The sequence below is a fragment of the Xenopus laevis genome, chromosome 3S, assembly GCF_017654675.1.
Source record: "Xenopus laevis strain J_2021 chromosome 3S, Xenopus_laevis_v10.1, whole genome shotgun sequence".
NCBI lineage: Eukaryota > Metazoa > Chordata > Amphibia > Anura > Pipidae > Xenopus > Xenopus laevis.
This window is the reverse complement of record NC_054376.1, coordinates 87785337-87901686: the sequence shown is the minus strand read 5'-3', so window position 1 is coordinate 87901686 and position 116350 is coordinate 87785337. Positions and strand designations below refer to the sequence as shown.

At 37.1% G+C, this 116350-nt stretch overlaps 1 protein-coding gene across 1 annotated transcript; it reads left to right on the top strand.

Annotated features, from left to right (window-relative positions):
• Positions 1 to 10242: 10242 nt before the first annotated feature.
• Positions 10243 to 109347, top strand: tph2.S (tryptophan hydroxylase 2 S homeolog). The gene is made up of 11 exons (XM_041588601.1): positions 10243 to 10478; positions 19217 to 19357; positions 24427 to 24610; positions 24887 to 24987; positions 33624 to 33691; positions 33779 to 33975; positions 38365 to 38500; positions 45235 to 45361; positions 88287 to 88382; positions 107025 to 107158; positions 107253 to 109347. Exons 1-11 carry the CDS (start codon positions 10380 to 10382, stop codon positions 107425 to 107427), a joined length of 1458 nt encoding a protein of 485 aa, XP_041444535.1. The 5' UTR covers positions 10243 to 10379; the 3' UTR covers positions 107428 to 109347.
• Positions 109348 to 116350: the final 7003 nt, after the last annotated feature.

Sequence of the window (116350 nt, the reverse complement as noted above, 5' to 3'; positions counted from 1 at the left end):
CTATATACCCATCAAATCCTACATTGGGTCATATACTAAATTTTGAGCTGAAGTTTTCATACTGTTACTATATATTGTTGAAAACTGTTAAGAACCTATATTCATTATTATCACTATGTATGAAACTGCATAACGGAAACATACTTTGTTATGTGATAAAAAAAAAACGTTTAAAAAAAAAAATATGAGAGTAGACTGTCATGATTGGGGTTGTTTTCCTCTGGGGAAAAAAAGGAGTTTGAGAGGGGACATGCTTACCCTTTACAAGTATATTAGAGGAGATTATAGACAAATAGCAGGGGACCTTTTTACCCATAAAGTGGATCACCGTACCAGAGGCCATCCCTTCAGACTAGAAGATAAGAACTTTCATTTGAAGCAACGTAGGTGGTTCTTCACAGTGAGGTTGTGGAATGCACTGCCGGGTGATATTGTGGTGGCTGATTCTGTTAATGGATGATAGTGGCTTGGATGATTTATTGGACAAGCTTAATATCCAAGGCTATTGTGATACTAAAATCTATAGTTAGTGTTTGAGTATATATAGTTAATGTGAGTGTATGGAGGGGTCAGTGTATGTATATATGTATGTATGTATGTATGGATTCTGGGTTTCATTTGGAGGGACTTTTTTAAACCCGATCTAACTATGCAACTATGTTCTTACCTTTTTCTTGGTTTTTAGGTGTTATGTTTAATAACCTATACAATACACCAAATAATGTATAATATTCTCAGTTGACTTGAAACCAAATAGTTATTTGTATATTACAAAAAATGTAACACATTGGGGGTCATTTATAAACAATGGGCAAATTTGCCGCTGAGCAGTAACCTGTGGCAACCAATGAAATGCTTTCATTTATTGTTTAAGCAGCAGCTGGTTGAAAAAAAGCCAATCACTGGTTGCTATGGTTTACTTCCCCATTGTTTTATGCTGGAACTTGCTAAACTAACTCTTAACATTCACAGTAGGGGAGGAACCTAATGGTTTCATTTGTTGTATATGGGCAGTGAATCAAACATTTAATTCTGTCTGTGAATACTGTTATATATGTCTCCATTATATGCACTACTTGTGCATTATACTTCAGCACGCTGCTATAAATGTAATAATTAGATAATCATTCGATTCTAATGAATTCTAATAAATATCATTAGAATAGTGATTTGTTACATTTAACAGTAATAAATAAAAGTTATGTTTTAGTTTAGGGAGTGCCCACTTGAAACAATGCATTTCAATTTTTATAATGTTTAACTGATTATCATACATTGGATGCACTCTAGTGGATTGCTGCTTAGATATTTCTTTTAGTTTTTTTTCATATATAATTGTACTAAACACACACACACACACACACACACACTGTGCTAAAATAAATTCACTTAGGCTTACACTATGCTATTCATTTCTACAGCAGAATGTCACCAGAGATTTTGTCAGTGAAATCATTTTTGGAGCCTACCTGCTTTCATTATTATGATACAGGTGTGGGATCCATTTTCCACAAACCTGTTATCCAGAAAGCTCCAAATTACAAAAAGCTGGCTCCCACAGACTCCATTATAATCAAATAATCCAAATTGTTAAAAAATAATTAGCTTTTTCTCTGTAATAATAATAATAATTTTAATCATTATTGGAAGCAGAGACAGCCTATTGGGTTAATTTAATGTTTACATGCTTTTCTAGTAGACAAGGTATGTAAGTGTATCCCAATTACAGAAAGATCCACTATTCGGAAAACCCCAGCTCCCAGAGCATTCTGCATAACTGTATAAAAGAAGATAAGTGGCTGGATGAATTGTGGTGGACCACACTGAAATGTAGCAACAGAGATTATCTTGTCCTTTTCAATAATGGCAATTCAGTGACTGCTTTAAAAATAGATGCAGTTTCTGCCACAGCGTTTTGGGGAAATGTAATTGGTTTCTTTAGCGCAAAAAAAGTTTGCAAAGACCACTAGAAAGTTAGCGACCAAGATTGTTTGCATCCATTTTGACCGATTTCAGAAACTCCAGAGCAGGTCCCAATGCTAAGCAATAGTGAGCGAAGTAAAATTCACCAGCTGAGGATTTTACATTGCACGCAGCACTAAACATCTGCAAAAATGCCATTTTAAACAACACCAGTGATTTTAATTACTTTCCCCTTCAACCAATGTTTATTTTTTTAACTTTAAATACACTGGTGAAGCATGAGGAGACGGATGACATTTCTAGTTAATTAAAAGCTAAAAGTCAATGCATGAAAAGTGTTTACTATGCAGATTCTCTGTATGTTATAAAAGGCATATTTATAGGTAGAAGGGTTGGCAGATGTTATCATGAGAAATGAGGTGACTGACTACAGAAGACTTTCCACACAAGCGGACCATTTAAATAGCTGGCCACTAGAGTTCCAACAGAGTAGGAACTGTGGCAGAGATTAGAAAGCAGCTACTGTATCTAGGGTGCTTTCAGAAGCATACTTTAAAAAAAATAGAGCAAATTTTCTTCATTTTTGTATCCTCTTTTTTGCAGTGTTCTAATTTATGGTAACAAATTACATATCAGTGTTGGAGGAATAAAGTAATACAAAGCTTGGTCTAGAAGTAACTAACAAGTAGGATTAGGTCTACAATCCCTGCAAAATGCTACCTTCATATTGTCTCAACTGCAGTGCCACTTTATGGGCAACTATACAGACTAGCAACCTCAGTGGTTTCCTAGTCCCGGCTTGTTGTTGGGATAATGATACATGCAGCTTTCAAAAGGAAGTGCCTTTGCAGAAAGCTGCTTATGTGATTGCAAAGATATGTGAACTGAAAAACATTTTCAATGAGAATTACAAAGTGTTAAAATATTACTAGCACTGTTTGGTTCCTTCGGGGTGCTATTATTGTGTCCCATGAAAAGCCGAGCTCCTATCTTAACAAAAGCAAAGTTTGGAGAGAGCCCATTTGGGGACACCCTCACAGCAGTGCCTAGACATGCAGACCCTGCTCCTAGGGCAAGTTGCTTATTGGAGCATTCTAAACAGATCCGACCCTTTGTAGTGAATACACATTTTGATTATTTGTTTGTTTTTTTTATTCCGTTTATGCATTTTATTTCATAGAGCTGATAAACTACTAGTTATAGTGATAATGAATCCCAGTAACTTGTCTTTTATCTGGTGCCAATCTCAAAACATACAATACCGCACAAAAGTAACCACAAAGTAATTGTGCACCGTTGTTCTAACTCACTTCACCATAATATGAAAAAATAATGGCAGGTGTTGGATGCATCTCTTATTTATTTGTTTAAATTCTGAAATAATGAAACTGCTCATTGACAAATCTAATCAATGGAGTGAATCTGTGAATGAATCAGCTGCAGGGAGCTGGAGAGATAACATGGATACAATGTGTGCATTCATGCCAAGCATGCCACGTGCTTCCAAACACAACCTTCTGGTTTCATTTCACTCAAAATCAATGGACAGTTTTGGAAAGGAGCAGTGCAAGAGAAATAGCAAAAGGCAAAATAGACCTGATATCTCAATATAGTTTGGCATTTATATATAAATAAATAGTAAATACATTGTAAAGAGCAGGGCACAGCCAGGACGTGAATATATTTTCTTAGCTTATTGTAATCAGTAGCTGTTTTATCACTTGTCGCATTTTTAAAGGTAATGGCAAGAGCTCCATCTTTGTAGCTTCCAGGGTTTCTGTTGCTAGAGAAGCATATATAATAACTGAGCTAAGTAAAATAAGAATAGGCAACTGTAAATGCTATGAATAAATTAAAATAATGAGAGATGGCAAGTTCTGTGCACCCCATAAAATATACCTTTGCTGTTTATGCAGGAGGAAGCTGAAGTCTGAAGCCAATCAAAGATCCTTATAATACTGTAGAAGCCACCATAGCTTCGAGAGTAAATGAAGATGAACTGCCTATAAATGTATCACTTAAACTGCAGTACGCAGTAGCCTTTATTTACATAAAATAGGTACAGAATTTGGTGCAAAAACGGATGCAGAATTGGCAACATTTTAAACACAATGTACAAAGTTCCTGTGTCTGTACAGTTGCCCATAACACAGCACTTTGCTGATTCCCTCTTTGCACTGTTTACATTTCCAACTAAGGCACTACAGGGGAACAACACATAGGGCACAGGGGAACATTGTACTTGGCATCTGCCTCGATCTGGCATTAAGTTACAGGACTCCCTTTGTGTGGTGAACGCCATGCATATCTTTGTGCCACAACTTATTTTTCAAATGCAAATTAAGTCCAGTTGTAACTTATGAACTCACCTGGGCACTCCAGTATCTGTCAAGGTGCAAAATGTTTACCACGAAACATCAAAAAAGGCTGACACAGGCCGAACCACACCAAGTAGAGAAGCAGAAGCCAGATGTTAAAAATTTACAATTTATTTTCTATTCTTAAAAGCAAGGGCCTGACGTGTTTCGTGTCTACTAGGGACACTTAGTCATAGGCTATAACTAAGTGTCCCTAGTAGACATAAAACTCGTCAGGCCCTTGCTTTTAATTATGGAAAATAAAATATAATTCTTTTAACATCTGGCTTCCTCGTCTCTACTTAGTGTGGTTTGGCTTGTGCCAGCCTTTTTTGATGTTTCCTGGTGTTTGCTACTTCTGCTGAAGGTCTGGGGTGTGTGCACCCGGGTGCACCGTACTCTGTGGTACATACTCTATACACTGGTTTTCTTTTGTCATTTTTGCAACATGTTTACACTAGTTTGTCTTGGTTGCAGTTTAATTGGAATTCTGGAAAAGAAAATTGCATCTTGATTAGAAACCGTGAATTATGTTGACTTACTTTTTTTGGACTTTGCACCAGTTTAAGATCAAACCCCTCAAGTGGCTCGCTCTCACAAAAACCTTTAAACTGAACACACTTTTTGAATGTAGGTTTATGTCTATATACAGACAGCAATTTGTTCGGGCTAAAATAGCACTAAAACACAGCAGGAACTGACAGATCCTGCAAAATGAAAAGTTTACTTGCAAAATATAAGGTGCAAAAAAGCATTTTGTGCCCTTAATCATAGAGATTAAAATAGCACTGGGCAAAGTAGCAAATTCAGGGCAGAGACGCTCTGGAAGCCTACAGTTAAATAACTCTAATCTCATCTCCACATTTGATTTGACAAAAAACAATCTCCCCCCCTATAGATATTTAAAGCATGCTTTTTTTTTTATATTGTTAGGTAATGCAAGGCCCTTAACAACTCAAATTTATATATATATATATATATATATATATATATATATATATATATATATATATATATATATATATATATATATATATATATATATTATACATATTTTAAAATGTATAACACAATTATTACTGACACACTGTAGTTCTGTTCATAGCTCTCTCGTCCATCCCACTCATTTTAAACCCCAGGCTCGTTTACTAATTAAAATAGGCATGTATGTTCCATGTATTTAGATACAGAATTTATGCACCTCTTCTGAGCACACTAAACCCCATGTAACAATCAATATGTCAGTTTTATCAGTCATCAGTTAATATCTTTTTGTATATGGAGTTAGAACATGAGATAACATCTCTGCCTCTCACACATTTCATTTCCTCTTTTTCAGGAAATTATTTTGGACCATCCTGATATTCTTCTCTTTTGTGCAAAACAGTGAAGTGGCTAAATTGTGCACGCATGCCAGTCAGCACAAACCGATTTCAGTTGCTTGGATATATTCCGGTATGATCTCATTAAATGACGTCAGTGGCAGCCATCTTGCATGCCTGATTGACAGCTGGTAAATTACTGTTTGCGATTTTCTTAATTCACATAAAAGTTGTGTATATACAGAATATATGAATATATATATAAGTCCTTTCTTAATGTTATAAATTTACTCTGTCAGAAACATCTATAAAACCATGTTTTTCATAGGACCCGATTGTTGTACTATTTATTAGCTAAGAAGACCAATAAAACCCAAAGATAATTTGCCAATGTCGAGTTGATTTTAATCATACTGCTCTGTCTTTTCTTTCTTAAATAGGCTGCTGCAACCTTGGAAAGGTCCCAAGCCTCCAGGCTTGACTCGGTGCATTAATAAATAAGTTATGTCACAGAATGGATGCAGGCAAGCAGGCAGTGCCACAAGTAAGACAGAGATATGTTGCTGCCTGCTTGTTATTAATATGCCAAGGCTTCTCTTTCAAGTTTACAAATCTGTATACAGTTTGCATTTTAAAAAGCTGAAAATCAAGCTGCTTTCAAGAGATTAGGGCCTAAAAGTTTGAGGGTATTTATTTCAAATTATAGACGATTTATTGGAAAATAGAAAGTGAGGGGGTTACTTCCTGTTTTAGAAAAATAGTATTTCTAGGGAATAGCTTGGAGAATTAATGCAATTTACATTTGCATGTGTTATGCCCTAAATATGTAGATCATTTATTATATGTTTTCTTTCTAAATATTCTTTGTGATCAGTATAATTGTTTGTGTCAAGATGCATGACCAAAGTCACATTAAATAACAACTTAATATATAGATTTAAGAGTTATACCATCAGAGTCTACAGCTATACTGTACCCAAGACCCATTAGCGATGGGACCTTTAATATCAGAGGGGGGTTGTTTTCTCTGGAAAAAAGGCGCTTGCGAAGGGACATGATTACACTAAGTAAATTAGAGGACATTATAGACAAATAGCAGGGGACCTTTTTACCCATAAAGAGGATCATCGTACCAGAGGCCACTCCTTCAGACTAGAAGAAAAGAACTTTCATTTGAAGCAACGTAGGGGATTCTTCACAGTGAGGACAGTGAGGTTGTGGAATGCACTGCCGGGTGATATTGTGATGGCTGATTCAGTTAATGCCTTTAAGAGCGGCTTGGACGATTTCTTGGAAAGACATAATATCAAAGGCTATTGTGATACTAAACTCTATAGTTAGTATAGATATGGGTATATAGAATTTGTGAAAGTAGGGAGGGGTGTATGTATGGATGCTGCAGAGTTTATGTGTAACAAACAATATACAGGTATGGGATCTGTTATCCAGAATGCACAGGACCTGGGGTTTTCAGAATCAGATCTTCCTCAATTTGGATCTTCTTACTGTGTCTACTAAAAAATAATGTAAACACTTAATAAACCAAATAGGCTGGTTTTGCCTCCAATAAAGATGATTAAACAATCATATGAAAAAGTTTTGGAACCCCTCTTAATTCTTTGGAGTTTTGTTTATCACTGGCTGAGCTTTCAAAGTAGCAACTTCCTTTTACTATAAAGCATGCCTTATGGAAACAGTAGTATTTCAGCAGTGACATAAAGTTTATTGGATTAACAGAAAATATGCAATATGTATCATAACAAAATTAGACAGGTGCATACATTTTGGCACCCCAACAGAGATATTACATCAATACTTAGTTGAGCCTCCTTTTGCAAATGTAACATCCTCTAGACGCCTCCTATAGCCTTTGATGAGTGTCTGGATTCTGGATGGCGGTATTTTTGACCATTCATCCATACAAAATCTCTCCAGGTCAGTTAAATTTGATTACTGCCGAGCATGGACAGCCTGCTTCAAATCATCCCATAGATTTTCCATGATATTCATGTCGGGGGACTGTGACGGCCATTCCAGTATATTATAATTCTCCCTCTGCATAAATGCCTTTGTAGATATCGACGTGTGTTTAGGGTCATTGTCTTGTTGGAATACAAAGGCATAGTAAATCCAGATGTAAAATATTTAACAAAAAATTATAATTGAGATAAAAACTTTATCTACAGTATTAATAATGCAAAAGATAATGGCATTTAAGGGACCCATTAAATGTTTCTCTTTACCATATCAGATTTTTAAAAAAATGTATTTGGCGTCCTCCGTTGTTTTTTTGATAATAGTCATGCACAATTTATACGCAGAATGTGAACCATCAGAACAAGCAAAGTAAATTAGCAAAGACATATATATTTTCCCCTACAAACCATTTTTCACCTGTTGTATATTCAGTCCACACTCCACTCATATACTCTACAATCTACCAATTTCATATTCAGCACAATGAGAGCTTTTTCTTCTATGTTTCCATTAAGCCTCTGCTCTCAGTTATGTAGCACTGACCTGAGGATTGTAGAGAAATGAACAGTTAATAATTTATTTAGGAACTCAAATATGTCTTGCTGACCTCTATGCACCAAGACAGAGTCAGCATTTGTTATGCTGAAATCACTTCCTTGGGTCTCTCAGATTAGTTGCATGTGCAAATCATAAGGCAAGTTAAAAAGGTTGGAGCTTTTTTTGACAGTGACTTTATGGAAATGCTGATGGTGCTCTGCTCCCAAATTTAGGCAACTATGCCTTCCTAGGACAGTCATTTTTCTCTAGTCTAACAAGCTGTGCTGCTCCCAACCCAATTAACAACGCAAAGGTTACAAAGGCTTTGTTCAGGTGTTTAATAATTTATATATAACATGAGCAGGAATGGGAATAGTGTAGAATTTTAAACTTGTGCTTGTGCAATTATATCTAGGTCCTAGCTTACAATATGCAGCCACTCAAATCTTACCCTGGGGGGGGGGGTGCTGTGCCAGAAAGAGGCCTGCAACACCTCAATATAAGGGTGTAAGCCAAGCAATAGTACCATAGATTGGCCTTTTATGCTGTATGTTAAGTTTCCCCTGGTCACCAAAAAAGCTGCACTTTTGCTTTTCATGTACATCTTACCACCTGGGGCGACATTCAGCCCTGCCAGAGTGAACAGGAGATATGTTAAGCCCTAAAAAGTTATTTTCAGTGCACCAGAAAACATCTCACAGCCCTGGCCAGTGCAACCTCTTTAATGGAGCTCTGAAAAGCTAATAGCAATATATTTATCAGGCTCCAGTCTAAAACATATTCATGGGTAAATGGAAACTCATGTAAAGGGACAAGACACCGCTAGAATAGTGATGGGTGAACAAATTCATCAGGCACGAATTTGCAGCAAATTCCTGCGTTTCGCGAAACTGCAGCGAAAAATTCACCGGTGTAAGAAAAAATTGGACATGCATTGGAGAAGTTGCTTGCGTCAAAACTGTTGCATCAACATTACTTGGACGCCCATTTGTAAAGCCGGCATCAAAATTGACGTGGATGTCAAAATTGACGCAGGCGTCAAAATTCGCGTTTCACTTTTTTTTCTTGTTATGCAAATTTTTTGCCAAATCGAAACGGGACAAATTCGCCTATCACTACCCTAGAACAATGTGTGCCAAATAGACTAGGTAAAAAAAAGCCAAAATCTTGGCCCAGTAAAAGAAATGTTGTTGGGGCATGAGGCATACACATGAATGCGTTTAAACCCATTGTTGAAACATTTACACTGCAGTCACTGATGTATATGTTATTAACATGTCCAAGAATGTTCAGCATCTCCTTCTATCATGGCCATGCAGTAAGTACAATAAGGGGCACATTTACTAATGCACGAATATCGAGGGTTAATTAACCCTCGATATTCGACTATCGAAGTTAAATCCTTCAACTTCGAATACCGAAGTCAAAGGATTTACCGCTATTCGTTCGATTGAGCGATTCGAAGGATTTTAATCCATCGATCGAACGAAATTCCTTCGATCAGAAATTTGCTAGACAGCTTATGGGGACCTTCCCCATAGGCTAACATTGATGTTCGGTAGGTTTTAGTTGTAGGGGGTTGAAGTTTTTTTTAAAGAGACAGACTAGTCGAATATTCGAACGATTTTTAGTTTGAATCGTTCGATTCGAAGTCGTAGTCGAAGGTCGAATGTGCCCCTTAGAGTATGCATATATGCACAGTATATTTTTATTCATATAGTGCTACTTGTATACACAGCTCTGTCCAATAAATCAATGCATGGTTATAGAACCATACAATAAATGAACATGATTATAAATACAGAACTACAATTACATTCAAGATAACAAGAATAAAGCCTCTGTGCCAATGAGCTTGCAATCTAACAACTTCGCAGTCAAAGGTGAAAGAGTCCTTTTACTTCCCCCTGCCCTTTTCTTACAAATTTAGCATTAACTCTGCATTCCAGTAATTATCATTATAGATATAAGCATGATTCAGAAATACACAGGAGACTTGTAGATCCAACAAGAAGGGGTTAAATATCTGCCTGTTAGATGCACGTGTCCTAGCTCTTATTTACATGAAAAGAAAGGCTTTCAGAAAAAAAACCTCTTGGGGTTGGAAGGCCACCCAGACTCTAATCTCTTGCGTTCATCTATCAGCTGATGTCCTGGGGATTCTATATAAAGAGAAGCGCAGGAGAGAGCCTGTACAACTGTGTTAGCAGCTAAGCCTGATTGCAGCGCCCTCTGCTGAGCAAGTGAGGAACATACAGGACCAATGCAGCCTGCAATGATGATGTTCTCGTCCAAATACTGGGCCAGGAGGGGGATGTCATTAGATTCTGCAATGTCCCAGGACTTCCTAAATGCACCCTCGGTGAGTACATGTAGGGATGTAATACAGTTCTCTGAAAATAAAACAAATGTGCCTTATTATACTCACCTTGTCTGCATGGTAGATGACATAGTTATTAGTGATTTATATCTTTGCCTCTAGTGTTGTTTTAATGTGAGCTTGATGTGCCAGTCCTGCACAGGCTGATCAGCACAAATAGCCCATTACACCTGATGCTAGTAAAGTGCCAGAGTCTTTCTGCAGCAGAGCACAAGTGCTAAAGAAGTTTGATGAATGAGTTTCCCAAGTGCCACCACTTGTAGTTGCAGAGATGTATGGCTGTGTTCACTTGGGGCTTCTAGTTGCTGATTGGGAACATCCATCTTTCTAATAAATGCTCTGATTGTCCTCCTGTGAATGCAGCATGATTCCACCAGGGAAACCTGCTTTCTTATACCTGCACATTCCATGGAGACTTACAAGTGGCTCCCTTCTTAGTAAAAATAACACATATTAGGAGCATGTGTATATATCTAAATTCTGACCCCCCCCCTGCAAAAAAAAGTCTTTAGGGCATCACCTTTGCTGCTAAATGGAAATTTAGCTGAAGTTTGCCAATCAGTGATTTTGTTGGAAACAGACCTGTTTGTGATAGTACAGTGGAAAGCTAGGAATGCAATGTATATTTAGTTATGGTATGTATGTGTGTATAAGGGCAGGGCAACTCCAGATTTGGTTCAATACCAGCTTCAAATGCAATGACTGTACATGGTGAGAGTTTCAGCCACAATGAGAGGCTGACAAGTTTGACATCGCTGATATCGTTTACACTATTCACCACATATTCACCATACCCACCATCGTAACGGGACATTCAAAAATGCGACAGCTATGGAACCTGCTATCCAGAATGTTAAGGACCTGGGGGTTTTCAGATAACAGATTTTTCCATAGTTTAGATCCTCATATTTGAAGTCTACTAGAAAATGTAAACATTTAATAAACCCAAAAAGCTGGTTCTGTTTCCATTAAGGATTAGTTATATATATCTTTGTTAGGATCAAGTGTAAGGTGTTTTATTATTACAGAGATGGAGTCGGTGGGAGACAACCTTTCCATAATTCTGAGCTTTCTGGTTAACAGGTTTCTGCATAACAGATCCCATACCTGTATAATAGCTATTTGGAGATGTATATAATGTTAAGGTCCCGTTGCCCATTTGTATGTGTAACCACCATCATTTTTTCTACTTTCCATCCATTTTTCCATTTCTTACTACTGCTGCCCTAATTTGAGTGACAGTAAAAAAATGAAACTACAGAGTTGAGTGTTTAGGAGAAGCAGTAATAGAAGACAAACTGTGAGTGCTATACTGAGAGTTTATCCCATAGTTTATCATGGGTCTTTTAAGATGTAACTATACCAGGCAAATCATTTTGAGTGATGCCAATTGGTTCTTCTAGTGCCTAATACTGTCTTCCTCTGAGAAGATATCACAATGCAGGATGGGAATTGTAGTCTTTCTGCCCATGCCAGAAAAGTGGTGAGGTTATAGTTTTTAACTGCTTATTTTATCTACATTTTAAAATGATTAATATACTTATCCGCTTTATAATGATATCACTAATCACGCTGAAGTGCAATGTTCTGTATAAAAGCAATCTGACCACACTCTCATGCTTTATAAAGTCACGTAACGCTCTATCTATCTCCCTCTATAAAAACATTGTTGATGAACATGAGAAAAGACTAAGCTATGCGTAATATGCATGGGTGGGGGGTTAGTGGTGCATGAAGGCACAGTGGTTAGCACAGGAGTTTTTGCTTCTGTTCTGACCAGAGAACTGTATGCATGGAGTCATGGAGTCAAGTTTTTTTGTGTGTTGCTCTAGTTTTTTCTGCACTGCATAAGCACACATACAGGTTATATGCCCCCGATACCTAATTCACTATTTTGTCAGTTGTCTGAACACCAAACCAAATCAAATCCCCATCTGCACTTTCAGATGTGAATGCTACTGTCAAAACTGTACCTTGAATGAATAATAAATAAAAAAGCCTATATCTAGAATGCTCCAGCATACTGAAATGCTGTTTCTCCATTAATAAATGTAATAATAAAACAGTAGCTTGCACTTCATCCTAACTAGGCTGCATGGGTCCATATTGGTGGCAAAACAATCCTATTGGGTTTATTTAATGTTGAAATGCTTATAATAACCTTAAAGGAGAACTAAAGCCTTAAAATGAATATATTTGATATGCTGAACTTATTCAACCAGCCTAAAGGTTCAGCTTCTCTATAGTTGTAATGATCCAGGCAATGTTGTCACAGGAGATTTTTATCTTGGATTTTGTTAGGAGTGTCTGTGACATGCACATCTCAGTGGCTCTGAGCAGCTGTTGAGAAGCTAAGCTTAGGGGCAGTTGCAAATCATCAAGCAGAAAATGAGGTTTGTTTATAATATAATGCTACTGGGATGGTCATTAAATTCTGATACTAGTTATGTTGGTTTCTGAGCTGCCATGTAACAATAATCTGAATTATTTACTGATGAGCCTTATAGTGTGATTTATAGGATACAGTATATATTCAGTTTATTGTGCGTTGCTCCATAAGCTTAGGTAGTCAGCACAGAGCATGAAAGAAGATGGGGAGCTACTGGTACATACAGTAAATGGAGACACAGATCTTCCCTGCTAAAGGGCCGTGGTTGCCTTTGGCAGATACAGAAGACCAAAATATAATGTACAACATTTCCGCCCTACTTTAGTTAAGCTTTCGTTTGTCTTTAAAGGAGAACTAAACCCCTAGAGACATTTTATTATATTAGAAATGCAGATAAGCACAATGCTATGTGACCTTTCAATATCGATCTCCAGTTGCCAAACTGCATTGCAAGCAGCGCTAACATCATACAGCACTCCCCCTCCCATCAGAGGATCTCAGTCCCGACACTGACATGCGCAATTAATTAGCTAACGAAACACATGCATGAAGTGTCTTGAAGTGCAGGCCACTGTGAGAGAAAGAGGGAAAGAAAGTAAAGGGAATTACAATGGCTGTCGCAAAGGGATGCATTTTTTGGAGACAGGGGAAGCCTGCTAATGGTGAATCTGTCCAGCTATATGTAAAGAGGGTTTAGTTCTCCTTTAAAGAGATACTGACACCAGAAAATAACCCTTTTTTATATCCATCATAACATTATCTTTGAATGCTATTTATAATTTTGCCATCAACATGACCTATATGTAACTTTTAATGTTGATTAATATTTTGAAAAGAACATTTTTAGTGTCATTATCACTTTAAGGTATAGAGCTCCAAATCACAGAAATATCCAGTAGATTCCCTGTTCTAAACATAAGATCAGTGATACCCAACAAGTGGCTCATGAGCAACATCAACCTCTTGGATGTTGCTCTCACTGTCCTTGAAGCAAAAGCTTATTTTTGAATTCCAGGCTTGGTTGCAGACAAAAACAGGTTTACTACCAAAAAGAGCCTCCTGTAGGCTACCAGTCCACATGAGGGGGACCAAGTTGCCTTTCACAGTCTTTATTTGGTATCCCCAGGGACTTTTTCATGCTTGTGTTGCTCCCCAACTCTTTTTACATTTGAAAGTGGCTCATGGGTAAGAAAGGTTGGGGACTCCTGCATTAGATCATATGCCTGTAATTTTTATCTTCATTTGTCCATTTCAGTAAAATCATAAAGTAAAGGGTTCACCTTGGTGAATATAAATCTAGCAAATAATCCAGGGAGTGAGCTAGATATCCATCATCAGTGTGAGATCTGTTTATTTGTCAAGGTTGCCCAATGAGCATACATTGCCAGATTTTACCACCCACATTCTGGTCCTAATGGGACAAATTCTATTGTTGGCCCTGGGCCAATGAACAGATCATGAAATGGGTCTAAGGAAAGCCATCAAAAATTGATCGCATTATTGAAATTGTTCAGTATAAAAATAAAAACTTTGTAAATAGATGCTGCCCCAGCAATTTTGCCGCCCTAGGCCCAGGCCTCGCCACAAATCCGGGCCTGCCTATCTACCCAATTTTTCTTTTTAAGGCACAGGCGAAGTCCATGCCCAATGCGACTTTCAAACTTGCGCAATAGATATCTGAAAGATAAGCCAGATATTGTCAGACAGGCGCTCCCTAGGAGAAGAGTCAGTTGTTTTATATCAGCTTATAATGTGTATATGTGTGTGTATATAATAATAATCCATAAACACATACAATTCATTTATACACTGCAGCATACAGAAACTGTCAACCAGGACTGGAACTAAGGATAGGCAGAATAGGCACCTGCCTAGGGTGCCATTATAGGGAGGTGCTGGGCTGGTACCTGTTAAAGTGTCTTCTGCCTACCCCAAGTCCATGTTCCCTAGCCTCCGTCGCTCTACCCCTTCATCCCTCCCTCCCCTCTGTCGTGCTTCATTCCTCCCCTCCATCCCTCTCCCATCCCTCCTCCCCTCACCTAAGGCCCATGCACGTGCAAGGTTACGATCAGATGCGTGCACACACTGTGGGGGGGTCTAGGCTCCCTGGCCTGCTTGACCCGGCCCTGCTGTCAACCCCAGACTGTTGGTTTTTGGGAGACCTGTGCTGAAAATATTCTCTGGTAGCCAAAATTTACATCATTGTGCTGCAAACACTGCTGGAAGTGACGTCACGCTCATGCACAAATGCTCTCCTGAATGCCACTGACTGCTTACTTCACATGAGCTAAAATTTAAAGGGGTTGTTCACTTATGAATATGATGCAGAGAGTAATATTATGAGACAATTTGCAAATGTTTTTCATTCTTTATTATTTGTGGTTTTTGGCTTTTTATTCAGTAGCTCTCCAGTTTGTAATTTCAGCATTCTGGGTTAGTGAAAATGTAATCTATAATGGCTGGAGTGACTGGATGTCTAACATAATAGCCAGAACACTACTTCCTGCTTTTCAGCTCTCTAATTCTGAGTTAGTCAGCAACTTTAAAGGGGGCCACATGAGACATTACTCTTCAGCGAGTTTGCAATTGATCATTAGCATTAAGCTCAGCATTGTCACTCCAGCCTTTATACATGGCATTTTTAGCTAACTAACTATATTGAAAACATTTTTTATTTTGCACAACCTTTTTATTTACCCACTTTTTATTTTTTTACTAAACAATTCATTTAATGTAAGCCCTTTCCCATTCCCTAGCTAAAGTGTGCATCTGCAGTGTTACAATTTGCACTGATTCAGTAACCTACAGAAAGGAGTAAACATTATCAACATGTCTGAATGCTCTCCACTTATTATTAGTTTAGTCAAAACCTACAGTTAGTTTAGAACCTGAGGCAGCAATCCCGATGCCGCCCCCTCTCCCACTCCACGTTTAAAAATTTAGTGTTGGAGTGGGTCAAAAGGGGCTACATCGCTAGCGCAATGAGCGTGTACTGCGCTTTCTGCACAGCAGAGCTGAAATTCTGGTTTAAAAAACAGAAATTTGGCTCTTTAAATTACAGGAGGAGGCTTTTTGCCGCCCCCTTGTAACTGGCCGTTCACTGCCGCCTGAGGCAAGGTGCTCACTTTGCCTCATGTCAGGAATGGCCCTGATATTTATATATAGATCTCTGCACCCTGTCCCTGCAATATTTGTTTTTAATGGCCCCCAGAAGTGCTAGGCTGCCCTCATCAGGAGGGAGCTCCCAGTGTTGGTGGCCAATTGTGCCACAGCTTACACTTGTTATGTCCATGACACACACACATGCATGTAAAACGTGTCATTATGTGCTTGCATGACATACAGCATTGCTGCCAACTCGGTCTAGTTCTTGCAGGGGTTATCTTTAAATTGCATTTAAAACTGTTTCCTTAAACTGGTGTGCAAGCTGTATTACCTCTGGCGGGGAAACCATTTTGGGGTGACAAGTGCCCTTTAAGAAGTACAGACACACTTTCATCCTTTTTTGGGGGGGGGGGTGTTTTGCACACTTACAGCGTACACATTCACACACAACACACAATATAACAAATGTATACACAAATATTTCCATACACAGGTTTTTGCAGTTTTTTATATTTTGGCATTTTCTTTATTATATTTCAGTTTCCCTTTTGCTGCTGTTTACTTATTTGTGCTAGTAAAACATTCATTCATTGCAAAATGAGACTGGTGAAAGTGGGATTTTGGCCACTGCTCTCACTGTTCAATAATTGTTAAATGGGTTTTATTGAGTTATGTTTTTCATTTTTGTTCTAAAGTTTCTAAAGGTTCCATCTAGCTTATTCTGTACTTTCATTTTGTGGTCTGTACTTGCATACATCTGAAACCAGGAAAAGATTCACAAGATCTGGGCAGTGATCCATCAGCAGGACTGGGTTTAGAAACGGTGCTTGCCCATCAGATTTATAAATGGGGATGAGAAAATACCTGCTAAGGTGTGCTCAGACAAACTACAAGACATCCTACATTAAATGCCATTTGTCTCTGCGTTTTTCTTTACGTATGGAGGACAGAGGCTAATAATTAACCCTTCTTCTGTAAAGCAGAGACTCTCTAACTAATCATCACTACTCAGAAAAATTTGAGTATTTCACTAACCCCTAATTCACGATGACCCGGGTTTATAGAGCCCAGGTCCCACGCTTCTCAGTTCACTGGCGCTTTAAAAAGGCATGATAGTAATAAAGGGGCACACGCTCCCAAATTAAAAGAGTAGCCCGGGTGCATCTCATCCTACATTAGATAATTAATTCAGAGCAGATTTGGTCTTGGTCCTAAAGTACTGAGCTGACTAAAAGCCATTTATAGCTGTCCTGTTGCCAGGGTTTGAAGTAGTTGGTTTCTTATTACATATATATTGGCAATAGACCCTGCCAGTGATGCTTTCTTTCTCCAGCTTTATTGAACCTGACACTGAAACCACTTCTTTCTCATAATTGGTGAATCCCATATTTTATATATATATATATATATATATATATATATATATATATATATATTTATATATATATTTATATATAATTTTTTGTAGGTTTAAAAGTTCCTAAAACTCCCCTCAGGTAATAACGTAATGTTAAAAACTGAATTCACACTCCTATGGCTATCAGACATACCTAATCTTACTTTATCTGATTCTCTAAAACTTCATAACAAAGTCACTAGCAGCTAGTAAGTATCAGGAGATGGCCTTAAAAATTTTTGCATAATTCTTACCTGACTCCAGAATGTATATTCAAAATGGGGACATTTTCTTCCGAATACATTTCTTAGATGTTCCACCTTCTACACACTCTCTGGACTTTTTTGGACTGATGTAACCACATATTGGACACAGGTTGTTGGTAAATCCATCCAAGCTGCAATAACTTGGGAATTATTCAGCAACAACAATATTGCACAAATGGCTCTCACCTGACATTCCATCTATTACACTAGTTAAACAGAAGTTACACCACATATTTCACATGGATTGGATAGAAGCAACAACCAATAAAGAACAAAACTTCCCAAAATTCTTTGAAATATGGTCAACATATATAAGGCTCTCTTCCACCCCCTCCTAAAGGAAAACTATACCCCCCCCTTAACAATGGAGGTCTCTATAAGAAGTTATTGCATAAAACAGCTCACATGTAAAACCCTGATTCATGTAAATAAACCATTTTCATAATAATATACTTTTTTTGTAGTATGTGCCATTGGGTAATTACAAATAGAAAATCTCAATTTTAAAAAATAAGGGCCGCCCCCTGGGATCCTAGAATTCACGGTGCATACAAACAAACCAAACTAACCACACATATTAGGTCACATGAGCCAATTAACAGACCGAGTTCTGTCATTTGCTTCCGCACTTCTTCCTGTTATAGTTAGAGCTGCAGTTTTTCTGGTCATGTGATCTCTGAGGCAGCACACAGATCATCACGAAATACAAATCAAGAACCCAATATACTGACAAGTACACCCCCCAGGAGTCATCGCATATCTTGCTGGTGCTACATCATTCGTAAGGTTGAAGACCTAGGACCGACTACCAGTGGCGGAACTACTGGGGGAGCAGGGGGTGCAAGCGGGCCAGGGCCCGCACCACCTCAGGCCAAATGCGGCCATACGGAGGGGGCGGGGCCCGGCAGCGCGTCACGCACCAGGGCCCGCCCCCCTCTAGTGACGCTACTGCCGACTACTTTAAAGTTTGTTAGTTAAACTCTACTTTATGTATATTTCTATCTTTATTCACAAAATAAAGAAAACTTTATGAAATGTGCTTGTATGCCCTAAAAGTTTTTGAAAACCATAAATAAAAACCTGTTTAAGAAAAAACTGAATTCAAATTAAGTGTTTTCTCCTGGATGTTTATTGCATTTGCTATTTCTTATACAATAAATAATGGAATAGAAATAATATGTTTCAGGTCGAATGGAAGGTAAATGTCCAACCTTCAATGCCTCCTATATTAAAAGATGACAAAATGCAGTTTATGACATTTTAAAAATCTTGATGGACTGTAGTTTAGAGAAGAGAGAGCAACACTTCTACCTCGATGAGCTGAATCTCATTACTCTTGTTTTAATTTGGGTTCAGTGCATTTGAAGGCACATTAAAACTGGATAAATGTTATTCAATTTTCACTTTGAAACAGGAAAAGGACACATTAACGTATAGTGCAGCAACGTAATCACCCATTCCCGCACATTCCGCACATAAGGCTAATCATCAAGGTGCTTGGATTTCTATTAATGTGCCTTATGTGGAGCTTTCTAACTAAAGCTGTGTATTTACTGTTTTGCAGAGAGACAAACTGAATATTTTGAGAATTGATGAAAATAAAAGCAGCAAGACTGAAGCAGCTGCAGAAACGGAGAGAACAGCAGTTGTGCTTACAATGAAAAATGAAGTTGGTGGATTGTTGCAAAATCTAAAAATTTTCAAGGTAAATCTTGCCATTTTTGCTTGTGTTTTTCTGAGGCAAGAGAGAACTAAATTGCATCTCTTAATAAAGAAGCAGTTAGTTAAAAAGTCTATTTAAACAGCTTGATAGCTACGAAGTGGACCTTTAATGAACTTCTACTATGATGTAGAGATTGATATTCTGAAACAATTTGCAATTGGTCTTTTTTTTATTTGCAGCTTCTGAATTATATAGCTTTTTGATCAACAGCGCTCCATTTTGCAATTTCAGCAGCTCTCTTGTAGTATACTAATTCCCCTAGCCACCAGGCAGTGGTTTGAATGAGAGACTAGAATATGAATAGGAGAGGGCCTGAATAGAACGATAAGTAACAATAAAATTGTAGCCTCTCAGAGTAATAGTGTATAGGCTGCTGGGGACAGTAACCACCATTTGGAAGCTTAAAAGAATCAGAAGAAGAAGGCAAATAATTCAAAAACTATAAAAAATAAAAGTGCAAATTCGATTTTTAATAAATCTGCCACTTAAAATGATGTGACTCAATCCAGCCTGTGAGGGTCACCATTATTAGAAACTCTCTATTCACATTTTGCAATTTACTAAATAACATAGGGGAAATAAAACACACACTAGACTTCTTTAATCTTGTAAACTTTATTAACAAACAAAAAAATTAAAAAAAGCAAAAGTCCTCCTTTTACTTATTCAAGCAAATGCAGGGGACGTCACTTCCATGGTGAGCTGATCAGTGGACCCCCCTACCTCCCAACTCTGCTGCTAGATTTAGTAGGAAAGTTTCCTGCAGCAGGGGAAGTAGGGCTTTTTCCCTGCAAAGCTTTTTTTTTTTTATTATAGGAATCCGAAGGCTGCCTTAGTCAAAGGCCCTTCAGTGCAGTCAAATGCTCACATGGCCCAAAGTTATTGGTATTTATTTTATGTATTTGTAAGTGTAGTCAAACCTCTGACAATCTGTTTAATACTACATATACAACCAACTTATGCCGAGAGATCCGTTATTCTATATTATTTTATTAGGTTTTATATAAAATAATTAAAAAATATTCAATATCCAATTATCCAGTTCGGGACACTAGCAATAAAACAACTCTCATGATCTGAATACTAAATGTCTTGGGCTTATAATTTACATGTAAACAAACATGAATTGTATCAGCATCTTTATTTAAATAAAAATATGTTGCACTTAAACCAGCTACCACCTATTTTCGTTTATGAACATCTTTTATTATTTACATGGCTGATATTGCTATGCTTTTCTTTCACAAAGGCCAAGAGTGGAATATTGCCCAAAATAATATAGCTGATTAAATTACATATGTACCAAACCTAAATACCACTGACCTATGGCTTTGAATCTCATTCATTTGAAGTGGTTCATTACCTAATGTTTCTTTTAGATATAGAAATGTAATTCCTAACTATTTACAGGTAGTAATGTTGTTAACATTACTCTGTTTCAGCACAAAAGTATTGTTTTATTTTGTGGGCAAATACAAGGAAAAATAAACAAAAAAAATAAAAGCAACATTAATTATATGTGTTTAGACTTTCCTAATTGACTAATATTTACCATATTAATTACATTAATATTTACCATGGGCAGGAAGCTAAATATTCACATTTTATATACAGAATCCTATGGTATTCCAGAGCCAGTTTCATGAATATGCAGAAGGATAAATGCCTGATCAGTATCATATGTAATATTCTAGAACACATGGTAGAATTAATGCAGTACCAATCTTTTGGAAAAAACCTTGCAGAACATATGACAGGATAAATAAGCTGCCACTTTTATTCATAATATATCCCAGAACACATATCTAGATAAAGAATGTGCCATTCCAATGTATAATAGCATGGCCCTTTTTGTTGTAGGAAATTTGTGTTTGTTTGAGAAGACATCATTAAAATCAGATGAATAAGTGCACAACGTGTATATACCCTTCTTTTTATTTAATTTCTATTATAATTTCCCTCTTTATAGAAGCTACAAATTCTGCAGGGCTCTACAAAGTAGTTTGTCATTCCTATAACTCCCAGCTCCAGAGAGGCAGAAGGCTGACTTCAGGTCTAGTAGCAACAAATAATTAGCTGTTTGTAGACCTGCTAACTGGTTTCATGAACATTCTATATGACCCCAAACACATCTAGAGATATGGAAAAGGTAAACCTGCTGAGAAGGACTCATCTCAGTAGTGCAGTGTCTCTGGTTATCAATTATCCACCCAGAACCACTGCACAGAGGTCTGGAGTATATAGACATCCCCCCATATGCTTTAAAAGACACTACGTTTGCCCAAAGACAGTAAAACATAGCAACCAGTAATTGCTTCCTACTGATAGGTTGCTATAGTTGACTGTGCATTTTAACATTAGTATTGAGGTTACAAATAGGGGAGACTAAAAAAATTAGCAGGTCTTAGGTGACAATGGAGGATAAAAATGAGAAGTACTAGCATCTTTGGTGGTAAGCGAAGGAGAGCTGGCTCCCCTTAATTTGTGGTTGATGGGGTGCAAGCTCAGCAAATGAAACTCCATCAGGGGGTTTAATTATTAGGTTGTTACACTACGAGAACAGATGTGGGGGAATAGTAGAATGTTTCTATGCCCAGATTTTCCATCCATTTCATTGCAAAAAAAGATCTAGCTTTACTGTAGCTTAAAACAGACTTGGGTACATGGACTTGAAATAGACTATGCCATTCCCAACATGGCTGAGAATATTGCTGGTTTTCAGACTTGTGTTTTTATGTTAATTTGCATTTGTTTTATTCTCATGAAACTTGAGTTAAGAGGCTTGTAGGGGAAATATGATTAATGATAAACCAGCAATGACTTGAACCCATGGGCTTGAATTCCATTTGTTTTCCTTTTACTCCTCTTTGTCTTCTTTTTTATGTACTGGTGAAAACCCAAAATTAATTTGTGTTTGATTGATTTTCTTTTAAATTTCAATTTAAATTTCAGCTCAATGAAAAAAACTGTAAATAGTAAGAAAACTACAATTTTCACTTTCTTACAATATGATGTTAGTATCCTCCCTTTCTTCTGTTTCCCAAGCTGGTGAATTTGAGAGATTTTAATTAAACTGGACTGAAGTAACTTTTTTTGAGTCCTTCTTTTCAACCTATCCTTGCCATAATTTGCATATGCAAATCAGGATTTGGATTCAGTCAGGGTTCAGCCAAATCCTTCATGATTTGGTATTAAACTGAATCCCAAAATCATAGATTCTGTGCATCCCTACCGTTTATATTAGTAAATCTTTACATACCACTCCCATTTTCATTTTTATTGGTAGAAAGATCAGTGAGCAGATATTTGGATGATAACACTGCTTTTTGTCAGGTTTCACGAATTCAGATGCATCTAATACAATGTGACAGATAGCTCCTGCCTTGACCTCAAAATAATATTTAGCTAAATTTCAATCAATCTACAAAGATTTTTAGACCACTCTTTCTATATATTCATTTGAGAAGGGAAACTATCCTTGCTAAAATCTTTTATATCAGTGAACAGAGATACTGTACTTATTTTCAGTTAGACCCAAACATTCAAAATTACTCTCTGCACAATATTTCATACACCTTAATAAATGTTTAAATAAGTGTTTAAATAAATGTTCTGGTGTATTCCTTAATAGTCTTTACTGCATACATCAATTATACATATGGCAGTCTATAACAACTAGTTTGGGAGGGTGGAAGAAGAAAAGAACATACATACACCCCATTTAAAATGGAATAATTTGATATTAATGGTTCAAGCGTAACATTTGTGTATGTACCTGTGACTGTCTTGAGATGTGAATAATGATTTCTTAGGCTCTGTATGAGACTGCAGTACCGGTAATTTGATCATTAGAAACTGTAAGGTACTGTGAGAGGCCAGTAGATGGCAATGCTTTAGCAAATGTTGAGATTAAAATTAAAATATTCCATCTGTTCTGTTTGACAGAAAATGGAAAAATCTGTATAAACATTCTTCATATCTACATTCACTCAAAAACAAATACCCAAGGCTGATTTTTACAGCACTCTATTTTATATGAAATATCTCACATCTAAAAATATTTAGGACATATTTAATGTTTTTCTTTACATCACATATGCATGCACTGAACCATTGGATAGTTACATAACTACACAGTAACATTCTAGAGTTTTTAGAAAAAGTATTAGAGTATGGGAGATCTAACTATAACACTCCTGTGAGCAACAGATGCAGGCCCGGATTTGTGGGAAGGCCACCTAGGCCCGGGCCTAGGGTGGCAGGATTTTAGGGGGTGGCATGCTGCCCAACCACACCCACATTGGTTCAAAAACACTGGGGATGCGCAGGAGATATAATCTCCATGAAAATTTGCATGAATAAAGGGTAGGGGACAGGGTGGACAAACGGCAGTGGGCCTAGGGGCGCCCGCTATGTATATCCGGCCCTGAACAGATGCCCTTGTTATTGTGAATTTGACTGAACACTTTTTCCTTTATGAAAAGTAGAAGAGCAGTATAGAAGTGACTCAGCCCCAGGACATGCCATTATGGTATTCGTTAATGTGAAAGTAGTATCTTCAAGCAGATAAACTAGAATAAAATAAGTATAAGTTCCGGTCATGGGAGCAGATAAACCATAATTACAAAAATGTAGTCTTTTATATAGAACATATCAGTTGTGATTTCCCAGAGGATAAAAATGAGGGGTCTGCTATTTCAGGAAGATGTTTCAGTCAAAAGTTATAGCATATTAAAGGTCTGAATGTGGGATCCATGTCTTGGTGGGCCATGGGCAAATGTCTATTAAAATAGCCCTGCTCATATGCAAAGTTTCTAATAAAATAAAAAACAATACTTCAGCCTACATGTCCATTGACTCGTGGGCTGTATTTTGATCCATTTAAGATAAAGATGGTATAATAAATCCCATTTTATTTGTGCATGCACTGCACGACGTTATGTGACATAGGTTCTTTCCTATGGGACTACAGCTGTAAGAAATACTGTAGATGTTTTTGTATGCATTGATCAGTAGTAGTTGAATAACTGTGATATGTTTTCAATCTTCAGGAAAAGTATGTGAATATAATTCACATAGAATCACGGAAATCGAAAGGGAACAAGTCTGAGGTGGACATGTATGTGGAATTTGAATGTACCAAGAAAAAATGCCAAGAACTCCAACATCTGCTGAAACTTCAAAGCAACATCATATCCCTGAATCCAGCTGAGAGGATCAGGAGGGAAGATGAAGGCAAGTCTTGCAGGTCTCCCATCTCACACTGTGTAATAGCCTTCCTGTTGAATATAAAGCTTGTGTTACCCCTAAATTATATATGTTAAACTGATCTTGCTGGTAGAACATTTTTTACAGTATGTGTTATGATCACTGTGATTGTACTATTTCTTTTGCCATGGGGCTGCAAATTGCAGTTAGGTCTATAATGGAAAGATGTACTCCAACTTGTCTTAAGGACATTTGAGTCCTTTGATTGTAGTTTTCTTACATTTTATATATTATTTCTAGTAGAGCTGGAAGGAGTGCTGTGGTTTCCTAGGAAGATATCTGAACTTGATAAATGCTCCAACAGAGTCTTGATGTATGGATCAGAACTGGATGCTGACCATCCTGTAAGTAGGCCAAGGAATGAGCTCTGAACTCAATTAAGGTTAAATTGATATAGAGAAATGTATAAATTTGGTGCATATATAATGAGGGGATGGTGCAGCTCATAATAACTCTCACACAATTGTAAATGTTTAATAATGTGTCAACAATTTTTATTTCTTTGCTTATAGTATTTTATTATATGATTTATAAATGCTAAGTCTCAACACACCATTTTTTCCTGCTGCAGACAACTGAGAGACATGGTCTGGCTGCTGAACATTCCAAATCTCTGACTCATGCAGGAAAATAATGTGAGAGCAGAGAAGTCACATTCTCCCCAATTTTAGAACTGTGACCTGTATCAGTGTGGGATTCACAGCATAAATTACATTTTTTGCAGCACTTAAACATGTTGGGTTGCATGAGGTTTCATTAAAGCATTACATATCTCACAATATACAGGAATGGTGATTTAGTGGTTTGCACTTCTCCCTTGCAGTATTGGGCGGGAGTTTGATTCCTAGATTCTGCCCTGTCATTCACTCCTCATATCCAGTCACTTATTAAATCATGTCACTTCCATATAAGGAACATATGCAAAATTAGATCATTTATCGCCCAAGATGCCACCAAAATTCTCAGTAACTCTCTCATCATATCACATATAGACTACTGTAACTGTCTTTTAATTGGCCTTCCTCACCAGTCCATAATGAACACTGCTGCTAGGCTTATACACCTGAGCAACCGCTCCTCCTCTGCCATGCCACTCTGTCAATCCCTGCACTGGCTTCCGTTACCTTTCAGAATAAAATTCAAATGAATGACCTTGACATTCAAAGCACTTCATAACTCTGCCCCACTCTACATCTCTGAACTCTCCTCTACATTTTCACGTAACCGCTTACTACGCTCCTCTACTGACCTGCTACTCAATTCTTCTCTCATTACCTCCTCACACACTCACATTCAAGACTTTGCATGGGCTGCACCACTACTCTGGAATGCTCTCCCACGGTCTGTCTGACTTTCTCCCAACTTTCTGCTTTCAAAAGATCTTAAAATGCACTTATTTAGAGAAGCCTACCCCCTCTGCTTAACTACCAAATGCAATACCACATACAGTACTACATCTCTCGCCCACTTCATTCTGATCTTGGCCACTCCCACACCTTGTGTCTTATTCCCTTCCCTTTAGATTGTAAGCTCTTTTGCACAGGACATTCCTCACCTTTTGTACCAGTATTGGTTTTGCTGTATGTAACTCCATTTGTTCTATGTATGTAAATTTAGGAAATGTATGTCACTATTCAGCCAGCTCTCCCATAATTATAACAGATTTGTTTTGCTTCTGACCTTTTGGTTTCTATGGGGTCCTAATATCAAGGCACACCCCTCCATTTAGACTGATTTTTTGGTGGAATTTAATACCTTTACTTACGTATATGCCTTTTTAATTGTAAACAGGAACCAGACCTTTTCTATTGTGAACCTGCACCAAATTAATGATAAAATTACTCAATAGAGTAGAATATAAATGTCTGTGAAAATTATACTTTATTTACACTGGGTGTACTCTGAATTAGAAGTATTGCTAACTCACCATTCAAACCAGTTTGTATAGTGCATTTATTTACCTTTCTGCTATGTAGACCTAAAAGGGTAGTAGAGAAGAATATGGAGACTTGTGAGTTTCAGCTCATCATAAGGTAGTGTAATGAAATCCAAACCTTTAATCAGTAGCCAGATAACAAGCAAGGATCCAAGGCAGAATGGATTTGCTACTGGAAGAACTCAGCAAAGGAATCTAATTAGATATTTTGATGATGTCAAACTGTTGTTATTGCCTAGTGATTTCAGCAGTTTATACTGCCCAGCACAATAAGCTGAATGTACAATACAAGGATTATTACTGAACTGCACATCAGGGGAATGGATGCCCTTTGGAGAAAGGACAGGTGGGAACATTGTCCAGTTGCGCCAACCAGTTCTTTTCTGCGTTCAGTTTGTTGTCCGTATATTTTGTTCTCAGTTTTCTGGCAATAGAAAATAAGTAATGATACAAGCCATTTTTATGCATACTTCACAAATTTGCAGATAGTTTTCCTTGCCTTTCCAAGCCATAAAGTAAAATAATGATATCATAAAATAATGATTATGTGCCTCACTGATATATTTTTTATTTTTCTCTACCTAAAACACAAACTGTTCACTCTCTTTCAATTTAACAATAAACATACTTGTAAACCAATTTATACAACAATGCATAAACCTTCTGCTCATGTAACATTTTCTTTGCTTGCTGCTCATCTTTCAGAAAGATAAAAGGGCACATTTATAAATACAGTTGCTGTTTGGAAGGCGCCTCAGGAACATTTATTGTTATAGCACAGGGACAGGCAACCAGCAACTCCGCAGATGTTCCTCAGCTCTACTTTCCCTAATGCTTTTACATTGTTTATTCTCAGCTGTCTATTTGGCAGATGTGGACCACTTAGGTCTTTATTAATGACATTAGTAAAAGTCAGACTAATGCAACTTTTTGGTTACCCCTGAATCAATTAAATTGTATAACCCCTTGCACCTAGCAACTATGGCTCAGGATGTAATATCAAGGGATTTATGGCACTACTGTGGTTCCTCTGATTTTCTCTACTAATAAAGGATGTGTCACTATCTAGGTTAGTAAGAAATATGTTGGTGAACCAAGTCATTGTCCTAAAGGAATTACCTTATTATACTTTATTTAACACTTAAAAACAGTAAGTAAAAAGGGTAAAATGGAACCTTTTTTAATATTAGTTTTAACTCTGTATTGGCAGCTGGTCCCTGAATAAATAAAATAAATAATTCAAGAACTGACTACCAGAGGACCAGATGACTCCCAGATGACTCCCTTATTCTAATCACTACCAAATTCCTTTCAGAAGGTGCTATGGAAATACAGAATATAATCCTGAAAAATAATTCTAAAATAAAGTTAAAAAAAACAGTGCATTTATTGTAGTTTTAATGAAACTTAGGAGATTCCGTTGTAGCATCTAGCCGCTGTAGCAGTTTGTTTTACATCAATTTAGGTGCCAAATACATCCCAAGAAAATTGAGGCAATCAAGTCTAGTACCCTCTCTACCTCACTGCTCAGGAGTGACAACAAGAGTTAACTGACTGCACTTTTTCAAATTAATTTTTGAAGCTCAAGAGGTGATATTCCCACAAAAACATATTTTGTTTTAGAGTATGACTGCCTACTTCTTACAAGGAGTATTAAAGCACTTCCCTTAGACTTTATGAAGATGTTCCATGACTTATGCACATGTATTTAGAATGATTAATGGCATGTTTGTGATGATAATGATGGCCCCCATTGCACACAGAAATCAAACCTATAGACCTATGTTGAAGTTGTAAGGTGATTTTTGCCAGGCCAATTCAGCATGTTTTTGTTGTAACAAAATTGTAGTATGCCACATCTCTGATACAGTAGTGTAAGTGGGCATTATTTATGTCTCCCTGATGGAAACGGCATGTTGACGTCAGTATCAATAATGTACTCAGTCCAAAACTTCACGTCACAAAATCCTTCACAAACGGTTTATATAGATACCAAATGATATTTGAACTCTCTGCATGTTTAGATTTTTTAAACAAAAAAATACAAAAGCAATTGTAGCATCCGAAAATATCTGTCACCTTAATATATGGAGTTCTCTAAAGGAAGAATAAATCTACATATAAATGTAAATTTGCTCAGAGTACTCTTATAAACACTTCTGAAATGTACATTATTTTTTGTAACGATATTAGCAAAAGTAAATAATTAACACTGAAACAAGAGCATCACCTGCTGGTCAATCCTTCCAACTGGAATATGGTAGGGAGAACATGTCAGAAGTAAAACAGAGAACTCTCTCTTCTGATGTTGCTCTGCTTAGGAAAGATGTGGGAATCCTCAGTTACCCTTTCTCATGTCTTTCCTATGCAGATCAACATCAGGAGAGTTCTCTTTTTTTACTTCTGACATCAAGGTTGGAATAACTGAACTGCAGTTGGTGCTTCCGTTTTTTTTGCTGATATCTTGGAATCTACAACAACAAAATAATGTAAACTGCAGAAGTGCTTAGAGCTCTATTATGTTTAACATTCTCTTTAAAGTAATAGTTTGGCTATGCAGAAGCACTAAGTATTCAGTTAATCTCAAACACTACAGCATTTGGTTAAATCCCAAATGGAATATATTAGAAAAATGTAAATGATTATGAAGTGAAAATATTTTCTATGAAAGCGTCAATACAGGGAAATAAGTTGAAGAGAAGATGGGACAAAAATATGATTGTTTACAGACAATTGTCTCCCCACCTTGCAGGTTGTGAAGTGAAATCACTAAATGCAGAATTAAACTGTGGCTATTGTATCCCCCCACTTGCTTTAGTGTTTCCTCTACTTAATCAGGATGTCAAAAATTGACATAAATAGCTCATGTTTAAGTGCGGAAACAGTTAAATGGAACTCTTGGTAGGTAAGTCTGAACATTAGACAAAAAAACTTAAATATAGGTGTCGTTTCTACTTTTGTGTCTTTGAATGAGATCAGTATCGGCTCTGCTCAGTTCCAACGTCCCAGTCCCTTTGTATGCTGGAGGCATCTCTAACACATTGCAGATTCCTATTTGAAACCCATGGGGGTTTGTGTGCAGCCTAATTGGAATTTCATTTCAGTCTCAAAGTGGCAATTTCCTTTGCAACTGGTAGTTGTGTTTGTTGCCTAGAACATCTGGAAAATAAAGGGGGCTAAAATTAAGATTGATATCTTCCATCTTTTGTCGAATAATGAGAACCTCATTTGTATTCGGGTATAGCCAGATCTGCATGCAGAACACTGACATTTGCAGCATTTGGTATTTATTGGAAGTGTGTTTTATAGCTAATATTAAGCCCGTCTCTGTGTACATTTTACAGCATTGTATAACAACTTTGTATATGTGCAGTATTCCCAAATAACAAAAAGCAGACTTTTCTGGAATATGTTGTGATATTTCATACTTTATAATGTACTTAAATAACTTGACATCCTAATCCTAACAGGCACTAAAATGTAAAGGATGCAATGTAGCTATTTTTACTTACAGTGTTTTTATTTATTTATTTTTTTGCTATTCATATACACAGCTATATCAGCTATACAATAGCTGATATTGCAGACATTATATACACTTTGTTATATCACTAGACTCTGGAAACGTCCCTGTTCCCAAAACAGTGTTAGACAAGAGGAGTAGAAAGAGCTGTATCTCTTATTAATGTGAGCAAAATGAATGGACGTCATAATGTTTCACACCAACTTTGTTTTGTATATGTTGACTGGGCAGGGGGGGGTCGGCAAACATCCGGTATAGTAGTGATGCCAGTCTGTGCCAATCCATCCAGCTGAATGGCAATTAGAAACTGCCTCGTTTTTCCTGTCTGGTTGTTCACCAAGGATTTGCTTTTAAATCAGATTGTGATGATAGATTGAGATTGTTCTTTTCAGCTCTGCAGAACCGTTCCCTTAGGGTACATATAAAAAAGATTTGTTTCCCAAATATAAGTAAATGATATTTTTTAGATGTGAGGTCACAGAGGTGTTATCACCAATCTGAACTATCTGCAGCTTGTCTGGGCTTTGACAGAATTTGTCAACATTTGTGTTTGTCTCTGTGGAATTGTGTGTATGATGCTTGTGCGAGGCACTCATATCAATGCTGCAGTACAGTTATATACGTGACTTTTAGATCTACCATATCTTGTTCCTAAGATGAATTAGGTATGGGATACATAGGACCAGACTTAATTCCTTGAGAAAAAGTTATATCACAGTTTATCATGTGAAAACTCAGGGCTGAGATCCAGTTTGAGGAGAAAAACTTTTGTCCTAATTCCAGTGTTTTCCCATAGACTTCAACAGAGTTTTTGTGTGCTAAACCGTGAGATTGATTTTTCTGAATTGAATTGCATCTCAAATTAATTCTTGTTCATGACTTTTCAGGTGATAAACCATTTTCTAACTGACTCTGCCCCATTATCTGGAATGCTTGGGAGCTGGGCTTTTCTAAATAAGGTTTTTTTTTTTTTTTTGATAATTTGGATCACCATACCGGTAGCATACTTAAAAACATTTAGGCATATGTTTACTAAAGTTCTTAAAAATTGCCTTTCTACCATCACCCATTATCACTGTGAGTATTTTTGCAATAAAATTGTCTCTCCCATGTTAGCTAAACTTAAAAGAGACAATTTTATTTTGCGATAAGTGGTGTTATTTACACAAATGTAGCCGTTATTTCCGAACGAACGATTAAATCCTTCGAATCATCGATTCTAAGGATTTTAATTCATCGATTGAACGATTTTTCTTCGACCAAAAAATACTTAGAAAGCCTATGGGGACCTTCCCCATAGGCTAACATTGACTTCGGTAGGTTTTAGGTGGCGAACTAGGGGGTCGAAGTTTTTTTTTAAAGAGACAGTACTTCGACTATCGAATGGTCGAATGATTTTTAATTCGAATAGTTCAATTCGAAGTCGAAGGTCGAAGTAGCCCACTTGATGGTCGAAGTAGCCAAAAAAAACATTAGAAATTTGAAGTTTTTCATAGTGTGAATGTGATACGATATACTGTATACGTGCACCATAAAATCTCCAATGAGTATTTGCACTTTAGTAAACTTGCTCTTACATTTTGTTTTTAGTTCAAGTCTATATTGTGTGTGTTTTGCACCTTAGTACATGTGATGCTTAAAATTAAAAAGAAACTCGTTATGATTATCTTGTCACTAATATGGATTTATGCAGCATAGTTACTATCAAGTACAAGATGCTGTTTTATTATTACAGAGAAAAAGGGAAATCGCTTTTGTTATTTGCTTAAAATAGACTATGGCAGATGGCTTTCCCATAATTTGGAGCTTTCTGGATACTGGTTCCTGGATAAGGGAGCATGTACTAAATATAGAAGTTGCCAAAGAAATGACTTGTGTTTTTTTATTTCATCTAATATAAGAAGCAGCAGTAGCTTATGTAATACACATACCAATATCTCAACTCCAAAAACGGAGAAATTCAGCATCACTTCTGATGAAGTGATCTGACGAATGTAAAATATTTGTTCCAATAAAGCCTTAAATTTTAGATGTACCACACTTTTGTCATGCTCATTGAGTTGGGCTTATGTAGAAGAGGTACATAAACATGAGCTGAACATCCAAAGATAAATATTATTTTAAATTAAATATTAAATAAATTATTTTTACAAACATACCAAATGGATTGAAAGGAAACAATCAATTTCTATAAAGTAAGTTTCTATATAAGTATCAGTTGCCAACCCCCCTTATGCTTACAGAGAAATGCAACCCCTCTCTCACATTGTTCCATTGTAAAGTGATGGATTCTGGGAAGTGAAGTCCCTCTTCTTTCCAAAGAATCTGTGCACCACTCACTATAAAAAGCAGAGGGACTTCACATTCCAGAATCCATCACTGAGGGTTAAAGGGTATCTAAAGGTCCTTAGTTCCTGCTGCACAAAGAATAATGGCATACTTTAACATCATATCAAGGGTAAAGCTTGATGGTAGTTTTTGTCTAGCAATATTAAGATTATATTCATAAAGCAATATTGCTTAAACTTCTCCCCAGTTGTCCAGGGTCATCAGCCCAATCAAAATGCAAAATAATCCTCACCTGATTTGTATAATTATGGCTTCATATTCTGCAAGTGGAGTTGGAAGCATTAAGCACAGTTCACAGTATAACAGAATAATAAAACAGCAGTATGTCCTTCCTTCTGATGTTTGACTACAGTTTAGTCAAACCAGTTTAGTTTATAGCCAAACTATAAAGCCAGAATTACACATTCATTTCTGTATGTAGGATAATAGCCAGATGACTGCCAGTGCTGATAAGCAGCGTTCTCATTGGTTAATTATCTTGGATCTTCTTGCCAAGTTTTTGGCCATCCACATAGAGAGCATTTTCAAAAACAATGGCATGCATGGACTGTTAGCTTTCAACTGCAGTTCTGATATAAGAAGAATAAGCCTGAGCCGCCAATTTTCATATACTTTATTTCTGGGTATTCAAAAGATGGTTTACATTTCCACTAAAATGTAGTATATATTTTTGTCTGTAACATTACTTTTACAATCGTTTAGCCGGAGGAATATTTTTCCTGGCCGGAAGTTATTTCAGTAGGAGTGACAGTGATCAGGGCCGTATTTACCATATAGGTGCTCGAGGGCCTGTGCCTATTATGGCAGCTTTAGGGGGCAACCCTCGATGCCTATATGGTGAATACTGTACATTTTTGTTTGCGAAACTTAAAAACAAACAAACAAACAAAAAAGAGCCTCCGGGAAATTCCCATAAAATTTAGTGGCAGAGGTGGGGGCTTGAGGTTATGGGCTCTAGGTAGTGGCAGAAATGACATCACAAGCATATATGTTTTGCTAGTAATCTGACTGTCTTTCTCAGTTCAGAATTGAGAATTAAGAAAGCCAGTCGGATGACTACCGAAAAAAAATACAGCAAGTCCAGTTAATTTGACTTATTGATATAAATATACCATTGCCTGGATGAATGGGAACCTTCACAGACAATTTTTCTTTTTATTTTTCAATTTTAGGGATTTAAGGACAATGTGTACAGACAAAGAAGAAAGTACTTTGTCGATGTGGCCATTAACTATAAATAGTAAGTACTTTTGCTCTGCAAAATTTGCTGTGTTGTCTATTTTCTGACAAAAATACCCAAAAGTAATCTAAATGTAATTTAATTCAGTGGCCAACCCATACCTAGAGTGGAGTACACACCAGAAGAGATAAAAACATGGGGCACTGTCTTTAAGGAACTTACCAGTTTATACCCAACGCACGCCTGCAAAGAGTACTTGAAGAACCTCCCGCTGTTAACCAAATATTGTGGGTACAGAGAAGATAATGTTCCACAACTTGAGGATGTCGCTATATTTCTCAAAGGTATGAGTTTAATAAGGAGCTATTTTCTTTATGTGCATTGAAAAATGACATATGATATATTGTTCAAGCTATCTGTCTGTCTATCTATCTAACTAGACTCATTTGATTTGGTTCAGTCTGCTCATTAGGGGTTAAATGGAACACTGTGTTCTTGTATTACAGTTGGTGCCATTCTTATAAGTTAAGAATCTGCTGTGCTTGTTTTTCATATCAGTAATGATGAGCCCATAATAGCTAATCATTGTAGTACATTTAAATAGATTTTCAAAAAACAGACCTGAATCAGAGAACTGGTGTTGAGTCTTCCACATCATGCTGCTGAAAGTCCAATGGAAATTTGCACTCGCTTGCTCCATGTTTATAATAGGGAGACAACAGCTGTGGAACCTGCATTTGATGCTTTAACAAGCATTACTGTGTACAGACTGAAGAGAACTGCGGGGAATCAAAGTTCAGCTTTTTCGGCTAGTCGTACATTTCTGATATACAAGAAAAAGGTTCCTGCAGGTTTCCAAATCATTTTTTATTGCAAAACATTCTCTTGTATTATAACCATATATAACTTTTTAATCAAGGCATGTCATAAATCATACCAGTACAAACAGCAGTCAATTTATACTCATAATGGGAACGTAAATGGCTCCCCGTGTTGGGCATCTAGCTTGCACTAACATAAACCTCTCATCCATAGGGGTGCAAAGCAAGGTAAATAGATACTGATACTTAAGGTCAGATGCTCTAAAAGCTAGACACATAGCACATGCACAACCCAACATATATGTATTCTAATTAGCTTGAGTACAGTCTGAGATATCAGATATTTCTGAGCAGAGAAGCCTTAGAAAACCCTTCCTGCATCCGCAAATTAATTTCTCAAACTCTTCTGTCCAGCACTGGCCTAAACAGAAAACTAATGTAAAGTGCTAGGAAGAGTATACTACATTTATATGTTTGGGGTTGTTCAGTTACCCTTTCCTTTTCCACGTTTCCCTAACAACATTTTGACATGTAACGGGTAGATGCTGATGGGATTTATTTACTAGATGGCTGCACAATCATAATGTCTGTAATTCCCACTCTAAATTGTAAACTGTAATTAACTACCCTTGTGGTAGTATAGACCCTTTAAGATTAATCTAAATCTAGAATCAAAATGCTTTACATCAACCAAAATAGTTGTTATTAGTAGAATGTTTAATGGTTCTGAATGAAGGAATTAACCTATTTAGGAAACTCTCTTCGATGTTTCATACTACCTTTTTCAGGCAGTCCCAAGACAATATTTCTTTCTTTTATAAACATTTGTTTTTAAAGATATTTGAAGTAGTGTAAGTACTGGATTATTGATGTGCATAAGACATTATCTGTGCACTCAACAATGAATTCAGTGCTTAAAGGGAACAATTTTAACACTCTCCTTTCCTGAACAGTTTACACATTGTTTCTTTCTTTTTGGCGCATTGTAGGGCTCTATGTAATTTAATAAGTAAACTATACATTGCTCTTGCCAGAGCAGTAGAACAGTGGCACACTGGCTTTTTTTAAGTAGCTCAGGAGATGTTGCCAGTTTGTCCTCTATTGTCTGGTATAGCAGTCTCTTGACATTGCTTTTGCAGTGCTTGTCTGTTGAGTGTGCCTCAACCTGAGCTACTATTAATTGTCTGTGTCAGAGTACCCACAATTGCCCCACAATTGCTTAGTGCTATTGCTTAGAGACATTACCAATTTGCTCTCCATTGCTGGTCATACAGTCACTTGAAAACACCTTTTCAGGGCATTGTCTCTTAAAATTGTATCTGTTTGCATTTCCAAGCAATAATTGTTTGACAAGCGCGTCCAATGAAACGCAATTTGTGGCAATGTGGCTCCTCCTCCTGGTGTACGAATACATATGCCAGAGCACACAAAATCATGTGCCCTCTTGCTTGCAAAAAAGCTACAAATGGCCAAGGCCACAATTGCACATTTTAAAGTTCTGGTTCTTTTTAAAAAAAAAATTAGGACTAGAATCTTTTATCTACTTTGCCAACCTAACATGGAGACCTTACTCATTAGTCAGGTCATCGAATCCATTAAGGTTGATCATGCCATCAAACGGGCCACTTCTGAGATGCCTACAAGATAAATAAGGTGCCACTTTCCATTAGAGTGAGTGCTAAACAATATATTGAACAAGTCTGTGCTGATTTGCATAGCAGTTCCTTTCTTTAGTGCTTTTATTTTGTAAACATCAGCATCCTGACATTTGCTGTGTAGAACAAAATAAGTTCCCAAAACCCATTATTAAGGATCAGGAGCGTTATTCTAATGCCTCATTTCACTGGTACCTTTGACATTACCAACCACTTATTTGTTATACAATTTGTTTTCCAACTTGGCATCGCCAGCAATTTGAAAGTTGCACATTTTGTGATTCTTTTTATAATTTGATTTTCCTTTGGTCACTGTTCAGAGTTCTTTCATGGGTCACAGTCAATTAAGCTCTCAGTCAAAGTAGTGTTTATCTTGTTAGTATCCTCTTTTGATCTTCTCTTACATCCAAACAGCTTTCTTTTCCTTAGTTAAATTGCAAGATTCAGTACTCAATTCACTTTGTACTAATAAAACATCAGCTTAGTCCATTAGTCTCTTCAAGCCATTTACTCTATTGGTATCCTGCTTTGGCCATTTCTCCTATACACCAAACATAATCACTAAATCCAGTGCCTCACATTTCAAGCCTCCAATCACATTCACAGGGTTAACATTTACATTCACTCTACATATTTTTTACACTGTTCACATTACTATATAATACGTGACTATAATGTTATTTGTAATAGAGAAAAAATCTGAAAACCTCTAAAAGTCCGAATTGATTTAAAGTGGTCCAATAGGATCAGTGCAGCTCCCAATGACTTCTAAAGCACCTCAACAACTTTTATTTGGCAAAGTTTTGGTTTAGAGTTTTTCATGGTATTTACTCTCAAATTTTTTCGAGTTTTTTTTTTTAATAAATGTAGGAAAACCACCAATTTTTTAGATTCATTGAAACAAATTAATTGTAGTGTTAGTAAATGGGCACCATAGGCTTCATATTAACTGTAAAGTTCAGTGAAACAGAAATAATGGTCTGGTGGTGTTTTTCCTAGTTAAATGACATGGCTGATAATTGTATGCATTAACTTCTGTGGCAACAAATTGGGGAAGCCCCTTTCCTGTTTCAGCAGAATAGTTGCCCTTACATACAAAGTAAGATACACATTGGACTGGATGGAAGAAGGATAATGCACATATTCATATAATACATCAAACTTTATTGAAATCTTTAAAAACACACGACGATTATGCTTAATGCATTTGGTGGCAATCAACAACCACTACCTCAAAAGCCTCTCAATATTTGACATTACTTGTTTTTTTTAATGCAATGTTCATAAAATGCAGAAACACCTTGAATATAAGAAAGCAATATATATTATAGGTGGACGTCCTGTTTACTGTTGCTGAAAAACAATGAATGTCTCAGAAAGCTCCTGGTCTGTGTTCTATTTGTGATCATTCTACAAACACAAATAATTCTGGGTAAATGTGAGGTTTCTGCACTACAGCTTAGATTTAGCATTCATACAAGCACGGATGAGCTGGTTTGTGACCTTAGGACCTGTGATGGGTGAAACAGAACCAGTGTGTGCCCAGAACATGGAGTACCCATATCATTCTGCATTCAGGACATAATCCTTGGCGGTGGATTAGTACAGTGCATTGGCACAGCTATTAATTATACAGGCATATTAAATACGACTGCTCTAGCTTTTCATGCTTTGAAAATTATCATCAGTTAATTAATTTCAAAGCAGGGAACAAGTCTCAGTTCAGGGAAAATGATATTGTGAAATATGTTAGATCCCAAAATAAGTTGCCCTTATTTCTGTCTCCAACTTCCCTTTCCCTCCTTGTCACAAGCGTCACATACATGTGTGTTGGTTTGTTCTGTCATGCTGTCTTTTTTGATTGTTTCATGTGGGAGAGGCAATGAATGCGTCACCTGCTGTTTGACTTTCATTCTACATTACAGTTATAAATATGTGTATAAATATAGATATATGTATATAGATGCACACATATTCATGAATCTACAGCTGTGAGGTTATATAGCAAAGGAAATACGGTGCATAATAAAAATGAGAGCTGCTTTGAGAAGGAAAATGACCTGAGGCTTTTCAAGCACTGATGAATATAGAGGTATTATATTCATATATGCAGATACATGCATTGCAGGGGAACTTTATTTCATTCCTAATAGGATAATTTTAGTAAGTTAAATTCCCTACTTAGCATGAGTCATTATTGAAGCATCTTTTCACAAAATGCCTTTTTTTCTCACTATAATTTTCTTTTCTCCTTTAGAAAGATCTGGCTTCATGGTGAGACCTGTTGCGGGCTATTTATCACCTAGAGACTTTTTAGCAGGATTAGCCTACCGGGTTTTTCACTGCACGCAGTACATTAGGCATGGATCAGATCCCCTCTACACACCTGAGCCGTAAGTATGCTGTGTTCTAATTTCTAGCAGGATGAAACCTGGCTGTGGAGATTAATATGCAACGGAGGATGCAACATTTAAATTATAGCACATTCAATTATGTTAAGGTTCCTCTGTGCACAATACGGCTAATGAACAACATCTGTCATTTTCTATCCAAGAAAATCAATAAAGGTTGGGTTCACTTGATTATAGGAGAATACATTCTTCAAATTCTTTTTCAAGATGCAATTATTTTCCTCTGCAGAAGGCAGTGCCCGTACATTACTGCTCTGTCCTTGCTATTAGTATTTGCATCACAAAACCAATCCAGCAAGAAAGCACTCCAGAAATAAGCTGTAATAATGGAGACTTCAGGAAAGCTTTTGTCTTGAATTAAGAGAATTATTGAATTAACTGCATTTAGGAAGCCAGTTGTCAGCAATGATAAAAATGACTAGAGGGGGAATTTTGCAAATGTATTGTAAATTACAACAGGAGCCGTCAAAAAGATCATATTTATGCATTACTATAATGTAAATGAGTGTTAGCTTGAGTGCAATGGGGCTGATTAGTTATTAATTAGTTATTAATTAGTACAAGAGGGCACCAACAAAAACATCAACAGTCCTGCTCTTTTGTAATGACACCAACTAGGTGGGAGAACCAATAAAGGAATGAAGAACAAATAGAAAAAACAGTATCACAAAAGTGAATTAGCTTATTAGCGATAGAGCTTTTTGACAGTAAAGGACCAGTGATGCCATAACAAAACTATTTTTACATTTTGGGTATCTGTTCATTCAAAACATACTTTAAAGAGACATGAATGACATTTAACCCCTGTTTATTTTCCTGTGTAAGAACAAAACCATTGTCTTGCACAGAGTGTCTATCTCCATGGCAACACAGCATCTTATTTAGATAAAGTGTATTAGTGTTTCTGAAGCAAACACACAAGGTATCCCTCTGCGGGGTACTAGTACATTGTATTTCATTGCATACAAAATCCTGTTATGTTTGGTGTTACTGCTCCTCCAAGTGTAGATTTCATTAGCAGAGTCATTAATCACTTCCCCTGCTGTGCCTGCAATGCAAATGGTTATTTAAATATAGTATAGCTCTACACCAACCTGTTTAAGGATTTTATTTTGAAACTGAATGCTAGGTTGAGTTTGCTGGCACAGGGTGCAGTTCAGCTGCGTTGGAAATACTGTACAAGTGAGTGACTGTGCATGTTGAAAGTTACTGTCATGTGAATGTGAAGAGATTTGGGTATGAGTATGCAGTTTGGCACTCAGCCACATTCCAAATAGTGGCCACATGGCTAGAGATTGGCATTGAGATTTTGCACATGGTTTTGCGTCTTACAAATCTAAATACAATTATAGGGCCTGTTATGCAGAATGCTCTGGACCTGGGGTCTTTCTGTAATTTGAATCTCTATCCGTTATCCCTTAAGTCTACTAAACTCTACTCAAACTTTACTAAAATATAATTTAAACAATGATTAAAAGCAATAGGATTGTTTTGCCTCGAGTGAGGATAAATTATATCTTAGTTAGGGTCAAGTACAAGGTACTGTTTTATTATTACAAATAAAATGAAAATCATTTTTTACTTAATTGAATTATTTGATGAAAAATGGAGTCCATGAGAGATGGCCTTCCCGTAATTATGAGCTTTATGGATAACCGGTTTCCAGATAATGGATCCCCTATTTGTACTGATCGCTATTGGTCTATAATCAAGTGACTATGGGGTATATTTATCAAAGAGTGAAGTTAATAGTGAAGTTCCGCCACTAGAGTGATATTCCGCCACTTCCCATTCATTTCTATGGGTTTTTTAAAGGCGTATTTATCAAAGGGTGAAATTTCACTTCCTCCCATTGATAAATACGCCATTCAAAATCCCATAGAAATGAATGGAGAGCTGCGGAATTTCACTCTAGTAGGGGAACTTCACTCTTTGATAAATTTACCCCCATATGTGTTTAAATCAATTAATCATCATCATCATCATCATTTATTTATATAGCGCTGTCAAGATACGCAGTGCTTTAATTAATACATAGTTAACACTCCTCTGCTCTTTACAGAGCCTTACTTATATCTTGTTACAATTTCACATGGTTATATGAGTTATATGAGTTTGCTGCTTCTGTGTTGGAAGCCATCAAATCTATGTAGTAGCTCAGTACAGAATGTAATCATTATAAAAGAAAGTTGCCCTAGACAGGACTCTTATTGATATTTGGAAGAGGCCAGGATTGACTTATATTAATATTTTCCCCATGGTACAACCCCTTCACCATGTCTTTCTTGCTTTTTTCCCTCTATTTTATTGTCATTATACTAGAAACACCAGTTCCACTATTGAGGGGCAAGGGCTGAGATTGAATACAATACAATACTGAGCAGGTTGTAGATTAATTAATTTATTTAAAGGGTCCTTTAGAGCAATAGCATCCCTATAAATGCTGGAAACATTGTTACTCACCACATAAAAATGTATGAAGAAAATAGAAAAATCAAATGGGAAAAAATTACTACATTATTTTTATGTTACCGTTATGGTACCTTTATTTTTAAAATATATGCATCCAGTTCAACATAGTGTGTGGGCTGGTGCCACAGTACATTTTAACAAATGAATTGCAGTGGCTTAGTTATAGAGACATATGTATCACAGGGTGGGCTGCAGGAAAACCTGGTGGGGGTCAGTAGAGATATTTAATTTAGTACCTATTTTTAAAACCAATCAAGACCATAATTTACTTGAGAGACAGCTGCAGTTTAATTTGCCAAATACCAGGCAGGTATCTCATAAAGTATTCGCTTCATTTGATCACACTGATAAACAGCTATATTTCAGCTTTTTCATGGCAAAATCAAAGGCGGTATTGTATTGAAACTTTTTTAATCTTTAGGTATGTACAGGAGACAACTGAGCTTCAAGACAACAGCCCCGAAAAATATATTTTTCAGTTTATCAAAATAACTGAAGACACTAAAACATGTCAAGTGTCATTTAACCGTTTTACTGCTGGATGAGTGATCACACCCCTGTAGCATCTTAATACTGTTCTATAGATCCCTATGCGTAAACTGTACTTGGCAGAGTTAGTCACATATATGTAGTGGATACTGCTTGTGCAGTAAAAAGGAGAATTTGTGGGTTTGACTTCAAGTGAGAAGTGAAAGATAATATATTTAAAACTGGAATAGGAAAATTCATGTGGCACATTAATACTTAGGACAATAGTATGCAGTCTACAATATTAATTTCCAATATTTATTCATGTTTTATTTGCATGCATGAACCTGTGTGCCCAAATGCAACATTATATAGGACTTCTATATATATATATATATATATATATATATATATATATATATATATATATATATATATATATATATATATATATATATATATATATATATATATATATATATATATATATATATATATATATATATATATAAGGAAGTCATTGAGTAATGCTTGCTGCAACAGGTACTAAGCTCAAGCACAGAGAAAGTAGAGGGTTTAGATCCCAGGTGCTTACATAGTAACATATTGTTAGGTTGAAAAAAGACATGCGTCTATCAAGGTCATCCTTTTAAGTTTATATATAACCTGTCTAAACTGCTAGTTGATTCAGAGGAAGGCAAAGCCTCTCCAATTTGCCTCAGAGGGGGAAAAAATTCCTTCCTGACTCCAGGATGGCAATCGGACCAGTCCCTGGATCAACTTGTACTATGAGCTATCTCCCATAACCCTGTATTCCCTCACTTGCTAAAAAGCCATCCAACCCCTTCTTAAAGCTATCTAATGTATCAGCCTGTACAACTGATTCAGGGCGAGAATTCCACATCTTCACAGCTCTCACTATAAAAAACCCCTGCAGAATATTTAGGCGGAACCTCTTTTCTTCTAATCGGAATGGGTGACCTTGTGGCAGCTGGAAAGACCTACTGGTAAATAAAGCATTAGAGACAATATTATATGATCCCCTTATTTATTTATACATAGTTATCATATCATCCCTTAACCACCTCTTCTCCAGCATGAACATTCCCAACTTGGCCAGTCTTTCCTCATAGCTAAGATTTTCCATACCTTTTACCAGCTTAGTTGCCCTTCTCTGCATGTCCCGTTTTGGCACTGGAGACCAAAAGTGTAAGGCATATTCTAGATGGGGCCTTACCAGTGCTCTGTACAGTGGAAGAATGACCCCTTTCTGCCATGAATCTATGCCCCTTTTAACAGCTCAAGACCTTGTTTGCCTTTGCAGTGGCTGACTGGCATTGCTTGCTATAGCCAAGTTTATTATCTACAAGGTCCTTTTCCATTATGGATTTGCCTAGTGCAAATCCATAATGGAAAGTACAACCACCCTCTGTATCTGATCCTGTAGTCAGTTTCCTATCCATGTGCATACGACTTCATTAAGCCCAAAAGACTTTCATTTAGAAAGCAGTCGTTTGTGGGGCACAGTATCAAACGCTTTGGCAAAATCCTGCTCCCCCGCTGTCCAGCATCTTACATAATGTGCTTAACACATGAAATGCACTTAGAAAAGCTGAACTTTTTTCCCTGTAGTCTTAATGCAGAAACACAAGGGCTCATTTGCTAAAGTGCAACTGCAGTTGTCCATAGCTATCAATTAATAATTCATTTTAAAAAAACAAAGATTGATTGGTTGCTAATAACAAGTGCAATAACAAAATTGTAGCTTGGCAGTGCAATCATGTTTTTTGCTGCCAGTGACCCCCATTTGTAAGCTGGCTGAATAAGAAGCAAAAAGGAGTAGACAAATTATTAAAAATATATAAAAATAAAAAAACTGATAGGCCAATCCAAAAGTTTATATACGCAAAGTAAACAAAGTTGCACTTCTCTTTTAAGAATGACACAGAAACACAAAAGATGGCTGATGCTAATCTAGCATTGTTTCTGCACCAAGCGATTGGTAATTCTGAGCATATTTGTAAAATCATTTTATATTGGCAACAATGCCGTATAAAATGTAAATGATCACATCAATTATATATGAGAATTTAGCAGAGAAGAAGTTTGAAATTTAGGACATAATGGATAGGGAAAATGTATGAGTTTTCTATGCAATAAGAAAAGCAAGGGGAGACTGATTGAACCTTAAGGGACTTGCAAATGGGTCATCTGGGTTTGGAATGAGAAAATCAATCAAAAGAAGCATTTAGGTAGGGATTTTGGCAAAAAAAGGGCTATACTTATGTCAGTAAGAAAAAAAGGAGCCGACTGCCACAGGGAAGCTTGCAGGACACTGTTAAAAATATCATTGGTGTCAAGAAGGATAAGAAACGAGAAATGTTCTTTTCAAGAACTTAATTATTATGTGCAGTTTGTGCTGGATGTATACCAGATGAATCCAGCCATAGAAGGTCAGACAGAAAGCTAGAGAGGAATAAATGCATCAAGTAGGAAAACAATTTCATGTAGTTTGGAAGGATAAAAAAGGAAGGCATATTTTTAAAGAGGGTATAATAAATGAATACCTACTGTTGGCTATATGAGGTTATGTATGGAATATATATATATTGTGAGTCACTGGCTGGAAAGTGGTGGAGAGGGTGTACAGTATATTTTTGGAGGTAAATTTTTTTCTCAGGTTTTTTTAAAAGTTATGTTATGTTCCTTTGGTCCTGTAGACCTTGGGCTGGGAAATAGTCTTCTTTCCTAGATCCTCTACAGAGTTTGCAGCTTTGTGTTGTCTCTAAAGCTGGTATGTGTGTATTATCTGCAGGGGAGCGCAGGAAGGAAGCATCTTATTCATTTATGTAAGTGCCAAAGGCAGGTGAAATGAAGCATGTAGTGTTCTACCTGCATTTGGCGCTTACAGGCCCCTGTGTCAGTACAGGCCCATAAGAAAGAGTTGGCTGCGTTCCTTCATTCAGCTAAGCACTTTAAAACAGAATGCAGGTTTATCAGCTTGCATGTATGAGCCCTTAACATGGAGGAATCCCTTCAACCTGAAGTGAGGGGCCACTTGTCTGGTGTCACTTTGCCATTGCTAGTTGGGTATATTTCCACATATGTTGTGTGGAAGTGGTAGAGTTTTTAGTATAGTACTGTTGCTTTTTCAGTCATTTTAAAGGGCTTTGACTATTTTGTGAAATAATGGAAGAATTGATAAAGTAACTTGCACTGGCAATTGCAGAGCACCAGCAATCCAGTGTTGTACAACAGCCGGCCAGCCAACTGCAACAAGACACCAACCTTTTATCAAGGACCAATCAAGGTCCTAATAAGGACCAACATGTTTTACAAAAATGGTGGTTGAATAAATAAATGTTGTTTTTCTTTTTTCTTTGCTAAATAACTGTGCTAGTCCTACTTGCAAATACATATACTTTTTTTTTTGCACCTTTATGCACAACAATTTGTATAGAGTGTGGAAAAAAATATATATGTTTAATTAGCAACATGCAGAGAAATATTGTAATAATGTAGGAAATACAGCAAACAAAAAAAAGAAGTGTGTTTGCAGGTCTGCTTTTTCATTAGTTTGAAAAAAAAAAAAATCCTTATTCAAAATTAGCTAAACGACTTGCATAAAGTGCAGGTATATGAATCATTTTTAGAATGGATAATACAATAACATGACTTTTGGAAACACCAATGTATAATAGAATATACCACTGTCACATAAACCAACAAAATGTCAAAGGCATTAAAATAACATTACATATGTATATTTCTCACAGGGACACATGCCATGAATTGCTGGGCCATGTTCCTTTGCTTGCTGATCCCAAATTTGCCCAGTTTTCACAAGAGATTGGTCTTGCTTCCTTGGGTGCGTCTGATGAAGATGTTCAGAAACTTGCAACTGTAAGTTAGAAATTTTACATTATTTTTCCCAATGGTAAATTAGTCATCAGAAACCCAAGTGCAATTATTTTGTAGAATATGGTTTCATTCCCGTTGATGTTGCCCTCAAAAGTTTCTTGCTGGTAGAGCTGCCACTGAATAGGGACAGGAAGACTTCTGGCAGTAACTCAGGCAAGCTGAGGGTCTCTGCAAAAGGTTCTGGTGCAGACATTGGGTAGACCTGGGGAGAGTAGATTTTAAGCCCTGGTGTTAACTGTTGGAATGATAGTAAAGCTCAATGTTGCTGTTCATACTGGGAATGAATGGAAAAGCATCTTACACAGTTGTGTCACTTCAAAATAACCCTAAAACTAACTCTTACTTTGAGTTCTGCATACATTAACTACAACAGCCATTGCATTTATTGTTGTATAACATATACATGGCACTGTCCCTCATATATAATAATCTGTACAAGAACTACACGAAAGCCAATTCATACTGACAATTTGTAGAAAGAAGTTTTAACATCTTTAGGTGAAAATGTTTCATTTATTAACATAGGTGCTAACATGCTCAAAATGCAACAATAGCAATTTGAGATTTTTACTTGTTTTCGACTGTGAACTGCTTTAGTGCAATTTAGCCCTTTTAGCATTTTTCATTGTGAGCAGGGAAAGTATAATGTGCTCCCTAAAATATCTCACCTGATACAGTTGATTTCATACCTACATATGCATATTTTTTACCTTTTATTAATATATCATGCTGGGAATTTTGTAAACCAAGAAATGTGTGAATGACCAGAACACAAATAAGTATAAAAACAAAGGATTGACCGGTCTGGTAACAACAGTGTCAGTGGAGGAAACATATAAAGGTGTGCACAGATATAAACATTTACAGCAGTGGCATAACTACCAGGGGTTCCCTGTGCCCTTGGGGCCCGCAGGAGCCATAAAAAAGGTAAATTGGTAGTGGGAGGGAATCGGATTTTTGTGCAATGAAGTGCTGTGCACATAGTACGAGTCTGGTACGGGATGGGGGAGGGACGCAGGTGCATATTCTACACCCGGGCCAGATTAGTTACGCCTGATATTTGCCCAAAAAAATGGGGGTTGTTTAAAGTCTGAATGCCAAAAACTCAAAAAAATTTAGGTTTTTTTTTACTATAAAATCCGAATTTTTAGTGGAAAAAAAACCTTGAATTTGTAGAGATTTATTATACCCCGAGGATGGAAAAATTCTGAAAATCCAGCATCTCAGACCTACTGAGGTTGTATATACAGTAAGTCAATGGGAGAGGTTCCTATCCTATTTGGAAATTTCTGTCGTCTACGTTCGAATTAGCCCAAAAATCCAACTTTTCTGGCAAAAATCTGAAAAATTCAGGCCTTTCAGGAAAAAGCACGAAAAATTGTACGATTCGGGTTTTAGCTCAATTTTATCGAGTTTGTCCCTGATCCGATGAAATCATGCTTTTTTAATAATAAATAAGGTCACATCATGGATTCTAGTTTCGTCAGACTTTTTTATTTAACAAAATCAGAAAAATATCGGATTTTGATAAATAACCCCCTTTTGGATGTTGCTTTGCATTTACTAACATCATGGTGTGGGGTTTAACATGGTCCATAAAAAAAGTTATTTGTGGATTTCCACTAGACTGAATTGAAACAGATGAACACTTCCTTATATACACAATAGCATCTGAAAGCACAATACAATGTGATCAAAAGAAACAGGTCAGAATACATTATAAAGATCAATGTAGAAAAAGATGTAATTTCATATCAGGTCCAGGGCATACCACTTTACATATTGATTAGTATTCCCATCGTTTTATGTAAACCAGTAGCCTGCATTTGAAATAACTACTCTTGCATACTGATTCCATTTAGCTAAATAAATGTGCAGAACATGGTCCCTCTGATTCAAGCTTTGCACTGAAACAGACAAACAGAATGCCAGGCAGTTTGTAGAAAAAAGTACAAGTATTCAATATGATATGCTTTGAAATGCGGCATATGGAATTCTGCATTCATAAGCGGTAAAACAAATTAAAAGTTGCTTAAATGTGAAAAACTATCATTTTGCTTGGGGCGGGGTACAAATGTACAAAATTTCAATCTGTATGCTAGGCTAGATGTACTCTTTTGTGAAATACATATTCAGGTAGTAATCTGTTTAATGTTTTCATGTCTATAATAAATGTTTATGCATGAAAGTACAAGTATGCAAAACCTGGGCAATTTCGAGCCAATAATACATTCAGGAGTTAGATAAATGGCTGCTCTTACACTTCAAGGATTTGTGTCAAAAGCCTAGCATTATGTATACCTCTTAAAAGAAAGATATCACCATCTGTTTCCATTAGATTGTGATTGAGTTTTCTGATAATGTTATATATTAGTTTCATTGAGCGTCATTTTTTTTGCCTTTTAGAGAGATTGATTAGCTTGTTTTCTGACCTTCTACTATGAAATAATCAAACAAGGATTTTTATTTCTTCGACGTTGTGCTGGGACTTCAGAGAAAGTGGTTAAAGTAGTATTTTTGCTAGAGGCAGAATGGCTTTTGCTGCAGTGCTAAGTGTTTGAAAGTGATATTGTATGTAAACACTAATATGCCGTAAAATGACTAATAAAAGGGCATACCATAAGTCGGCTATGTAAAGGCATGTTATTTTTGTGTATATCATGGAACAAGGACAGGGAGGGGGCTGACCTGAGAATGACTTACCTTAGTGATTGGTAGAGGCGGCACATATAAACAATGTGGTGCCAATGTTATGTATTTAGGCTCAGTAGTGAATGGGCAGGCAATAATTTGTGGAACATGAAGGATGATTCTGAAAGTTTAATTTATAAAGGTTTGGGAAACGATGATGAACTTCAATGCCAGAAAGAAAATTCCTGGGAGGCTTGTCTGAGGACATGCATGACTGAGATAGTCTGAGAGCTAATTTTGTTGACATGAGTGAATAATAAGGGGCAAATTTATTAAGGTTTGAAGTGAAAATTAAAATTTTCAAAAAAATTTTTTTGACCAAATTCAAATTGTGAATTATTCAAACGAAATTTCAAGATTTATTATAATCTGGCCCTTTATGAACTTGAATTTGACTATTCGCCACCTTAAACCTGCTGAATTGCTGTATAAGTCAAGGGGAGACATCCAGGGATCAATTTGGTGATGTTTGCAGCCTTCCTGACAAACAAGTTGTTTTAATTCAATTTGAGTTTTTCTAATTATTTTATTAATAAATTTGGTCGAATTTCAAGTTTATGGGAGTTTTGAAAATTTGACCCTTGATAAATGTGCCTCTATGTGTCAAATGCTTGTAATGTTAGCTGCCATAGGTTAAGTGCTAGGAAACGATTCTAAACCTAGTTCAAGTGTAGAAATATTACTCTCTGCTAAATTTACAGTATAATCTGACAGCATATTGAGATGGAGCATACATTTTCAGTTCCGTCACATACTATCATACCCTTTCTTATTGAACTGAATAATGTGTCGTGTGTACTTCAACTATATAAGACTCTGTTCTATCTGCACAATGACATATCAATGTATGAAGCTCTGTATCTTCACAATAGGGTAAATATACCTGTTCAAAGCAAACTAGAATTCAGTCTTCTTTACTAGGAGACTAATCTATGCAATCAGTCATGGGTTGCTTTAGTGCACTAGCAGTTCTAGGCACAGATGATATCGGTGGACTCTGCAACCCCTCAATAAATTAGTGTCAGTATTGCTTTCACCCTAGTAACACATACATATCATGTAATGCTAATTATTGAGTTGTATAATGTTTCCGCAAATAACCTGACTAAATGCAAGATAACAGAAAGATGAATGCAAAATTCGGGCATCCTTTGCTAAATTACATATTTGGTTAATTTTGTTAGTAGTAAGACCTACTGCAGGAATCAGTGTGTTAACAAATATTTGCAGTTCAGTTTTCTTTTTTTCAAGTAACCCATAGTGGCCTTTGTGGTATGCTTAGGACCATTGGCTTGTGATAGGGATCATACCCTTTTCACCTTCAGCTTCTAGGCTGACTGTTTCACATTGGCATCTAGAATTTGCTGATATTTAGAGGAATTTGTGTTTCCTGTGCCAATGGATGCTATACAACACCAAAGCCTAATGGATCCACTGGAGTTGCCATGGTATTATTTTCATCAAACGTTGCTCCTTTTTCTAGATGCTGTTTTCCTTACCTCATACATAGATGTTTGTAATGAGGTAACAGTTAAAGCTTCTTCCTACTGACTCATGTTTGTGTAAGCAACACTTCACCATTGAACAGTGCAACAACAATCCTGTGGCAGCCAAACCTTCCTGCAGGTCCTTCAGTCAGCCATATTAGGCATTGCCTGAATGGCATACAAGCAGTCCTTTCTGAAAGTTTTTTGGTGTTCCAGATGTTGTCTTGACTTCCACAATTCCTCTTAAAGTGGACATGTCACCCACACTGTATAGCTGTATAGTGGAACCTAATTATTTTCTTCAATATCCATATCTGTTATAAAGGTGTTTAAATATCTGAGCTGTCAATCAAATATTATCTGCCCAGCCTTTATGGCTAAGGCATAGAGGTGGGGCAATTACCGTATGTACTCGAGTATAAGCTGACCCGAGTATAAGCCGAGGTACCTAATTTTACCTACGAAAACTTGGAAAACGTATTGACTCGAGTATAAGCCTAGACACAAATACAGCCATGTCTCCCAGCAGCGCACATTCCGCCAAAGCGACCCCCCCCCAGTGATCAACTGGACTTCTTTGCAAAATTGCCAAATGGATTACTGTGTGCATTGTCCCACTGTCCCACTACCATGTGCAGACGGTGCTGTGTGATATTGCCATCACTGTTAATCTTTCGTATAACCAACAGAGGGCGCTGTGTGATATTGCCATCACTGTCAATCCTTCATATAACCAACAGAGGGCGCTGTGTGATATTGCAGTCACTGTTATTCTTTCGTATAACCAACAGAGGGCACTGTGTGATATTGCAGTCACTTTTATTCTTTCGTATAACCAACAGAGGGCGCTGTGTGATATTGCAGTCACTGTTATTCTTTCATATAACCAACAGAGGGCGCACTGTTATTCTTTCATATAACCAACAGAGGGCGCTGTGTGATATTGCAGTCTCTCCCCAAGCGAACTGTTGGTATAGGAATGATTAAAAGTGACTGCAATCTCAGCTAATGCCCACTGACTCGAGTATAAGCCAAGGTAGACTTTTTCAACACATTTTTCGGCTTATACTCCAGTATATACGGTACTCACTTTCCATTTTGCAATTCCTAGATGTCACATTCCCCCTTCCTTCCTCACACTCTATAATTGTATAGGGTACTGTGATTAGAAGTGTTACAAAGAAATAATAAATAATAATGGGGCTCACTATGCTAGCTGTGTATCTGCAGCTGACCTATGCACAACACAAACAGCCTGTATTTAAAGGAAAGTAGTTTGTGATGTAGTTAATGCCTAAAGAGAATTATGGATTTATAAGGGACTGTTTGTACCTTTTTGCAACTTTCCTTTAATGACTATACACATTGGGTTGTTGTGCATCAGGTGCTCTTGCAGTAAAGAAAACATGCTCAGGAGGTGCCACATGGCCACGTGAGCTCTACTTGAGACAAAGAGGAGAGGTCAAACTTAAGCTTTGACAATGCAGAGTAGGTATGTTTTCTTGGGTGGTTTAAACCATGCCGATCCTGCTTAGTGGGTGCCAAAGTGACCTATCACTCTTGAAAGCATTGGATGCTCACCCCAAAGGTGATGTTGAAGGCCCTCTCGTTCGCCAGACTAGTCTCTTATCCATATGTGATATAACTGTTCATTCTCACCTGTGCTCATATAATACCAGCAATGTACACACAGCAGTGTATCAAGTACACAGAAGTTTTGCATGCACACATATTATTCAACACTTGATTTGGCTTCTGTGAACACAGCTTTTTGCACATCCACACAGCCCACAACAAATTGGAGGAACAGCTTTTTGGTTTTTTCCTTTGCTCATGATTGAAATTACTTTCAAACATCAGTTGTTCTTTTCCTTACAACAAACACATTCATTCTTTTTTATGTTTTGAATTTGAATTTCTTCCTTTGAAAATTTCAATTCCATGCTTCTGACAACTAGATAGCTGTCTCTGATGGTTTTGCTGCCTCCCCATCATTTTATAACTACTGTATCACATTTGTACATTTGCCTATTTCTTATTCAGAGCTGCGTTTAAACAAGGATTGCATGTGCATACATCTCACACTATAAAATGGGATTCCTGTACAGAGATTCTTGAGGCTTGAATTGAGTACCTGAGTGCTACAACCAACCATAGAAAAAGACATAAGGGGCATAATATTCAGAGGTCATTACTGCCTTCTTGCAATTGCTTTGAAAATTTATATACTTGGGATGAACTTACACTTAATCTAAATTAAATGCATATTAAGTATGAACGAGAAGAAATAATAAATCTTATCAGAAGTTGCTGATGAATATAGAAAATGTAGCTTTATTAAAACTAAAGCAAAATCATTATCAAGGGCACTCCAATATCTGGCAAGAGACAGTAGGTCGTGTCCTGCCTCTATAAAAGTAATAAAACAGACAGGTGTGAACTTTATGGATTAGGGGCAGATCTGGAGGTGGCATAAATGGATTTGGGGGTTTAATACATTTTTTAAACTTTTAAATTGAGAATTTCTTTTGACACACAACTATTTTTTTTTGACACACAACTATGGGGGCCTTTTTCACTGAGAAACCTGGCAACAATTTTGCTCATCACTAATGAAGACTAAAATAAAAATTATTTAATAACATTGTTCATTAATTAATCGGTTAATTCCTGTTCCCCATGTCCGTTATTTGGTCTGGATAATCAACAGGTGTGATTCATAAAAAGCAGATACATTGTGGACGAAGAACCTCTAAATAGTCTAATTTTCTAATTTAGTTTATGTTTTGTTCTCGGCAAGTGACTATTACATTTTAAAAAGTTGTAAAATTTACCCTAAAACAACATTTATTTATGCAGTATCACCCATCATTTTCATTTCATTTTTCTATTGTGATGCTAGTATCATTTTAATGAAACCATTATTTCCCATATTACTCTTAAACTTTGCTGTAGTTGAAGGATGGTTTCTTGATCATGTTAAATTCATTGTATCATGAACAATGGTCCATTCAACAACAATAAATGTTGCCTAAACATCTACCCTTGGTATCTTAAAATGTTTCTATCATATCTCTCCTCTCTGTTCTCATTGTTACTTTTCATAATTATGTCTTTAGGGGTCTTTTGTAATATCTATGCTCTAGACAACATTGTAAGAAATAAAGGCAATATTCCAAAATTTGTATGTAGAGAGATTAGAATAGTTAGATTTAAAGCTAAAAGTCACAGTTGCGAATACTGTATTACTGTACTGTAAGGAAAGATTGTTTGGGACAAAATATAGTAAAATGTTGGTGGATACTCTGCAGGAATGGTGCAATCAATAAATGTGGCCAAATGATAGTTCACATTTAGCAGAATTGAGATAATTATTTATTTTTTATATTTTTTTTTGGCTTTATTTCCACAAGGTCTATTATTTGAAATATTTTATTTGAATTGAGATAATTAGCATAGGGAAAGTTATAAATATTACCAACTGCTGTTTTCTGCACCATTTTAAATGGGAAACCTGCTGCAGTTTTACTCATATTTGTTTGCAAGCTCAGAGATGGGGAATACTTTTATGCTATCTCAAACCTGGGGAATAATATTATGCCACAAAAAAATCCCAGAGAATCCCAAGCCCAAGAAATACTTGAAAACTTAAGAAAAACATGCCTTTTCATTTGAGTAGCTGATGACATTGAGATGACATTTATTGTAGATAAAGCTAGGGAATGCATTTGGGTTTTTGGGAAGAGTTGTGCTGCTTTTATTTCTCCTTTTGTAACTCTTTAAATGAATCTTTGAAAGAGAAGAACAAAGAAATACAAAATGGGCCTCTACTGGATGTAGAATTGAAATGTTATTGCCCTGTATTAAATGTGGTATGGACTACGTGATGTATGATTGTAATAAAGCACAGAGGGCTATGAGTGGCTCTGTCCGAAATCAAAGTAGGTAAATAAATAGTCCAAAAATTAAATAAATAAAAAATGAATGGGAAATAGTGAAGCTAACGAGATGGATTCTCACTGACAAATTCCAGTCCAAGGGTTGCCAATCAATTTGTTTAGTATATGAAATCCAAGTGATTTGAGGTCCGTTTCCAAGTAAAGTAGTATTGAATGTTATGATAAGTTAAAAAGGCTTTATGACATGCTACGGCCTAACACATTTCGTGCCTGTGTGGGCACTTACTCATAGGCTACTTACACACACCCATTTTGTAAAATATTTTATTTAGTACTGGAATATAAAAAAGACAACATTACTAGTCCCTTTATGAAAATGTAATAATGATTTAATGGTTCCCCACACAATGGAAGGCATTCTTATGGAAACTTACAGCTGAGTGAACATGAAACAAACGGTCACTGACCTTAATCTCGCTAACTGTCGTTAAATCAGAGTTGATGACTTAATTGCCTGATGTATACTTTGTTTATTTCTGAGAAGATCAGGATCTAAGGGCTAGGAATACTGTCATTTTAAAATAGAAAGTCATTTCTAGCTATATGCGAAGCAGTACAGTGTTTACAATACTAATACAATACTAGGTGGGTGTATAGAACATTAGATTTCCTATAAATATGGACAGAAACCAGATAAAAAAGAGACCCGCTCAATAGCTGGATGCCCCCCTGTTGTAATGAAAGGCAAATGTTTGCTAAGGTGCAGTAACTCATAGCAACAAATACAATGCTTGCCTGTATATGGATGAACAGTAAAAGCTACCTGCTAATTGGTTGCTACCGATGTTAGACTTACAGTGTCAGACTGGGCTGGTGGGACACTGGGAAAAAACCCGGTGGACTCTGGCCTTAATGGGCTCTGCTGAACCAGACCTGCTCCCTCTCCCCGCCTGGACCGTCCCCTCTCCCTGATTGAAAATAGGCAGAATGGGAGGACCCTTAAAGTCAGCCCAGGTGGGACCTGGATGTTCCCAGTCCAACTCTATAGATAAACGTTGCGCCTTTTGCTACATACCACAATGTTTGTTTATATAATTGCTTTGTTGATCACTACATCCTTAGGAAAAAGACTGCCAATATTTTTAAGCACACCAAAGTAACTGTCCCCCCTCTGATATTATTTCTGCTTTTGCAACAAGCTAGGAGACTGACAGAGGGAAATCCAGATCCAGGTATCTACATAGGTTGTTCGATGAAAGGGAGTTAAATGATCTTGTATATTTCATGAGCTAAACAGGACCAAAATGGAAATTGACACTACCCCATGTTTGGTCCTTGTGCATCATGGACATCTGTTTATCTGTGAAATGGTAATCGAATTATAGCTTTATTCAAATACAAAAACCATAGATTTTTTGTGATTTAAACAGGCAAAGCAGTATGTTCAGACAAGCCCTATTCATTGGACTTATGTTTAAAGAGGGTTATATTGCTCCTTTTAACAGGTTCAGGCGGATAACATTTAACTATGATGGCTAGAACCAGGGTGCATGTAATCTAATTATATTTATACTTGGGTGTTTTAGAAAATTCCTTTATATCATAATGTAGTAGCTCTAAACTGCTTTAACTGTAAAACCTTTATCAGGGTGAGGGGGGCTGATATTACTGGAATATAATTAGTTTTATGTAGGACTAGAGTAGTGCTTATTGGCTTTTTTAGTGTTTGTTTTATACTTTTTTTATGATCCCTGAAATTTGCTTCAGTTTATTCTTTTGAACCCTTTCCAGTTTTCGAGCAAACTGTATCTCTACTGATCAGAACATCAGCTCCCAATTTGTCCATTGTGTAAGTGATGAAACATTTCAGCCTCGGTGTATAAAGACATGTCATTAACTGCAAGGTTTGTATTCTGCAGAAAGATATTCTCATTAAAAAGTATTCTAGTGACCCAAGCAAGTAAATTGTATTTGTCTATGCTGTTTATGCTACAGGGTAATTGTTTCAGTCACATAATTGGATCAGGTGTAGGTAAATGGCCCTCTTTTTGTCCTTTCAATGTTAGGTTCTTCCAACAGAGTATGGGAGCCGCCACTTCTCGTTGTCTTCATAAATTAAATCACCACTCTGGAGAACCAGTATCATCAGTCAAGTGATATTTTTATTTGGTAGCACTACATGTTTCGGATCTATCTGATCCTTCCTCAGGTGCCAGTGTTCACGTCACATACCTGCTGTATAAATTATGAATTATAATTTCTCTCTCTCTAAAATGGTCCAAATACTGGCGTTAAAATGCCATTCTCGCTTTACATGTAAACCATGTGCTAAAGAAAACCTGCAGATTGTGTGTACTATATATATACATATAAATGTAACCCTCTCCATTTTATGTTCCCTGTGATTCTATTTAGTTATTTCCATGCATAACATTCACAAATGGTAAGCCAGAGAATAGGATCTGTTATCCAGAATGCTCGGGACCTGGGGCTTTCCGGATAAGGGATCTTTCTGTAATTTGGATCTTCAAGTCTAAAGTGTACTAAAAAATAATGTAAATATTAAATAAGCCCAATACACTGGTTATGCTTCCAATAAAGATGAATTATATCTTAGTTTGGATCAAGTACAAGCTACTGTTTTATTATTACACAGAAAAAGGAAATCATTTTTAAAAATTTGGATTATTTCATTATAATGGAGTCTATGGGAGACGATCTTTCCGTAATTCGGAGCTTTCTGGATAGCGGGTTTCCGGATAAGGGATCCCATACCTGTATATACAATTATTTTAAGTAAATGGTTGCTGTTAAAACCTTTTTTTATCTTTGTGATCCATTTGCTTTTTTCATCTAAAGATTACCACGAGTCATTGTCATTAAGGGCAATAACACATGGGACATTTGAGGGGTTATTTACTAAAATCTAAAAATGTCGCAGTATTTTCTTAAAACCGCTTCGTCAAAACTCCCAGGCACATTTACCGTATTTATCAGTAAATTTACCTGAAAAAATCTGGTACTCGATAAAATCATTAAAACATAAATCTGAATCGTACATTTTTGTACCGTATATACAACCTTTTTGAGCATTAGTTGTACCCAAAACATTTTGAAAGACCTTTTTTTTTGCGCTAAAATGTCTTAACCGTGTAAATTCATAGCTAAAGTTCGAGAATAATAAATGCATAATGGGCAGTTTTAACATAGACAAATGATCATTTCCTTGGCAATCTTAAATTCTGCTGAAACCTTTACCCTAGTAATTGACATGTTACTGTGGTGATGCAAATTTGTCCTTTTCCTGTGGGCATAAGGCAGCCCTGTATTTTACACATGCCTGGAGATTTCAAGGTTGTTATGTGTTTTGCACCTTCTGGGGCTCCATAGCTTGTGTGTCTTTGTGATGTGCAAACTAGGGGTGTTCAAAGGGAGGCCTGTATTCAAGGGAAAGGTTTAGCTCTTCGAGTTTCATTCATTAGAACGAAGACCTGTTTGTCTGGGTGCAAAAAAAACCAGAGCTTTGTGTCTAATTTTTGCACTTTGCATCCTGTCCCATGGTTCATAAACGAGGCCCGTCATTTACTTTTGTTGCTTTAACCACTTTTTCACCCATTATATTCACCTTGGTATTTAGATTATTGCTTATACACTCCAGTGAGAAAAATATTCTTTTCACTGAAGCACAGAAATGGCGAATAGCTATAAAAGAAATTGCAGAAATTGCATACAGGCTTATCACACAGAAAAGTATTTGAAGCATTGTTCATTGCTTGCCTATCCAGAATTAGATTAACTGTAATGTAGTTTGATGCAGCATCCTTTTGTCTTCACTTCTTTTGGTAAAACTAAAAAATCCCAGGCAAAACGATATGAAAGGAAGTAAATGGTGTGAGACAGAAGAGAGATAAAGATGCGAATAGGCAACTTCAGAGTAAACACTGAGACAAATGAACTGATAGATAACATGCATATTAATGAGCCTGAAAGATTCTTCAATGGGAATCTATGATTATGATTTTTTCTAAAGCTCAGAAGTCCAATGGTAAAAATACAAATGGCTTTAGCACAGAAATTCTTACCTCGGGAAGTACAATGACTAAAGTATAGGTGTTGAAAGGACATTTCATTTATCAGAACATTCCATAAACAGAAAATTGAGCCTTTTATACAAGCGTCGACCAGAAGTAAATCTGTGCTGATTATCAAGTAATGCCATGTGTGTTTTTCTTTTAATGCACCAGCAAATCATGCAAATAGAAATATTGTTTGAGCCTGCTTTCAGAAAACAAAGTATTAAGCACTTCTCCTGGTAATAGCTGACAGGGAGCCGCTGGAATGAGATCCTACATTTTCCTGCTCTTTGCAGTCAGGCAGTAGTAACATTAATTGTCTGGTCATTATTTCAAGCATGGAAAAGTTTTAGAAGACAAGGTAAAGAGAAGGCTTTAAAAGTTGCATTTCACTTGTATTGTAGCGGTATGGACTTCGCACATAATGAACTGCCAATTTCTTTTATTTTCTGAAAATCAACAACATTGAGATAATGTTCTCTATAATGTTAGATAACATTTCGCACATTTTAATTCAATCTCTTGCTATTGAAATATTCTGTAACACCAAATATTTTTTCCCTTACAAAGTACTGTTTTTGAAAGTTTTTTTTCCAATGTATACGTGATTCGTTATGACCAGTTGTCCTACTATACTCTGCTGAATGACCACCCTGAATGCTTCTATAATATATAATTGTGCAACCACTTCCCTAATACAATATTCTTTAAGGTAGCGGTTCCCAAGCCATTTGGTTGCCCCAAAGCCATGTTGGTTGGTAGGAGGTTCAGCCTAAAGACCAGTTAGAATGTGTTTATTAGAAGAATACATATTTTTTCTCCTTGTTTTTGAGCATAAAGATGATGAGATATGTTGTGAATACTTATTTGCAGTGTAAGATATTAGATATATTGGAATTACGACTAGTCTGCTAATACAACAATGTTTTCATGCACTTTGGACCACTTCTTTGAGACATTGTAGCTTTCATGTTCCCATTCCTGTCTCATCAGGTGCCCCTTTTTTTGCCAGTTTCATAAATTTCGCATGAAATTCGCGATATTCTTGGCGAAGCGAAACGGGACAAATTCGCCCATCACTAGTAAGGTATGATCCCTCTCCTGTGTTTGAACCAGGACCTTGTGTATTGCAGCCTGTTGCCTTACCTCTTCACTATTCAGGCAGATTAGAGGTATAGGCTTACCCTGTTCTGAGGTTCCTATGGCTAGCCCAGACGCTGTTAATTATACTCAGCTGCTCTGCATTAACTGGCAGGTGCAGCCTATCTCTAATGAACACCCAGCAGACGGCCCTTATTTAAACCTTGAACTGGCTTCTATCCTTGCCAGTTCATAGGTCTCCATACCTGCTGGACACCTGGTCTACGTTCCTGATTTCCAAGTTCCAGTCTGATCCTGTTTCTGGACTCTCTCCTGTGCTGGTATTACCCAGTTCATGTTCATGTTTTCCTAAGCTTCCTGTTCTTGTTTCCCTTACTGGCTAGTGTATACCTGTCTCTGGTCTTTTATTTACTTTGAACTCCTGAGCCAGTAAGTTGTTCATTTTGTTTACCGGCCTATTTCGGCACTATGGAACTCATTTACTTTATTCTGGCTAAATAAACTCTTTCACGGCAAATACTTGATAGTCTACTCACTCCTAGTGTATACTTTATATATTAACCCAGTTTCCCTTTTGGTCATTCCAATGTGGGGTTTGGGCTACTGGGTGTGACAATATACAAAATTCGGAGGGTTGTGGAAGCACTCTTAAGGCTAAATGAAAGTATATTTAAGTATAATGGAAGTGCTACTTACATTGCACTTCCCTGGCCCCTGTCTCATAAGTAATTCAGTATAAATGCAAGTGCATGTGTTTACAAAACAGGGGTTTTTAGTTACAAAGTTATGATCATAAAGATGAAAAGCCACCATACCACGTCAAGGTAAACCCCATATGGCAGTCCCTAACTTATTTATCTCAGGTCATAGTATAAAAAGACTTAGTTCTCTGCATAATAGCAATACCTGTATTCAGTGTGTGTTGAACATTGGTTTCAGTCTGAAGGCTAAATCCTCCCCCGCCAGTAAGGGTTTTTAAGAGAGAGAGATTGCCCAAACCTACTGGGCGTGACAACTATTTTATTTGCCATCTTAGGAAAAGCTGGATAAATGGGTCCCTGGAGTAAATGGAGGTCAGCAGGTTGGGCCTTCCAATCCATGGAGATGAGAGTAAAAGGGGCTTAGTGAGAAGCCTGAATATTTCATAGTGTGGGATCAACCCCAAAGAGAGGGGAAAAGTTGTCAATGCATGCTGTAGAAATGCTGATGAACGTTTTTCTATAATCTCTATGTTGGGAAGAATTAATCTGTGTTTTCTACTGAAGATGTAGTGTCCTTGTCATTTTGCTCCTGATCCTCTGCTGACCTGCCTACCATAGCTAAATTCCTCCAAAATTATGTGTACAAGCAGCCAGCTTGTCACATAGGTTATTGCAGGTAATAGCTGCTTGACACAGGCTTCCTCTAGAATTTGGCTTCTCTCCATAGGCAGGTCCGGTGTATTTTATTTGATATACTACTAGTGGTTGTGATATGAAATTTATAATATTTGTCTGGATGCACATATGTTATGCCACACATGCCAAGTACTTATAGTTACCAAGACAATCCACCAAGACATCGCATCATTCTGCTGTGCCCAGGTCATTCAAGTTGTGCATATTTGTACTGTTCTACGTAAGCCACATCATTTGGGAGCCAAGCAAACCACCAAACATGTACAAATGGTAACAGAGTGGTATTTTACCTTCTGTTTCTTGCATGGAAAAAGTACAGGTGTGTGAGGTTTAATCAGGTGCTCTCCTGTCTATGCCCATTACCCAGTAATTCAAAAATTATAAATACTGCTAATAACCACGATCAGACAACACTGTTGTTGATAATGTAATATGCTGCAAAAATATATCAAGAGATTTGTTTTCTAATACAAAACCTGAATTTCTGTACCAGTTCTACAGGTGAAAGTGCTTAGTGACAGCCTAGGGAGCATTTGAATAATTTTGATGTTCATTCTGCTGCCTTTTTATTTAATAGTAGAACCAAGGAGAAAAAGATTTGTTTGGTTGCCCTGTAGGTTAAAAGATAAATACATTGTTGTACAGGTTGACTAGTGTTTGCTCTGCTAACTAGTCTGATTTCAGTTTATTCTGAATGGCAGCGTAATGAATGCTATATGAATAGTAACAGAAATGCATTCTGAAGATGGCAAGACTGTAGCCATCCACTTGGAAGAAAACTTTTAAAACCACAGATATGTATGTCACCTATAGACCCCTGTTATATTATTTCTCCTTTACTTTAATGAGCCAGCCATAGTGATATTATAGTATCTAGGAAGATCCATGACACTTTGGCTTGGATTCTATTCTGTAGCTGACAGTGATTGACAAGGGGAGCAAGAGGTACATGCATATTTGATTAAGTCAAGGCAGATCCAATATGTACTGTGTAAATAAAAAAATAAACTGAAACCCATCCTTATTTTATGCTTTAGTTACTCTGGCATCTCAAATCAAAGGCAATTATTAAGTGGAAAAAAGCAATTGAGGATTGTACTTGTCTGTTTTCTAATCTTGCCCTCAGAATAGGAATACTGGCAGCGTATGCGGTCAGTTTATTTGGCTTTTGCTGAACTGCATTACAGTTAAGAACGCAACACATCACCTTATCCTCCAAGCTGCTAACAATGTGTTCTCCTTGGCTTGATATGTTTGTAGAAAACATTTTTGTAGAAAACATCTTCAGCTTGCATCTCATTATCATAATGTTCTGCTATTAGGGAAAATAAAATACTTGTGATATGTTAAACTTAATGTTTACTATGGGTATAATGCAGGGAAGGTTTGGCATATATTTGTATTTATATAAGAATATTTGTATCTGTATTTGTTATCAGGATCAGAAAATAGAAAATGAGAAAACAAAAGAAAATCATGTTTACACTGGCAGATCAGCCAACACCTAGAACTAAGTATTGTAGCAATTGTTTTTACTGTAGAAGGAATATTTTAGAACCTTACAGTATCTAGTAGAAGTAAGTCAAAGACAACTGCCAGGGAATTCCCTACCACTTCAGTTGAACTGAAGAAGCCACTCACATGAGTGATGAAACTTTTCCAAGAAAAACTCTAAGGGTATTATTTATTTAAGTCTGATTGCCAAAAATTCTAGTTTTTTTAGTATAAAATCCAAATTTTTAGTGGAAAAAACTATTTTTTAATGAATTTATTAAACCCAGAGGGTGTTAAAAGTCAGAATAAAAAAGTACTCCAACTCAGACCTGCCAAGTTCATGTAGAAGTCAATGGGAGAAGTCCCGATGATATTCTGATCTGCGCTGGGTTTCGTGCAATAATTGATTATGTGGTTTTCAGGCAAAAATACGAAAAAATGTGAGTTTTCGGGAGTCAAATCTGAAAAATTTGCACTATTCGAATTTTTTCATTGTTTTATTGAGTTTTTTCCCGCACAGGATATTTTCGTAAAATGGATTGATAAATAATTTGAAAAAAACTGTGTGGATTTGGTCAGACTATTTTACCGAAAATTATCTGAAATTTTCGGATTTTGATAAATAATCCCCCCCATGTCCAGTTGCCTTTGACTTAATTCTACTAGATACTGTATATCATGACCTGGATCAATAAGAATCTTCATAGACATTTTAGAACCTTCTGCTTTTTGTGTACTGGAAACAGAATATGCAACAGATTTTGTCTTGCTTCAAATTGAATACATATTTAGTATTGATTAGGATGATAGGAGAGCTGCAAAATGTTAAAAATCCGCCTGGCAGTTCATATCGAAACATAAATGATGAGTATGGTGTAAAGGAACAGATACGAGGACAGAGATACCATTTCAAAGAAACAGAACTTCCAAACAGATAATGTGCTTGGCCATAAGCCAGTTAATATTTATTAGCAAGCCAGCACTTGTGTTTTGGTGCCCTTGGGGATTTTGAAGAATAACAGGCAGAAAATATCTAATCATCTGTGAAACTTTGAAACAAAATCACTCAAAAGTACACACCACAAAGCTGCAAGTGCTGTCTACTTTTTTTCGTTTTATAACGAATTGTGATAATATTTTTAAGCCAAAGTTTAATAGACAGGTTTTAGCCATTAGGTTTTTGAAACTTTGTCCTTGTATTACGGGAATAAAATCCAGTAAAGTGTCACAGGTTTGCAAGAGCTCACAAGTGAAAGAAATCTTTAATTGGGCATGAATGATGAAATAAAGGGATCATAAATCCTTCATGTTGCTCTAAATGCTATTGCTATATATTTTTCCCCCGATATTAAGCAATTTATGGAGCTTTTCCCTGACCTAGAACAGTTAATGGAGTTCAACTTTGCCTTTGACAATGTTGGGTTTGGAAGGGTTTAATTCTGTATATTGCTGGTAATATTGTACCATCTTCGTAGGCTGACAGATGACTGTCTGGTTAACAGATAGTTGCAACAGTAAAGCAACCAAAACAGTGTAATTAATTAAAAATTTGCAGAATTGAGTTACTTTTTTGCCATGGAGTATTATTATTTATAAAACGGTCACTTTGCATATCGTGTCCTTTATCCTCAGCATTTCTGTACTGTGCAGCATGATGTGCAAATATATTTTACTTTTAAGGATTTTTATGCCCTCTTTAAATAATTTGATATGAAATATTTTTAGCCCTGGTAATGCTAATACTACTGTATATTGCTACAGTAGTTAGAAAAGCACGGGCACTAGTAGTTGTTTTGTACAAATAAAAGAGCAGAAGGGTCAGATAGGGGGATGTTTTGAAGATTCAGTTAATAGTGGTGTTATAAAACAAATTGCCTTCTTCTTGCCACTTGTCTCCTGGCTGCTTTTGACATATTAAAGTAAAGAAAAGATAATTTATAGTCGGGGATGCTGATAAATGGATGACATGCTCAATGAATTTTCTGACTTGCTGGTATTACCATGAAGAAAGATGTACCATCTGAGCAGGCTGACAGATAAATGTGCGCTGTCAGCCACGTTAAACAATAAAAGGTACATTTCCCAAATGAAAGGAAAAGAAAGGATAGTTAATGAAAACTTTGCAGCCCTGATTTAGTTCACTTATTGCCAAGGAGTACTCTTTTGGCTTTTCCCCAAGTGGGCTGAAGTCTTAGTAGTCAATACACAGTGACAAATTATCATCATTAGAGATTGGCTGCCCGTTATCAATTTGATATGGTTCATATGTGAGATTAAACTTTTTGACCTTTATTGTGTGATATTTTCATTTCAGCCTCCAGATCGTAGAGCAACTTATTACATTTGGATTGTACTGGCTCATAAAAGGTCAAAGTCATTATTGATGTCCGGAGCCTGAACTAATCGCTTAACCACTCGTGGCGTGTAGATGCTGTACATTGTATTTGCATTCTATTGCAACGTATCACTTTGAACACTGATGTTTATGAATGCCATTGTGTTCAGAATATTATCTAGCTTGTTTGCTTTACTTTACAGGAAAAGTACGATGGAGCTTTTGCTTTTATTAACCTCTTGTGGTCCTTCTCAGCTGCAATCTATTGCATGCACTCCATGTTGCATACATGATGCATTTATATATTCATTCTGAGCAAACACTAAGATGTTCATATACAGTACATGCAGTGGTCTGGAAGGTGTTAATAGAATGTTTTCTATGTGTTGCCAGTTGTTTCTCCTTGGTGTGGCAAAGATGAAATGACAGGGCGGAAGGTTTTTTTAAGAGGGTAGAAGTATATGACACTGCCTGTAGCTGCTCCAGAGAATGAATTGTTAGAATAAGTGGAAGTCATGCTGAGAAATGATGACTTCCTGTAGGTTTTTTGAAGGCACATCCACCCATTCTGCAAAAAGGCATTGACAGGAAAGTGCTGGTTGACTTTTGCACAAAATAAGCATTTTTATTAAGTGGGATGAAATGACAAAATGATTGAATAATCAGACATTTGCTAATAAGTCCCTCATTACACAGCTAATGAATATAAATTAGGGTGTAGGGCAGAGAACAGACGGTAAAAGGACTGGTGCCCTATATTTTCATAGCTTGAATATAGAACCTCATGATTTGTTTTGTTCCTCGCTTCTGTTACTTAAAGCTTGATAAAAAAAAAACTAAAAAACAAAACAAAAAGAAAGAGTGCAAAGTCTGTGGGTTTCCTCAAAATGTCAGTTCAACTCATCACCTCTGAAGCCTGTTTAAGAACATTTCTATAGGCTAAATGAATGCAGTTAAAGGAGCAACAAAGTTATAGGACAAATAAAGACTCTGACACTAAGGGGCAGATTTATCAAAGGTCGAGGTGAAGTTTTGAAGTGAAAAACTTTGAATTTCGAGCTATTTTTTGTGTACTTCAACTAAGGAATAGTCATACTTCGATTCAAAGTTGAAAAGCCTTCAAAATTCGAAGGTCAAATTTTTTTGTCTCTTTAAAACTTCGACTTTGGCCATTCGCCACCTAAAAGCTGCCGAAGTGCTGTTTTAGCCTATGGGGGACCTCCTAGAACCTATATGGAGACAATTGGGGGAGTTTGGGAGATCGACGGTCAAAGTAAAAAAAACCTTCTAATTGAAGTAGCGCTACTTCAAATAGTACGATTCGAAGTAGCTCGAATTCGGGCCACTTCGACCCCAAAAAACTTCAAACTCCATTCGGTTGGTCTTTTTGAATTCGAAGTTCAAAATTTTTTTAAGGGGGGCAGATTTATCAAAGGTTGAGGTGAATTTTTGAATGAAAAAAGTTTCGACTAGGGAATAGTCCAAATTCGATCCGAATTTGAAAAAAATGTGAATATCGAAATTTATCATGTACTGTCTCTTTAAAAATTCGACTTCAATTCGCTATTCCTTTGATTCGTACGATTCAAATTCATCCGAATACGGACCTATTTGATCGAAAGCGGACCTTTTTATCAAAAAAAAAACTTTGACTTAATTTCGGTTGGTCTTTTTGAATTTCAAAGTTTTTTCAATTTGAAATTCGACCCTTGATAAATATGCCCCTAAGGGGGTTATTTTCTAAAACTCAAATTTTCTCATTATTTTATTAAAAAATATTCGACAAAACTCCCATCCACAATTTTACCTTATTTATCAAAAATAACTAAAAAAAAATTGGTGCAGGAAAAGACTTGATACAATTGTGAAAAAAATTGAATAGTATTTGACGCCAGAAAAATTAGAATTTTCCAGATTATGGCCTGAAAACCATTAATTATTCGAATTTGGACAAAACCCAGCACAGATCATGATATCTCCCAATGGTAAAAGAGACATCTGCCATGGACTTCTACATGACCTTGACAGGTTTCTGATGGAGTGAAAGGAATAGCAAAGAACAGACAGACACGGCTTTTAATAGTCATTTCATTTGCAAATAACTTTAACATCACTAAACATTTTTAATAATGTATAATGGAAAGTTGCTTAGAAAGACTTTTTCTTAAAAGAAAATTGGACATCTGCTTTAACGTTCGGCTCTGCCAGTTGAATTAATCACACATTTCTTTTCAACAAAGCCTGCATAAAACATTCATGCCTATAATTCACATAGGTAAAGGCAATGACCACAATTAGAATCTTGAACAGTGTTAATGGGTTTATGATATTGCACTTTACTGAGCATTATTAGCGTAATGAACATATGGTGTACATTAATCCAACTGAAGCATCCATCTTCTGGTATATTGCCATAATGTTTCCTTGTAGGTAATAGTTTTGAAATACTCTCAATGGAGTTATCTTAATATAGTTGGGTCACAAATCCTAGCTATCCCTGTGTCCAGGGAAACAATTGCTGCACCTCCAGTGTGTTCAGGCTGTTAAACAGGAGGAAGCATGCAAGGTATTTAATGGCAACTTTATAGTTGTTCCAGTGTTTCACGCTCAAGTTTTTAACAAAAACAAATTATAGGCTGAGCACAGACCTATACACTGCTATAGTCATAAACCCTAGCTACAAGGAGGTGGTTCAAATGGCATACTGGAAAAACATAAGTAATAACGTACCACTGTCTAGATTCATAGTCAACCTACTGTGCATCTCTGCTTAGAAAACCTGCCCATATTGTAAAATACATGTCAAAGGCACAAGCTGCCTGTTTTATTCGACAATGTGTGTCTGAATAAAGCCGTGATTTTATGAATTTTTAATGAGGTCAGAATAGTCAAAAGCCAGGCAGGGGTCACAACAGGAATCAAACAGAATATCTGATAGCAATAACCACAGGAAACAGATCCTATCACGGGCAAGGTCCTGTAGCTTTAATAAGCTATTTATACTTTCAAATTTTCGCGCCATTGCACACTTTTGCGCGATAACGTCATTACGCCAGCGCGCTCGCGTCAATATTAACACCGAGACGCGCGCGCGCCCTAAGTACCCGCAATGGCGGCCGAAGAGGAGCGACGGGTGTCCCTGCCGCACTTCTGAACCACCAGGTTGAGTTACTTTTCTCACACAGATACTACCATCTAGATTTATAGTCAAACTACTGTGCATTTCTGCTTAGAAAACATGCCAATATTGCAAAATACATGTCAAAGGCATGTCCCTGTGTAACAAACATACGTAAAACAACATAGAGTTAAAAGATATTTATCGACATTCCGCAACCAGCAGCGAATGCCTCCTCTACATTTTTTAATGTTCTCTAGCTGCAGAATATTGCCTATTTTAGTTATCATGGCACATAAAAATATTTTATCCCAAAACATTAGGCTGGATCAGTACTGGAATATTTCATGGACTGCATCTTACTATAGTCCAAGGGAGTCTTTCTATGTATGGGACAGTGCAAAGATTATTGATCAGTATATGTTTTAAGGTGCTAACCATGCATCAGTCTGACGTGATGACATATCTGGCATATTGTGTTTATGCTTTTTTTTCTACAAGAAAAATCTACAGTGACAATATTTCATGAGCGCTTTAAAGGAACAGTTCGGTGTAAAAATAAAAACTGTGTAAATAGTCTGTGCAAAATAAAAAATGTTTCTAATATAGTTAGTTAGCCAAAAATGTAATGCATAAAGGCTGGAGTGACTGGATGTGTAACAGTAACAAACAAGGGAAAGTTGTGCTCACCACTATTTTTTAAAACCATTAGGCGGGGGTGCAATGAGGCTGTGACCACAAAATACATATAGACAAATACAAGAGTCCTCTGCACTCAACCCATCTGTCTTAAATATATTGATAATGGGTTGAGTGCAGAGGACTCTTGTATTTGTCTATATGGATGTGTAACAGAACAGAACAGAACACTTGTGGTAGGGTCTTACGGATGTTTAAAGGGAAAGTTAACCCAATCTGTACTCACCACACGGCTCACAAAGGAAAATTTAAAACAGAATATTTTATTGACACATCAAAGGGTTCTTCAGTCAAGCACACTTTACACTCTCCAGCAATTACTTCTTCAAACACTATTAGTTACAATTGTTTCAAGGAACCAGCTCTGAGTAGGCACACCTCCCCTAGGACCTTGGATCACACCTAACTGACTAGTGGTCCATTATATACTACACCCGTATCCCGCACTCTCCAATAGTGGCCCGATACCTTCAGGGTGATACATGTCCACTCTTCCAGGTTAGGAGCTTTTTTCCATCCAAGTCTTGTCCAGAAACCCAATGTCCTGAACTAGCACTGGTTCCCTTACTTACGGAGTGCCCATAGGAAACTAATTTCACTTTCCTCCTTGATGCGGCCACAGCCGCCCTTACTAAATAACCTTACTATCTCGTGCACCTAATGCTTGTTTACTTAAGATCTTGACTGTCTATCTTCTCCTATCTGCCATTGATCTCTCCACTCACCGGTCAGGTGATGTTGCTTCAGCCATGCCCTCCCATCAAGACAGTTCACCATGGGCGGGGCACCTGCGTTTATAGCCCTTCTGAAGTCCTATAGTGGCCTCTGGTGGCTGGGGTAGAAATTACAAGAATTCCCATAGGGAGGAAGCACACAAGACACTTGACTTTGCCTTTTAGAACATTTATTCCAGCAGAGTTGGCACAAGCTTTCTGGGTCAACCCCTTCCTCAGGTGCAATAAAAATCAAGTGAACACAATTGCATTAAATACCTTTAACATCATGTGAACTATCATGTGATACAATTTAACTCTTTAGTGCTTGATCCCATTCATCTTTATATAGTGAATTATATGAATCAATCATTCAAGCACTAAAGAGTTAAATTGTATCACATGATAGTTCACATGGTTTTAAAGGTATTTAATGCAATTGTGTTCACTTGATTTTTATTGCACCTGAGGAAGGGTTTGACCCCGAAAGCTTGTGCCAACTCTGCTGGAATAAATGTTCTAAAAGGCAAAGTCAAGTGTCTGGTGTGCTTCCTCCTTATGGGAATGCTTGTATGAGAAATTGGCTTGGAAGTAGCCTGAGGAGTTGAAGCACCCTATGGAAAGAAAGTAAGTGGTGTGCCAGAGAAAATTTGTTTCAGGTTAGAAATTACACATACACTAAACTGAAACTCTACTCTTACACAAATTATACCCAACAATTTTAAAAGCACATACAGTTTACATATATGCACATTTTTGTCACTCAAAAAAAAAACATTCCACTCACTTAACACTCTCATCGCGTTACACCCCCTCACAAACTACTTCCTGCTTTTCAGCTCTCTAACTCTGAGTTAGTCAGTGACTTAAAGGGGGGCCACATGTGACATAACTGTTCAGTGAGTTTGCAATTGGCCCTTAGCATTCAGCTCAGATTCAAAAGCAACTGTTATGACCCATGTGGCCCTCCCTCAAGTCACTGATTTTTTACTGCCTGGAGACCAGGAGAGCTGAAAGCAGGAAGTAGTGTTCTGGCTATTATGTTACACATCCAGTCACTCCAACCTTTATACATTACATTTTTGGCTAACTGACTACGGTATATTAGAAACATTTTTATTTTGCACAGCCTATCTATTTACCCGGTTTTTATTTTTATACTGCACATTTCGTTTAAACACTAGAAACATTTGCGGTCATTGAATATAGTCTCTAAATATTCATAATTTATTTCTAATCATGTTTCATCCCTCAGTGACATAAGAATTAATGATTATTTTTGTTTTAAATGTAAAATAAAATAGGGCTACCTTCTAGAAATCCAGTTTTGATTTGTGGGCCCTCAGCCAAAAATTGCAGCTGGAAAATTATTTTACTGATGACTTTTATGTTTGCTATTTATCCAAACACACTCTGACATATGTCTTTGTTAATTATTTTTTATAATTGTGTTTGGGATTCTTATGATCAAAATCCTAATGGTGTTCAACATTATTAGCAGCAATGCCATTTGAATTGTGGCAACATCACAATTAGTTTTTGCTTTGTTAAAAAACCTAGGTGATGAGATATATGATCCCTGTTACTTACAAATGAGAACAATTAACCTTGGCCATGTTTGACCTATTGATAGATTCATTGCAATGGGTTCATTTTCATTATGATCCAGAGGCTACAGTCTATTCTAAAAAGGATTTGATGAATAACATAGCCGAATGAACCTTCTAATATTATTTATAAAGCTGCTGTCTATTCTTGTCCTGAATACAAACACTCTTTTTGTTTTGTCTTTTTATTTTCAGATATTTAGAAGCTAGTAAAATATTTGGAGAAAGATCTGGCGACCCTTATGGTTGTTATTGAAATGTCAGTTCTAGAACATTGTGAACTTGTTCTAATAATGAAATGTTGCTGTTAGCAGATACTTGCTTTTAGTAGCTGTGACAGTTTGCTGCCTAAAACTATTTTAGAACCTGCAGCGTGTACAATAGATGAAAATGACTATCTAGGGAGTTTCTTTGCAATGTAGTAACAGAATTTTAGTGAGAATGCCATGAAGATTGCACACTGAGTTGCTAAATAACATTTCATAGCATGCACATTTGAATTAGTTTCCAATTCTTGATTTCTTTAATCCTTAAATCAGATTGCATTGTTCTGCAATGTGTTGTTTAAAACAAACAAAAAACAAGTGACCTTTTATTCTTATCTTGTTTTATAACCTTTTAATATTTATTTAGGCAATTCTCAACCTGTAAGACTTGGGGTGTGACCTAATATTGTCTAACAAAAAGCACCTACTTTATTTGTTTTTTGTCACTCTTATTCTAGACTCCCCATCCCTCATAATTGCCTCTCCAGACACATAAGGTAATTTCAACAGACAAATCCCTTAACAAAGGCCATTTTTAAGTAATGGGGTGACACAAACAGCTTCCAGACCATAACGCAGTCCATCAGATTGCATGTGAGTGTTCTACGGTTGTTCTTCAAGCAATCTAAGAGTCACATGATCTGTCAGTATAAATACACCTTTTCTGAAAGGCCCCAGAGGCTGCAACACCACTAAGCAAGAGGCATCACACCATGAAGACCAAGGAACTCTCCAAACAAGTCAGGGATACAGTTGAGAAGTACAAGTCAGGGTTGAGTTATAAAAAAAATATCCAAATCTTTGATGATCCCCCGGAGCACCATCAAATCCATCATCTTCAAATGGAAAGAACATAGTACCACAACAAACCTGCCAAGAGAGGGTCACCCACCAAAACTCACAGACCGGCAAGGAGGGCATTAATCAGAAAGGCAGCACAGAGAGCAAAGGTAACCCTGAAGGAATTGCAGAGTTCCACAGTAGAGACTGGAGTATCTGTCCATAGGACCACAATAAGCTGTACACTCCATAGAGCTGGGCTTTATGGAAGAGTGGCCAGAAAAAAGACATAACTTAAAGTTATAAATAAGAAGGCACGTTTTGAGTTTGCCAAAAGGCATGTGGGCGACTCCCCAAATGTATTGAGGTAGGTGCTCTGGTTAGATGAGACTAAAATTTAAGTTTTTCGCCACCAAGGAAATTGCTATGTCTGGAGCAAACCCAACACATCCCATCACCCCAAGAACACCATCGCCACAGTTAAACATGGTGGTGGCAGCATCATGCTATGGGGATGTTTTTCAGCAGCAGGGACTGGGAAACTGCTCCGAGTCGAGGGAAAGATGGGTGGTGCTAAATACAGGGATATTCTTGAGCAAAACCTGTGTAAGTCTGCCTGTGATTTGAGACTGGGACGGAGGTTCTCCTTCCAGGAGGACAATAACCTGAAGCATACTGCTAAAGAAACACTCAAGTGGTTTAAGGGGAAACATTTAAATGTGTTGGAATGGTCAAGTCAAAGTCCAGACCTTAGTCCATTTGAGAATCTGTGGTCAGACTTGAAGATTGCTGTTCACAAGCAAAAACCATCCAACATGAAGGAGCTAGAGCAGTTTTGCTTTGAGGAATGGGCAAAACTCCCAGTGGCAGCATCATAGAGACTTATCCAAAGCGACTTGCAGCTGTAATTGCTACAAATGGCGGCTCTACAAAGTACTGGGGGATGAACAGTTATGCACGCTGAAGATATCTGTTATTTTGTCCTATTTGTTGTTTGCTTCACAATAAAAAAAAAATATCTTCAAAGTTGTAGTCATGTTCTGTAAATGAAATGGTGCAAACTCTCAAACAATCCATTTTAATTCCAGGTTGTGAGGCAACAAAACATGAAAATGCCAAGGCGAGTGAATACTTTGCAAAGCACTGTATGTGTTTTAAAATGTTAAGTTTATTTCTGTAGGGACCACAGTACAATATTCACCACACCATACCAATTCCAGTGTTTTCTGTTGGAAAATCACATTTTCAAAGCCGCAGATGAATACTCTGACATATGCTATAATGTATTGTTTGTCCTTTTGTGTGAACAAGGCACCTAACCCAACTGGGCTAAAATTCATAATAGTTACATTTCTTGAAAAGGAATGAAGTATGGCATTGTGAGATTACTAGTTTGTGCATTTTAAAGTTTCAAAAGGCGTTTATCAGTTTCTCCAGATCTTTTTTATAGGTAACTGTTTTGTTTGTTTTTTTAGAACATTTAAAGTGGAGACCTCAGGAATAAAGCTAGATAACTCATTAATAATAGCAGGAAAACTACAGACATGGCTGTGATCTATTGGGACATATGTCCATAGACATTCTGTCACATAGGGGCCGAGTCACTAACTTCCAGTGAAGGATTCAAAGTAAAAAAACTTCGAATTTGAAGTTTTCTTGGGCTACTTCGACCATCGAATGGGCTACTTCGACCTTCGACTACGACTATCGAAGGATTCAACGTAAAAATCGTTCGACTATTCGACCATTCGATAGTCGAAGTACTGTCTCTTTAAAAAAAACTTCGACCCCCTAGTTCGCCATCTAAAAGCTACCGAAGTCAATGTTAGCCTATGGGGAAGGTCCACATAGGCTTGGCTAACTTTTTTTGATCGAAGGATATTCCTTCGATCGTTGAATTTAAATCCTTCGAATCGTTCGATCCGAAGGATTTAATCGTTCGATCGAAGGAATAATCCTTTGATCGTTCGATCGTACAATCTGCGCTAAATCCTTCGACTTCGATATTTGAAGTCGAAGGATTTTAATTCCCAGTCGAATATCGAGGGTTAATTAACCCTCGATATTCGACCCTTAGTGAATCAGCCCCTTAGTGTGTGTATATATATATATATATATATATATATATATATATATATATATATATATATATATACATTTAAGTTATTAAATGTAAAATTCTGAATTATTGAAATGTATTAGTCCATTATTGAAATGTATAAGTCCATATTTCTTTTCCCAGGGTTTGTATGTGCAATCATTCATGAGTTTATTGTGCTCCTAGTGTGAACGCTATTACTCGTAAATGCAAACATGATTTGAAATCAAGATTTGAAAATAACTTATACCTGTACTGTATAATCTAGTGCTGGAAAAACAAGATGCACTATCATCAAGATGCACTGTGTAGGTGTCTGTTATTTAAAAATCCCAGAAGTAAGCAAGCTCTAGCATTTGATGTCTCCAGCTGTACATGACTCTAGTATTAAACCGACCCTAGTATGCTCTATAGGAGTATAAAAGCCACCAGTTCCGTAAATCACGAGGATGATAGATTCTGGTAACCACCATGATTTGCATAAATAGGGTAATAAATTGAGTAACTTCACTAGTTTCTACACAAGTTCATTAGCCTTGCACATCAGTCTTTCCATGGATATCAATGGAATTAAGCAAGTCCATTGAAGTACACTGTATATGCTTTCAGCATTCATTTCCAGGAAACTCTGCCATATACTATTACTGATAAGTTTAAAGTTAGTTGGCCTGTCAAGTAATCTTGTGACTTCTTGGAATTCCTTGTTATTTTAAACCCTTAAGGTTAATATAATCTTCATGCAAACTGATGTTCATGTTTTAATAGATGTAAAAAGGAGTCCTGTGTAAAAGGAGTCATTTTCATGATAAAAGATTTTGCTGTTAGATTTAGTACGGTAAATTCTATTTATGCTTCTGTGTACAACCATTTAATGTACAGGTATAAGAACTGTTATCCAGAATGCTCAGGACCTGGGGGTTTTCACCATGCCTTAAGTCTACTAATAAACCATTTAAACATTAAGGGGCAGATTTATGAAGGTTTAAATAGTCAATTCAAATTTGAGAGTTTAAACATTCACAAATTTGAATTTTAATCCCCCTATTCAAATGTAAATTCAAATGTGAGATTTATCACAGTTTGACCATGGAAACAGTTCTAATTTGAATATTCACCACTTAAAACCTGACGAGTTCATGCACAAGTCAATGGCAGAAGTCTGTTGAGCCTTTTGGAGATTAATAGCCTTCCTGTCATTCAAGGTTTTTTTTGGGAGAAAAATTTGATTTGTACGAAATGAATACGAATTGATTATGATTCCAATTTTTGGGTCGGAACTACTTGATCGAATTTTAAAAAAACGAACTTGATTTTGAAACTCGACTGTTGATAAATGGGCTTCTCAATAATTCCAATAAAATTGCTTCCAATAAGGATTCATTATTTCTTAATTACTGTTTTTACAAGTTACTTTTTTGTTATAACAGAGAGAAAGATAATCATTTTTAAACATTAGATTTATTTGATTATAATGGAGTCTACAGAAGATGGCCCGGTAATCCGGAGCTTTCTGGATAACAGATCCCATACCTGTACACTGTTATGAAAGGCAAAACTTGTTGGTTTGAAAAAACACTAAAAAGCATAGTTGAGCTTGACTGTGACAAAACTGTAGGGTTAAGATTAAGTGAATGACATATGTCAGTATCAGTGTAATTTATAGAGATATTATTGGATGGAAATGGAAGGCTGTACAAAGGATTATATGAAGTATATAACACCATTCTCTGAATTTTTTCTCATTTTAGTGTATGACCATATAGTTTAGAACAGCTTCAGCTGTGCTCAGCTGGAATTGAATAGACTAATGTGAAGGGATGATGGAAGGCACCAGCATGCAATCTTTATATAAATATAGAAGCACACAGAAATAAATGATTAGACAACAGTTGATAACAGAATGGAAAGATCTTTAGGGAGGATTATTGGCCGTCTTGTGACAAAGAGTTTGCAGTAAAACAGGAGACCAATAGTTCTTATCTAGATTTTGGAGGAGTGGGATGAAAGCTATTTAGCGAGCTGTCAAGTATTTGTTTGCCAGAGAAGAAAACTGGGGAAAGCTGCATTAGATGGTTTGTTGCATTACATATACACTATAAAAATCCCCAACCCAGTTAATAGAAATTACATTATGCTTTTAATTGTGTTCCTTTGAGATTGTTTTTAAATTCTAACAGCTTGCAAAGTCCATCCCCTGCTTTTAGTAGCAAAAAATAATTGTTATTTATTTTTATTTATTATTTATATAATTGTTATATAGTCCTACCCTTATGCATTGTGATTTGAGAAAATCGTCATTTAAAACCAGCTGAGATGGCTAGATGCCATAGAAGTCCAAGGGAAGTGTATTTTCATTATTCAACCATATTTGTTAATCAAGTTTTTTTTTTTCAAATGCACTATATCACTGCATTTTCCTCTGTGACAACTGCGATCAAGATCCATTTGAGATATACATACAAAAAAATGCAGTTGCTGAAAGTATCAATCCTGATTTTCTTATTTATTATTGTCTTGAATGGGTTCCTTTGAATAACAAAATATAAATAAATACATTTATGTTTTGTTGTTATTATTCAAGTTTTTTTCACCAAAATATGAATTTGAAAAAATATGACCCATGTCAAGCTTCTGCTTATACATATCGCAAAAGGAATATGTAAGGGTATCAAGGGTTATGGGGGTTCAGATGTACATGTGTTATTCTTAAGTAAATATTTGCTAAAGAAAGAAATGAAAAGAAAGGCAATCATCGCAAATGCGAGTAAGGACCAAAGGGCTGATTCTTTTGAAGCAATTTTAATAGGACAGGAATAGAATTATTATATTTGTTTATTGGACTAAGCATGTGTGAATGAAGAAACACAAGCAAAATATTTGCCCTTTTTCGTTTAATGGTGGAAAGGTCTCTTATCACTGGCATCACATAAGTGAATAGTGGTTCCAGCCAGGTGGGCTGTTAAACCCGTTTTGATAAATTCAAAATCACACTAAAAAATTGTAGGTGTTATTTACTAAGTGAAGGGCAGGGCAAGATGTTTTTTGCACTTTGCACCCTGCTCTACATTTATTATTATTAACATGTATTTATATAGCGCCAACATATTGCGTAGCACTGTTACATGTAGATGACTCTCCATAACTGAATACAACGACCTGTGTCATACTCAATAATGCCTGCATGCAGAAGTGCTGTGTTTATGAGGGATGGGAAGAGGTGAGGAATATAGGCATCCAATTCTCCATTGCCCACTACATGTCTCCTAACCTGCACATCTTATATACACACAAGTAAGGGAGTGCTGGTTGCACAGTCCACAATGGGGTTCTGTACTTACCACCTTCCCTATTGCAATCAGTAAGGATAATGCTGCCCTTCACCTGCCAGTGCTGCTCTCTACACCTCGCACCAGTTCACAGCACAGCCAGACCACATGTACAAGTGCTTTTTAAAAGAGAACTAAGAGGCACAATATTGCACCCCTTAATGAACTTGCTTCCAGGGTACCTAGGAGTGACTCCATTTGTATTCAATAACTAGTTCTGAATGGTGATGTTTCACTTGCATTTCTCATGCCATTTTCACACTGTCTAAAAATATATTTCTTATACTGACTGCCCTTCAAAACACATCTGCAGGCTTGGCATTTTCACTTGTAACATTTATGTTTGCTGTTTGCACTTAAAATGAGAAGCTTACATATGGCAAGTGCATTATATTTAAAGCCATGCTGAATTGTATGCTTCCTGTCTGCGTCTATGTAACTTTGTTTCTCATTAAACTGTCATAAATGATGCAATTTATTGTTTTCATGCACAAGTGTACAGGGAAGCTTATTGACTTTCATCTTCTGAGGCTGAATAGTCTCCATATAAATATTCTTGTTTGGACATTCAGATTGTTTCAGCTAATTATGCTTGCTTGTTTTTCCACCATGTTGCACTTATGCTTAATACATTGTTACTATGGTGCACACATTCAAAGAATTCCTTAATCAATATAATTATTAACTTAAAAAAAGAGCTGACTTTTAGACTCAGTGACTCCATCATCCACTTGAATTCTAATGACTTCTACGTTCATTTCAGCTGGAGTGCAGAGTGCATTAATACTTACTTTTTTTTAAATGCATAATATTTCCATTTCCAATTTGTCTTTTCATTTGTAGCAGCTCAGTGCTGCAGTTAAAAAAAGGAACTTTAAACAATCTGCATCGGATTTTTCTTAATCGACCTCTTACCATGCAATAATGAGTGGTGCTTGTATATTTAAATACTTTAGTCTATTTTAGTCTAGATAAACATTTCTGTAACTTGTAACATACGCATAAATACATGGTACATATATGGGACCTGTTATCCGGACTGCTCGGGACCTGGGGTTTTCTGGATAATGGATCTTTCCAGAATTTGGATCTCTATGCCTCAAGACTGCTAGAAAATCATTTAAACATTAAATAAACCAAATAGGATTGTTTTGCTTCATAAAAAGATTAATTATATCTTAGTTTGGATCCAGTAAAAGGTACTGTTTTATTAATTCAGGGAAAATCATTTAAAAAAATTTAGATTATTTGGATTAAATGGAGTCTATAGGAGACGACCATTCCGTAATTCAGTGCTTTCTGGATAATAGGTTTCCAGATAACAGATCCCATACCTGTATATCTAAGCCAAAGTAAAAGTTAACAGTTTTGGTTCAGTAATAAGATCTATCTTATAAATTTCCTGACAAATACTTTGTTGTTCGGGTATAGGATCTATTATCCATAATGCTTGGGATCTGGGGATTGCCAGATAAGGGATCTTTTAGTAATTTTGATCTCCATACCTTAAGTCTTTTCCTACGCATGTAAACATTAAATTAACCCAATAGGAATATTTTGCAACCAATATGGATTCATGCAGCTTAGTCGGGGGCAAATACAAACTACTGTACCAGAGAAAAAGTTTTTAATAATTAGAATTTTATTCTTAAAATGGACTCTATTGAGGATGGCCCTCCTGTTAATTCAGCTCTTTATGTATAATATCAGTACTTTATTGGCAAATCTGGAATCAAATTTGCAGCTTTTTCAGAAATGAATCACATGGGTCCAAAGTAACATGGGAATGTGGGCACAGGTTTGGAGTGTGATTTTGTTTCCAATGCAATATACATTTTATCTTGAAGGAGCCAGTTTTTTCCAACCTAAAAAAATATGAATTACTTTTTTTTTAAAAAAAATATTGATTTATTTGAGCATCTGAGTGATTTTAAGTGGGGGGGGACAAGCTGGAATTTGCTCTAAGGGGCATATTTATCAAGGGAAAAATTTCAAATAGAAAAAACTTACATTCAAATTCAAAAAGACCAACCAAGTTTTTTTTTGATCGAATAGGTCCGTTTTTGATCAAAAAGGTCCGAAGTTTTTCCCCCAAAAAAATTTGGATTTTTCAAAGTCCACCAATTGACTTCAAATAGGTCTGCCATAGGCTAAAACAGCAATTCGTCAGGTTTTAGATGGCGAATGGTTGAAGTCGAATTTTGAAAGAGACAGTACATGATACATTTTGATATTCCAATTTTTGAATAAATTTTTTAAATTTGAATCGAATTTGGACTATTCCCTAGTCGAAGTACACAAAAAATAGCTCGAAATTTTTTTCATTCGAAAATTCACCTCGACCTTTGATAAATCTGCCTCCACGTGTTAATCAGAGCCTGCGTGGTATATACAGTGCAGCTGTGATTGCCTGCATTTAAAGAAGTACATTTTAAAAAACTAGAGTTTTTTGGCATTTGTCTTGAAATAAAATATACATGTATTGGAACTAAATCTAACAGTTCTTTTGAGTGCTTTACACATTGTTATTTTGATAACAATGTGTAAAATTGTTAAATGTTTGCAAATATGAAAATTTTACTGAGGCCACAATGACTAAATGTATAAATTGCTGGGTAAGGATTTAAACTAGGAAAAGTGAAGTGCTGAGCACTTATTCCAATTACACACCTTCTAATTAGTCACAATTCTTGGGCCACAAGCATCTGCAGAAGGATTAATGTAAATCCTGCACATCTTGAAGAAAATCCTTAGCAGCTGCTTCTTAAACAATAAATTGCAGGAAGACTTTTATATATCGTAACACATTAAGAACATGATTGCCTTTATTTTCATACAGCTGTTTGTATCATTTATAGGAGAGACTATTAAGAGAGTATGTAAGTTTTATTAACTTAACAAATGGCCAGGGAACACTGAATTAATGAAAAAGTTACTTAGTGCTTTATTACAAAAAAAATAAATAATATATACATTTCAGTCCCAAATGACTTCTCTGTCTTCTTTGAATGATTTGAACGGCTGCTTTAAATGCAATTACAAAAGGAGCTCAATTAAATGGAATTCAAGGCCTGGTTTAGAATGTGCACCCAACTGCATTGCTTATGGCCAGAGCCGTGTGGATTTGAGTTAATCAAGGAACTGTAGAGCAAATTTGCATCTTAATCTTAAGAAGAGCTAAAGAGAAAAAGTACGTTCTCCCAAGTGTGATTGGTGCTGTGGGGCTATCACTGGAGGGGGACATATTGTATCCTTCACATAAAGTGACAAGTGCAGGCATAGGACCTGTTATTTAGAATGTTGGGACCTGGAGCTTTCTGGATAAACTTATTTCCATAATCTGGATCGCCATACTTTAAGGGGCAGATTTATCAATGGTCAAATTGAAAATTCAAATTCTTGAGTTTTTTTTTATGGTCAAAACTGTCAAATTTGACTAGGCAGTTATTCAAATTCAAATCGAGTTTTTTTTAAAATATTTGAATTTGATTTTTGAGATTTCTCATACACTGGCCCTTTAAGAACTCAAATTCAACTACTCGCCACCTTAAACCTGCCGAATTGCTGTTTAAGTCAATGGGAGACGTCCAGGGATCAATTTGTAGTTGTTTGCAACCTTCCTGACATTCAAGTTTTTTTGGAGAAAAAAAACTCGAATCAAGCTTTTAAAAGTGTAATCAAATCCGATCTGAATTAGATTCGAGTTTTCGGGTTGATCCTATTCACCAGAGTTTAAAAAATTAAATTTTTATAATAAATTTCGATCTGTCGAATCTCCAGTTCATGGGAGTTTTAAACTCATGTAGGGACCCATAGGGTTAATATGCCCCTATAGCTTTAATTCCCTACCCTTCCTCATTTCCCTAGTTGCTGGGTAAAAGCTCATGTATCTAGTTGTAATTTGCATATCCAAGTTATTTTCCAGGAGGAACTGTGGCCACATCCTGTCACATTTTGGTAGGTATAATAAGTGAGAATGGGTGGATTTTCCTCTTTGGCTTCTGGGTGCTGATCCAGCTGGATGTTCCAGGGAGCCTGGTTACAACAAAGCCCAGTGGAGCTATGTGCTCTAGAGGGACTAGTACCTCTAGAGAGAGAAGTCGGGGAGCAGGGACCCCGTGAATGAGGCTAGTGAGTGTCAGCAATATATTTGTTATCGCTTCTCTAGGAGAGTGAGACAGTGAAGGAAGAGAGAAAGCAGCTTTGTGCTCCATCAAGGAGGTGTAACAGGGAGTAGCTTCTCAGGCTGTAAGATTTGCCTACAATGAAGGGACCACAGTTGATAGGGTGTCAGGCTTCTCCTCCCTGACCACTTCACTGGGTGGGATCCAGACCACATGTGAGGTATTTCTGCATGGAGATCTGCTGTACTGCCTTGACTAGATGTACCTGCCTTTACCTCTGAAGCTCTGTGTGAGCTATGTGTGTGCCTACATATATTCTGCAAATGCCTCTGTACTGATGTACATACCCTGTGAATCATTTGTCTCTGACAAATAAAAGTTTGTTCTGTTTGATTCCAAGAACCTGGCACCAATTTCTTTATTGGTTACAGCACAGTAGCCTGTGGAAGTTGTAGCTGCACCGCACTTTTATTTCTTTCACTTTGCAAAGGCCCTGCTTTAAGTGTTACAGCGCCAGTGTAACCCATGCTCTAGTATACTAGCTGGTGATTAATCCTGTTGGTGTAAATAGCCCAAGTTAGCGTTACACTCATGAAATTTGACCCTTAATACATGTGCCTCCCCGTCTACTAAAACATAATTTAAACATGAAATAAACCTAATCATTAGAAATAAGGCTCTGACCTGCCCTTTTGTGATATGAGTCTCAGACATTTTGCCATGTACCAGTAAAGTAATCCAAAATTTGAAGAGAACCTAGCAGACATAAACTATGCTTAATTCATAATCAACACAATATATATCTTTTGGTTTAATTAGCAGCTGAACTAACCATAACTTGTGTGCTGGGCCCCATCAGGTTCTGGATTAATGCCTAACCAAATCACCACTGACATCAATGATTAAATTCTGATTTTCAGTTTTTACCTTTATATTATATCGGTTATGTTTTGTGATATTCCCACTGGCTTTATTAATGACTATATGATGCAGCAGTAGGAATGATCATTGTATGCACAATCATTGCAGACTGTTTTTGTGTGCACTATACTGTGCCCAAAGTTAATAATAAGGTTTACTAACATTTTCTACCATCAGTCATTGCAATCACATTGCACAACAGGAACTACAGGCCTCTTTGGTGTTAACATAAGGGAGATTTTTAAAGCTGACTGCTTCTTTCTCTGCAGTCTTCTGGGACGTAACGCATGCCGAGAGGCGCATAGGCATTATTTCACTTCACTAATTTGACAACCATTAGTTTCAAAGCACACAGGACTAATAGATCATGGGGTGTTCGAAATTATTCTAACCAGGACCATCATGATATATATCAGACAGTATTGTCATTTAGCATCTCAGGTCACTGAATACAACAAAGTAAGATTGCTTGATGCAATATTATAAGTGCAGCAGTGATGCATTTCTATGCATTATAGTTGTCAAAAACCCTTGATCCATTTGTTCGGAATAATACATGATCAGAGGGAATCCAAGCTGTAACAGCCTCAGGAAACCAAGAAGAGTTGCTACAAGCCCTGAACTGAATATTGAATAATACCATGGGGGTAAATAATCATCTGAATATATCTCAATATTTTCTGAAAAAAACTCCAACCAAATCCACACGGGTTTTTTGGGCTTATTTATTAATACACTTTCCCAAAATTTTATATTTGCGGAAAAAAATCGTGAAATCTTGAAAAATCACGATTTTTTCGGATCTTTCATGCGATTTTCACAATTTTTCGTATTTTTTACCCGAAATCTCCGAAAGACTCCGAAAACTTCGGGGTATTTCCAAAAATCCAGCGCACATCAAAAAATCATTGGGACTTCTCCCATTGACTTATATGCAACCTCAACAGGTCTGAGATGCCGGATTTTCAGATTCTGACTTTTCCATCCTCTGGGTTTAATAAATTCCAAAAAATTCGTGATTTTTTTAAAGGTCCGATTTTATAAAAAAAAATCACTAATATTTCCTAATTTTTGCATTCGGAGTTTAGTAAATAACCCCCTATGTCTTGTTTCTAGTGATCTGAACCTAGAAGGTGGTCTGAGCAGTTAACAAAAGCAGAAAAATCAGCTTAAAACCAGAATGCTGCTACAGGTGTGGGATCCGTTATCTGGAAATCTGTTATCCAGATAGCTCGGAATTACAGGAAGCTCATCTCCCATAGACTATTTCAATAAAGTAATTCTAAATTTTAAAACATATTTCCCTTTTCACTGTAAAAATAAAACAGTACTGTGTACTTGATTCCAACTAAGATAATGTAAGTAATCCTTATTGGGGACAAATCATATTGGGTGTAATTGATATGTAAATTAATTTAAAATAGACAATGTATAGAGATCCAAATTACGGAAAGATTCGCTTATCCAGGTCTTATTAATTCTCTAGCTGAAATGTTGGTGCACGTGAGATCACTTTCTGTATCTTCATTACAAGTGTTGTCAGTTAACTAGAATAGTGCACTTACATTGATGTTTTACATAGTCTGGAATAAATACATGAATTAACAAAATATATACAATTAAATTCTTATTGTACTGTGCAATAACAATGAACTGCATTCACTGGCATATGAATAATTTCTTTTGCACTTTTGTTATAAACAACGATTTTCAAACACACTGAAGGTGGCAGTATTGGGTGATTTATTCCCCTTTGCTAAAAAAAAGTTAAATAAAAAAATAAATAAAAATAAAGACACTTAGCTCAGAAAAGAATAAATGAATTCTGTCCTCAAGTTTTCATTTCAAGGGGTTTGTTATGTGTAACATTGCCATAAATTAGTGCAGAAGGGAATTGTTCATTTAGTTATATACAAAGCATGATGCTTTAATACTTGATCATCATTTATATTGTAATTTATTTAAATTGGTTTCATTTAAACACGGTGCACAAAATGTTTCCATAACCACTATTCATGGAAGTATATTTTTTTCAGAATGTATGCTAAGTCCAATTTTCAATTTGCTTGTGTTAATTGCAATGCACCCAAGCTCTCAACGCCATGCATTTGTTATCATCTATATGGCGCAGCACTGGAACAATAATGGACATATTCTATAATTGATGTAACTTAATAAAGTCAGATGGAAGATTGTTAACTTTCAAATTACACTTAAAATTTAATTGGTTTTATTTTGTAGTCAAAACATATTTGTCAAAACTGCAGTGAAAGACAAAAGTCTTAAAATGCATATCCTAAATGTCCTAAAATGAAGTATTCCTAGATTATGTTTGCTTTGACATTTAATAGGAAACACTGAAAAGACTGGATTTTGCTTGTACTTGCTGGTCCTTAGAATGGGTTTTATACCTACAGTAGTTGGACAAAAAAACAACTACAGACTAACTAGTGAATATTGACAACCACGTGTGGGCTATTTTCAACAATTCGCTCAATTCAGCATTACGAAATGGCACATACTACTATAAAAATATTATTATGGAAATGGTTTATTTACATGAAGCTGGGTTTTACATATGAGCTGTTTTATGCAATATCTTTTAAAGGGGACCCTTCACCCAAAAAAAATATTCAAATCCTATTTTATCACATTAGTCAAGCAAAATGAACTTTAATTATACTATATAAATTTTATGAATCTTGTTTCCTTCAGTCTGGGAATTCATAATTATAGCAAGCAGGCAGGAGCCATTTTGTGGACACTGTTATTAAGACAAGCCTTGCATCATCTCAGAATCTTGTTTGTACACCAGAATGGGGGACCTGATGTCCATCCCCATGTACTGGCTACACAATTAAATGGTGAAGAGAATGGGGGATTGTGGGGAGAGCTGTGACATGTAGGAAGTGCTGAATGGAAAGTGAAAGTAATTGTCTGCCCCGCCTCTATGCCCATGGCATAGAGGAGGGGCAGACAATATTTGATTGACGGCTGAGATTTTCAAATGAGCTTACAACAGCTATGAATGCTTTAATAAAAAATAGAAATTGGATTTCATGTTTAATTTGAAAAGGACTTTTATTATACAGATTTTTGTGTCTCGGTGACAGGTCCACTTTAATAGAGACCTTCATTATACACGGGTATAGTTTTCCTTTGAGAGATATTATTATGTATAATTATTTTATATTATTTCCAGGCCCCAGCAAAAGTGTTGATTTACTCAATTTAACAAAAACCAAGAAAGTGAGTAGAAACTCACCAAGTAGCAAAGGTGCACCAGCCCCAGACCCTGAGCTAGGGAAGAGAGAAGCGGAAAGCCATTAGGAAACAAAAAGGTGATGAGTACTCAAGGAATCCACAAAGGCTATATGAATGTAGTGAATAGAGAAAGGAGTCTATTCACTTCCCATGTCAATATAAAATGACGTATGCATTATCACTAAAAAATGGGAGGTAATATCTCATCTCTCATTTCATCAGCACGCGAGTTATATTCATGAGAAATTATTTCATATCAGATAATGACTTCTGAAATATTTGCTCCAAAAATGTGATTACTTTATTGCTGTAGAGTGCGGGATTTTTGATGATCATTACAGGTATGGGATCCGTTATCTGGAAACCCGTTATCCAGAAAGCTCCGAATTATGGGAAGAACATCTCCCATAGACTCCATTTTATACATATAATCCAAATGTTTAAAAATGATTTCCTTTTTCTCTGGAATAGTAAAACAGTACCTTATAATTGATCCCAACTAAGTTATAATTAATCCTTATTGGAAGCAAAACCAGCCCATTGAGGATATTTCATATATCATTTTTTCTAGTAGACGTAAGATATGAAGATCCAAATAATTTTTTGGTCTGTTACCCAGAAAACCCCAGATCCTGAGCATTCTGGATAAGAGGTCTCATACCTGTATAATTAGAGCTGTTCCATTCTGATTCCAAAGCATCTCTGTATAGTCTTTCTGTGCACACATCCTTTTTTTCTCTCTCTCTCTCTCTCTCGATTGTTTTTTGTTTGCCTGACGAAGGTTCCGGTTAGGAACCGAATCATCGGATTTAATAAACCTCCAACACTGCTTTAACTCTTGCTGCATTGCTACATTTCCTCGGAGTGCCGTCGCCTGTTGCTGACTTTTATTATATTTTTGGATTGGCACCCAAGTTATATTAAGACATGCGTTTTTAAGATGTGCGTTCTTCATGTTTATGCATATAAACTAATTTTAAAAACTTAGTGGTGAACACAACTTTCCCTTGTTTGTTTATATATATATATATATTTAGTTAGCTGGATAACTTTATTTTTTTATTTAGTGTTTCTTTCGTATGATTCAAATATCTAGGCTATTTGTACTGACGCAATTGGCAAGTGTGTTGGGCAAAGCTAGAGTAAAATTAATGACATTGATTTGATGTCGCCAATCCAGCAATCTGTATAACATAAGCTAATCACTTGCAGCCATTTCTGCAGATCTGACTGTTCTCGGGCCAATGTTTTGCTTTTTGCTCCCAGCAGCCAGGCACATTTTAGTAAATTGTCTGCAAAGTCAGACATTCAAAAGAAAATTTAAGGCAGTTGCAAATGAAAAGTGTCACAGTGCTCTAATAATGTACTAGAAAGTAGTTTGCTGTAGCTGTGTTGTCTCACCCCGGCTTTGCGGGTACCTACATTATGGACAAACCTGCGAGATGTTTACATGCTAAAATAATTTAGGTCAGGATATGGCAGCTGCAGTATAATTATAAGTATAATAACAGCGTTCTTGCCAGAGAACATTTCTTTTCTTAATACATTTATTTTTAAGCACCAGATAACTGTTTTTACTTACTGTTTTACTTTGTTTACCTGTGGCTCTTTTAGAGTGCCTGTTGTGGGAAAAGTCAGTGTAATATCTTTAATTATAGCATCCTTCAAGCAGGCGGCAATAAATCAAAGCTGTGATCTGTCCCAATCAAATCGATTTGTACTGATGGGCGCAGACATTCTATTAATTAACAATAATAGGTGTTTCTGCCTTCAGTCACTGCTACAGTCAAACCTCTGCCACAGTTGATTAACTGAATGCAGGCTGAGCATTATAAATGAATCATCTTTATGATTCCACAGTCACACAGATGAAATTAAACATTAGCAAATATTAAAGGCTGTTGAAAACTAATAGGCACTCCTGCACATTAAGAGGCCTGTTACTCTTGTTCTACCTTCATATAAAAATCAATTTATAAATCCTTAATTGCTCTCTCTGAAATTTGCTTCAATAAAAATATATATTGATATTCTCTTATATAAGAGCATGTTCATGCTGATTTGAACTGCTGTCTCGTTATGTATCAACAAATGTAACCTAGTGAAATCCACATAAACTATAGAATTCAAAACCCAACTTTGGAAGTGAAGTGGAAAGAGCTGCTGTGGGAGTTTCAAGCTCTGCAATAGTCATAAAAATTCATAGATTACTCATTTACACATAACACTCTCCTCTATCCAGTTAGAGTAGATTGTAAGCTTTTAGGACAGACGAAAACAAAGTTTTTGTTGAGGTCTTTCAATCGTTTTTCTTTTTATTCTGCCTCTCTGTGTAAATCAAATTTCAAAATACTAATTGTCAGAGTCACCAATCACTATAGAGATTGAAACTCAGGATAGGTTTTCCTTTATTTTATTTTTTTTAGATACCTGTTAATCTCCTGACATGTTGTTCAAACCACAGATTGTCTTTTATGTTCAACAGTAGTCTTACCACCACATTGTGTCTATATATTGTAAATGTCATACAGGAGAACTATGGAATCAAATGTTAAATAATAATGCAAACTGATTAAAGGAACAGTAACACCAAAAAATGAAAATCTTTTAAAGGAATGACAATATAATGTAGTCCTGCCCTGCGCTGGTAAAACTGGTGTGTTTGCTTCAGAAACACTGCTATAGTTTATATAAACAAACTGCTGTGTAGCCATGGAGGCAGCCATTCAATCACAGGACACAAAGTAGATAACAGATAAGGTCTGAGGAATCCCATTGTATACTAAAGCGCTTATATTTTATCTGCTGTGCCTTTTCTCCTTTTTCAGCTTTAAATGGCTGCCCCCATGGCTGTACAGCAGCTTGTTTTTATAAATCATAGTAGAGTTTCTGATGCAAACACACTAGTTGTGCCAGTGCAGGGCAACAGTACATTATATTTTCATTACTTTAAAAGACTTTCATTTTTTTGGTGTTATTGTTCCTTTAAGAATACTTTTGTTACTTTAGACGTTCATTTTAGGTAAACATCACTTTTAAGAACTCTCACACACCCTTAAAGGTGCAAAATAGAATCCTTACTATGAAAGGTAATGATAGATGAAGCCAGTTCTGTGATGACCACAAAGGAACATTTCTAAAGGCCAGCAATGGGTGAATTTGGGGCGTTTCGTTTTGCCTAAAAATTTGCGAATCTCCTGCGAAACGCCTGAAAAATTAGCGAAATGGTGCAAATCGTGGGAATTCGCCCATCACTAATAAAGGCACAGAACTCCTCTAACATCTGAATACTGTGATATGGACACCCTGATCAGTGGCTTAGTAACCCTAATAGCACACAGCCTTTTCATGTTTATGCTGAAAACTGGTGGAATTGAAAACCTTTATTTGGAATAGGTTGCTCTGTAATATAAGTTAAAGGTGAAGGTTGTCTTTGAGAATATTTATTTCTGCAATTTTACCATTCTATATTCATTTTCTAAATAATCATTGGACTTATTTTTTATTTTTTTAGTGTTATTTCTTTACAATTGAATTTGGCCTCTGCAAACAGGAGGGACAACTACGTGTGTATGGAGCAGGACTGCTGTCTTCTATTGGGGAATTAAAGGTAGGCAACATCTTCTTAAACCAACCCACACCTACACTTATGTCATGTGAATGTCACCGTTATGCCAGGTAGTAAAATTTTCAATTTATAAAAATTTTAATCACATTATTTCTAGATACAAATAAGAACCAAAACCATTTATTTTGTCAAGCCCTATATGGCAAATATATAAAAGGTAAATTTTGAAAGTAGGCTTTGTGTTAACTGGCCTTAGACACATTTATTTTGTATTACATGAGACACAGTTGACTCCTGACTATGGGGCAGATTTACTAAAGGGTGAAGTGACTAACTATGGCGACAATTCGCCAGCGTTACCTCCTTCATACCCTTCACCGATTTACTAACGGTTGCAGGCGTAAATTCGCTAGCGAAAGAGACATATGCTAGCGCTTATTCACACTCTATCTCCAGGTGAATTTTCACTCTGGCGCTTGGACGTTACTACGCAAATTCACTAAGATGTGGATTTTACTGAACGTTACCTCTTTCTCCAGACTTGCCTTTGCCAACTCAGACCAGGTGAAGTACATTGAAATGCATAGATCTTCCTCATTCTTCTGTTACTTACCTCATATTTTTAGTGGAAAAAGTTTCAAAGTCCCAAAAAAAGCTGGCGTCTTTTCCTTTTTTCAGAGGGATAGCCTGCAAAAGTCTTCACATTTTTATTTGGGTAACAGGATTTCCCCATACATTTTCTAACATATGAAACATAAACTATACACTGGGCTCATGTGTAGGGCATTATAACAACTCTATTTTCTTTTATTAAGGTTCCCTGGACTTGTGTAATGTAATGTATTTACCGCAACATTTACGTCCATATACGTTCCCGCCATATGCAAATTAGCCTGAGCGAAGACCTCTAACGAAGTTTCGCTAGGCATAATTGAAAGTTAGCGCATCTTTGCTTTGATTGCTGAAGTAACGCTAGCGAAAATTTGCCAACATTTTGGCGCCCTAGACACAACTTTGCCTTAGTAAATTAGTGTTGTCTGACCAAATTTTCGCCTGTTGAGGTGTAGTAATGGGTATGAAGCCATCGCTGGCGAATTTTCGCATGGTTAGTAAATTTCCCCCTATGTCTGTGAAAAAGTCAAGAGTCATTTTGTTAGATAATTCACCCAAAAATATTGTCTGCCAATGTACTAAAGAAAGAATAACAAATTATACTGCAAGTTCAAATATAATCTAATATGCATGCACACAATCACTTTTACACACACACACACACACTCTCTCTCTCTCTCTCTCTCTCTCTCTCTCTCTCTCTCTCTCTCTCTCTCTCTCTCTCTCTCTCTCTCTCTCTCTCTCTCTCTCTCTCTCTCTCTCTCTCTCTCTCTCTCTCTCTCTCTCTCTCTCTCTCTCTCTCTCTCTCTCTCTCTCTTTCTCTCTCTCTCTTATGCATTCAGATGCACAGTATTTCACACAATCCCACAATTTGATAACTGTCCACCATGAAATATCAATAAACAGCAGTGACTGGGGAACTTCTAAGAAACCATTAAATGAGAACTAAACCCTTAAAATTAATGTGGCTAAAAATGAAATGTTTTATATATTGAACTTATTACACTAGACTAAAGTTTCAGCTTCTTAATAGCAGCAATGGACTTCAAACTTATCACAGGGGGTCACCATCTTGGAAACTGTCTGTGACACTCACATGCTCAGTGGTCTCTTAGCGGCTATTGAGTAGTAAAGCTTAGGGGTTGTCACAATATTATCATTCAGAAAATTAGGTTGGCCTGCAATATAAGCTGATGCTACAGGGCTGATTATTAAATTCTGATGCTAATTGCACTGGTTTCTGTGCTGCCATGTAGTAATTATCTGTATTAATTACTAATCAGCCTTATACTGTGACATTTCTATTCTATGTGTACTGTATATTGTGAGTGGGTCCCTAAGCTCAGAAAGTGACAGCAGCACAGAGCATGTGCAGTGAATCAGCAGAAAAGAAGGTGGGGAGCTACTGGGGCATCTTTAGAGACACAGACCTTCCCTGCTAAAGGGCTGTGGTTTTCCTTAGGCTGGTACAGAAACCCAAAACATAATGTACAACATTTCTAGCATATTCTTTAGTTAAGCTTCAGAGCTCCTTTAAAGGAACAGTAACACCAAAAAATTAAAGTGTTTTAAAGTAATGCAAATATCATGCACTGGTAAAACTGATCTGTTTGCTTCAGAAACTCTACTATAGTTAATATAAACAAACTGCTGAATAGCAATTGCTGAAATTGAAAAAAGGCTATATGGCACAGGTTAAATAGCGAATAACAGGTAATTTTATGTTCTAGAGCTAATCTGCTTTCTGCTGTGTAACTTGAGCCTTTTCTCCTTTAAATAGCTGTCCACATGAAAACAGCAGCTTATTTATATAAACAATACTAGTGTTTCTGAAACAAACACAGCCGATTTAACAGTGCAGGGCTACACTGCATTATAATTGAATTATTTTAAAACAATTACATTTTTTGATGTTATTGTTCCTTTAAACTTTGGGCATAGGATAATTGCAAGGGGATGCTACAAAAATAACTCCAGCAATTTTGTCTGCATACAGGGCAATGATGTCTTAAGGCTTGCAGGGAAAATCATAAAAATTGATTTTATAAAAATGTCCCCTGGTAAAAGTCTTTGGTGTAAATATGGCAGACACAAGTAAACATCAAGTAAAAAATAGTGATGGGCGAATTTATTCGCCAGGCACAAATTCGCGGCGAATTCCCACGAAAATTTGCAGTTTCGCAAATTTTTCAACGTTTTGCGCATTTTTTGGCGAAACGAAACGCCCCCAAATTCGCCCATCACTAGTAAAAAATTAAAACATTTGTGATAAAGGTATTCAAGCTACTAACTGTGGTGATCAGGGTTAAGATTCAAAGGGTTTATTTTGCACACAGGCTACATTTAATTGCTATGTATTTAACAAATTATTTGAAAAAGATTGAATTTTTATAATTAAAAAGATGATCTTGTTGTTTTAGAAACAATACAGAGTTGTGAATTTGCTCTTTCTCTATTATTTACAAAAGTGGATAAAAGGCCCACTTAGTTTAAATCTCATTATTTGGCTCTTCTTTGTAAAATTAATCTCTTTAATAACTCTCTACAACCCTCACTGATCTGAGACCAACCACCTTGAACTGAAGGCTAATCTCTGGGATAAGCATTACTGCAATAGCGGTTGAAAGTATATTTTCACTGGAGTGTCATGTCTTTGATTCAGAATCACAAATTCTTACAGCCTCGGCAAAATGGGAAAAATAAGAATTTACTGTACAAACTGATCCCTTTTGAAAAATAATTGCAGCAGTCATTTTAGGCCCTAAAATAAGAATAAACGGAATGACTTCTTTACTTTCCAGCTGAGCTTGTGGGATAGTATAAATGGACACAATACAAAAAAAATATGTATTTCAAGCAAAACAAAATAGGCGTAACAGCCTTTCTTTACTTTTTAATTACATTTTTGTTTCCACCTGGCCATTAAAAATGGAACCATAATGCTAATGATACAGTATTAACAGGGAAATAAGTTAGGACAGTATTTGCTTCCAGAAGATGGGGCAACTCTTATTACATTGAACATAAGTGTTGACCCTCTAATGCAGTGGTCCCCAACCAGTGGCTTGCGAGCAACATGTTGCTCTTTTATCCCTTGGATGTTGCTCCCAGTGGCCTCAAAGCAAGTCATTATTTTTTAATTCCAGGCTTGGAGGCAAGCTTTATGGCATAAAAACCTTGAGTACTGCCAAACAGAGCCTCCTGTAGGCTGCCAATCCACATATGGCCTGCCAATAGCCAATCACAGCACTTATTTGGCACCCCAAGGAACTTTTTGCATGCTTGTGTTGCTCCCCAACTATTTTACATTTGAATGTGGCTCATGGTTTAAAAAAGGTTTGGAAACCCTGCTCTAATGGAAAGCAATTTTAAAGTGTGTTCTCTTTGCTTTGTAAGTATGGGTAAAAATATAAAGATTTTGTGCATATTCCAATGTAGTACGTACTCATTTTTATGAATTCTATATGCCAACCTTTATTTTTAACATTTGCCATGAGCGCAAAATATTTATCTGCCAGTTGGATTCCTAACATAATTCTTGGGATGAACATCAGTATAGCAATTGTGGAAATAACTTTTCATTTGAGCTAGATGCCATACAGAATGTTGAAAACGTGTTTACTGTGTATTTCAGAGTGGTCAAATCAGAGGAGAAGTATAAACATTTAGTGCAGAATTTTATACCAGTGACAATTCATTGCCACACTAGTTATAAATTAGAAATGTACAGTTTTTTGTATTGGAGACACATTTTGTTGTGTTTATCCAATAAACCATGTAGCAGTTACTAGACATGGTTTCTTGTTCATTAACTCTATAAGAACTATATAAATACTATGGAAAAAACAGGTTTAAAACAGTGGGTGGTTAACCTCAAAGGCAGAATATTGCATCTAATGTAACATTAATTTAAAAATGTAGAGCTTGAGTATACTCATCAGACCAGTTCTGAAACACCCCCTTGGTCAAAATGTCTTAATATCAATCGGATGCACATTTTAGTTATGGTTCCCAGTCATTAAAGTATTTATCATATTTATTCTGAATTATACAAGTTAGTTTTTAATTTTATTAACCAAGATCAAATGGAATATATTTTCAGCTTTTGCTAGAACATGGTATTGGAAAGCCAAGAGTTGTGTTTGGTAGTAAGGAAGACAAAGGATCATCCTGTAAAACAAGTAAACCTTAAAAATAAATATGGCTAGAAGTGTCATATTTTATATATTGAACTTATTGATCCAGCCTAAATGCTCAGCATCGCTATAGTATTAATGATTCAGACCTTCACATTTGTCACAAGAGTTTCCCATTTTGGATTTTGTTAGGAAGATAAGAGAAGTTGGAATGCAGACTAAATAAACACCAAATTAGGCGTAATAAAGCTGAATAATTGTTCTGAATCTTACTGGCATTTCACATGACATGGGGCAGCTGGGAAATTGACAATATGTCTAGCCCCATGTCCGATTTCAAAATTGAATATAAAAAAATCTGTTTGCTCTTTTGAGAAATGGATTTCAGTGCAGAATTCTGCTGGAACAGCACTATTAACTGATTCATTTTGGATTTTTTTTTTCCCATGACAGTATCCCTTTAATATATTGTACATTGGTCCCTAAGCTCAGGTAACTTATAACAGCACAGAGCATGTGCAGTGAATCAGCAGAAAAAAAGATTGGGAGCTACTGGAGCATATTTGGTGACACAGATCTTTATTTCTAATAGGCCATGGTTGCCATGGACTGGTATAGAAGCCCAAGAAATAATGTACAATATTTCTGCCCTGCTTTTTTAGTTTTTTTGTTTGTCCTCCTTTACGAAGCCCTTCCTAGGGGTTTGGTAACTTTGTAAATTATCTTGTAAATGGAGATTTTCTGAACTCTAGGAGGGTGCCACTAAAGATGGAATATTTTGGCCCATTCCAAACATCCTGTGAAATACGTCTGGTCTATCTTGGGGAGTAATTTTTAATAAATTATTTTTATAAAATGGTGTGATAAAGATTTAACCGGGATACCTTTATGATACAGAATCAAATTAACAGACAGGATAGTATAAGGTTTTGGAATCAGATGCTAATTTTCTTCACCACGCCACTTACAATTCATAGAGTGCATTCAGTTCCTAGGCTGCTTCCACAAAGGTGGCATCCAAGGTGAAATGAATAACAGTATTGTAAGGCCAAAGGCCTCAGAGGTAGTGAGGACCAAGGGAGGAGGTAGCAAAAGTCCAAGTTCGCGGTACAAATAGGGATGAGACGAGAGAATGGTCAAACAGGCAATAATATCAGTCCAGGCAGAAGAGGTTCGAAGTCGATGAATCAGGCAAGAGGTCGGTACACAAAATAGACAAGAATATCACAAGAAACACACCCAGGAATAGCAAGCTAAAACCTATAATTGGGCACTGATGACTTCCCAGAGTTCCTTCTTATAGGCCCAGGTTTGGCGCCAATTTGGACGCATCAGCGTCATAACGTGTGCGCGGACGCGCTGACGTCAGCGACCGACGCGCGGCGTGTGCGACTGACGCCGGCGCCGATTATTGACGCCGAAGCCCATTCCGTCGCCGGCGACCAATCAGAGTGCGGGAAGAGGTGGGCGTCATCCGGCTGCGTCCGTGAGGAACCAGGGAGCCACCATCTTGGATGCCATCTTGGTCACCATTTTGGAATCCTGACTCAGACTCCATTACAGTACCCCCCTCCCTAGGGGGGGCCTCAGGACCACCTGGGTTAGAAGGAAACTGCCGATGAAATTTTTGGACCAGGAGAGGAGCATGGACATCTACACTTCTTACCCAAGAGCACTCCTCAGGGCCGAACCCCTTCCATTCAATGAGGTATTGTAGGGTGCCCCTCGAAATTCGGGAGTCCAGGATTCTTTTTACCTCGAATTCTTGATGACCGTCCACCAAGACAGGAGCTGAGGAGGAAGAAGAAGAAGAAGAAGTACCTGCAGGTTTGAGCAAGGAGACATGGAAGGCGTTTGGAATCCGCATTTCTGAGGGAAGTTGTAAACGGACAGCCACCGGATTGATGATCTCAGAGATGGAGAAAGGACCAATAAACTTGGGACCAAGTTTCGGAGAGGGGATTTTGAGACGAATGTTCCGGGTGGATAGCCAAACCTTGTCACCAGGTGCATACAGAGGGGAAGGAATTCTTCTTTGATCCGCGAATCTTTTCTGGACCAAGGAACTTTTCTCCAGATTGACAACCGTGGCGTGCCAGATGGCCGACATGTGGGCAGCTTGGTCATTGGCGGCAGGGACATTGGTGAGTAATAAGTCCTGAGGAAAAGCCAAAGGGTTAAGACCATACATACAGAAGAAAGGGGATTTTTCAGAAGACACGTGTAAGGCATTGTTATGTGCGAATTCAGCCCATGGAAGCAGATCCGCCCAGTCGTCTTGGCACAAAGATACATGGCATCGAAGAAACTGTTCAAGGGCCTGGTTAACCCTCTCTGCTGCTCCATTAGATTGTGGGTGGTATGAAGAAGAAAATTGAAGAGAAACACCCAGGGCTTTACACAGGGACCTCCAAAACTTGGAAACAAACTGTGAACCACGGTCAGAGACAATTTCGGCAGGGAAACCATGGAGGCGGAAAATGTGTTTAATAAATAATGAAGAAAGTTCAGGAGCCGAGGGGAGTTTTCGAAGAGGAGTGAAATGTGCGACTTTACTGAATCTGTCAATTACTACCCAAATAACAGTGTAACCAGAGGAGTTAGGGAGATCCACGATGAAGTCCATAGATAGGTGAGTCCATGGACGAGAAGGAATGGGTAGTGGTAAGAGTAACCCCTTGGGAGGGGAACGTCCAGACTTGGATATGGCACATACAGAGCAAGAAGAAACAAAGTCTTTGACATCCTTTCTTAGGGAAGGCCACCATACAAGGCGAGACAGAAGTTCAGTGGTTTTTCTTATCCCAGGATGCCCGGCCTGCTTGGAGCTGTGGGACTGAACCAGAAGGGAATGACGGAGTTCAGGAGGGACGAAGGCAACACCAGGAGGGGTTCCTACAGGAGCAGAAGATTGAACTGACAATAACTGGGAGGCCAAGGATGGAAATAGAGCAGCGATGATCTTTGTGGGAGGTACAATGGATTCTGGTTCAACGGAAGAGAGATCTTCAGGAAGAAAACTTCTGGAAAGAGCGTCTGCCTTCTTGTTTCTAGCACCAGGCCGAAAAGTTAGAATGAAATTAAAACGAGAGAAGAATAGTGCCCACCTGGCCTGACGAGGGTTGAGGCGTTTGAGTGACTGGATATATTCAAGATTTTTATGGTCAGTATAGATGGTCACAGGGACAGAAGAGCCTTCCAACAAATGTCTCCATTCTTCTAAGGCAAGTTTTACGGCCAGCAATTCACGATTTCCAACATCATAATTTTGTTCAGAAGAGGAAAATTTCTTAAATAAGAAAGCGCAAGGATGTAGTTTTCCATCAGTGGACGCTCTTTGGGACAAAATTGCTCCTGCACCGACATCTGAGGCATCAACTTCAATGAAGAATGGCTGGAATGGTTCAGGGTGTCTGAGAATGGGGGCAGAAGAAAAAGAAGTTTTAAGATCCTTGAATGCTTCCAAAGCTGAGGGTGGCCAATGCTGAGGCTTACCCCCTTTTCGGATAAGCGAGAGAATGGGAGCAATTTTGGAAGAAAACCCCTTGATAAATTGTCTGTAATAATTAGCAAAGCCAATAAATCTTTGGATAGCTTTGGTACTGGTGGGGAGAGGCCAGTCCTGGATAGCAGAGATCTTGGCAGGATCCATTCTGAAACCCTGTTGAGAAATTATGTAACCAAGGAAAGAGATGGACGATACTTCAAAGGAACACTTCTCCAACTTGGCAAATAGGTTATTTCTCCGCAGACGGGAAAGGACCTCTTGGACTTGAAGACGATGCTCAGCAAGGTTCCTGGAAAAAATAAGGATATCGTCCAAGTACACCACTACATATTGGCCCAGTAAATCCCTGAAAATGTCATTTACAAATTCTTGGAAGACCGCGGGGGCGTTACAGAGACCAAATGGCATTACAAGATATTCATAATGCCCGTCACGGGTGTTGAATGCGGTCTTCCATTCATCTCCCTCTCTGACCCGGATTAAATTATAAACCCCACGAAGATCCAACTTGGTAAAAAGACAAGCCCCTTTGAGTTGGTCGAACAGTTCGGAGATGAGAGGAAGGGGATAATGGTTTTTAATTGTGATTTTATTTAACCCTCTATAATCAATGCAGGGCCGCAAACCTCCATCTTTTTCTCTACAAAGAAGAAGCCGGCTCCAGCCGGGGAAGAGGAAGGACGAATAAAGCCCCTTTGTAGATTCTCTTGAATGTATTCCTTCATGGCACAGGTTTCAGAAGGAGAAAGCGGATAGGTGCGACCCCTGGGGGGCATGGTTCCAGGGAGAAGTTCGATGGGGCAATCATAGGGACGATGGGGAGGCAGGACTTCGGCAGACTTTTTATTGAAGACATCAGAGAAGGCTTGATAAACCAAGGGCAAAGAAGAATTAGAAGACACAGATGAAACTTTAATGATGGATTTGGTGGGTAAACAATGTTGTTGGCAGAAGGAACTCCATCGGGAGACGAAGCCCAGTCAATTACTGGGTTATGAATATTCAACCAGGGCAAACCAAGTACAATGGGAGTAGAAGGACAATCGATCAAAAGAAAGGACAGTCTTTCAAGGTGCATGGATCCCACAATAACGGAAAGTTCATCGGTGGAGTGGGAAATTGTAGCAGAGGATAATGGACGATCATCGATCGCCAAAGCACGAAGAGGAACAGCCAGAGATCGCAGGGGAATGGAGTGGTTTTCAGCGAAGACTTTATCCATGAAATTCCCAGCTGCACCGGAATCAAGGAAAGCTTCAGAAGAAATCGTCTGGGTTCCAAAACGAATCTGCACAGGAAGGAGGAAGCGTTGAGCAGAAGAATGGGGAGAATGACCAATTCCACCCAGGTAAGTCTCCCCAGTCTTACCTAGGTGTTGGCGTTTCCCGGCTTCACTGGGCACTCGTAGGCGAAGTGGGATTTTCCACCACAATAGAGGCAAAGTCCAGCAGCCCTTCTCCGAAGCTTTTCCTGTTCGGTCAGACGAGCCCGTCCAATCTGCATCGGTTCTTCCGAAGGCAGGGAAGAAGAAGCAGGAGCCGCAGGATTTGGAGAAGACAAGGTGGAAGCCGGATTGGGAAGGAAGGGTCTTTGGAAACGAGGAGCCAGAGTAGGTTGGAACCTGTGGAATCTCTTGGTTGGGGAGTGCTCTCTGTCGAGTTCAGCTTGAAACTCCCTCTGCCGAGTATCTACCTTTATGGCCAGGGCGACTAGATCTTCCCAACGGGATGGAATTTCCCTGGACACCAGATCAGTCTTTATGCGTATCGCCAGACCATTGTAAAAGGCAGCGTGATACCCGTCATTATTCCACGACGTCTCTGCAACCAGGGTGCGGAATTCAATGGCGTACTCCGAGACCGAGCGAGTTCCCTGTTGAAGATGGAACAGGCGTGCGGAGGAAGCAGTGGCACGACCCGGAGCATCAAAGACCACTCGTAGTTCACGAACGAAAGCTCTGGCATTATCGATAATGGGATCCTCCTTCTCCCATAGAGGTGAAGCCCACTCCAATGCCTTTCCTTGCAGACGGGAGAAAATGAAGCCCACCTTGGCACGTTCAGAAACGAATTGATTGGGTGAGAGTGCAAAGTGGACCTCGCACTGGTTGATAAACCCACGGCAAGCTGCAGGGTCACCACTGTAGAGTGGAGGAGCCGGAATGCGGGGCTCGGAGACGTGAAGTGGGGTCACAGGTACAGGTGCCGGAACAGGATCAGCGGGGGTTAGAGCCGACAACTTGGCAAGTATTGTTTCTAGAGCCTGACCAAAATGAGACTGCTGTACCTCATAGGACTGCATCCGGGAAGCCAGACCACGAAGCGCTCCACCGACATCAGGCGGCGCTGGATTCTCCTCCGAATGGTCCATGGCCCAATTATAATGTAAGGCCAAAGGCCTCAGAGGTAGTGAGGACCAAGGGAGGAGGTAGCAAAAGTCCAAGTTAGGGATGAGACGAGAGAATGGTCAAACAGGCAATAATATCAGTCCAGGCAGAAGAGGTTCGAAGTCGATGAATCAGGCAAGAGGTCGGTACACAAAATAGACAAGAATATCACAAGAAACACACCCAGGAATAGCAAGCTAAAACCTATAATTGGGCACTGATGACTTCCCAGAGTTCCTTCTTATAGGCCCAGGTTTGGCGCCAATTTGGACGCATCAGCGTCATAACGTGTGCGCGGACGCGCTGACGTCAGCGACCGACGCGCGACGTGTGCGACCGACGTCAGCGCCGATTATTGACGCCGACGCCCATTCCGTCGCCGGCGACCAATCAGAGTGCGGGAAGAGGTGGGCGTCATCCGGCTGCGTCCGCGAGGAACCAGGGAGCCACCATCTTGGATGCCATCTTGGTCACCATTTTGGAATCCTGACTCAGACTCCATTACAAGTATATCATGGCGATTACACAAAGTTTAGCATATGTCAATGTCATCAGCTCAAAATTATATTAAGCAATGGGAAAAAAAAGAGTATATATAAAGTAGAGAAAAGAGTAACCTGAAGAAAACGGAAGGGTCAGAGGAACATAGTAAGTGATAGCGGGGTGCATCCCACAGACTCCTCAGTTGTTCTAAAGCTCATTATCATTTAAATAGATATGAGCTTTTTAAATGTATTTTTCTCTGTAAACCAAGTGATTTTTTTTCTGTTTGGGGTTGAATGAGTGATATAACCTTGAGATTGCTCAACAACTTGTTTCAATGTAAGATAATAAATCTGTATATTTCTCTCTATAAACAAATCAAGAGGTTTGTAAGCTGTAAAATCAACATCATTTATTTATATATCATCAGCTAAGTCTGCCCTGCTTGACAATAACATACCAAACAGGGACCTTATGGATCTTACAAGAATTACTGAACAAAACATTAGCATTAGAAGGGTCTGCTTGCAAGAGCTTACCATCTAAAGGGGATGGGAAATAACTAGCAGATAAGGTTGATGAAAAGAATTGGTTATTCTTTATGGTTTGTTGACTTCTAATTCTGGGTGCGTCAAATAAGCTTCTTCAAACATTCAGAACCATTATTTATATTGATTATTTTATACTATGAAGTTTCATTTTTGGTATGCTTATCAGATACACTCACATTTCCAATCATGTTACTTTGGATGGCCTACTATTGAGAGCCTCTTGGCCTTCTAAGAGAAAACAAAGCAGCATTGACAATCTCATAATAAAAATTAAATTATACATCTTCAGTTAATGGAAGTGCATTACATTTAATTAATGTCCCTGGTTATATTGTAGTCATATTAACATTTCAGCACAATATTGTTTTCATAGATACACATACACTTGGAAGTGTCATTGATAGGTACTTGCAATGTGTAGGGAATGCCTGATAATTATTTTCTAGAAATAGATGTTGCTTATTTGTTTTCTTATTGGTTTTGAGAAATAGATGGCTTATTAGTGTGTTTTCTCATCCTAACTTGTTTCCCTACTGCAGACTTCCACTTTAAATGTGAAAGGAAATATTAAAGCAGGCAGAGGAGTAATGGGAATTAAAACATTCAGTATGTTATAGTTCATCATGATGGAGTAGCTAGTATTTTCCAAATGGGAAGAAATATTAGAGTTTTAAAGTTCTTAAAGAATAATCCCAGTTTTACAAGGTAATAGAGCTTATTATCCGGTGAACAGTTCAGCACATATCACTTTTTAGTGACAGTGTTAGTCACCGTTAAAGTACTTTATTAAGATTCATGTTCTTCAGCTATGTTTTTAGTGCTGGTGGCAACAACTGGACATTTTAGCAATCTGTCTTCACGACAAATTTGTAAAGAATTTAAAGATTACTTTCTGGCAGTGCTTCCAAAGTTATCCGTTCATACACTAAAAATATAAAGAAAAGGGAATTGTTAAAGAAAGAACATTTCTGGCAGGTTCAGTCATATCACTCTTTATATTTGCTGTGTAAAAAGCAAAATCCAGATTCCTGATGTAGATGCAGAAAGTCTATTTTTCCTTTATTTAATTCAGAGTGGAGTGCTGTTTTTATGTTCTGAACATTGACAGCAGCTAATCATATTCCATAAAAAGCCAATGAAGTCAAGAAGGATGACAACAGCTGCACAGGTGATCATCTGACAAAGCTTGCATTGGAGACAGTGCATATATTAGAACTGATTGATGTTCTCTTGTGAAATTTCTTTCTAAAGCTGTATGATTAGGTCTATAGTTTCCAGACACCCAAGGCATGTTAATAGTTTCAATACACAAACAACAGGGTTTGTATTTTTTTTCTTAGCAAGAGATAAAAAAGCATAGATTACATCCGTGCTTCTGTAAAGTCTCCAAGGCCTTATGAATTAGGTGCTGTTCATTAGTAGTGCATTATTTAACTTTGTGTATGTAGTAGGGCCTTCATCGTGGTGGTGGGGGGGCTGTTGTCTCCAACCGGTGAAATGTTAGCCCAACTGTGTAGTGAAAATGTATGTAAATTGGATAACCTACAAGAGAAGGGCCCTTGAAGCCACAAACTCGGTCAGCCTCGGATGTTTCAGTCTGACCGACACCAACTGTTTATGTTGCCATTCTGCAGATGGGATAACCAGTAGCTCAATCTTACTGCAGCTTTCTTTTAGACAGAGGAGAAACTGTACACAGACACCATGATTCTCTTGCTTCAAGAAGACATAACTTTATTAACACTTCTGCAATAGCAGACAAAGATTATGTCACATGACACTGTATCAGTATCAGATCAGCATGGGATCTGTATGAGAGCACACACATTAATACATCTTAACATCCCCACTTGCTCTCATATTACAGAAAGAAATTTAGCATTAAAGTGCACTGGTTTGTACTCCAAATATGTAATGTACAAATTGTCCCAGTTTAAACTTTGTTACTGGCTTATTCATAACATCTGCTACCATTTTGTTTGTGGAACAATAATCGAGTTATCTTTCCCTCGCTTAGTACAGATTTAAGAAAATGGTATCTGATATCAACATTTGCACATTTGACGGCAAACCCGGTTATTTGCGAGAGCTATTGTACCTTGATTATCTTCAAAAAAGTTTACTGTCTCATATTGACAGTCACTGTCCATTTCTTTGAGTAACTGCACAAGGTATAAACTCTCCTGTGTGGCAACAGTCAGTTCTATATATTCAGCCTCAAAGAAAGACAGTGCAACTGCAGGTTGTTTCTTTGACTCCAACAAAAAATCAGTGCACCATGGATAGACTAAAACAATATCCTGTTGTGCTTCTTCTGTCATTTAGGTCTGAGGCCCAACTAGCATCACTATATGCCTCAAATTTAAGTTCTCCTTACATTTTCTGTAGCTTAACTCAAAATCAATAGTACCTTTCAAATATCTCATCACATGTTTAGCAATGTTGTCCATTTGGCTCTGAAATTTGTTCAGACAGTTTACTTCACACAGCTCAAATCTGGTCTTGTTCATGTCATCACGTAAATTAAACAGCCTACTAACTCCCGATACCTTTTAGTATCTGTAGGATCACTGTTGTCATTAAACTCCAGTTCTTGCTCAGTTTACAATCTAAAATACCACGTTTTTCAAGTATTTTTGGTTTAGATTCATTTTTATCACTTCACCAATTTGTTCAAAATTGATACCTTTTGGGTATTTTGTACAGTGGCTGTCCTGTATTTGCCCATTATCATTGCCCTCTGCATTCTTAACTTCAGATATTGGGACCTCCCCTGGATTTGGGTTTGATATAGTGTGTACATACCTTTCCCTATAAATGTTATCATCAGCATCTAACACATCAGTTAATGTTTGTCTCTCAGTCACACTCTTTGTAATGAACCTTACTAACCTCTGTTTAAATACCTTTCCAGTGCTTGGGTATTATACCAGGTATAAGCGACAATTTTTGTCATATCCTGCAAAAATTCCCTTTTTACACTTTGAGTCTAGTTTATTTCTGTCATACTGGTATCCAAAGTATTCTGACCCAAAAGTTTTCATCTTTGATAGATTAGGCTTTCTCCCAGTTAGCATGCAGTATGGAGTTTGCCTTAAACGATTGTTAAAACATTTGTTAAAAATCATAGCAGCAGTCATTACTGCATATGTCCATAACTCTTTTGGCAATTTACTTTCAAGTAACATACACCTTGCCATCTCAAATAGTGTTCTCCAATTTTTCTCCACAGTCCCATTTTGATGGGGTGAGTAAGGTGTTGAGGTCTCATGTCTTAAGCTCTTCTTACTGAGCAGTGACTGAATGTTCATTGCCATAAATTCTGTGAATTTATCAGAATGTATACATTTAATAGTGCCATAGGGGGGAGTATCAGCAATGAACTTTTATATGGCTAATAATTATTTTTCAGAAAGTACACAGATACTGCACCAGAGTCATCATCAGTAAATGCTATGGCATATCAAAAACCATCTTTTGCTATTGGCTCTATGGGGCCTGCTAAATCAGTGTGTACTAGTTCAAGTGATTGTTTGGCATGGGTATCTGACTCTTTGTTTCTGAACAAATTTTCCCTGAGTACAGATTTTACAATTTATGTTAGACTTATCAACCTAACCCTTAATCTTCATTCCAGCTACTTATAGTTTTAAAATATCATCATAGTTACAGTGACCAAGGATTTCATACCAGGTTTGAATATCACAACAACAATGACAACTGTCACCAGTCTCATCAAAAGTGTTCAGATAATAAAGTCAATTTTATTTCTTGAATTTGACATGGTATTTCTCAGTGTCCTCAAAACTTCTTAACTGTGTTTTAAGCTCAGGAAAAGTCACTTCTCCATCACCTTGTGTGATATGGATAACAAAGGGTTTAAATGATTCAGGTAGGCCCTTAAGAATCATTGCAATCAACAGTTCATCACTTAAGTGTCTGTCCAGCATTTCTCAGTGCTGTAATTGCTGTTTCTGCATGTATTATATAGTCTGTGATGCTTTCATTTGCAGCTTTCTGAAGAAATGTTAACTCTTTGTATAAGCTAATAATTCATGGCTTACCTTTGCCAGCGTAGTGGTTACTCAGGATTTGAAGCACTTTCCTTCCATCATCAGCTGCTTCTCTCATAATCAGAGACTTTTATCATCCAAAAATGTAACTCAGCATAAGCCTCCTCTTTCTTACTTCTGTCCTCATCCAAGTCTGTGTCCTGTGTGGGTTCATGCAGGATGGTTTTGTTAAGATTCATCAGGCGCATGTGGCCTAGAAACTTTGTCTCCCATAGTTCATAGTTCTTTTTTTCGCCATCAAATATCAGCCTGCTCCATTGGTTTCCACCCTCTCTCCTGGGCTCATAACCTGTTGCCATTCTGCTTAAGAGATGGGTCAGATAGCTCAGTCTCACATGAGCCTGCATCTTTCTTTAGACAGAGGAGAAACTACATACAGACACCTTGCTTCTCTTGCTTCAAGAAGACATAACTTTAATAACACTTCTGCATTATCAGACAAAGATTATGTCACATGACACTGTGTTAGTATCAGGTCAGTATGAGTTCTGTATTAGAGCACACCCATTAATACATCTAAACAGTTTATATCCAATCTATATGTTAGTTTCAGGTCAGTATGAGTTCTGTATTAGAGCACACCCATTAATACATCTAAACAGTTTATATCCAATCTATTTACTGAATTTTATGAGCTATCATCTACATTAAATTTTCAGCATTGGAGTAGCTATTGGCCCTACAGCACGATTTTTGGCCCCTAAACATTAAGAATAAGACATTTTCCATAAACATATATTGCAGCTGCTTATCGGCAAACCCCTCTGGGATTTGTGGGTTTGTAACATGGTAGCTGTGGTATCCATCCATCCATCCATCCATCAAGTTCAACCTTTTATCCTAGAAAACCTAATGCTGCTGCTAGTAGATCTTTTGTGTTGCATATACAAAGGGTGTGGCCAAAATGTAGGCATTACACACTAGTGTTCATGGGGGGCCCAGTTAAATTACTTGTGTGGGGCCTCAAGATATCTGATGGTGGTCCTGGTATACAGCTTTTAGGCTTATGTGTCTGTCAGTGAAGTATCTGTTCTAACCTGAAATAATTTATTTTGTGGTGTTTAGATGTCTCCTCTATGTGATATCAGACCCACAAACTGAAAAGGGATCCTATACTTGTTTGTAGAGGCAACACTAACTGCCCTCCTAATTATTTGGACAGAACATTTTTTGAAATGATGCCTTATTCAATACTTTATAGTATGATTTTTCCATCATAGAAACCAAATTCCCAGAAACTATGCAAAAAAACTGCCACAGCCACTGTGAAAAAGAAACCTCTTCACTATAACTGTTGGTCAAGTCAACTTTTAAACAGAAATTTTCTTTGGTGTGGAAAATTTGAGTAACGGCAGAATTAATATTCTGGAGGTGGGATTGTTTATGAATGTGGCTTATTTTTAAAGGTGAAGGAAATGGCTGCAATTAGGTTTTAATAAATCTGTATTCATTCCCTTAATAGAGCTTGGATTGATTCAGGTCAGCTCAAGGATGTTTTTAAGGCAAATAATCAATGAATATGGTATTACAGCTATCAGGAAATTATAGAGGTAGCAGCCTCAACTGAATATTTACTATTACAGAAACCTGGCAAGAGAACAGGGAGCTTGAGCTAATGACATTTGATAAGAAATATGTTATTAATGGTCTAGTTAAGGCATACGGTATATGCATAATTCAGACAGTTGGGAAGTTATTATTGAAGGGTATATCTTCTTTAAAAGGCAAGGTTAAATAGAAATGGTAGTGATTAATGCTTCCTAATTACTCAGAAACCCATTCTTATGGTATTAGGAACACATGGAAAGTGAATGTGAATTTGATTCACGCGCATGTATTCTGGCTTTTCCTGTACATTTATTTTAAAGATTTGATTAATTGTAATAAACAATGGTTTTTCAACCAATTCCAAGCAAATGCAGTTCATTTATATATAATCCTCAATAGCCTGCACTAATTTCAATGAATTACAAGAAAACATTTTCTACCTAGAACCAATCACAGACAAGGGGGTATATTTAACAAAGAGTGAAGTTACATTTGATCTGTGCCAGTGAAAGCGGTAAGTTTTCCTTTGATCAGGTTTTTGCAGCCCATGGGATAACCCCCCTGAGATGAGGTATTCATGGGGTACAATTATCAAAAAGTGAAGTTAGAGATCACCATAGTCTGCTAGAGTAAAATTCCACCAATATCCATTCATTTCTATGGGATTTTGAAAGGTATATCAAATATATATCAAATATATCAAAATATGAACTTTTACTTTCACCCATTGATAAAAACTCTTTTTGATAAATATACCCCATAAATACCTCATCTCAGGGGGTGTTGTCCCATGGGCTGCAAAAACCTGATCAAAGGAAAACTTACTGCATTCACTGACACATATCAAATGTAAATATAAAAGCCAAACTTTCCCATTTTAAAGAACAAAATGGCTCTTTATAATTGCAAGAGCAGTCTTTACATTAGCAATCCCCCCAGGTTTAAAGCAGGAGAGTTACCTAGGAATGGTGGGTATATTCGCTTTGCCATTTTAGAATAGCATTAAATGGCCATGAAAGTCCTTGTCCATTGTCCTACCATGATGTAATGGACAAAAACACAAACATACAGTAGGGGAACCCATGAACTGTAGTATATTATAACATACACTGCTGAAGAGAAAGCACTTTGCCATATTTTTTTTGTATATTGTTTAACTAATAACTGGAAAAATGCACTACAAATAATAAAATCACATGGGGATTTGTTTCTTTACCTGAATAGTGTCTCCTTTCATAGACTATATGGGATATATAGAGCAGAAATAAATTAGAAATGAGATTTCAGGGTTCAGACTAAAAATGCAAAATAAAGAAGTAAATTTAGAACGGCATAATAATTTTCTTCTTTGTGTATTTTCACAAGAAAACTTGATTCTCTTTTTCAGCATGCCTTGTCTGACAAAGCTATTGTGAAACCGTTTGATCCAACGACAACCTGCTTACAAGAATGTATTATCACCGACTTTCAGGATTCCTACTTTGTGTCAGAAAGCTTTGATGAAGCCAAGGAAAAAATGAGGTACATTTAGAACTTTTTTTTTTTTAAAACCCTTTCAAACAATCCATTTTCATGTCTTTAAGTATGATTTTACAGGTGTGCTTTTCTCCTCTAGGGAATTTGCCAAATCAATCAACAGACCTTTTTCAGTCTACTTCAATCCTTATACTCAAAGCATTGAAATCCTAAACAACACCCGGAGTATTGAAAATGTCGTTCAAGATTTAAGGAGTGATCTAAACACAGTGTGTGATGCTTTATCCAAAATGAATAAATATTTGGGAATATAAATGAAAACCAAAACCTCCCACTACACTTTTGTGTAAAAGGAATGCTAATGCAAATATTCAGGAAGGACAAATTCACAAATACATTGTAAGGCTTCGATAAGCATAACATTTCTGCATGTGTTGATTAATTGAGAGATGAAGGAATTGAATTGATTTTTGCATCCAGAATTTTCCAACACGTAACACATCTATCACATTCAAGCCTTTTTATGCAGGATGATTCTAACATTATAGAGAAGAGGTTTTTAGATGTTACATTCAAGCCCACGCCCCAGCTTTCATCGAATTAGGATATATCATATAATTTGTTTACAGTCATATAAAATGTTGTCTTAAATGTCACAAAGCAACAGTTCAAGGAATATTAGAGAAGGCAAAAATGCCACCACTAGTGAAAAATTCACGAATTTACTGCTAAAAATTTGCAAAATGGTAGTTGAAATTGTTTTGATGCATGTCAATTTTGCATAACAATTTCTATACGCGCCTATGTTGTCCAAATGCATTAATGTCAATGGGCGTTCGAATCATTTTGACCCACGTAATTTTTTATACGCACAACATTTCTGACATGCGCCCAAATTTTTTTGACGTGGCAGATTTTTTCGCCAGCTGATTTTCACAGCAGTTTCGCAAATTTATTTGCTGGCGGCAAAATGCAGAAATCAGAAACCACCACTAATACTTCATTTAACAGCTTTTATGCCTGGCCCTTACAAGGACAGACCTTCAGTTTCGGTACTTCTTTCATACATTTTTTTTGGAGAGGCTGGAGACGTCTGAAGCTGCATGTGATTAAAGACAAATTGCCATTAATTGCAAAAGAAAACTCAAGAAAAATATAAGTACATACAGTATAACATTACATTCCAGCTTGAAAATGCATGTATGTATATGTGATGATGTTGCAGCTGTCCTTTGAAGAAGCCATATTTTAGTATTAGTATTCTTATAAGATCCATGACAAATTATATCAGAACTTATATCAGAACTTATATCAGAATTTATATCAGAACTTATATCAGAACTTATATCAGAACTTATATCAGAACTTATATCAGAACTTATATCAGAACTTATATCAGAACTTATATCAGAACTTATATCAGAACTATATCTGCTGTGGCCAAAGCAGTATTAATCAATCAGTGTTAGTGTCTCATCCATGCTAGTATCTAATAAAATAAAAACAAATAGGATACTCACAAGCAGTTCTTCTAAACATTTTTCTCAGTTAACAGTGAAGTCTTACTTATGTTTGTTACCTTCTGGAGAATATTTTTTAAACAAAATAGAATTTATGTTGTTAGTAACTCTAGCTGCTGCACTTGTATGCAAATCCATCTTTCTTCATCAGCCTAGGAGAGAAACCAACTCGAAAAGCTATTTACATAAGAATGTTTAACTATAATTCTATCGACAAGCAAATCAGCAGCGACATTTCGCTTTCATACTACTGGCGAGGGAAGCAAAACAAATGTTTTAAAAGTTGAACAAAACAAAAACATAAAACTCCACAAAAAGCAAACACAATTGGGTTACAGTAGTGGTTTAAAAAGCCAGGCAGTATGTTTTTTATTTATTTATTATCTTGCTAGTGCAAAATGTTCTAAGCCTTTGTTAAAGTAGATCTCACCCACGGGGACGGCAACACATTAAGAAGCTGGTTGCCGTTCAAGACGTGACTGGTAAAAATACTTGATTAAATGGTACAGAAAGTCCAAGTTGCATTAATAAATAAATTATAACTTCGAGGCACTCCAGGGTTGCGTCTTTGAGGGTATTGTAACAGCTGCATTTCTCGTTCCTTAATTTACTTTCTCTAAAGCCAAAGAAAATGTATTTCCAAAAAGGTGTATTGTGTACAATATAGCCTCATAAATATTTTTCTGTATTAATTAAAGTCAGTGTGTTTTGCTACCTCCTGTAATTTCATTATTTTCTGTAAATCCCTCAGCGTTATAAATATTTAATATTAAAAAAATTAAACTCAGAACCTTGGTGGACTAAATTATTATGCTTGATGAAAAGAATAAGGACTCGTTTTACTTCCAAGGAGGGGATTTTTATAATATTGATAAGTCACAAATAAATTTCAGCCACTGTGTCCCCACTTGGCAGTCTATATTTTAGATATAAAATAATGCTCCCAATTTGTACTACAAATCATTCCATTCTGTATTTTTTTTTATATACACAGCTTTTAAATATATATCATACATATCATAAGTCATACAATTTGGAGGCACTCACCGTTGGTTCAAGAGGAACCAAAACGTGTTAATGTGGGGGATGTTGTAAACTGTCAACAAACTAGTTCATCCTTTCTCCGTCAGTGCCTCCAAATTGTAAGCCTTTATAAATTGAATGGAAAGCACCCGGAATTTATCCATCTCTTGGTGAGTGTCTGTATTACTTGTATGGTACTTGTGGGCCACATTCAAAGGCCAAATGTCTTGGAGAGCAACACAAGCACCATTAAATTGCTGCCAGATGAGAGCTGTGCTTAACTTTTGGTTAGCCCTGTGTGGCAAGTTTTGACTACTAGACCTAAACTACTGACTAATAGCAAAAGAAATCCAGTAAGTCATACTGGAAAGAGGAATAGTAATCTTGCAACATTTTATGGCAATAGGCCTCAGTGTGCTTTAAATTCAAATTAAATATGCTAATTACATGTGAGGTAACAGTAAAAATATGATTTATCTTTTCAGCTTATACAATACTGCTGTTTGTTTTTGTACAAACTGTGATTTTAGCAGAAGCAGCAATTTATGCAACTTGAAATACTATTATTCTTACATGGAAGAGGTTATATTTATGCAGACGGTATTACGTTCTGTAGATATTCATGATTCAAATGACCTATATAACTAATATAAGAATGTAGTCTAAAAAGTACCATCTTTTCTACAAAAGATAGGAAAATCTTCCTCTAATATATTGGCTCTCAAAAAGGTTATACAGTAGAAGTGATTTACAGTACATGTTTTGAACATATTTAATTGCTATTTTTAGCGCAATTTGGGGTTGACTGCATCTTAAAGAAAACTACCCATCCTTTTGTACCTGTGAGCCACATTAAAATGTCAAAAATATTATGAAACCATTAATTCCCATTAATTGTGAAACCATTAATTACTAATCCTTTGGTTGCACATGGCAGCATGCTCTGATTGGCTTAGCATTTGTGTCTCCAGAATTTGTACAGCAAGCCAATTAAATGCACAAACCCGCTGCAAAGTTTATGAAATGGAGAGGTAAGCAGAATGGTACTCGCAAGCCATGGGTCTCGAATCGCGATTCTAAACCTTGACAGGCTACAGGCTGATTTACTCTTCTGAATGTTTAAATACTGCTGGTTCCATGTAGCTCTGCTTGATTCAAAGTTGCTTTCACAAAAATGCAGACAAAATCCATGATTAAATTTGCATTCAGATCTGTTTGACATATGGATACGTATATTGGTTGGATTTTTGGTTACAAATTTAGCAACTTATATGTGGATTATGCAAAGGTACCTGTACTGTAAAGGTAGCCATACATACAAAGCAGATTTCTCCCCAATATACCCACCTTGAGGTGGGCGATATCAGGCTGTACTGATTATAAGCCCTAGATTCTGAATGGATCACAACAAGGTGGATAAGGGAGGTCGGATTGAGGACTGAAATCAACGGACCTAAGTCGGTCATCAATCCAACACGATTTTTAAACCTGCCAGATATCGATCAGGGAAGCCCTTTGGAGGGCCCCATACAGTGCAAACTGCAGACTTATTCTGTATGGGGACCTTAAGAAGGATAACCTTACCTGTTCCTGTTATTAATGCAATTTTGGCTATGTGTAACCTATGGTCTCCAAGTCTAGTCTTTGGCTTACCTTAAAAACTAGCAATAAGCTATGTCCTGTCTGTAACAATATTAATGGTAGGGATGCACAGATTCATCTTTCATGAAGAAGTCGGCCTAACCCTAATTTGGATATTCAAATTAGGTCAAGTAAGAGTTAAAAAGAACCAAGTATGCAATGTGCAGGAAAAAAATTTCAATGAATGAAAAGTCACGTGATTTTAATGGTATGGTTCGGTCAGGCACTTGGACTGAATCTCTAATCGAATTTATGAGTTGTGACGTGTTGGACTCTATATATAATAGGGTGAATTGACAGTTTTGTTTGAGAGGTTTTTCTGATTGTTTGCTTTGTGTTTATGACCCATTTATCAGGTTATTATTCATGCCCTTTTAGTCTCTATTTACTGTGTCAGCTGTGGCCTATCCTTACTTTTGACTGTGTTGTGGAACTTTAAGAACCAAAGACCACTTGAGGTGAAAAGATAATTTATTTGACACAAGCTCCATGGATTCTGAACTCACAAAGAGTTTTTATAAATTGGGAGCGTATGGCATAAAAACTTATGGGCATAAAAGGGCATTACCATTGTGAGAGCACAGAGATATCGCTTCACAGCACAGAAAAACAAAGAACTGCTCAAATAACCAATGGGATGGTTCTTCCTCAAGGTCAAAGTGATATTCTAGCTAGTTTGAGAACAGAATCCATCCAAGCCAGGGGGAATCTGAATACACAGAAATGTATTCTTTCTCAACTGCAAAAAGGCTATTGTTTTAAAGAGACATTTTTTATATACTATTCTGTTCTATCAATGTCTACAATAATTGTTTTAAACAATTTTTCACCCATGCTTTATAAATAACCTCTCTGCAACTGTTACAGGTTTGTCATAGGCTTCTCCTATCACGGATATCAATCGGAAGGCCACATTTTAGTAAATAGACATTCATTTGAAAAGTATTATGTTTGACATTGTGCTCACTTAAAGGAGAACTAAATCATAAAAATGAAGAGGGATAAATGCCATGTTTTATGTAGGGGTGTGTAAAATAGCCATCCCCAGTATTATTTAGCAGGCAGTTCCTTAGTGTTATAGACACCTAACTGGGTCTTAAAATACAGTTAAGAGGGGGAACTGTTTGCTATTCTTGCTTTAAGCTATGCCCCTTGCTGTTTCTCACAGTGACCAGTAGATGCCATTGTGCTAAAGTATAAAAGCCTCTGAAGCCATGCTTTCAGTGTCCATTTTGTGCTGGGTCTTGCCTAAGCAAACAGGCTGGAGTTTTTGTGGAACCTGGTTGAGGTAGGATTAACCAGGATAGGTTATTTACCTTCACAGGTCACTATAGGAGTGACAGATAGTCAGGATATTTAGCTGAGCAGCTTGAGGCTCCTCCAAGGATTGTGAGTGGGATTAAGATCCCAGGTACAAATTGCCCAGAAGTAGGGACTAAGTGTATAGACCTAGGGTAGAGTCTCCAAGCTGCATACATTGTTCTAGTTCCAGTAGGAACTTATATTAACCAAAGGTGCTGTGAGTATTGCCTATCAAATGTTATTGTATGATCCTACATGTTCTCTTTACGGTACACTCCGATGTTGATTGTGTATGGTCAATAAATATGTTCAATGGTTAAGTTATAAGAACCACTGGCGCCCAATTATTATACCCCGTATCCAGTTACAGTTACACTACACCCTACCTCCACACTATTGCAAGGGCTTACTCCCTAAGATTATAGGTCTCATCCGGAGCACATTTATGGGAGTGGAGCTCAATAGTAGTGTAACAGAACACATAATTTACATTTATATACGGAACTTATTGCATCAGCCTAAAGTTTCAGCTTTTCAATAGCAACAATGATCCAGGACTTCAAACTAGTTACAGGGGGTCACCATCTTGGAAAGTGTCTGAGGAGCTGTTGAGAAGCTAAGCTTAGGGGTGATCGCAAATTATCAAGCAGAAAATGAGGTTGGCCTTTCATATAAGTTGATGCTACAGGGCTGATTATTAAATTCTGATACTAGTTGCACTGGTTTCTTTGCTGCCATGTAGTAATTATCCATATTAATTACTAATAAGCTTTATACTGTGACATTTTTATTCTATGTGTACTGTTTATTTGGGTTAGTCCCTAAGCTCAGTAAGTGACAGCAGCACAGAGCATGTGCAGTGAATCAGCAGAAAAGAAGATGGGGAGCTACTGGGGCATCTTTGGAGGCACAGAGCTTTCCTGCTAAAGGGCTTTGGTTGCCTGGGGCTGGTACAGAAGCCCAAAACATAATGTACAACATTTCTAGCTACTTCTTTAGTTTAACTTTCCTTGTCCTTTAAGGAGCACTAAGAGGCAGCATACCCTGGGATAAACTGTCCTCTGCTATTTGCGCCAGATTGAAAAATGTGATGCAAGAAACAGAGCACAGTGATAGATGGTGCAACTAGTCCTTTCCTTACCTTACCTCGCTTTAGGGCAGCACCGAAGCAGGCTTTTCCTCCTGCCGCTCTCCCTAAATTGCACCAAAGAGAATGTTACAGTTAGGGGGTGGGTGGAAGCCTATGTGCCTCCATTGCCTATGACTCTTATTTCGATCCAAAGGGCATGCAACACACTCATATTTAATTATTTAATTAATTAATTAATTTAAAATGTTTAATGCATAATGGAAAGTTGATTAAAAATGCATTTTATTTTTGTTAAGCACATAATAAAGAATTATAGCACTGGAGAAATACAAGAAAAATAGAAAAATCCATATGAACAGATAGATCAGATTAGCAATATAAAAACTAAGATTGATTGGAAATTCTAGATACCTGTATAGAAATCTACGTTATTATGATATATATTTATATTTATATATATATATATATATATACAGCCTTCTTGGATAATACATTCAATTCAGTCTATATGGACTTCACGCTTTGTACCCGCATCTTTTTTTTCCTGTGGTGGTCTTTGCATTCATAAAAGTAATTCAAGTAATTACTTTCATTTAGTCCACTTGCCCCCCAGATGGGCTATTTTATCGTAGCAGCAATAGCTCCATTCTCATGCTATTAAAATGTAGATGCAATCAGTGTGAAATTTTGAATTATGCATGCAAATGAATGTAGGAATGAGTGCCTTTGTGAATATGGATGAGTAAATGAACAAGTGAAAATTCATGAATAGACAAATAATCATACACAAATGTCAATATGGGATGTGTTTACCCTCCACAAATTTAGAAGAGTAAGCTCTCTAAATTACAATGAGGTTCAACGTTAAGCGATCATTGTGTCAGTACAAACTGAAGGGTTATGGGGGAAACTGACTTGATGTACCTTTATGTGTTTATACGCGTGAGTGAGCCAGATTCATGTGCATCTCTATAACTTCTGCTCATTTGCGAATGCTTGTCTATTCTTTGCAGCTGCATTCTGTCTTTTTTTGCTATGTTCATTGCCCTTTTAATCAGAAATGAATTCGAGAGCAGTCATCCTTCCTTCAGAAATGTTCCCGTTGCTTTATTGCTAGAATTATAGTAAGTGCACAGAGCGTTATAAATGATACAAATAACATGGCTTCTGCTTGGGAAAATGAGGCATACTGACTTTTAAAAGTAGACAGTAGAGATGCATAACAGTTAAAGAAAAAGTGGATGGTAGAAATTCTCCTTTTCTCTGTGGATAAATAGAAACTGCAAGCAAATCTTTGTAGTAAAACGATATTTTTTCCTTCCTTGAGTTAATCAGTAATGCATTGATAATAACAAATGACAACTGGACACACAACAGAACAGATTTCACAGGGATGTCTTTATTCACATTAAGAGGTTAATGCACAGTGTTTGGGGATTACCCATTTTGGTAAGTGTCAAACAGATTTGTTTGCCATTAGACAAAGGGGGACCTGAAACACTGTGCACCAACCTCTCCTATGTGTAAATAATGTTGGCTGTGTGCAAGCTGCCCTGTGGTGTGTCCATGTGTATGTAGAACAGTGATATAGAAGTTTTTGATTTATTTCATAAGTTTAGCCTGTTCAACTATCCAAGCATATCAAGACACCACGTGCTGTAAGTCCTGCAGATGGAACAAGCTTTAATGGTGCATAATGGTTTAACAATGAACAACATGTTGCAATTCATAATGCATAGATTCTCCATGTTTTGGGTTTAACATGTGTGTGTTACAGTACCTGATGGTCCATTGGAGCAGCAGGGATGGCTGCTTTCTCGATCACAGGGACATCCGCAGTGTTCTGGTGCATTTGGTGTTTTACTGTGTCTCGTGAAGTGCGATAACGCATGACATGATGTCATCGCGCAAGGCATGAAATTCAAAAATTTAAATGCACCAATACCTATTTTCAGTGCCCAACTTAATTTCTGTTTTGTATAGCACCTGGGTGCAATTCTGCTTTGAATTCTGTGTGTTGACCTGTGCCTGATATTGATGATAGCTGCCTGTCCTGACCCTGTTGCCTGTAATTTGACTAAACTCTTGGATCTTGATTTGGTACCTCTTTTTCTCTCGGTTTTGTCTCGGCCTGTCCTCTGACTACGCTCTGCTTTCCCCCGCTTCTGTTTACACTGTGATTCCTTTGCCTTCCCAGAACCTGTGCCTTGATCCTTTTTTAAGACCTGGTGGCATCCGAGTAGCAAAGGGCTCCCTCCTGAAGCAAAAGGCGGCTGCTATAGACAGAAGTTTGAGCTGTTACTGGAACCTTGGCCCTTGGGTTTTGGGAAACTGTGAGTGACAGTGTTTAGGGATAAAACTGTCAATTGATTTTAGTTTTTAAATATACTGTATATCACTGACCAAACCCAGCCCTTGGCCTATGGGAAATTGCTGCAAGGGTTAACAATCTCAAAATCGATTTGGATTTTTTATTGGCCCTGGGATCATATAACATCACTTCCTGTTGCACACCCTGGATTATCTTGTGTTTGGGTATCCTAGGAGTAACTAAAGTAAATGCCACTATTACTCATTTTGAAGACTGAAAGAAAATGACTTACATAGTGTTTTTTGCCCTTGGGGTTCAAATCACTTTGTAAAGCAGCCATCACAGCAGCA

What these genes read in the sequence shown, in the direction of transcription:
- tph2.S (XM_041588601.1), top strand. Translation starts at nt 10,380, where the DNA reads ATGCAGCCTGCAATGATGATGTTCTCGTCCAAATACTGGGCCAGGAGG. An exon ending in AAAATCTAAAAATTTTCAAG is followed by an intron (nt 19,358 to 24,426) that starts GTAAATCTTGCC and finishes TTCAATCTTCAG; the next exon opens with GAAAAGTATGTGAATATAAT. An exon ending in GTGGCCATTAACTATAAATA is followed by an intron (nt 33,692 to 33,778) that starts GTAAGTACTTTT and finishes AATTTAATTCAG; the next exon opens with TGGCCAACCCATACCTAGAG.